Source organism: Cryptomeria japonica, chromosome 7 (assembly GCF_030272615.1).
Source record: "Cryptomeria japonica chromosome 7, Sugi_1.0, whole genome shotgun sequence".
NCBI classification, from domain to species: domain Eukaryota; kingdom Viridiplantae; phylum Streptophyta; class Pinopsida; order Cupressales; family Cupressaceae; genus Cryptomeria; species Cryptomeria japonica.
The window spans coordinates 830843155-830987333 of NC_081411.1; the positions used below are offsets into that span (position 1 = coordinate 830843155).

Below are 144179 nucleotides of genomic sequence, written 5' to 3' on the forward strand. Positions count from 1 at the left end.
TAGGACATTACAGACATAGTTCATTGGTTTCAATGGGTATTGATTGTGAATTGTGTTGGATCAGTTTTCTCTGCATTGTAGTGGTATCAGATCCACTAGTAGGTTCTTGTGGGAAGTAAGGAAGAGGGAGTAGTTGTGTAGTGAGTTTGGGTATAAACAAGATGTCTCCAAAACAACAGATGGCCAGGGAGAACCAAGAGTTGAAAGAAACTTTGGAAATGGAAAGAAGAGAAATGAGAGAGAAGGAAGCAACAAGGGAGAGAGAGATGAGACAAATGAGAAGGGAGAATGCAGTATTGCAGGAAAGGTTGGAAGCCTTGGAGAGAGGATCTAGAAGAGGGCCACAAAGAGAGAATGAGGAAGAAGATGCTGAACAAAATGGTGGAGCAGATGAGAATCCGAATGAAGGGAATGGAGAAGGGGAACTAGACCCTGAAGAGAGAAGGATGGTGAGGTTATTGAAGGCAGTACAAGGAGGTGGAAGTAAGACAACCATTGATTTTCCTATCTATCATGGTAAGATGGATAGTGAAGAGGTATTGGGGTGGATTGATGCCCTAGAAAACTGTTTTGAGTATGAAGACATCAATGAGGACAAGAAGGTAAAGTTTTCCAAGACCAAGTTAAGAGGAACTTCTCTAACATGGTGGAGTAGTGTACAGACAAAGAGAGTGGAAAGAGGGATGACTAAGATCTCAACATGGAGTAGGATGAAGGCCATGATGAAGGATCGATTCCTTCCAATTGATTATGCTATTCAAACAGAGAAGTTGAGACAAAATATGAAGAAAAAGGATCTTGATGTGATGACCTATACTATGCAATTCCATAAGTTAAGCATAAGAGGAGGATTGGAAGATGAGGATGAGAAGGTTGCAAGATATCTTAATGGTGTAAGGTATAATCTAAAAGATGAGATAGGGTTGAGTGTGCCAAAGACACTTGGAGAGTGTTTCCAATTGTCTATAAGGGCAAAAGAAAAGGTAAAGAGGAAGGAAGAGAGACAAGGGGGAAGTGGTAGAGGTAACGTAAACCGAGGTAGGGGCAATAGACCTACACAAGAAAGTTAGGGAGACAAGGAGAAAGGGAAAGAGTCTACCTCTGATTAGAGATGAGGCAGATTTGGGGCAGGTAGATGATCAAGAGTTTTTACAGGTAGATGTTTTACATGTAATGAGGTTGGGAACCCTTCTTTTAAGTGTCCATTGAATGAACAAGGTGGTAAGAAGACTGAGAAAAGAGTTTAGTTAGCACAAGGGGAAGAACAACCAGAAGAGGAGAGATTTGGTATTGCTGCTCTACTACTTGAAGGTGACTTTTTGATGTTTAGAAGAGGTCAAATGTTGCAGAAAACACACCTAAAGGTCTCCATTTTCAGAACTCAGTGTTTGAGAAGAGGTAAGGTGTGTAAAATGATCATAGATTCAGGGTCTCACGATAATTTGGTGTCATATGAAATGGTTAATAAATTGCATTTGGAGAAATTACGTCACAGTAGACCTTATAGGGAAACATGGGTAAGCAATGAACAAAGCGTTTTGATTCAAGAAAAATCCTAAGTTGAATTCTCTATTGGGGATTACCATGATAGGGTTGTGTGACATAGTGCCCATGACTTGTTGTCATATCCTTTTGGGGAGACCTTGGCAGTACTTAAGGAGAACTTTATATGATGGGTTTCACAATACTTATGTTTCTCATAAATATGGTAGAAGATTTACCTTGATTCCTTTGCAAGATGATCAATCATTTGGGTTAAATATCATATATTTTTGTGGAAAAGAGTGTGTGGATTTGCAGGGCAGAGATTTGAAGTGTGGACAGGTTATAGAGCAACAACAAGTTGGTTTGGATACCTACTCGAAGGTGCAGGCAGGCCTATAGTATAAAGTGGTTCAACATAGTATGAAGGTGGGGACCATTGAGTTTCCTATTGGTGGGAAGCTGAAGGACAAAGATAGTCCTTCAAAGTGGAATGGTTTTGGGGGTCATTTGGAACTCAAGAAGTCAGTGAATATTGTGCAGCAACAGTCAATATATGATTGTCCAAAACAGGGAAACCATGATTTGTTTTTGAAATCTAATCATTTGACTGAGTTTGGTGCAACTTATAGGTGTATTCCTCATGTATTTCACGAGTTTTTATTGCAACAGATGCCCCATATAGAGATAAATTGCAAGATGCATGGTGTGAAGCCAAGACCCCTACTCTCTTGGGACAAGAGATTTTTCATAGGGGGGAGCATGGTGCAGGAGCACCAAATGGACCAAGGAAGGTCACTAGGACATTTTGGCATGAAAAATGAAATCAAAGGTCCAATGGACATAAAAATGATGTATTTAAGCCTTTTAAGCCACAAGGTTGTAATAGGTGGGGTGCAAGAGTCATAGGTCCTAAGAGTCCTAATTGGTGCTATGTGAGCAATGGGACCTAAAATTGAAATATAAGCATGTATGGGCATTAGATTTTAGGATCGGTTGTTTTTAATCTTTAATATAATAGTCAAGGCCTTTGGGAGCCTTTGAAGTTGTTAGATAGTGCTAAATAGGAAAAGGGGGGAAAATTCATAGTTTGAATTTAAACTCTAACTGGTTAGTTAACAAATAAGGAGTTTTGAATACTTTTGATTAGTTTAATGTTTTAAGGTGGTTGAAATGGTTTGGGAAGGTTGGAAATATGTCTTAAACCTCTTGTTCACACCCATGTTTGGGGTTGATGAAAATAAAAGTGATTTGTACGGAAGGTAATGAATTCAGAATTTTGGACTACAAATTTTGAGCAAAACTAAAGCATTTTGTTGATTTAACATTGTTTATTGTTATAAAATCACTTGGATGTGATTTTTGGATGTCTTTAGAAGTGTTTTAATCCAACTTGAAGGTTAAAACAATTCATTTTGTTGATTCTTTTGTTGACTGTCCTGAAGACAACGTTTGACAATTTTATTGGTTTTGTGAAACATTATGTCTAAATAACCCATTCTAATTTTTGTGACTAATGTTTCTTTTAGGATGGGTCATTATTATTCTATCATATAATTTAATAAGTTAAATGGTGTAGGAAAGTTCATGAAGTGGGATTTTGGAAACCCTAGGGTGAAGAGTTGTTTGTTAAAAGAGAGCATGGATGGTGCTATGGTGTTGACTTGTGACAAATTACTTTAAAAGGTGATCATTTTATGTTGGAAAATTCTTTTGGGGGTTGAATAAAATGTGCAGTAACCTTTGGTTGAGTCTGGAAGTGTTTGGGAAGACTATTTTGAGAAAGCCCTACTTTAATGGCCAAATAAGGGGGTTTTGAGTTTGACCTATCAAATGAGAGAGGATTCCCCAAAAAATGTGAATTTCCTTAGATTTGAGACCTAAAATAAGACTTTTTCAAGTTTTGGGATTGAAGGGAGTTGATATGTTAGGGGTTGCTTTGGAAAAGTTGGCTAATTGGGCCTAGTTGGAAAGTGGCAGGGTACTGATCCAAGGTGTTGATCCAAAAGAGTCATATCTGGTTTTGACATATGTTGAACAAACTCAAAAAGGGTATCAATAAGTGTAAATTTTTTTTCAAGTGGTTTGGGAAACTTTTGAGTAAAAGCCAAATTTTGCGCTGAGAAGGGCTACTAGGAATAGGCCTAGTTAGTTACCCGGTAAGGGTTTGTGAGTGAAATGGCGAAAAGGGTGAGTGAAGTGTATTTAGACAAGTTGAATATGGAATGTTGGGACCATAGAATGTGTTAAGATAGGTTGATGGAGTTGGGAGTCAAGTTTGTGTATTTTGGTGAAATTGACTGAAAGTGAAAGACCAAGTTGGCCTATGATATTAGAGACATAGTTGATTGGTTTCATTGGGTATTGATTGTGAATTATGTTGGATTAGTTTTCTTTGCATAATAGTGGTATCAGATCCACTAGTATGTTCTTGTGGGAAGTAAGGAAGAGGGAGCAGTTGTGTAGTGAGTTGGGGTATAAACAAGATGCCTCTGAAACAATAGATGGTCAAGGAGAACCAAGAGTTGAAAGAAACCTTGAAGATAGAAAGAAGAGAAAGGAGAGAGCATGAAGAAATAAGGGATAGAGAGATAAGACAAATTAGAAGGGATAATTTAGCATTGTAGGCAAGGTTGGAAGCTTTGAAGATAGGATCTAGAAGAGGGCCACAAAGAGAGAATGAGGAAGAAGATGCTGAAGAAAATGGTGGAGCAAATGAGAATCTGAATGAAGGCAATGGAGAAGGGGAACTAGACCCTGAAGAGAGAAGGATGGTGAGGTTATTGAAGGCAGTACAAGGAGGTGGAAGTAAGACAACCATTGATTTTCCTATCTATCATGGTAAGATGGATAGTGAAGAGGTATTGGGGTGGATTGATGCCCTAGAAAACTGTTTTGAGTATGAATACATGAATGATGACAAGAAGGTAAAGTTTTCCAAGACCAAGTTAAGAGGAACTTATCTAACATGGTGCAGTAGTGTGCAGAAAGAGAGAGTGGAAAGAGGGATGAATAAGATCTCAACATGGAGTAGGATGAAGGCCATGATGAAGGATCAATTCCTTCCAACTGATTAGGCTATTCAGACAAAGAAGTTCAGACAAAATCTGAAGAAAAAGGATCTTGATGTGATGACCTATACTATGCAATTCCATAAGTTGAGCATAAGAGGAGGATTGGAAGATGAGGATGAGAAGGTTGCAAGATATCTTAATGGTGTAAGGTATAATCTACAAGATGAGATAGGGTTGAGTGTGCCAAAGACACTTGGAGAGTGTTTCCAATTGTCTATAAGGGTGAAAGAAAAGGTAAAGAGGAAGGAGGAGAGACAAGGGGGAAGTGGTAGAGGTAATGTAAACAAAGGTAGGGGCAACAGACCTACACAAGAAATTCAGGGAGACAAGGACAAAGGGAAAGAGTCTACCTCTGATTAGAGAGGAGCCAGATTTGGGGCAGGTAGAGGATCAAGAGTTTTTACAGATAGATGTTTTACATGTAATGAGGTTGGGAACCCTTCTTTTAAGTGTCTAATGAATGAACAAAGTGATAAGAAAACTGAGAAAAGAGTTTAGTTAGCACAAGGGGAAGAACAACCAGAAGAAGAGAAATTTGGTATTGCTGCTCCAGTACTTGAAGGTGACTTTCTGATGTTTAGAAGAGGTCAAATGTTGCAGCAAACACACCTAAAGGTTTCCACTTTCAGAACTAAGTGTTTGAGTAGAGGTAAGGTGTGTAAAATGATCATAGATTCAGGGTCTCATGATAATTTGGTGTCATATGAAATGGTTAATAAATTGTATTTGGAGAAATTACCTCATAGTAGACCTTATAAGACAACATGGGCAAGCAATGAACAAAGCCTTTTGATTCAAGAAAAATCCTATATGGAATTCTGTATTGGGGATTACCATGATAGGGTCTTGTGTGACATAGTGCCCATGACTTGTTGTCATATCCTTTTGAGGAGGCCTTGGTAGTACTTAAGGAGAACTTTACGTGATGGGTTTCACAATACTTATATTGCTCATAAAGATTGTAGAAGATTTACCTTGATTCCTTTGCAAGATGACCAGTCATTTGTGTTAAATATCATATATTTTTGTGGAAAAGAGTGTGTGGATTTGTAGGGCAGAGATTTGAAGTGTGGACAGGTTATAGAGCAACAACAAGTTGGTTTGGATATGTACTCGAAGGTGCAGGCAAACCTTACAGTATAAAGTGGTGCAACATAATGTGAAGGTGGGGACCATTGAGTTTCTTATTGGTGGGCAGCCTAAGGACATAGATAGTCCTTCAAAGGTGAATGGTTTTGGGGTTCATTTGGAACTCAAGAAGTTAGTGAATATGGTGCAACAACAGTCAATATATGACTGTCCAAAACAGGGAAACCATGATTTGTTTTTGAAATCTAATCATTTGAATGAGTTTGGTGTAGGTTCTATGTGGATTCCTCACTCATTTCATGATTTGTTATTGCAATAGATGCCCCATACAGAGATAAATTGTAGGAAGGCTTCTAGCAGGATGCATGGTGTGAAGCCAAGACCCCTACTCTCTTGGGACAAGAGATTTTTCATAGGGGGGGAGCATGGTGCAGGACCACCAAATGGACCAAGGAAGGTCACTAGGAAATTTTGGCATGAAAGATGCAATCAAAGGTCCAATGGACCTAAAAATGATGTATTTAAGCCTTTTAAGGCACAAGGTTGTAATAGGTTGGGTGCAAGAGTCATAGGTCCTAAGAGTCCTAATTGGTGCTATGTGAGCAATGAGACCTAAAATTGAAATATAAGCATGTATGGGAATTAGAGATTAGGATTAGGTTTTTTTAATCTTAAATATAATAATCAAGGCCTTTGGGAGCCTTTGAAGTTGTTAGATAGTGCTAAATGGGAAAAGGGGGGAAATTCATAGTTTGAATTTAAACTCTAACCGTTAGTTAACAAATAAGGAGTTTTGAATACTTTTGATTAGTTTAATGTTTGAAGGTGGTTGAAACGGTTTGGGGAGGCTAGAAATATGTTTAAAACCTCTTGTTCACACCCATGTTTGGGGTTGATTAAAATAAAAGTGATTTGTACGGAAGGTAATGAATTCAGAATTTTGGACTGTAAATTTTGAGCAAAACTGAAGCATTTTGTTGATTTAACATTGATTATTGTTATAAAATCACTTGGATGTGATTTTTGGATGTATTTAGAAGTGTTTTAATCCAACTTGAAGGTTAAAACAATTCATTTTGTTGATTCTTTTGCTGACTGTCCTGAAGACAACGTTTGACAATTTTATTGGTTTTGTGAAACATTATGTCTAAATGACCCATTCTAATTTTTGTGACCACTTTTTATTGTAGGATTGGTCATGATAATTGTATCATATCATTTAATAACTTAAATGGTGTAGGGAAGTTCATGAAGTGGGATTTTGGAAACCCTAGGGTGAAGAGTTATTTGTGAAAAGAGAGCATGGATGGTCCTATGTTGTTGATTTGAGACAAATTCCTTAAAAAGGTGATCATTTTATGTTGGAAAATGCTTTTTGGGGTTGAATAAAATGTGTAGGAACCTTTGGTTGAGTCTGTAAGTGTTTGGGAAGACTATTTTGATAAAGCCCTACTTTAATGGCCAAATAAGGGGGTTTTGAGTTTGACCTATCAAATGAGAGAGGCTTCCCCAAAAAATGTGAAAATCCTTATATTTTATACGTAACCTAAGACTTTTTAAATTTTTGGGATTGAAGGGAGTTGATATGTTAGGGGTTGGTTTGGAAAAGTGGGTTAATTGGGCCTAGTTGGAAAGTGGCAGGGTACTGATCCAAGGTGTTGATCCAAAAGAGTCATATCTGGTTTTGACATATGTTGAACAAATTCCACAAGGGTATCTATAAGTATAAAAAAAATTTAAGTTGTTAGGGAAATTTTTGAGTAAAAGCCAAATTTCTCGCTGAGAAGGGCTACTAGGAATAGGCCTAGTTAGTTACCCAGTAAGGGTTTGTGAGTGAAACGGCCAAAAGGGTGAGTGAAGTCTATTTAGACAAGTTGAATATGGAATGTTGGGACCATAGAAGGTGTTAAGATAGGTTGATGGAGTTAGGAGTCAAGTTTGGGCATTTTGGTGAAATTGAGTGAAGGAGAAAGACCACGTTGGCCTAGGATATTGGAGACATAGTTGATTGGTTTCATTGGGTATTGATTGTGAATTGTGTTGGATCAGTTTTCTCTACATCACCTATTACCTATCAATTTTTTTTTCTATTAATTCTATATGTAAGAGACAAATGTATATTCAACATATAATATATCTACCATAAAAAAACTATAATTTTCAATTAAAAAAGTCACATGGACGACACACCAATTACTATGTTTGACTATAATGTAATAAATTTTTATTTTGTCAAAGGAAAAAATGCTTTTGTCATCATCAATTAAAAAGATAAAAAACAAAATCTCTCTCTCTCTCTCTCTCTCTCTCTCTCTCTCTCTCTCTCTCTCTCTCTCTCTCTCTCTCTCTCTCTCGCTATATATATATATATATATATATATATATATATATATTTGTCTTACTATATTGCCATCTTCCACTCTCTCATTATCTCCCTTCCTCTTGAAAAAATAACATGAGCCTATTCCTAATGGAGCCTAATTATCTCCTTGATTTACATGATTTTTTTTGTCATGTTTGGAAGGATGTGTGGTTGATTTGAAGCTATAGGTTTTCCATTGATACCTTTCTTGTACAAACAACATGATTTGCTAAATGGCCTACCACTTGTCCTCATCTACTACACAAGTGTTTATAACTAATAGAGTAGAAATTTTCCCAATTGACCTTCCACACCTCTTTGTCATACCCATTTCAAATCAAGTTGTAGATTTCAAGAGGCAATACCACATAGCTACATTTCAACATGACATTCTATAAATTTTTTACATGGTTTGTTTGTGTTGTCAAAATTTACATACATGATTACCAAGGTGCATGCAATAAACGTTCTTAGTTTGTTTGGTCTTCCAACAATGGTTTCACAAGAACCATAGGTCCTATAGATAAGCTATTTCATCAACTGTTACATTTGGATATTCTTTTTTTCCTCGAAAACTCATAGATATTTCTCATATTGCAATAAATTCATTTGCAAAACAAGAATAATCTTTATAAAATGAAGAAGCCTTCTCACCTTTCCACCATTTTAACCAATCTCTTTAAATTTTTCTAAAAGAAGAATTGGCCCAGTCTCCACCTGCACCATGTCAAACCCTGTGACAAATTCCATGGTAGCCAAGAAAGTGCAAGCCTTAACCATTTTCACAATAAAAGGGTATCTATGTTTGTTTGGGTTTAATTTGTTCTTTTTGTAAGGAAGTTCAGTAGCAGAACAACTTCCTACACTAACCTTGAGAGGAGGGTAATGCAAAAACTTTTACAGATCGTCACAACAGTTACAGAAAATAGAAATAGATATAATAACATTCAAAACATAACACAGTGATTTACGTGGGGAAACCCCTTTTGGGAGAAAAACCCCACACTCCAAAAGTCGCCCAATATATTATTTTGCAATCAAAACAAATTGCAATATACTTGTAGAGAAAGCTCTTTGTAGGAGTACCACAAATTAGAGATTCTGAGATAACTCAATAGCTATAAGATTCTTACACACAACCTCTATCTCATGCACGTCATATATAGGAGATACAATACACAAAACCGTCAAACGGTATTACAAAACCATGGGCTAAAACCACCCAATAAGGTGTAGCCAACCTTATCTCGCATCTTGATGCCCTATGATGTGTCCCTCCCTTTTTATAACTCATTTATGTGTTAGATGTATTTTATATTTCCTATTTCAGGAGTACAAACTTTCAGAGTCCATAACTTGAGAACCATGTGTCCTATTGACGAACCATTTAAAGTGTCGAAAAGCTCGCGAAGTGCTCTATTGCCTTGTAAATGACCATGTTGTTTACACCCACTTTTCAGGGCGTTTCGGGGCCTCTAAAGTCCTCAAAATCAAATTTAAACCTTTCATTAGACCCCTCCAAAATGAAAATTTTTAATATCTTCAAAACTAGCTGTGATCTTGTGATGTAACTTTACTAGAATGCTTATCTAGCCAACTAGAAGCTTCAGGGAGAATTTCGCACCATTTCATGCTGAAATAAAAACTTACTATAAATAGTAACCTCATGTAATTTAAGGTTGAGACACCATTTTCCCAACACTTTTACCCATTGATCCTAGTTATCTTAACACATTGGAATCGATATTTTTGGTCCATGTTTATTGCAATATTGGTCAAATTAATTCCATGCTTTGTTTGATTGGGTCTAAGATTCCTAATTTTTGTTTCATACGATAATATTGACTCATGTTGCAAAAATATTTCAAGCCATATTGCACCAAGCTTGCATGACTGCAGGCAAAGAGAACTCCAATGAACATAACCCAGTTCGTCATTGTCCTAGACCATTGCATTTTTTCAAAGAGTTGAAGGGACGTATTAACACACCTGTGCACGACATTTCCCAGAAACATTATCATCTATGAGGAAACATCCTATTCAGTAATTTTGTCAAATACTTTGTGTGCTTCCCTTATGCAACCACATTGGGCATAGATGTCTACAAGTACACTACTCACAAAATTGTCTATCTCATATCCATTCCTTATTATTCCTCCATACACCTGCCTATCATGTTCAAAAGTAGTCAAATTAGAATATGTAGGAAGAACATTGGCAAAGGTAATGGAGTTTAGCTTCAAACCAATTAGACGCATTTGTTCAAAAATCTTTAGAGACTCTTCAAATTTCCTATCCTATGCATATCCAGTAATAATTGCATTCACTGAACCCTTGTTTCTTTTTGGCATTTTCTAAAGCAACTCTATTGCCTCATCAACATACCCATTTTATGTATAGGTTCTCTAGGCACCAATGTATCATTGAGGCATCTTCTCAAAGAGATTTTGAACCTCTTCTAAGACTCCATTATTTACATATCCTCCCATGAGTACATTCCATATGATAAATTTTCTTCATGAAAAATTTCTAAACACCTTACACAAATTGTAGAGCAATGTTGCTCTATAGTAAAAAAACAAAACCTATTATACAAGCAAAGTAGACATTAAAATCATGTTTGTAATAGTATATGTAGTTCTAATTAATTTATTACCACAAAAATACTTCACAGTGTACTTTATTTCCCTCAAATAATTAGTTAGATAAAATCTTTCCTTAAGTATGTTGCTGCCATTATTATAGTTTTGACTTTAAGCCAGTGCTTATTAAATTTACCCTACATTGTAGAGGATTAATGGGTGTGTGTAAATTTTAAAGAAGTCCAGTTGACTTAATTTTTCTTTTATACAATTCTCATTTCAATTATCTATTTATTATATGCTACAAACTTTATCTCTATGTTCTAGTCTCTACGAGCCTTGGCTATTTGTAGGACATATATTCCAATCCATTTCATCATGATTCTCATTAGTAGGATTATATGTACAATTGCATTTCTATTTGCATTTCTTTTAAAATGTGAGGAGGTATCAATAGCAACATATCCTTTATAGTATAGTATTGTGAGATTAAATGAGGGTTTCAATAGTTTTTGGGGTCTTGAGCATGAAACAATGTCATAGGACCAATCGCAGATAACTATCTAGCTTGACAATACCCGGGCAATCATTCGATTGTTGTAAGATCCTTATGGTTTCCTTCAACCCTTTCACATTTGGTAATAGTTGACTAATATTGCTAAAAAAATGAATCTTGAAATGAATGTAGGAAGCGGGTTCAAATATTTAAAGGCATATAAGTCAGGCTACTATAGTGTAGCCATTAAACTGTAGCTTGACCAAAATGCAAGAGTTATCACTACATTCTATGCAATCTTTTCTATGGTACCTCATTTTTTCACCTTTTTTTTTTTCTTTAGATTTGGGGATATTTCTATCAAATTTTACTTATCTAAGTAATGCTTTATTCTTTTGCTTGATAGTTTTGTCAAATTAAACAATAGTTTAGCTTAAAGGAAATTGCTTGTTTTTTGCACTTTAAGTATAGTATTAGATGAAAGTCACATGAAATAATTCTAACACAGGTTGTTAAAATGTAGCATCTTTTCTCATGTATTAATAATGACGAAAGTGAATAAAGTAGGAAAGAGAAGAGAAACATGTTTATCAACATGCTACCAACATTACATGATAAAAAAACAATGCTAGTATCAATCATTGAATAGTCATCTACCACAAAACAACCATTTCCTACATTGCAATCTTTTTTGTTTTTTTATCAATCGAATGCTTTAAACAAAGAACAAATCTTCTATTTTGCCAAAAGATTTTAAGCATAGAAAAAATCTCAAATTTTTGGCAAAAGGCAGGGACTCTAGCTACATCATAGCTGTTGCTTTTCTATTTTAAAAATGAAAGAAATTGCATTAATCTCGCCTTTCCAACTAGATAACTTGTAATTTTTTATCTTTTAGCATTGAACATGGGAATATTATATTTTTCTTGACATTTAAGATGGAAAAAATTGGATTATTTCATCCATTCAAGATTAATATTGGTCATTCTTTCATTACAATCAACATTGAAAAACACATATATTCTTTCAAAGGAGGGTAATGATCACCCACCACCCCACCACATCTTAGGGAGTGAAAGATACTTTTTTCTAATGAGGGTTATGAACCCAATGTGTCTATGGGATATTTAACAACTATCAAATTTTAAGTAGCATTAATTAATAACAAATAAAAATAAATAGAGAGTTTTAGTAAGTATTTAATGATGAGCAGTCATAAAGTTAAGGTTTTAATTTTATATGAGAATCTATTACTTGAATTAAATACATTTTTGTTGGAGGCATTAGCAATGATTTGGATGTTATAATAGTTACAAAGGACTTAAAGTATAAAGAACACTCATTAGGCTAGGATGGTGATGAAGGAAGAGCTAAACTAAAGGAAGGAGAAGTATATGTGGATGAAACATAACAACAAATGGATGACTAAATGAAGTAGTCGCATGCAAACTTGCAAGAGATCCCAAAAATTAATGAGAAAATTAAAAAGTATGTGAGAGGAAAATCAAGATTATCCTATAGAAAAAACAAATTGGTTGGAGAAGGGAATAACCAAATAAATATTAGGCAAAAGACAGATCCCAAGCACTATGGAGAAGATTCTATTGCCTGTCGATGCTGGGGTTTTGTTGCCCGCTAGGGTTTTGTCACTCGCTGGTTCTAGTACGATTGTGGCTGTCGGGTAGAGACAGACTAGTGATGCTAGGGTTTTGCCATTTGCTGGTTTTGGTGTGGCCATCTACCATGATAGGGGTTCATTTTCGTCTGTTGGTTCTGGTGTGGTTGTGTATGTTGGGCTGAGGCAGACTGGTGAGGCTGCAAGGGAAACTGTCATTTGGTGGTGGGTTCTTTCCTGTGTCTAATGTCATTTTTGTTAATCTGAAAGAAGATATGAAAAAGGAAGTTGATCATAATGCTTAGGTTGTTTCTTTACATGGTGTGATATGTCAGTTTAAGGTTTTTTTGCCCAGCCTCCCTCAACTGTACTCTTGGATCTCAAAATAGTGGGAGCCTCTTATTACTGTTAAAGTTCATATTTTCCCCTTGGCTAATGGGTTTTTTATTGCTAAATTTGATAATTCCCTAGAAACAAAATCTTATGTGATCATTTCTTTAGTTGGGAGGACAAATTTTTGTTGATGATTAAGCCTTGGCACTCTGATTTCAACCCTTCTTTTGAAATGTTTAATAAGATCCTCATTTGGGTTAGGTTTCCTAATCTCCCCCTTCATTTATGGACTGATTCTCTTTTAGAGGAAGTGGGTGAGGCCCTTGGATAAATTTTGATGGTAGATGATAAATCCTATGATATTTTTCACTCCACCTTCTCCTGAATTGTGGTTGAAATGGATGCTTCAAAAGGGCTACTTGTTGAGATTTTTCTCAAATCTTCAAAGGGCTCTTGAGTTCAATCTTTGAACTATGAAGGGATTCCCTTCCATTATATAAGATATTTTAAAACAAGTCATGCGGTTGCATAATGTGGATTTGAGAAAAAGGAAATACTGACTACATGGTGGAAAGGTGCTTCTCAACAACATTATACAATTGAGAAGAAATTTGAGAAAAATAGGGGTTTTTCTAAGGTGGCTGCCATGGAATCACAAGGTCGTGGGGCATCCTCTTTGGATGTCATTGATGGTGGGGTTGTTGAAGTTGTGCAAGAATATCATGTTGAAACCCCTAAAGTGCATGAGCATGGGCCTCGAGTTGCTATTTTTGGTGATAGCATTCTGGTTACCAAATCTGGTGACTCCTCTGATAAGGCCATGCCTACTTCATCACCTATTGATGCTAGGGTTTTGCCGCTCGCTGGTTCTGGTGCAACTATGTCTATCAGGTAGAGACAGACTAGTGATGCTGGGGTTTTACCATCCACTGGTTCTTGTGCAGCCATCTATCGTGATTGGGGTTCGATGATTTCACTACCTACCGATGTTGGGGTTTTGTCATCCGCTGGTTTTGGTGCGGCTAAGACAGTGGCTGCAGACATTCATTCTTAGGATTTTGGCACGCTGGCTTGGCATGAAAAGGTTGCACAAGTGGAAGAGGGATGGATTTCTATTAAGGGAAAGAAAGCTAAGTTATCTAAGAATTATTTTAACATGACTCTCTGATCCCATAAGAGAAGCTCTAAATGTAAATCTTAATGGTGCTTGGTTAGGGGCTGATTTTAGGTTGGTTGCTGGCTATTGTTTTTGCAGCTTTGTTTTAGGTTGTGGGGTCCTATTTTAAAAAAAATACATGTATTTGGTTATGGGTGTCCTTTTTAACCTTGGTTCTCTGGCGCTTTCATGTTCCTTTTGTCAGGATAACTTTTTGGTTGAGGGTTTAATGTTTTGATTCTAAACCTTTTAGAATATTCTTTGTAAAGGGTTTCAGGGCCCCTTAAAAACCTATTTTTGCCTTAATCCAAAACAAATTGGTCGGAAGAAAACATGTCAAAGATTTTAACCACGTGAGATCATGATAGAAAATTCTACATAAGAGCAAAGACTAAGGAGAAGTTCAAGATGTTGATTTCCTAACTAAGGGTTGAATCACATCGTCTTAAATGAAAGACTTGTGGGTGGACAATACCTAAAGAAGAGAGAGAAATGAGAACATGTCTAGTTAATTTGCAACAAGGGAGTGGTGGAAACAAAATGACACTATATCATGGAGTGTAAGGCCTAGAATGACATATACATCAAGTATGAAGACAACATGAGAATGGATGACCTTTGTAGACATTTAAAAATGGTAATGCATTTTCATCTTTTCATGTCATCACCTTCTCATTAATTCTTTTACTCATATTAATTAAATATTTTTAATTATTTAATTAAACTAACATTTCCTCTATTAATTAAATAATTTTAATTATTTAATTAATTGATCATTTTTCCTACAATATTAATTAAATAATTCAATTAGTTAATTAATTCATCTTTTGGTCCACTACAATTAAATAGTTTTCAAAAATTATTTAATTAGCTAACACTTCTTCCAAAATTAAATAATTTATTTAATTTTTCCACCTTAAATAAATAAAATTGAGATTTTATTTATTTCCTCTATGCATTTTATACCCTTCCTTATCCTTCCACCTCATCAATCCATGTGCATTATAGGTATTTATTTTGCTCTTGTTCTTGAATCTTTTATTAATATCCTTCTTAGTTGGAACATCATGTTTGTCATCACCATTCCTTTTTGTTTACTAGTAGCAACCTTTTATGTTACAATATCTAATTCACTAGGTTTTCGTGTTTCTATTAGTATAGTCTTATTTCACAATCAAATTCCATTGTGGGATTGCACCATAGATACATTAGTGAGGGTCTTGATATCCCCATTTGAAGGCCAACTCTCTTATACCTCTTTTGCATAAGAGACCTCAAATGCTTAAAATCATGAGTTAGTATTTGATATGGTTGGGGACTTGGCTTGGTATCAACTTGAAACACATAGTCATCCAAACTAGAACTATTGTGACACATTGTATCTTTTATATAACCATGAACCAGTTCATCAAATTGGTCAATGTTGTCCTCATCATACTCTAGACCACCTTCATAATTTAAAATTCTTCTTCTATGCACAAAGAGAGTGCAACAAAACAATTGAGAGAATAATGTGGAAGGAAATAAAAGTTACAACACATGATATCATCCTAGTAATTGATAGTTTCCTTCATTGGGACTTTAAGAACATTATTGTCCTACTATTTGAAATTCATATTTTTCTAAGTAGGCCTTCAAGTATATTTGCATGGCCTCCTAGACTAATCAGTATTATAAGGTCTATTGTACAATCTTAGTCCTTCATTAAAATGTGTGCATGCACCTTGAGGTGGAAATGCCTTTTCACTCTATATCATCTTGTAAGACAATTTTTCATGGCAACTATTAACTTGTCTAGTTTTTTTAGTCGAGAGAGTTTTGATTATAGCAAATAGATCCAATTGCGACAACTTCACATCATCTCTCTTCATTTGTTTACTAGATGCCTTCATGTTACTCTTAATGCTCATAGCTATAACATATGCTTCCCTAAGGGTTTGAGGGTTTTTATCTCTCAGAAAACAACCTAACTTAGAATTAAATGCACCATAATAGAGTACAAGACACTTAGATTCATTTGGATTAAGGCGTTGAGGTACATTTTTCATGATGATGATGAAATTGGTATTTAAATCAATCATTGTCTTATTAATACCCTTCTTGATAGTGGTGAGCTTATGAAAATAAAATTAATGATCTCTTTTGTCCCCATAGTGCGTTCTAAAATTGTATGAACTTTTCTCAAGAAGGTATGTTGTTAATCAAGTCCCTAAACCACTCCCTAGAATTATCCTTTGAATAATGCATAAACAACTTCATCATCATATCTTCATCTTCAATTTCAAGCTCATTTCTGATATTGATGAAGTATCTCAAATGCTCTTCCTAGTCACAGTCTTGTTACCTTGGAGCTTCAAGACCTTACCTCTAATATCACTAGGAATTGGATTGGGATAACCTCGGATCCCAAATAAATCCAATTGTGTATACCTTTTAGTTCCACGTGATGTGTGAAAAGTGATCCCATACTAACTAGTTAATTAACTTGAATCAACCTTCTCTCCATTACTATCCTAAAAGGAGAGCTAAGATATCTAGGTTCTATCCCTTTATTGCAAATAGGGAAAATTAATTGGTGTTATTTAATTAGGGATTGAAGTGAAATATATTAGTTAACCAAATAACTATAATAGAAATAACAAGATATAAATTCATAAATACATGTACAAAAATGAGTAGAGGTATATAGAGGAACCTACTATTACAAATTAAAGCAAATTGGGCTGGACAGAGGCATTGGGCATTGGAATCTTATGATAGTAAAGTGTAGAAGGAAAAGTTGGGGATGATCTCAAGAGTTTTTGGGTTGTGACCATGAAAAACATAGCCAAAACTAGTAGGACACTAGCATAAGTCATTAGGCTCCTACTGTTTGACTCAAAATTCAGATTATGATCATTGCCTCAATCTACATAGTGTGTTTGTATATATTTCAATCATCATTTATTTTAAATCCAAACCCAAATAAGCACAAAAAGAGGAAAGGATGGTTGTGGCTATACATGAGCTTTCCTCAGCCAAGACCTCATTGAGGTATTCCTACCTCCATGAATAGCCAAGTTGATAGTAGAAAATGTTGTGTGTTCTCTTAAGTGTGTCTAAGATTGTGGTGATCAATGACAAATAAAATATTAAAAAAATGAAAGCCTACTCAATTGTGTTAGAGTGGATTCCTAAATGCCTCAAACAATAGAATGATAACAACCCAAGACACAATGCTATGATCAAGGGAAAAATATCATGATAGAAGATCAAAACCAAGAGTGTGAGAACAAATCAAGAAGCATACTAAATCACTATTGGAGAGGTACAAGTTCATTATCAATTAATTCTCATCCTAAGTTTGTTCCTTGCGTGTTGTTGTGATGTCCATAAGGATGATGACAGCACGAGGAAGAGGCTGTGGTAGAGGCTAAGGTAGAACCCTACATAGAGTTCCCACGGGGATTATGCTAATTAGGAGCGTGAGCAGTCTGGGTTAGCATGAAATTAGTTGTTGATGTTGCTAGAGAAGCTTCTTGATCATCTGGGTCCCCGCTATGATAATGGGTCTTGTGAAAGGTCACCAGTGAGGTCGGTTAATGATATGTTTGAATGAGAGGCTGCATTCATGAGAGACTTGATGAGGACTTAACCTCCTAAATTTCATGGTACCGAAATGGGTTTGGAGGAAGAAAACTGCCTGATTGAATTGGATCGATGTTTCGTTTTGCACCCTTTTAGTACTAATACTAAAGCTAGATGTGCAATCATGCATCTAAGGGGTTTCACTTCCACTTGGTGGTAGTTGGAGGAGAAGAAGATTCACCTAGACATCAATACCATCTCTTGGGAGTTGTTCGTGGAACATTTTTAGACACGGTTCCTTTCCAATCATTGGAGGCAACGCAAAGTAGATGAGTTCCATTACTTGCATTAGCTGTCCATGTCAGTAGAATAATACCAGCATCATTTTTATGAGCTCAAGAGATATGTCAGAATAGGAGATGATGAGACCATGTTAGTGAAACATTTTATCAGGGGTCTCAATGAGCGGATCAGTGGAGACTTACGGGTACTCGAACCTAAATCCATGGAGGTTGCAATTGAGAAAGCCCGTTTGATTGAGGAGAAACTTGCTAGGGCACATGGGACTCACACCAGAGATCAGAAAGGTATAACTTCCATAGGTGGTCAGGACTTACGGTTCTAGAGGGTGACCATCTTGGGATCAAGAACAACATCATTCTAAGAGTAAGGATTCTTTTGGTTAGCAAGGTGACGGTTCTATGTCAAGAGGAACATAAATTGGGAAAGGAACAAGCATGAATGCAATGACCAGCCTTCGCATAACACTCAAACAGTGGTTAGTTAGGGCAGTCATGAGCAGTCGAGTGCACCCTCTGGCGGTAGTGGTTTCAATCATAGTACAAAATGTTTTTCTTGTGGTCATCAAGGACACAGTGCTAGGTATTGCCCTCAGAAGGGTACTTAGGGATCTAGCTGTAGGCTAGCTATTTCAAAGCCTATAGTTGGAGATGTAGGTAGGAGCTATAGGATCTATGCAGTGGTTGATAATAGCTATGAGGGGCATCAAGATACATGGTAGAGTCGTCAAGTCACGGATGGGCAGCTGGTCTTCGAGGACATGGATGTTCGGGAGAACAAGCCTCGGGTTGCAACAATAGAGGATTTGAGCAGTTAGGGTTCAGTAGGAACCTTTAGTTGAGACTCCCACTTCTAGGGAGAAGGTTTCTCGTTTGAGTGAGTTCTATCCTTTCCTCTTCGTAGGCTTCCAAGAGTAAGCCTGATCCTAGGGGAGGAGGATGTAGTGCCCCTCTCTCTATTGGTTTGTCAGACCCTGTGGTTTTGAGTTCTATGTGGTTTCGACCCTTTTTGGTGTTGGTCAATTTTTGATTTGGTTATGAGGTTTGGCTATGCCCTTTAGATTCGTATTTGATTTTCATAGCTCTTTGGTTCGTTGCAATAATGATGTACTTGTGTTTTTGAGTGATGATTTATTTGTCGTTGATGATGTGCTTATGAGATGTTGTTCATGTTCAGCTAGTTAGATTAGTGTGATTGTTTACTCATCAGTTCTTTGTGCTTATAGTTACATACTCCTCTGATACCAAGTGTAACACCCCCGCTATGAGGCCCAGAGGACATAACAACTAAACTATTAATATATATATATATATATATATATATATATATATATATATATATATATATATATATATATATATATATATATATATATATATATATATATATATTTAAAATCTTATTTTCTTAAAATAAATAACTAATTTAATTAATCTTCCTATTAAATGGTATTTTAATACTTTTGATTATTCACTTAAGTTAATAAAATAAAATAGTGCTAGTGTAGATTAAATTAATTAGTTTCACAAAGAATTGATTTTATTTTAAATAGCATTTTATATCTTGGAGTAATTATTTAATGTTATAATGCATGTTTAATTAAATTGGTTATTGCTTTTAAGAAATTAATATTTAAATACACACACACACACACACACACACACACACACACACACACACACACACACACACACACACACACACACACACACACACACACACACACACACACATATATATATATATATTAATAATTTAGTTGTTATGTCCTTTGGGCCTCATAGTGGGGGTGTTACATCAAATCATCTTTCAACATTTTAGGAGCTTCAATCATTATAAGATTGATAACAACAATTTAATTTGCATGCAAACCAAGAGCACTTTCAGAATTGTAGATCTAGATCTTCATTTTAGTAGAGTTTCCATACAGAATTCAAATAATTAGATGATTTCAAATGCCAATGTTCATATTTATATATGAGTCATGGGATTGATTTTTGATAAAAAGTTGACACACAATGATCAATTGTCGAAACTAAAATCATGTCATGCAAAGCAAGGTTGACATGCACCATGTCCCAAAATCTGGAGGAAAAGAAGTGGGACACTAACACTAGGCACTAGGGTATAGGCCTTTTCGCCTATTCAAAGAAGGAATTGCAACTACTCAGGACCATAATACTAGACATGTTCTTGTCTTGAGCATTTAATAAAAGTTTCAGGCTTGGTTTTATCAATAAAGGCTTTTAGGGAAGATAATAGTAAATTCCATGAGTAGAAGGCTATATCAAGGCTAGAAATGGCCCTAAAATGCCTAGGGGAGTGGACATTAAATGAAATGCTAAATAAAGCATTAAAATAGAACAATTTACTATACCAAATTTAGCCCCTAATTTAGCGATCATATGACATGACATGCAAATGCAAGCTAAAGTAAAAGAAAGTAAATGCAATCATGTAAAAGAATACCCAAAATGATAGCATAGAGGATGCATAGTATTATCAATTATGAGAATGAAGCCCCTAGTCTAGTAACCTATAATACCACATTGTTAGGAACCACACCCTATAAAACCAATTTGTTAGCTAAATTGAAATCATCTTGAACAAAGTAAATGTGTGAGTTCAAGAACTTCTATGGGTGATGAAATTCGAGAGTAGATATATGCACCCCTATTTCTACTTTCTTCTATGGATGTAAAACTAGGGTGGCAACCTTTCCACATTGAATAGTTAAAAGATGTGATGAAAATGCTTTTGGTAGGGTTATATCATGGAAAAATATCAAGTCAAAAAGCATTTGAGAGAAATGAGGATGAAGTCATGATTCTAATGCAAGAAATGCTAAATAATTTGAAGCTCGTAAACCCTACTTATTATGAACCAAATCAAAATGTGACAAATTAGGGTTTGGAGGATTGTACCATAAATAGTAAAAAATTACTTTTTCACTATTCATTTGTCTTTTTCACAAGTTGTATGAGTAGAGGGTCTACATTGTCATAGGAGTAAGTATGTCGTGTAGAAGACCATATTGTTCACCCAAGCTTGAGGCCATGAGGGACAACATAGCGTAGGGCACCCAATATCATGAGGTAGGTTCTTGTAATTAGAATTTCATTTATAAATTGGGTTTTAATCACTTTTGAATGCATAAACAAACATCTCCAAGGTGTTAGTGTCTACATTTATCTCTAGTGTCCAAACTAGGTGCTAGGGTCTAAAACTAGCACTAGTGTCCAAGTCAGGGGTACTAGTGCCCGGTTTTAGCATTAGGGTCCTAAAAAATCTCTTTTTTTGTATAAAATTTGATAGGTAGATACTTGATTGACTATCCTTTTAGGAAAGAGTAATGAAACTTGTGTATTGTGATTGTAGGTCCCTCCCATGATACCCAATCATACCAATGGGAATGTGTACACATTACTATTTAGCAACATCTAGACATTCATAGTTGTAGATATGAAGTTCCTAAGAGATAGGTTTATCATGTAGATTCCATGACATGGTGCTCATGGAAATCATGGATTTGTAGAAATTATATACGTCTTCCTTCCATCTTCTAAAGAGGGAGATTATTGTCACACTTAATGATGCATATCGGATCTTACAACTACTTGTGTGAAGAAAGATTGTAAAGATCGAGGAATTTCAACTAGTAGAGTATATCTAAGAAAACTAGATATATTTCATCATTTGTTTTATCACTATTGATATCTTGGGGTAAATATACATACATAATAGTTGCTAGAGGGTTTCAATGACATAACACTTTTGTGTTGCATCATGATCACCACCATTGCACTTATAATAATAGTGAATGAATAAGAATTGTACCTTTATAGGGGCATTGTAAATACCATTCAAGTGGAGGTGGACCATAAGATCGTATTTGCAAGGATATGGAGCGTGACAATATCTTACATATTGATCTCGATTGGTATGTGCATTACAAGGCACAAAGCTTGATGACTTCCACACTACTTCAAGTGTGGGATTTCAAGAATATCACATGCATAGGGCCTATAGGATATCCCATAGCCATGTAAACATGTCCTCAAGAACACGCATACATGTTAAGGAGGTTGTGAGAGTTTGGAGATCTATTGTACTAGCAAGTTAGATTTGATAGACTATGTCCAAGTGAGATCATGTGGAGACCATATAGGAATATGGAGCATTGGATAGGCTGTGCTAAAAAAATAGTATAAATATAGTGATACCAACTATATATCAATTTCTTAGACAATATCATCAATCCATTTACTGTGATAAAGTGAATAGATAGTTTGGCTATGTATAGAGGATTCCTAGGGCACAAATGACCTATATCTAGTCAACATGCAAAAGAGTAATATCTATAGAAATGACTTTACCCACTATCATTGATGTTGCATTGAGTGATTTTGGTGACGAGGAGAAATATGCAATTCCCAGTTTGAGAGAGGATTATCTAAGCATTAAGCCAAGATACATCATCTAGTAGAGGACCACACATCCTACCAGTAATACTAGGTCATGGGTTGATTAGGGAGACCACATAGAGGAGAAGGAAAAGGTTGAGGAGGAGGATAAGTTAGTACTAGAGACAATGGAGGGACCAATACTAGGGAGGAGGGTGGTGATATAATTGAGGAGAGATCTAAATCTCAGATGTGTTGCAACCACTATCAACTAGATAACCTAGTCACTATGAGCATGGAGAATGAAGTGGGGCTGCCACTACAGTGCCCACAACATCAAGGACTATAGATTTATTTGTGAGTGTCATCCCTATTGATCATAATTGGAAAGTTGGCAATCTAGGTGAGAGACTAGAGATGCATTTCATTTGAGTATAACACTAGATATTTTAAATTATTTTTATTATTGATATACATGATGAGATGTTTGATGCCATAGTTATTTTCTCCTTGCAGTTGGCACATGAGCATGGAGTAATTTATAGGTCAAATCATAATAGAGATTGTCCCTATGGTCTGGACATAACATCCATTGTGAGCCCATTATAGGCCTCTAAAATGACGTGTATATATTTGAGGTAATAGCATAGCTAAGAGATACATTTGAAGAGAGATCAATAGAGATTGAGAGTAAATCAATGAAGCTAGAGAGGATTGATGGAGTTGGAGAGGAGACCAATGGAGCTATATCGGGTCACAAATAAGAGAGACCAGGATCTAGTGAAACTTAAGGCAAAAGGACATCCTCATTGCAACCCATAAATCATCTTCTTGTGACAAACTTACAAGAAGAGGTAGGCAAGAGAGATAGGCTTCAACGATAATATACAAAGTATCAAGTAGAGGCAACAAAGCTTAGTAGAAAGCTCTGGGGCCTATAAATATGGAGTGGATTGATGAGCTACTTGCAATCCATGGCCTCATAGAGACAACCATTCATCACATAACCATCACCTAGAGCTGAGGAATATACTAGTCACCATCCTACTCGATGATATCATTATTGTTGTACTATGATACACAACATTTTTGTTACATTGGTGATTATTCTATATATCATGTAACAAAACATCTATTTTTATATATGTATGAGCTCTTTTATTTAAACATTTTGTGTTAAGAGTTGATTTAACTAGATAACATGTATGAAAACTAATTGTAACAATTAAATGTGACAAATATCTAATTAAATGTGTAAATTAATATTTGTGCTAAATTAGATGCCAACGTGATTTAGTTAAATAACCAAATAAGATATCTTAATAAATGCAACAATGATCTTCTTGATATATGTATTGTTGAATTACTTGATCTAATTAAATAACTCATGTGAATTTGCTTGATAAAAGGCCTAGAATATGCATATGTTAAATTAGATAAAACCATGATCTTTTTTTTAAAGAGGGGTCAAAATTTATTAATCATAAGAAATTAGTGCAAAGAAGAAAGAACCAACCATCCTAGCAATAGGTCATAAATAAAGAAAGAAGACAATTAGCAAGACAAAGCCCTTCCAAGGCCCCCAAATAACCTCTCATGTCCTCCATAACCAAATCTTCTAATGTCTGAGAATAATCCATGGACAAGTGTCCCCAATTCTTAACATTCCACATACCCATCCTTTAGAATCCCATTCATCCAATCAATCCGCTACCATGTTCAACTCCCAAGGAATGTGTCAAAAGTTAATAGAGTCCAAAGATCTAGTAAGACTACAAATCTAATTGACCACCAAGGCCAATTGATAATTCACTACATCCAACTATCTCTTATTCACCATATCAAGCACCATCTGTGAATAAAATTCATAGATAATCTTTCTCCAACCAAGGGCACAACCCCTTTTTAGAGCATAACTAATAGAAAGAGCTTCCATATAGTTGTTAATATGTTGTCCTTTATACATAGAAAAGAAGAATAGGATGAAACCCAAACTATCTCTATCGATGCCACCAATGCCAAAATGCCTTGAATTCCCTCTGGAAGAACCATCAATATTAATCTTTAGGACACCATGAGGAGGGATGACCAATAGGCTTCTCGATGGATCTTTCTTTTGGCATGTTGAATTGTCTTGGGTAATGGGAACCACATGTCACAACCAACCAAGGATAAATTCTAAATTACACCCAAATAATCCATATCCACATAAGAAGACAAATAACATTTTTTTGAAAAGGTCATCTGAAGAACATTAATGTTTCTCATCCAAATTTGATGAACCATCATTTTCTTATCCTAAAAAATCTTGCAATTTCTTTCCAAAAAGAGTTATCAAATAATAAATGTGGGCTCAATATTATAATCAATGTGAAGGAAGGAAGTATTAGTTGGGAAATTCCCAAGAAGACCTCAAAATTTAACCAAATATGAGGCATAAATAGAAGCTTGATTCCAAGCCCCCACTATAAGTGCCAATTTCCCTAGAAAAGGGACAATAAAAAAATATGCGAGGAGCATTCCTTACTGTTATTACACACAAATCACATATAGAGAGACTCTAAAATTCTTTCTTTCATAATTTCTCCCAAGTGAGGCATTTATTTTGCATAACCAACCACATGATAAATTTGTAATTAAGCCAAGTAAAGTTGTTCCACACTCATTTCCATCAAAGATCACCAATTCTCCTATGAATTTTCCTATCCAACTCTTGATAACCTAAGTCAATCAGGAAATTACCCTTCAAATTAGGGCTCCAAGCAATACCCCCAATAAAAAATTACAAACTTTTGCTAGCAAAATCCTAGCAAGCTTCTTTGAGCCTCATTTGAGCCTCTTGGCGGTCACTCATGAGGTTCTTTCCATTTAAACACTTCCACTTGACCCAAGTTTTGGGATATTTTGAATTCCTCCACCTTACTCCAACCTACCTCAATAAAAAATTTATATTAAAGTTGCAAGTGTACGAACATTGACATGATAAATGGGAGCCCATACCAAGAATCAAAATAGAATAGAGCCTCGAAGCCTCTATTGAAAATCCAAAATAATCCTTACTTGATTAACTTAGAACCCCTTTTGAGAGTGCCCCAGATCATAGAACCTTTTCACAAAATGCTAGAACAAGCAACACCATTACTATCTACTCTCCTTAGATATTTATAAGTAAGGATCCTATCGCAATCCTAGTCCTGATTAATGCACCACCTCTAATAAAGATTGGTTGCCAAAACGTAATCACTAAGACTTGGCTTCCAAAGAACATGACCACTTTCCTATTTAAACCTACAAATAGACTCCCAAATAACTAAACTCCACTTCTTCAAAACCAGATTACCATCCTATAAGAATTGATTAGAGAAAGCATTAAACTATTTAATGAAGTTTGAAGGAGCCACCCATACAAAAAACTTGTATATATGGAGAGACTGAACCACTAACTTCGAAAGATTAGATCTCCTAATAGTTGAAAGCCACCTACAAGTCCAATGACTAAATATTTTGTAGAACTTACCTAAAAAATCCTACAAAAACCTTCTAGGAAATGCACCCACTACAAGGGGAATACCAAGGTAAACAAAAGGAAGGGAGCCAATCCAAAATTTAAGAATTTGAGCAATATTGGTTTGAATAAGCTTAGAAGTATTAAAAAAAGGATAGAGGGCTTGTCCTCATAATGTTTTTTCCCTGAGGAAATCAATAAATATCTAGAGTCTTTCATAGGTTAACACCCTCATTAACTTTGGATAATCCCATCAGAGTTGTATCATCCTCAAACTATAAATTAAAGTGGGAGAGAGAAAATGTCACCCTATTTTCAACCCTCAATCAAACCTCGACTCACACAAGACTTGATAAATATCCCCAAGCCTTCAAACATTAAAATAAATACGATAAAACAATGATCTAGTCAAACACAACTCATTCAATTAAATACAATAATAATCTACTTAATATGATACATTAAAAAATTGAATTTTATGCTAATAATGAAGGAATATATATTACTAATAAACAAATTACCTAAATAGTTCAAGACATAGCAATATTTTTCATGAAAAAAGCAACACCTACAAAATATATAAGAAACTTAACAATTCTAACATAATGTGCTTTAAAAAGATATTAGCATACATTCACAAAAAGGAAGAGAAAATATTTAAGTGTAAAATTTACATGGATCCATAGGGTTAATGTGTTTTTTGAAAGGCATACCACCCATTATAGAAAATCTATATGCATCTAATCCATGTCCTAACTAGTTCAGGCATAACTTCCCTTTTTCACCTAGAGAAGCATTCACATTATGTTGATCTTCTTAAAGCATCAATTCACCAACTACTATTGGTGGATCACATTCTCATTATATATACATTGTATACTCTTTTGATAAGATTGAAGATGGTTAAGAGAGTGAATGTGTTGTTCATAAAGAATATCAAGTTGTTGAAGTCTTTATTCTCTATATCCATTATCAATAAAGAATTTCATTAGAGGAGATCTGCAATGAAAAAAATTATAACTCCAAAGGCATGATCACATTGGCACTGTACATGAGATTGTATGGGGTAATACCCATAGCCATACAAATACTCATTTGGTAAGCCCGCAATGCATAAGAAAGTTGAGTGTGCCAATCCTTGCCATGGTTATTAAAATTTTGTGAAGGATTTTCTTGATTTTTTAATTACACACTTCTACTTGTCTATTTTATTGAGGGTAATATGGTGTAGAGTAGTGATGTTGAATGCGAAATCTCTCAAGAAACTATTCACTTATTTTTTCTTTAATGATGTTCCATTATTAGAAACCAAAGTGGAAGAAAGTCCAAAATGAGAGATGATATTATCAAGAAGAAAACCACAAATTACTTCAATAATCATGGAATGAAGTGGAACCCCTTCAAACAATTTCATGAAGTAATCAATAGTTGTGATGATGAAGATATTTTTTTGAGATGGAGGATAATTTTTTTCAATAAGATACAAGAACCACATGGAGAATGGCCAAGGGGATACCTAGGCTCAAAGTTTGTGGGAATGAGATTGAATAAAATTGTTATGTTGCTAATATTGAGGGGATTTTTTTACAAAATAAAAAGAATCTTGTTCCATAATTTTCCAATAACAACCCATATGGAGTAACTTTTGAACAAAGATTGACCACTAAAATTCCCCTCACAAGCAGCTAAATGGTCCCCCTCAAGGGAAACGAGGATCTCTGATTCGTTGAGACAATGGAGGAGGAGACTATTATAACCTCTATGATAAATAATATTAGATAATATAATATAATACATGATGATCTTATGAATATGAGAACGATCACTCTTATATGAAGGATATAGAAAGGTACCACCATTCAAATATTGGAATATTGGGAATGCTACTCATTTGAATCAATGTGACAATATAAAGAAACTTTAAAATATTTTTCATAAATAGTTGGTGATGAGAGATTATGAATAGAAAAATGATAATCCATAGATCAATATAGGTACATAAGGCAGACAACCCTTGCCATTACATATTCATGTCTATTTTCTTTCCATGGAATTGTACCAATGGTGAAAGAAGAGAAACACTTTAACAACGATAAGGCTAAGTATCTTTACTAAGATAATTTTTTATTTTCTTGATAAGATGAAGCGACTTGCCTTAAAATCAATTTTGAATCATCAAAGATATGAAATTGTTAAATTTTAAGAGATAACATGACACACAAGCCAATAATAAGGGCTTCATACTCCATAATGTTTTTGGTACATAGGAAGTTGAGATGATAATATAGAGGAATTGTCTTACTAAGGAAGGTATTAAAATAACACCTATGTTGGAGAAAGTTTGACATCTAGAACTATCAAAGAAAAAATGCCACCTTTGATTAAGATCCAATGGAAGGACATGGTCATTAAGGAATGAATCTTGATTGGAAGAGAAATTGGTGAAGTAGCTCTGGCCAAGTGATTGGTCAATTCTTAAATATTAATGGTCTTCTTGGGAAACAAACTTAAGATCAAACTTAAGATGCTTCAATGGGTCAAATTTTACCATGACATGCATTACAATGTTAAGGAGGTAATGTATCATCTTATGAATTGAAAATACAAGAGAAAGGCATTGCTTCTCAATTATAAAGTATTGGACTTTTCAATAGAGAAAACTATAAATGATATAGTACAAAACACATTCTTTTATCATCATCATCATGTTGTGCCAATAGTGTTGCAATCACATTAAATAAAGTAAAAGTATATAGAAGGGTTTCTAAAAGATTGTTGGTTGAAGAATAGGAAGGTTTATCAAATATTTCTTTAAATAATCAAAGGATTTTTGACAATCCTCATTTTATTTAAAACGAGCATCCTTCTTATGTAATTGAGTGAAAGAAAAAGCCCAATCCTCTAGTTGTGAAACAAACTAGTGAATATCCTAAAGGTTTCATTGTAGGCTACGAAGTTGATAAATATTCTTTGGAGGTGACATGTTTACTATAGCATCATTTTTCTTGGTTTCTGCTTCAATACCATGATGTGAAATGAATCCTAATAGTTTATCATTATCAACACCAAATACACATTTTCTACATTTCAAGTGCATGTTGTATTTGTGTATATGTTCAAAGATTTGATGAAGGATTTTGACATGATCCCAACACAAAGTAGACTTGGATAGAATGTCATCAACATAGTCCTCTAAAATGTTATGAATAATGGACACATGAAAAATAAGTAATAACATGATGGTATGTTGCACCATCATTATTCCGACCGAAAGGTATGACTACCCAACAAAAGGTTCCATAAGATGTAATAAATCCCATTTTATATTAATATTAAGGATTGATAAAAATTTGGTTGTATCCAAAAACGCCATTGATAAAGGATAATAAGGCATGACCAATAGTGGAATCAACAATCATATTAATGTTAGGAAGATGAAAATCATCTTTGAAAGAATCTTTATTATGATCATGAAAATTAGTACACATTCAAATATGGTTATCAGGTTTAGTGATAATGACAATATTTGATATGCAAGGGGAATAGTTAATAAGGATGATAAAGCCAACTTGTAAAACCTTCTCAATATCAGCCTTAACTAACAAAGCCACCTTGGGGAGCTTATCTTTTGGATCCTTTTTTTTTTTTAATCTAGGATTGGCATCAAGATGCAACACAATATCATGAATCACCACTTTTAGATCAATATAAAAAATATCTAAATATGACTAAGAAAAGAGTTCAGGAAAATCATGTATTAGAGGTGAATGTTCATGTAGTTCATCAACAGATCTAAGCACTTTATAATTTGTACAACCTTTTCAAGATTGGCTAGGTCCATCAAGACTCCAACAATATCTCCAAAAAGGAGGGTATTATGGTATGGGACATTGGTTAGATTAGGAAACTCTTGGGACTTCTCCAAGGTATCATTTGATAATCGATGTCTTTCCCAAAGTATTCTTTAGCATTTAAATAATAGGAAAATCCACAATCGTGATGATATCAAGAAAGGTGTTCATGAACTCCTAGGAATTTAGACAAAGATTAATCCACAATCGTGATGATATCAAGAAAGGTGTCAATCATCTCAGGATGAATAAGATTAAGTGATAAAGAAGACCTTTGAGATATGACATCATATTAACATTAAAAAGGGGTAACTCACATTGTGACAAGACTATGTCCAAAATTGTCACATACATACAATCTAACAAAGTTGCTACATTATTCAGTCTAACAGAAGATGGAACAACTACCCTCTCTAAGGATTCATCGAGAATTCTATGGTATGTAGGTGAAGTTTGCATCGAATTGCAGAGTGATACCTTAGCTTCTCCACAAGCTCATACTCTTTACCACCGTGTTCAAAACGATGAGATGTTTGAAGAAATATAAGATGAGAAGGTGGAATGAATGGTGTTTTTTTATGTAGTTTGTTATTTCAAATATTTTATGTGCAAGAAATTGCATGATAATAAAATTATCGTGACATATTTTGATTATGATTATGATTTTGAGCTATTTGTTTTATAAATTTTAAGATGTAACTAGGGAACTGAGATGGGATTTTAACACATTGACTAGTTATCACTAGTTTATTTTGATTTTAAGGAACATATGGACAAAGGCACACAACAACCAAAGGTTTTGCAGGTTTATTTTTATAGCCAAAAATACTAATCACATGTTAGTGAATCTTTGGCACTAAGATGTGTTAAGAATAATAAAGGATAATTCCATAGAGACAAATTCATTATGGTGCAAACACTGGTTAGGAGGGACCTTGAAGAGATCAGTCTGGACCAGTCAGAAAGAGTAAACACAATGGAAACACAAGGATATAATGGAGGAAATGCATAATAAATTGAATTAGATCATGATAACTGATTACAATCAACCGGTAACAACCGGGTTACAAAAACCGGCTCACAGGCCTGCTAATACATGCTCAAAATATAGAACAGGTCACAACTGGGACCTCAAACTTAAGATTTAGCTTCTATGTTCTTTCTAACTCCCTCAATGCATTCTAATATTACATTACAATGATTTCTATGATCCAAGGGGATCTGCCTGGCCCAGAAATGGATCAAAACCCGAAGAACAAGACCTAACATGTAAAACCAACAAGGTCGGCCTCTGCCAAAGAAATTTCTTCGAAAAATCCAAAGGATAAAGTGAGAATCAAAGGAAAGGTCAATCACATGCCAAGGAACAATGAAATAAATTCTCAGGGATCCACAAGCTACGAAAAGGATCCAGTAGATCACCAATGCAAATAGGTCTAGGCAACCGATAACAAAAAACTATCTCAGAAACCAGTAGCGATAACTTGTCGGAAAATGATCAAAATGATCTACGATTTGGGAATAAGGAAGATGATAAAGTATTCAATCAAAACCCAACTCCATAGGTTCTGGTGAGCCAAATCTAGGAAATACAGAAAGAAATGTTGAAACTGCAAATAGAAAATAAAACATAAAGAAATATTTTTTTGGTTGATGCAATATTGCCAAGAACCGGGGATGCTCCTGCATCACATTAAGATATTCATCTACCTTATCAAAATAATTTCTACCTAATGGTTCATAAAATGCATCAAAACTTTGAGGGATGAGCTCTAACATGATTGAATAATCTTACTTCCTCCAAGGTTATGCAAATGTAAAATAGGAAAAGAGAAAGGAGAAAGAAGAATGATGGAAAGATGACAAATGTTGATTAAGGGATAGAAGAAGGTTTGCACATGATCGAATAATCTTACTTCCTCCAAGGTTATGAAAATTAAAATAGGAAAAGAGAAAGGACAAAGAAGAAAGATGATGGAAAGATGACAAGTGTTGATTAAGGGATAGAATAAGGTTTTCTTAAGGTTTTAGTTTTTATAATCAAAAAGGAAAAAATATTTTTTTAAAAGTTTAAGGTTTTTTATACTAAACAAGGAATGTTTTAAAAAAATTAAAAGTGTATAATAAATTAACTAACTAATCAAACACATTAAAGATATATCAAATATGTAAGAGTAAAAAATATTTTCAACTATAATATTTGTTGGGTTCACCAAAATGTGATGTGTGGTAAGTGATCGTAGACTAACTAGTTAATTTGAACCCAAATCCTCTTTACAACATATTGGAAGATGAACTAACCAAAGGTATTTATGCTTGGCTAATTTCCTAAAAGGAGAGCGAGCAAATGCAACACCTCACCAGTACAGTTCAAAGGACAGAGGCCGCAATAAAAGACAACAAAAATTTCATTGAGAGCTTGAATCTGGTTTTGGCAGATCTTTTTCAGATTGTAACCAACCGGTTACAAGGATGAAGCAAGAAACCACACTCTATTGACACTTTGACAACCTTTGTCATTGATGCCAAAGGGGGAGTAGTGGAATGAGAAAAATAATCAACAAATGACTCATCAGCTTAGGGGGAGCACATATTCTTTTGGTACACATTTTTGGTAAGACAATACCGACAAATTCTTTTTGGATGACAATTTTTGGATTTTTTTCATGAGTGTTGCCATCAATGCCAAAGGGGGAGATTGTTGGCAAATGAACACTCCAATGAGACATTGTAGGTGATTGAAGGTTTTGTCATTGATGGCAACCTTACAATCCTATGACACCGGTAAGACAATTTACTGGCACCGACAAAGACAAACTCTACACCGGCACAAAGAGCACCAGCAACAAAAGGAAGCATACCGACACAGAAGCCGACAGGAATTTTGTTTGTAATATATTTTGTTAATTATTGTAAAATCATTGTAAGCCAACTTGGCAAGTTGTAAAATGACTCTTATATATAAGAGATCATTGTAGAACATTTTGAAATAGAAGGAAGGAAAGATATAGGCGAAATAAGGCAGACCTATCATGCGAATTATAGGTTAAGGGTTTATGTATGAAGCAGAGCTATAAACCAGTACTGGATCTGGCATAGTAGATGCTATTTTGAAGTAGTACAAGACATTGGATTTATATAATCCATTTTGTAAGTCAGTGAGACTTCCCATTTTGTAATTGAGTAGTGAGCTCTAGGCACTTGGCCTTCCTGCATGTGCAGGCCCCTCTTGTACTAGTAAGTGAATATTGTGGGTCACAAATCCCACTGAGGTTTTTCCCACACCGGGTTTCCTTGTTAAAATACTGTCTTATGGTGTGTTTTTCATGTGGTTGTTGTTATCTTTGTTTATTGCATTATTTCTTGTTTACCAGTATTCAGTATTAATATGTTCTACATGTTTTAAGTTAAGAAAATCTATTAACTGGTTAGATACTTATTCACCCCCCCCTCTCAGTATCTGTGGGAATCCTAACAAAACCCAAATCCTCTTTACAACATATTGGAAGATGAACTAACCAAAGGTATTTATGCTTGGCTAATTTCCTAAAAGGAGAGCCAAGCTACATGGGTTCTATTCTTTTGTTGCAAAGAGAGTAGGTTGCTTGAGGTGTTGTCTAATCAAGGCTAGAAGTGCAATAGGATAACAAACTGAATGACTATAACAAAAACAACAAGAAATTTTTTCATAGAGACATATATAGAAGCGAGAAAAGGGTATAGAGAGAAACTTAGCATTATAAATCAAAACAAACTGGGTTACATAGAGGCATTGGGCACTAAAGTCTTAAAATAGAAAAGTGTTGAATGAAGAACTGGGGATGATCTTAGGAGGTTTCTGGTCCGCCACAATGAAAATCTTAGCCAAAACTGGTAGGACACTAACACTGGGAACTAGGGTCCTAGGGTTTTTCCTCAAACTTTGGGTGATGACCATTGTCTCAGTTTGCACATTTTGATTGTGTCTATTGATCCATATTAACTATATCTAAACTTGTACAATCAAAAAGAGAGGAAATGATGGTTGTGGCTATATAGGAGCTTTCCTTAATCAATCCTCCACTTAGGTTTCCTATTTCCACAAATAGCCGAGTCGATAGCAATAAATATTATGTGCGCTCTAAGTTAAGTGTGTTTATGAGTGTGGTAAGTAGTGACAAATATAAATTAACAAACACAAAACACTACTCAATTGTGTTAGAGTAGATTCTTAAATGCCTCAAATAAGATAATGATAATCAACCCAAGAAACAATGCTATTCATAAGGACAATAGATCATGGTAATTAGATTAGAAGATCAAAACTCATAATATGATAACAAATCAAGAACCATACCAAACCACCATTGGAGAGGTACAATCTAATCACCATCCAATGATTTCAAATTATCATTCAACATTAAAAGAGCTTCAATCATGACAAGAGTGATAACAACAATAAAATGTGTATGTAGATCAAGAGTGCTTTCAGACTTGTAGAGCTAGGTCTTTATTTTAGAAAAAAATTCCCATAGAATTCAAATTATTAGATGATTTAAAATGCTAAAGTTGATTTTATATATGAGTCACATTTTGTAAAAACTAAAATAAAATCACACAATGTAAGGTTGACACACACCATGTCTCAGAATCCCAAGTAAAAGAGGTGGGACACTAGTATTGGGCACTAGATTCTAGTCATTTTTGCCTATTCAAAGTGGGAGCTACAAGTGTTGGAGTCCAAGATAGTGGACATGTTCTAGTATTGGCATTTGATAAAATAATTCAAGCTTAGGGTCAATAATAAAGGATGTTAGGGAAAAGCACATCACATTCCTTGAGTTGAGGGTTAGGTCAAGGCTAGAAACTATCCTAAAATACACTAGGGGAATGGAGACTGAAGAAAGCACCAAATAAAGTAAGAAAATGGGCTTTCACCATTAGAGAACACAATTTATGATGCTACATTCCCAAAGGTTTCCTAACTAGCACAAATCTTAGATTTTTTCTTTGTTTATTTCCCCTCATATTCTAGTGAGATATTTGTTGGTCATGCATAATTTACATATTTTGGTGATCGCTTGCTTGGTGATTTTATTTTTTGGAAACATTAGAATGGGCTTGAGTTAGTTTCTCAATTTCATCTTGAAGTTCCCACATTCTTTTCTTGGCTCTATCAATTAATTACAGTTATACATCAATGATCATCCTTTCTTGTTCACTATCTTTGTTTGTTATTTATTGGTCTATATAACAAAAGGTCTAGTTTAACAAGTACCTTAGGGAACTAATAGGAGAATGTTGTTTGATACCTCTTTGCTTACCTCTATCTACTTAGCCTATATCATATTAAATTTTTGTCCTCATATCAAATTCCTCAACATCAATGCCCTATCTTTTGTGCAACTAGTTTATTAAGTGATTATAAGTGTACTGGTATTCATTCCTTAGGTTAATAAAACCATTACCTCTACCTAAGGTTCAAACATTTCTTACATCATTTTATTTAGATGATCTTCTTCCATCCCTTGCTTTATATTTACCACATTGGTTTCATGCATTACCTATGCTATTCTTTTGTGTAGGGAGTTCTTCTCTTTATCTTCTTTGGTCTATGGTAGATAGATACTTAATCAAACTAAGTTCTTAAAACTAATTTACGACTCCTTAAGGAAGAAAATATATTTTTAGAGATTATACTTATTGAGGCAACACCAAAAAATAATTGCAAAATACTTCAAATTTTGGCTTCTGCAAATGATATTGAATGATTTTAATAGTTGTATAGTCCCTAAAAATGACACCAATATTTTATGTCTCAAAATCATTGCTCCACTTCCCACAATTAAAATTTCACTTACAAGGTGGGGGTTTCAATAAGTGAAAAACTTAGTTCATCTATATAAGCATGGAGGATTTTGAGCTAACTCAATAGCATTGGGTTTTATTATATACACTTTGCGTTCAACTTAAAGTCCGTAGAGTTCTCCTCAGGATATACCTTAGTAGTTATTGACATAAATTGGAATAAATATTAATAAACAAATTGATAGATAAACCTAAATCACATAAATACACTAAGACCATCACTGGACTAAGCAAACTATCTATTTATAACCCTTATATAGTTGATACAACGTCTTGGAAAAATGTGCAAGCTGGGATGAGTTTATTGATTCATAGAAATGGTTTTGTCTTCCTCGTTGCACATAGTGATACCATGAATACACGAAATAGAACTAAAATGAAATAAGTTCTATTTCAAGGTAAAAAAGTTGCATAAACAAGAGAAAATGACAAAGAAAAAAAGTTTCATCAACTTAGTTATCCATTCTTGATTTATCCAAACTCATATGCATATGTATAGAAAGATATATCGTGGGACATGCAATAGATTTAAAATTCTATCAACTTCTTCTAAAAATGGTTGCATTCAAAACAAAAGTGTGTTGACAAAATAATCTAGAATGAAGTTTATTTTTGAGTTTTTACATAAAATAATAGAGACATGAAACACGAGAATGATGTTATAATATTCCTTTTATAGTTGGAAACAAATTTTGTCCTCCTACAACTAACTCTACCACTTTTTTTTATTATTATTTTTCTCAAAAATATTATTCTCATAAGCTTTTCTCTATATGTATTGTCCCATCATGAAAAATGGCAACCCCTCACCCCCAAAAATATATACTCAGGCCAACTCTAGATTTCCACACTATAGCAAACTCAAAATCTATGAATAAGGAAATCTCCTTCTAAAAGTTAACACCTTGGATTGATTGATATTTGACACTAACACCTATAACAACACTTGATAGATGAAGAAGAGATGTCATTGATTGAAAGGTAGGTTAAAAAAGCATTGTAATTCTTTGTACAACTCTACCAAAGAAAATTCATTAAATCTTGTTGGTGTAGATATTGACTTTATCAGACTAGTTAGCTTATAGCATACCTAGAGAAATTCTTATTCACATTGCTTAAGTATCACTTTAGGGACTTTAAGATTTTTGTATCACCTCATATTGTTGCAAGTTTTAGGAGGTAGCTTTTGTATTTTTGGGGCTTATGTTGCCTATTATAGGTTGAATATTATTAAAGGCAATGAAAATCTATTGTAGATTAACAAACTCATTTTGTAAGCCATATGATTGATTTATGCATCTAAAGGTGATAATTTTATTGCTGCATCAAGTAGTAGAGTTTGGGTGGCTAGGCAAGCCAAACTTATTTGTTGGTATTAGGTAGACCGAGTCCATTGTTTTCCTTTAGCCTTCATCCAACGTTCACATCTAGTGCTTCCTACTCCAAACAACTTTTTGATTGCATAATCCAAGCTCCCACACAACCTCTTTTTCTCTATTTATGATGCTAGGCATATGGTCTTGCAAGAGTGGAAAAGTCCTTTTTAGTTTGTTTCAAAGCAATTGCTTCTAAAAATCGCTAGACTCTTCCTCATCAAGAAACAAAAATTGTTAGTTGTTATATCTAGTAGTCATACCAAGGATCAATACAAAATATTTTTAGAGGAGACGTGTCAATAAATTTCCTTAAAGTTATATTGATTGTATATGAGACAACAAATTTTGTGTGAAATTCATTGCACCATTAAAGCTTCAACAATCACTTAACTCAATCAACTTTACACATACAAATACGTTGAGGGTGACTGGGCTCTACTAAGTGTAATAGGTTTATGCATACAAGTCAAAGCATACTCTTAATAGACTGACATGTCTCAAATTAAGTAACCTACTATCCTAGAGAGGCTCATTTAATTATCAACCAAGGATGTATGTACTTGGTTGATGCTCGTACTATATGTGTAGCCAAGGAGTGTTTAAGCTACCTATCAGTTGCATATAAAGAAAACCAATTAAATTAAACAATTAACTAAAAAAAAAGTAATGTTGGAATATAAACCCGTTGAACACAATGTACCACTGAGAGGGGAGTGAATCAGTGGTTCTTGAAAACTTTTCTTTTTAAACCAATCTTGGAATACTAGTTACTAACCTAAATACTAAACGATCAAAATGGTAAGATAAGAGTGAATATCAAAAGAGGCAAACACACAAATGCATAACCCACAACACCAGATGTACGAGGAAAACCCAATATGGGAAAAACCTCAATGAGAAATGTTGCTGGAGTCTTTTGCTCCAATATAGCCTCACAATAAAACAACAAATTACAAATATTTAGGGCACCAACCCAAGGAGAACCAACCCCTGCACCAAGCACCAACTCGATGTAATGTGATGAAATACAATTTTAATACAATGATAGAATCTAGTTGTAAATGAGTTCTACAACACCTGATCAATGGATTTCTATCGGTTAACAACCTCCTCTTCTTCACTGGTTCTCACACTGCCAGTTATTAGATTACTCTCTCTGGTCGCTCACTGGTTACTCCCAACCTCTCTTCTTTCTCTCTCAACCTCACACTTCACTGTGTCACTCTTGGATGCAATTCTAACCAATCACTCCTTACCGATTCACTTGACTATTAGAACTGCACTAGTTTGTCGGTTACTCTGTCTCTACCAGTTAGACCCTCTCACTGGTTCAACTTGCTAACTCACATTATAACTTTCTGAGAATAAACTCTAAGGAAGGTAATCTTTCTTCTTGCTCAGGCTCTCTTTTTTTTCTCTCTCTCTCACCTCGCATCAAGCATCAACTTATTTAAGTCTCAAGCTAACATATTTATCATTTAGGGTTCCCACCAAAACAAAATTCATATGGTGTTGTGTTAGGTTTTCCCTTCACCAAATCGATCTGTATTAGATTTTATCTAATTTGCTTTTCTGCAATGGTGATTTTTATGTCACCAAACAACACTGCCATCACCTCGCTTTTTGATCTGCATTTTCTATTTTAGGAAGTCTATGACACGGTTTTATGCATTTCTCTATCAAACACCATTAATGGCTCGACTATTTCCTTCAACAAGTGGGTACAAAGATTTGATCTTCTCGCAGGGTCAATTCAATCATCTTGCCACCTTGTCTTCTTTGAGCCACAACATTCTGCCATCGTCCAATGATTTGCAGGTTCTTCATTTAAGAAGACCTGCTTGTTGACTATTACATCGATGAATACTTCACCGACCTTTGTGTGATCACCACCTGGTTTCCACTTGTCATCCTTGTTGACATCCACCTATGCTCGGTTTTCTATGTCGTTTTTACATCCTTCACCAACCATAATTGACTATCGGTTCAATTCACCTTACAGGTATAACCTAGCTTCACCGGTGGTCCTTCATTCTTGCCGACCTCTTCTCTGTCGATGGATCAACTTGGCATTCCATTCAAAATGTTGGTCCAACTACTCAATCCATTTATAGACAACATTAAACTTCTCTATGTATACCGGTTCACATACTTCAGTTCTTCTTTTTCTTGCTTGCTTTGCCTTTCTGGTGGTTTTTCTTTACCGGTCAATGATGCATTTCATATGTACCGGTAACATACTTGTCTGTCTACTTACACACATATGAATTGACATCATCATGTCTTACTTTACCCATATCGGTCACCACTACTTACACACCGGTAACCATGCCAAATTAGTTGACATTAGTGACAACCTATTGCCAATAATACCAACAATCTCCCCCTTTGGCATTGATGTCAACTCACTGCAAGACTTCACACTGGTAGATTTCTCCCCCTTTGACACAATGACAAAGGGTCAGGGTACTTCATTCTTCCCCTTTGATTCATACTTATCTCCCCCTAAACAATAGATCTCCTTACAAACTCAAATGCGTGAGGCAGGTGACCAACTCCTAACTTGTGTCTTAAGTACTCAAAAGTGCTTACCGACAATGGTTTGGTGAAGATGTCTGCCACTTGTTCTCATGTAGGAATATATTCCATCATTACTTCATGTCCTTCAACCTTCTCTCTGAGAAAATGATACTTGATGGCTATATGCTTTGTCCTTGAATGTGTCACTGGATTCTTTGATATGTTGATGGCACTTGAATTATCACACCAGATGGGAATAGGATCAGAGATGTCCACCTGTATGTCCTTGAGAGTTTGTTTCATCCAAAGCACCTGAGAGAAGCATGTAGCAACAACAATGTATTATGCTTTAGCAATTGATAGAGAGATTGAATCCTGCTTCTTACTATGCCATGAGACCAACCGGTCACCTAGGAAGATTGCACCACCACTTGTGCTCTTCCGGTCATCAATGTAGCCTGCCCAATCATCATCAATATATGCTTCCAAGATGAATTCCCCTTGTTTAGGGTACCACAATCCATAACTTAGAGTCCCTTGTAGGTACCTAAATTTTTTTCTTAAGACATTCATATGTGACTTCTTAGGTGCTTCTTGAAATCTAGCCACCACACACACTGCTTGCACTATATCCAGTCTTGAAGCAGTAATATACAATAAGCTTCCTATCATGGATCTATACAATGTCTAATCTACCACTAGTGATTCATCATTATTTCTTAATTTGCTTACGTTCACCATGGGGGTACTTACCGGTTTGCAGTCCTCCATTTGAAACTTCTTTAACATATCCTTTGCATACTTGGTTTGTGAGATAAAGATTCCCTTATCTAGCTGTGATATCTGCAAACCAAGGAAGTATGTCAATTCTCCAAGCATTGACATCTCAAATTCTGACTGCATCTAATAAGCAAATTCTTTGCAAAGAGTATCCTTGTTGCCTCCAAAAATAATGTCATCTACATACACAACCACAATGATCATGTGATTTCCATCTGCCTTGATGTATTAATTGCTATCAACACTCCCCTTTTTGAATCCTTGCTTCTTCAGGTACTGATCTAGCCTTGAATACCATGCTCTAGGAGCCTGTTTTAAACCATACAAGGCTTTCTTCAATCAGCACACAAAGGTTTCATCATCATGCAACAAAAACCCTTCCGGTTGCTCCATGTACAATTCTTCTTCCAAATTTCCATTGAGGAGGGTAGATTTTACATCCATTTGATATACCTTATAACCCTTGTAGATTGAACATCCTAATTGCTTCTAGTCTAGCCACCGATGCAAATGTTTCTTCAAAATCAATACCCTCTACTTGAGATTAACCCTTGCACACAAGTCTAGCTTTATGCCTAACAATTTTACCTTCTTCATTCATCTTATTCTGGTAGACCCATTTGGTGCCAATAATGTTCTTGTCTTCTAGTCTAGGGACTAATTCCCAAGTCTTGTTCTTCTCAATATTCTGCAACTCTTCTTCAATGGCATCCATCCATTTCTGAATTTTTCTAGCCTCATTGAATGTTTTAGGTTCTACTTCAGTCATAAGGCATAAATTTACTTGTTCATCATTCCGAACAAGTCTTCTCCTAGTCTGCACACCATCACTCTTATTACCTAAAATTTGCTCTTCCGAGTGGTTTATTTGCACATACTGGTTAGGGACCTTTTTGGATGCTTCTTCCAGTTCATTGTCTGACTGATCTTCTTCACCTTCCTCACCAGAATCATCATACCAGTTCACTTGTGCCTATCTTCCTTTATGCATATCCTCATCAACTCTTACATGCACACTCTCAATGACTCTTCTTAGTATTTTGTTGTACCATTTATAGGCCTTAATATTAGTTGAGTAACCAAGGAAGATTCCTTTTGTTGGCATTGCATGAAGATTGCAATGATGAAGTATAGTGTTGTCATTGATATCAATAGTAACCGGTAATAAAGTATTGCAACCGGTAGTAAAGCAGTGAAGGCAACTGATATTGGTATTGTTATTGAAGCAAAGTGATCAACCGATAACCCTAACATGTTGATAAGTAGAACCCTAAGTGATGGAGCTTGGTGAATCAGTTGTGATGATCTATGACCAAATGATGATCGAAGATGAAGATGCCACGTAAGCATGATGCACGTGATGAGTTTCAAAGTGGTTTTGGCGTGTAAAGATAGCCATTTATCTTGGGATTAAGCAAATGCATAACATGAAGTGGAAAATGCAATGAGCTACATGATCCAATGTGCGGTTATCCAAGAGCAATTGAAGTTGTCTAGAACAATGTGTAGTTGATTGCTATGTAATCCAATGGCTATAATTGACCCGATATGTTTGTAACTTCTATGAGATTTGTAGGTTTTGTGATTTGTTACCGACCTATTGTATTTGTATTTAAGGTCGATGAGTTATTTGTAATTGTGTTGGTAATTTGGTTAAGTGTGGTAGTGTGATTGTTGTCGAACCAAAAGGAGTGTCTGCAAAATGTTCTGAAGGCAGATAGGAGCATAAAAGGATCTGACTAAGCAAGGAAGTGTTATTTCTAGATTAGCAAAGAATCTATTGTTCTCTAACCATTACAAAAGTTAAATCCCTTATCCAGGTAAGATTTAATAGGCTTGGTGTTGTTTAAATCCTCTAACCAGGTGATCCATTAGCTTGGATTTGAAATCCTCTACCGAGGTTACTCCTAACAGGGTATTACCTTTAACAGGGTATTGTAGTCAATCCCTTAATCGACTGGTCCCTAACCGGATATGTTCTTAACATGACATTATTGTATAAGCTTCTAACAAGGCTTGGCTCCTAACAGGGTGAACTTCAGAATATTTCAAAATACTCGTGGGTATTCATCCCCACCGTGGTTTTTCCCATTTGGGTTTCCACGTGAAAAATCATTGTGTCAAGTGGTGATATGATTAACTAGTAAAGCCACTTAGATATGTTTAGATGACTGGAAATGATCTGAAATGAGCTATTACTAATGTTAGTAAAGTGGTTGAATGTTTTGGTTAAATGGTATAAGAGTTTCAGATTTGTTGCATTGTATCATTGATGTTTTGGCCAACTAGTAAAGTTTGACAGTGAAGTTGCAGTTTTTGATACAGTGTCTATACCAGTTAGTTTAGCAAGTTGTATCTGAGTTGGAATTAATTTTGGTGAAAGTTTAGTTTGTTGTCTATCTACTATTACATCCCCCCTCTCAGTAGTTGACCGGATCCTTATAGTTTCATCGTATTATCAATTGGTATCAGAGCGTTTTAGGTCCTCTTGTGTTTAAGCCTAACAACTTATGGAAAATATCTAGGAGAACATGATGAAGAAAGAAGGTTTGAAGTTCAATAGGGAAAGCTACATAATCTAAAGTGATAGTATGAAGATTTATATCAAGAGCTTAGGAATTCAATATTGGGAACATGTTGCTACTTAATATAACTTGCCTAGTGGGAGTCCATTATCAGTTCCTTGTCTGATTCAGAGTATGAGAACAATCAAGCATTGGAGACTGCCTATGAAGTATGGAAGAAACTGGAAGATATCTATAGCAGTGATGAGAATGTTAAGATTGCCAAAGAAGAGAGTCTAAGAGGTAAATTTGATGATATGTGGATGGCTAAAGGAGAAAACATTCAACAGTATGGTCAGAGGATCAAGGTGATAGTCAGTGAGATCAAAAGTGTTGGAGGTACAATGGAGGATACCACAGTGGTTAGCAAGGTGTTGAGAACTCTTCTATTGGTCTATGCTATCCAAGTTGCAGCCATTCAGGAACTCAAGTCTATTGATAAAACAAAGATAACTCTTGATTTCATCATTGGTAAATTAACTGCATTTGAATTAAATGGTTTTGATGGAAGTGTTCAGAGATCGGAATATGCATTTAGAGCCTTAGTTTCTACCCCACCAGTAAGGAAAAGCAGAGAAGTGAGCTACAGTAATGAGTCTAGATCTAGCAGAGAGGTAGATGATGAAGATATCATGATTGAGCTTGAAGCATTGTTGGCGAAGCGGTTACCCAGAGGTACTGGTAAGTACAAAGGTAAATTACCTTTAAAGTGTTTTGCATGTAACCGAATTGGACATATTGTTGCTAACTGTCCAAATGGAGATAATGAGTGAAAATGTGAGAAGTATAAGAAGTATAAAGGCAAAGGTAAAAGATATTGTCTCATTGCAGTTGATGGAGGAATTATAGATGAAGAATCTGAAGAAGATGCAAATGAGGAGATTGTCTTTGTTTCTATTAAAGAAGAGACATCATATCAAAAGGAATTAGTCTCTTGCATGGATAGTTTAGATGACTGGATTATAGAGAATGGTTGTTCACACCACATGACCGGTGACCGGAGTAAGTTTCTTACTTTGAGAGAGTTTAATGGAGGCGTTGTGAGATTTGGGAATGAATCACCCTACATGGTGAAAGGAAAAGGATCCATCTCTTTGAATGGTAAAAGCAGTGCAGATGATGTCTACTGGGTTGAAAGACTAAAACACAATCTTTTGAGTGTTTCTCAACTCAATGACAAAGGTTACCCACTAGAATTCAAGAATAGAGTTTGCAAGATTTATGGAAGCAAAGGTGAACTGATTGCAACCGACAAACATACCAAAGGTAACTTGTTTCATTTAAGCTCTACAATCAAGAGTTGTTTAATTGCAAAAGTAGAAGATAGTTAGCTTTGGCATCGAAGATTCTGTAATGTAAATTTCGATAACATTGTAAAAGTCAATAAGTCTAAATCAATAAGAGGTTTTCCACAGTTGAACAAACCGGTGAATGCTTTGTGCAAGGAATGTTAGTTAGGGAAAATGACATCTTCAACCTTCAAGAGCAAATATTTCTTAGCTGAACATTTGCTAGATTTGGTTGATACCAACCTTTGTGGACCAATGAGGACTAGGAGTATTCAAGGTGATCGGTACTTCATGATTTTTACCAATGACTGCTCAAGGATGATGTGGGTCACATTCTTGAAAGACAAGACAGAAGCATTTAACAAGTTTAAGTCATTCAGAGCCATAGTTGAAAATGAAAGCGGAAAGAAGATAAAGTTCTTAAGAATTGATCAAGGTGGTGAATTTACTTCAGAGGAATTCACTAGATACTATGAAGACAATGGAATTAAGAGGCAACTTTCTGCACCTAGGATACTACAACAGAATGGTATTGCAGAAAGGAACAACCCGTTAGTTGTTGAAGCTACTAGGACTATGCTAATTCAAGGAGGTGTAGCTAAGACATTCTGGAGTGAAGCTGTCAGCACAATTGTTTACACAATGAACCAGATACTGGTTAAAAGAGGTAAGGATAAAACTCCCTATAAGTACTGGTATGGTAGATCACCTAATGTCAGTTACTTTAAGATATTTGGTAGCATATGTTTTATCAAAAGAGGTGATTATCTTGGTAAGTTTGATGCCAAGAGTGATGAAGGCATAGTTCTTGGTTACTCTACCAAGAGAAAAGCTTACAAGTGTTTCAACAACCAGACCAAGAAGATCATTGAAAGTTTTAATGTCCAAGTTGATGAGTTTTTGAGAAATTAGGGGAAACGAATTAAGAGAAGGAAGAAGAAGAACCTTACACACTATTTTTGGAACTGGAACCGGTGAAGCCAGAAGTTGGTGAACAGGATAGAGAAGCCCTAGTTCAATCGGAATAGGGAGGTCCAACATAATATGTAGAAAGTAAAGAAGAAGAAGAAACTAAAAAACAAGATCATGTTATTCTAAGGTATGTTAGATTCAATCATAGCCCCGATCAGATTATTAGAGACATGAATGCAGGTGGGCTAACAAGAACAAGGCTTAGAGAGAACTCTTGTATGATTTCCACCATTGAACCTAGAACTGCTAAAGAAGCATTTGCAGATGAAGACTGGATCAAGGCAATGGAAGAAGAACTTGACCAGATAGAGAAGAACAATACTTGGTCATTGGTACCCAGACCAAAGAACAAGAATGTAATAGGTATAAAATGGGTATTTAGAAATAAACTGAATGAAGATGGAGTAGTGGTCAGAAATAAAGCTAGACTGGTATGCAAAGTATATGCACAAGAAGAAGGTGAAGACTATGGTGAGACATTTGCACCAGTTGCAAGATTGGGAGGAGTAAGGACTCTACTTGCATTAGCAACATACATAAGATTCAAAGTATATCAGATCGATGTTAAGTCAACATTCCTAAATGGAATATTGGAAGAGGAAGTCTACATTGAACAACTAGATGGTTATGCCTTAACTGTAGAAAAGGACATGGTGTGCAAATTACATAAGGCATTATATTGACTGAAGCAAGCACCTAGAGCATGGTATGAAAGATTGCACTCTCACTTGGTGAAGATAAGTTATCAGAGGACCAGTGAAGACAACAACATATATCTCAAGTCAGAAGAAGATAAGATACTGGTAAGTGAGGTATTTGTGGATGATATCATTCTTGGAGGAAATGATGATATGTGTCATTATTTTGCTAATGAAATGAAGAATGAGTTTGAGATGTCACAGGTAGGTGAAATAAAAAATTTCATAGGTCTACAAATCCAACAGATGAAGGAAGGTATTTTCATCACACAGTCCAAATATGTGAAAGAAGTATTGAAGGCTTTTGGGATGGGAGACTATAAACCAGTTGGAACACCAATGGTTATAGGCTGTAAATTGTCTAAGGAGGATAATTCTGGATCAGTGGATGAAAAGGAGTACAGGTCAATGATATGTAAGCTACATTATGTTGTCCACAACAAACCGAACATTTCTCATGCAGTAGGATTGGTTGCCAGATTTCAGAAAAGCCTGAAGGAGTCACACATGGTAGTAACCAAAAGAATTTTCAGATATCTGAAAGGCACAATTAATTATGGATTATGGTATCCATATGCAGGAGACTTTGATTTAAAAGTATATACAAATGCAGACTGGGTAGGCAATGTTGATGACATGAAGAGTACAACCAGAGGAGCATTATTTCTTGGAGGAAGACTAGTGTCTTGGAGTAGCAAGAAACAAAGTTGTATCTCTCAATCAACTGCAGAAGCTGAATATGTTGCAGTATATATGAATTGTACCCAAGCAATCTGGATGAAACACATTTTGGAAGGTTTCAAGTTGAAGATATCATAACCGGTAGGGATTTTCTGTGATAATACCAGTGTGATAAACATTTCAAAGAACCTGATGTTGCATGCTAGGACACAACATATTGAGTTGAAGTATCATTTCTTAAGAGAGAAAGTGAAAAGTAAAGATGTGTCATTGGAGCATGTATCTACTAAGGAACAACTAGCAGATATCTTTACTAAACCTCTACCTAAGGCTACATTTGAGTATCTTAGAGGAAAGTTAGGGGTTGTACCCCTACATGAAGTCAATTAAGAAGATGCAGAAGACATCAGTCCCAGAGCTTATTGAAAATCTTGAAGCAAGATTGGTGTCCAGTGGAGCTACTCCATAGGGGGAGAAGCTAGTTGTAGATTGGTGAAGCATGGAATTGTTAACCTTCAATTTAGCATTGTTGTCAAAGGGGGAGAAGAACTATATATGATTGATAGCTAGTTACCAACTAAAGAAATATGATAGAGTTGAAGGAGAGTACATGGGAAAAATGTAAACCAGGATTCCTTTACCTTTGTATGTGCATTACACTCAATTATCACAATCAAAGGGTATTAATATTTTTATTACCATCAATGCCAAAGGGGAAGATTGTTGGCATTGAATGAAGATTGCATTGATGAAGTATAGTGTTATCATTGATGTCAATAGTAATTGGTAATGAAGTTGTATTGCAATCGGTAGTAAAGTAGTGAAGGCAACCAATATTGGTATTGTTATTGAAGCAGAGTGATCAACCAATAATCCTATCCTGTGATAAGAAGAATCCTAACCGATGGAGCTTGGTGAATCGGTTATGATCTATGACCAAATGATGATCAGAGATGAAGATGCCACATAAGCATGATGCATGTGATGAGTTTCAAAGTGGTTTTGGCGCGTGAAGATAACCATTTATCTTGGGAATGAGAAAATGCATAGCATGAAGTGGAAAACGTGTGATGAGCTACATGATCTAATGTACGATGATCCAGGAGCGGTTGAAGTTGTCTAAAACAATGTGTAGTTGATTTCTATGTAATCCAATGGTTATAATTGAACCGATATGTTTGTAATCTCTATGAGATTTGTAGGTTTTGTGATGTGTTATAGACCTATTGTATTTGTATTTAAGGTCGATGAGTTCTTTGTAAATGTGTTGGCAATTTGGTTAAGTGTGGTAGTGTAATTGTTTCTAGACCAGAAGGAGTGTCTGCAAAATGTTGTGAAGGCAGATAGGAGCAGAAAAGGATCTGACAAAGCAAGGAAGTGCTATTTCCAGATCAGCAAAGAACCTATTGTTCTCTAACTATTACAACAGTTAAATCCCTTAACTAGGTAAGCTTTAACAGGCTTGGTGTTGTTTAAATCCTCTAACCAGGTGATCCATTAGCTTGTATTTTAAATCCTCTACCAAGGTTACTCCTAATAGGGTATTACCTTTAATAGGGTATTGTAGTCAATCCCGTACTGGGTGGTCCCTAACTAGATCTGTTCTTACCATGACATTATTGTATAGGCTTCTAACAAGGCTTGGCTCCTAATAGGGTGAACTTCATAAGAGTTCAAAATACTCGTGGGTATTCATTCCCACCATGGTTTTTCACATTTGGGTTTCCACGTGAAAAATCATTGTGTCAAGAGCTGAATGATTTTGTGGATGTGTTTTGATATGGTTGATATGATTAACTGATAAAGCCACTTATATATGTTTAGATGACTGGAAATGATCTGAAATGAGCTATTACTGATGTTAGTAAAGTGGTTTAATGTTTTGGTTAAATGGTATGTGATTTTTGTTGGCATTTTGATGATTATGTTGTGATTGTCATTGATGGACACACACTTGCTATGAGATCACTTTCAAAATGTATGAATTATGCTCAACCGGTAATTGTTCCAAACCGGTATCATGTTGTAGTCTTTAGACTACTGTTGTTATGCAGAAAGTGTTTACCGATCTCAAGCGGTACAAAAACCCAAGCAGCATAGAGAGATCAAGCGATTTAAGGATCTCAAGCGGAACGGAGAAAAGGAGCCAGAAGCAACAATTATCTTTTTCCCAATCTTCAATTTTTGTCAACCAGTAATCCGTTAAACCGGTATTACTCTGAGTCACCAACCGGTAATCGGAAAGTTGGACAAACCAATAATACTCTGTGATGAGTTACCAACCGGTATATTTTTGTGATGACTTACCATCCACCGACATTTTGACGGTGTTTTTGTGCCGTGTTATCAAATGTGTCTAGATAAAATGAACCTAGGAACTTGTAATGAAATCCTATTGTACTGACATGAAATCAGATTCCTTTTAAGGACATCATGTCTAGGGTTTTAAGAGAGAGGATGCGAGTATAGCTGTTAGTTTTTGTAGTGGTTGAAAAACCTCTTGAATGTGCGATCTTAACTGAGAAGATCAAGTCTGTGAGTTGTAATAGAGTAAGGAGTTACTGAAGACTAAAGTAATGCTGAAATGCATTAGCTATGAGCTACAATGGATCTAATCAAGTAGACTGTGCCAGTTGCTAGATCATTCACTTGTTAATTACTCACATCATTGACAAGTTAGAAACCCTTAACCGGGTAGGCCCAGAAAAGCCTTTGTAAATCCTCTAACAAGGTGGTTCACATCCGTGGATCTGAAATCCTCTCACAAGGTAGTCTTTAATCAGACTTATCTCCTAACAAAGATTGATATTCCTAACAAGATCTATTCTAGTAAAGAACATTGTATGACCTTAACCGATTTGGTTACTATTCTGCAGATAGTTACTTGTGAGTTTCATCTCACCGTGGTTTTTCCCATTTGGATTTCCACGTCAAAATCTCTTGTGTTATGGTGATTGTGCTTTTGTGGGTGAATGCATTATTTACTATTTGGTTTGCATGTGTGTTAACCGGTTTGTTTGCTAAACTTTTTTACCGGTTTATTGCTAGACTATTAAAGTGTTAAAGTATAATATTTTTTGGTATACTAATTCACCCCCCCTCTTAGTATTCATCAATTGGTATCAGAGCCAACCTTTCTATAAGTCTAACCACTTGGAAAGAGATATGGGGGAATACACTGTGAGGGAACTTACTCATCAGCTCACTTAGTCTGAGAAAGCCTATGATGAACTTATGGTCAAATATAAGGCCTCTCAAGCAAAAAGAAGAGAGCATGTTGAAAAAATGATGGAGCTAATTGAAAAATAGTTCTTCTGATGAAGTGGACATGGAAGCCCTAATTCAAGAAGTTGAAAAACTGAATGAGTCCAATGCCAACCTAAGAAGGGAACTTGAAGGCCTAACCATCAGAATGTGTCAAGAGCTTGAGAACCGGAGGAAAGCTGAAGATCTGGTAAAAGACAAAGATCATGAGATCTCCAAGCTGAAGCAAGAGATCAGTGCACTTACCGCTCATCTTCATGGATGCAAAATGGAAAAAGAAGAAGTGCAAGGTGAACTAAACATGGCTATCTCTGAGAATGCAACCTTGAAGGAATCCAATGTTGCCATTTCCAAAGAACTCACTGAGTCAAAGGAAATACTTGCCAAATTCAATAAGAGCTCCGTCAAGCTAGAGCAGAAGCTTGAATCAACTAAACCGGTAAAGAATACTAATGGACTTGGTTTCTCTGAATATGAGGAAGGTGAGATCTCTGGAACAAAAAATGGAGCATCAAAGAAACAACCAACATCAAAGGATAAAGGTAAGCAAAAGTTCAAACCTGTTTTCTTTAACTGTCTCAAGGAAGGACACACTGCTAATTTATGTAGAAGTAAGGCTTACAATAATTTTCCTTATTTTCTAAACAATAAGCCTAGATCCAATAGATTCAATGGTAATTGTTATGCATGCAACAAGTTTGGGCATAGAGCATTTGAATGCAGGTCTGTCATGCACAATACCAGAAGGTATCCTCAAAGGAATCAAGGAGTTTTTCCTGAACCCTTTGGGAACCGGAACCCAAACTGGTTTAATACCTATAGTCATCAGTCAGGTAGCGGTGGCTATCAAGCGGCAACTGGATGGAGAGAAATCTGTGTGATTTGTCATGGTCATGGTCACACTGCTGCAACATGCAGAAGGACAAACAGAAACATGAATAATGGACCTTGGAGAGCACCTGGAATGGTTTGCTATCACTGCAACAAACCGGGTCATACAGCAAGATTCTGCAGAGCAAGAAAGAGTATATCGGATGATATACCAGTCACTCCGGAAGGAAAATTTGATGTTGAAATTGTTCAAGCAGATATGAAGAAAACCTGGAAGAAGAAGCCAGAAGAAGTGATTCAAGAAGAACTGATTTCTGCACCCAGTGTGGAAGTCGCTGTACCGGCAAACTAAGCATCAGAAAAGCTTAGGGGGAGCAAACGGTGAAATATCTCAAACTCCCAGTTGACACCGGTAAAAGACCTTAACCGGTATGAGATACCTGTTAGATTAATAGAAGACCAGAAACGATATAAGGCAAAATTAGGGTTTATGCCCTAATAGTGGAGCATTTATTATGGTAGGTGGAGAATCTGTTTAAAAGGAATTTTCAAATCAGTTCTCACTATCATTTTTCGAGAAAAGAAGTTTTCAAGTGCAGAGCGAAGAAAAGCGATTTACATTGCGATTCAAAGAATTTATCAAAATCCTAAAGAAGAATTTGAAGCAAACATCTATTGGAGAAGTGTAGAACGCAAAGCGATATTTGAGCAACCAAAGGAGTGTGTAGCAAAGTTCAAATTGCGAAGCCCTAAATTTCGATCTATGAAGGTATTTTCAAAATTCTTTGTTTATCATGGCTTCAGCATCACATGCTAGCTCTAGTGCACCCGTTGATTTTGTAGACTTCATTCAACGGAAGGCAAAATACAATGCCCTATCTCAAATACCCGCTAGTTTCATAATGGAAGAAGGCATTTCAGATTTCATTTACTGCAAGATTGAAGACCTAGGATCTCTGATGATCCATTCCCAGTTGAGTCTGTTATCCGGAAAGGATAAGAAGATTAAACTGGAATTCAGCATTCTGGAAAAGAAGAAACTTCACAACGTAGCCTATTTTCTTGAAGAATTTTCGGATGATCACATTCGAATTATTCTGAGCAAAGTACACAGTGATAAGATGTACTTAGAGCGGATGCATGATATCACACCAGAAGCGATTCATGTCGTCATCAGTTTCTGCAACGTCGGTGAAGTACCAACCCTAAGAAAGATTAGTAAGACAAAAATGACTAAGCACACCGGTTCTATAAGCGATTCATGGGGAATGACTATCAATTCCATCAAGGACGATCTGGTCAAATATGCATGTATGGTGATAGGATACCAGACGTTCCATGCCAGCAAAATCAACTCTGTCTCTACTGCAGCGGTAAATGCCGCCTACAGGATGATCAAGGAAGATGCATCATTTGATCTGTGCACTGGTATGCAAAGACAACTTCTGTTGAGCCTCAAGTCGATCAAACAGGACAATGCCCTGAAATTTAAGTTTGGACAACTATTGGTTGGGTTGTTCTTCTACTTCCAAGGCTATTTTCCAGGAGTAGGTGATATTTAGTGGTCTGCTGACCAACTGGTGACAAAGCAAATCAAGGAAAGCCTACAAGCTATAGGAACTGGTTATCCGGAAGTGCTAAACAAATATTTTGATGAGTTCAGATGCAAAATGAACCAAAGAGTAAGAATATCCAGTGATATTGTCAAAAAGTATGAGGAGGACATCTGCTTCACCATCAAAGTTGATGAGTGCATAATGGAGGCGGTTGAGCCTAGACAGGAAGAAGTGGAACCAATGGATTATGAGGTAATGTATGACATGTTAGATGGGTATGCCTCTACCCTAATCGCCTCGCCCCTTGATCCAAAGGAAAAGAGAACCGACACCTATTTGGAAAGGGTTACATCGGTTCAAGAACCCTCAGTAAAGAAGGGAAAGGCAGTGCCTTCAGCATCGACACCGGTTACCACAACAAGTCCCAAAGTGACCAAGCGGTCACCAACAAAGAAGAAACCTGAAGGGGCACCTGCCAAAGTCTTTGAGAGGAAGCGGACGACAAAAAGAAATACACCAGACTCAGAGGACACTATCTCTGAAGAAAAACCTAAGAAGACTAGGCAAATGAGGAAAAAGACAAAGAGTGAACCGACAACATCTGCACCGATAAATATTGATATTTCCTCTTACAAACCTTTGACACGTTGTCAAAGAACAATTAAGAATATTAGAAGAAAAGTACTTGGTGATTTGAAAGAGTGCTTTGATGATTTTCATGATGATGAAAAGAAAGTAGTTGAACAGGAAGTTATCAATTATTTATGTATTAATGACCTGTGGCCATCAGAAATTAAATCTGAGACGCCTGATTCTTTGTATAATTCTTTAGACAACAAGTGGTGCATTGCCATAGAAAAGGAACAAGAAATAAGAGAGGAAGTATTTGCACAATACTTTCCTGATGTGCCTAAAACAAAACTGTATGAAGTGGTGGAGAGATATAAGGGCCTCTTCATGAGAAGAAGAAGACTCCTGTTATTGGAAGGAAAAGTTCTGGAAGTGGTCAAAGATACCCACTCCCTTGCTCAATCAGCTTTAAGACTGCATGAAGTGGCTGAAGCCAATAGGAAAGCAGAGCAAGAACCGGAAATCACTCAACCAGATGAAGTATACAATAGTGAAGGAGAACCGATCACCACTCAAATGGAATTGATTGATGTTGATGCCTTAAATGGTGACAATGTTGCTTCGGATGCACTAGTAGAAACAGAAGGTCAGGAGAAATAGGAGGAAGACAAGAGAAAACAGACAGAGGAAGAGAAGAAGAAATAGGAGAAAGAAAAGACAAAACAGGCAGAACAGGAAAAGAAGAAAGAGGATGAGAAGAAAAAGAAAGAGGAAGAAAAGAGAAAAGAAGAGGAAAATAAGAAACAAGAGTATGAGAAGAAGAAGAAGGAAGCATAAAAGGAAGAGGAGAAGAGAAAGGAAGAGGAGAAGAAAAAGGAAGAGGAGAAGAGAACGGAAGAGGAGAAGAAAAAGGATGAAGATGAAGAGAAGCAGAAAGAAGAGGAGAAAAAGAAGGCAGAAGAAGACAAGAAAAAAGCCAAAGAGAAAGAAGAAGCGGCACAAAGCACTCAGATGGAGACTCCAAAGGCTACCGATAATCAAGCCAAACTGACTGACATTACCAGTCCTATTGATCTCCAGTCTGCAAACGAATTGGAGCTACTGCAAAGCATTTAGCTTGCTTAAGAGTGATTGAATGCTCTAAGGAGGAAAAAGGAGGAAGATGTTATCCAAACTGTGGTGGAAACACTCACCAATTTGATACCCAGTACAAACCTCCCCAGTACTGATTCCTCACTTGCCCAATTAAAGCTTCTATGTACAGTTGTGGAAGACCAGGTCCAAAGCCTAGAAGAAGTTGTAGAAACAAATGCCAAAAAGGAGCATGAAAAGGCTCTGAACATTGCCTTGGTGAAGAAGTTGAATGAGCTTCAGTCAGAACTTTAGAAGGCACAAAAGGACATTAGAGATGCAATGGATGAGGGAAATCTACTACTCAACAAGATTTTTCAAGCTCATTTATTCTGTGATGATGTGCTCACTCAAAAGGACAAACTGCAATCTGATATGCAGTCATTTATTAGCACCTTCAAGATGCCATATGATTCCTTCTCCACATATGGACAAACTACTCACCGGTTTCAACTTCAGTCTACAAGAATAGAGGCAGAGATAAGCAACCAAACACGTAATTTGTAGGAACTTCAACTGGTCCTACTGCCAAGACTGCAAATTCTTTAGAAATGCTACCTTAATATAGATACCCTAACGGTTACTCAAGAGATGAGTACCATGGATGCCATGGAGGAGCAGGTTTATCAAATGCAAACGGAGAATGAGGTTGCTACCTCATTGCTTTAATCATTTTCTTTATCCATGAAGACATTTATGCGGGATTTTAAATCAATTTTTGACAAGTTTCACTCTTTATTGTCATAAACTTTTTAAATCAGTTTTTAATGCTAATGGAACAGGGGTTTGTCAACTGTACTTTGTCATTGTTGGCAAAGGGGGAGTAGTATTTTGTATTTAAAATTTTGATGCATGCTTTGCATACTTTCATGTTTATCTTAGTAAGGAAGTAGTATACATTGTATTTTCTGCAAAAGGGATAGTGTATATGCTTAGGGGGAGTAATTTTACCTATGGCATAATTTTGTTGTAAAACACTTAGATGTCAAAAATTTTCCTAAGTGTTTCTATCAATGCCAAAGGGGGAGATTGTTGGCATTTTGATGATTATGTTGTGATTGTCATTGATGGACACACACTTGCTATGAGATCACTTTCAGAATGTATGAATTATGCTCAACCAGTAATTGTTCCAAACCGGTATCATGTTGTAGTCTTTAGACTACTGTTGTTATGCAGAAAGTGTTTATCGATCTCAAGCAGTATAAAGACCCAAGCAGCATAGAGAGATCAAGCGGTTTAAGGATCTCAAGTGGAGCGGAGAAAAGGAGCCAGAAGTGGCAGTTATCTTTTTCCCAATCTTCAATTTTTGTCAACCGATAATCCGTTAAACTGGTATTACTCTGAGTCACCAACCGGTAATTGGAAAGTTGGACAAAATGGTAATACTCTGTGATGAGTTACCAACCGGTATATTTTTGTGATGACTTACCATCCACCGACATTTTGACGGTGTTTTGTGTCGTGTTATCAAATGTGTCTAGATAAAGTGAACCTAGGAACTTGTAATGAAATCCTATTGTACCGACATGAAATCAGATTCCTTTTAAGGACATCATGTCTAGGGTTTTAAGAGAGAGGATGCGAGTATAGCTGTTAGTTTTTGTAGTGGTTGAAAAACCTCTTGAATGTGCGATCTTAACTGAGAAGATCAAGTCTGTGAGTTGTAATAGAGTAAGGAGTTATTGAAGACTGAAGTAATGTTGAAATGCATTAGTTATGAGCTACAATGGATCTAATCAAGTAGACTGTGCCATTTGCTAGATCATTCACTTGTTAATTACTCACATCTTTGACAAGTTAGAAACCCTTAACCGGGTAGGCCCAGAAAAGCCTTTGTAAATCCTCTAACAAGGTGGTTCACATCTATGGATCTGAAATCCTCTCACAAGGTAGTCTTTAATTGGACTTATCTCCTAACAGAGATTGAGATTCCTAACAGGATCTGTTCTGGTAAAGAACATTGTATAACCTTAACCGGTCTGGTTACTATTCTGCAGATAGTTACTTGTGAGTTTCATCTCATCATGGTTTTTCCCATTTGGGTTTCCACGTCAAAATCTCTTGTGTTATGGTGATTGTGCTTCTGTGGGTGAATGCATTATTTTCTATTTGGTTTGCATGTGTGTTAACCGGTTTGTTTGCTAAACTGTTTTACTGGTTTACTGCTAGACTATTAAAGTGTTTAAGTACAATATTTTTTGGTATACTAATTCACCCCCCCCCCTCTTAGTATTCATCAAGTTTCAGATTTGTTGCATTGTATCATTGATGTTTTGGTCAACCGGTAAAGTTTGACAGTGCAGTTGGAGTTTTTGATATAGTGTCTAAACCAGTTAGTTTAGCAAGTTGTTTCTGAGTTGGAATTAAGTTTGGTGATAGTTTAGTTTGTTTTCTATCTACTGATTCACCCCCCTCTTAGTAGTTGACTGTATCCTTATAGTTTCATCATATTATCACCTTCATCACTCCCGGAATCAAAACTACCTAAACCATTCATATCTCTCTTGATAAAACACTTGCTTCCAAATACCTTGAAGTACTTGACTGATGGTTTCCAGTCATACCACAACTCATAAGGTGTCAATCTATTGTTTGTTCTTAGTTGAACCCGGTTCAAGGTATATGCAGCAGTATGAACCACTTCCTTCCAATACATGTCCGACAAACTTGCCCCATTTAACATGGTTCTGGCCATCTCCTTGACTATCCTATTCTTCCTTTCTACCACACCATTTTGTTGTGGTGTCCTGGGGGTTGAGTATTGCCTTTTGATTCCATGTATTTCATAGTAATCTTCAAACTCATTTGATGTGAGCTCTCCACCCTGATCTGATCTTAGACATTTCAGTTTGCACCCACTTTCCTTCTCTACCATCTTCTGAAGGTTCTTGAATCTGTCAAATGCTTGTGATTTATCTTGTAGGAAAGTGACCCATGTCATTCTTGAATAGTCATCAGTGAAGAGCATAAAATATCTTTCACCGGCAACAACTCTTGTCCTAGTCAGACCACATAGATCTGTATACACAAGTTCAAGTGGTCTTGAAGTGTTGTGTTCTTTTTTCATGAAGCTCACCATAGTCTACTTTCCTTTCACACATTCATCACAAAATTTTCTTGTCGGTTTAATGATGGGTGGAATATTTCTTACACAACCCTTTTTTCTTACCACAACGACATTATCAAAATTTATGTGGCCTTATCTTCTATGCCACAACCATATTTCATCCACTTGTCCCAACATGCATTGGGATTCAAAACATTCTTTCAGAATGTATACATTACCATCTATCCTCTTACCTTCAGCTACAATCTGACCGGTACTCTCCTTCTTTATCTGGCAGTTGGTAGAGTCAAAGGTGAATTTATAACCTTTGTCACACATTTGACTCACACTCAACAAATTATGCTTCAGGCCTTCCACATAATACACATCACGTTCTTTCAGTTTGCCATCAATGTTTAGAGTACCTTTTCCCTTTATCTTGATTGATGAGTTGTCTCCAAACCTTACTGAGCCACCATTCCAATCTTCAAGTTTGATAAATTTATTTTTATCACCAGTCATGTGATTGGAACAACCACTGTCCACAACCCATAGATTTATTCTTTCAGCATGTAGGGCAGTCTGCACCATCAGAATTGATTTTGCTTTGTCCTTTTCTTTCTCAAACTAAACTGGTTGAGTTTCCTTCTTTTTGTCAGTTGCAATTTTGTGCTCCGGTTCGGCTACCGGTTCCTGATCTGGATATGTCCTCTTTTGCTTGATTTTCCTATTCTTACAAAGCTTTGCTATATGTCCAAACTCTTGACAATTGCGTTTCACATTTCCATTGAAAGATGAATCCTTGAAATTATTGTAGGACACTGGTTTACTCTTCCTACATTCAAAACTCATATGCCCAAATCCATTGTAGTGATAACAAACAACATTCATATCCCAGAGTGTATTAAATGGATTTCTACTTTCATAACTCATGGTGGGCTTATTTGTTAATCTACAATCAACTAATCTATGTCCAAATTTGTTACACCGATAATAATAACCATGCAAGTTTGGAACATACCAATTAGGTTGCCTTGGTCCTGCAAATGCCTGTCTCACTAGGGGTCTTCCTTTCATGCTGCTAACTCTAGTGAATCCTTCATGATCAACCCTTGCAATTCTCCTCAGATTTGCATTTTGGTACATTGAGTGTGGCTTCCGGTTCATTGATTGTGTATACTGGTTTATGTGACGGTTTCTAATAGCTTTTGTATAAGTCTTCTTATCGGTATCCTTGCTTACTTTGAATGTTTTCTTTTCTTCACCTTCACTAGAAGAAGTGAACTATATCTCTTTACCAGTTGTGTCTTTATTGTTTAAACTTTGTCCTTCTTCAAATCCTAAGCCACTGGTATCTTTATATTGCTTCTGTTTGCTCAACATCTTGTCTAAGGCTTCTGTGCTACCCTCATATTTACTTCTCACTTTCAGTTCATCCTTACTCTTTTCAAGCTCTTTTATGAGATTCACTATTTCTTCTTCCAAAACTTGATTCTCTTTTTCCTTCTTTAATAGATCAGAGGATGTAACTTCACACATCCTCTTGGCTTCTTCCAACTTAAGTTTCAAGTCAGAGATAACTTGATTGGACTCATCAGTGATTGCTTCAAGTGATCTTGTTCTTCTACTGCAGAAAGCTTGACCTTCTTGAGTTATCTTCTTGTTTTACTTAACTCCTCAAGAGAACTTATAAGCTCACCTTCTAGATCCACTTCGGCTTCAATTTCTTCTTCTTCCTCATCTTCACCAACCAGTTTATCTAGTGCCATAAAGAGATTAACATCTCTTTCATTCTCATGGTAGTCATTTTCTTATGCACTTTCTTCATTTGTGGCATCATCCTCAATAGTATAGGTTGTTATGCTTCCAGTAGCCTCTTCTTCCTTGCCGATAGAAATTCCTTTCTTTGTCTTTACCGATCGATTTGCCAAAACTTCTTTACTCATCTCCGCCAGTTTCATTATAAGGAGATTTTGCAGCAAAGTGTCCAACTTTACCACAGTTGAAGCATTTGAGTGGTAACTTCCCTTTATACTTGTCAGATCCTCTCTTGAGCTTTTTGACAAATTTTTCTACTTCTGCATCTGAGTCTTCACTGGAGCCTTTATGAGCAAGCTCTTCCTTGCCCTTTTTGGTGGAGTTGAATGCTACCTCTTTCCTTGAGGATGCTTCACCGGTTGTTCTCATTTCATAGGTTGTTAGAGAGCCAAATAGCTCATCTACTGTGAAGGTCTTCAGATCCTTGGATTCATCTATGGTAGAAACCTTAGTATCATACTTAGATGTGAGAGATCTAAGTACCTTCTTGACAATAATCTCATCAACAATTTCTTTTCCAAGTCCTCTGATGATGTTCACAGTTTCATCTACTCTGTGAAGGTAGTTTACAATATTTTCTTCATCTTTCATCTTGATGCCTTCAAGCTGACCTCTTAGTGATTGCAGCTTGGCCTTGTTGACTTTGGCATCTCCTTCAAATCGTCTCTGCAATTTATTCCAAGTCTCCTTGGCGGATGCACAATGCATAACCTTGACAAACTCATTATCTAACAACCCGCTTAAGATAACATGTTTAGCCTTTGCATTATTTTCATACTCCTTCTTAGCATCCATATTAGTGGGAGGAACACTAGGGACAATATACTCATTCTTGACAGACATCCACACACCAAAACCAAGGGAGGGAATATAGGTCTCCATTCTTCTGCTCCAAAAGGCATAGTTAGATCCATCAAACATGGGGGATTTTGAGGAGGCAGACTCATTTCTTTCCATTGTGTTCTTTGACCATAATATTCCCAAGCTAGAGAAAGCTTTAATGAACCGGTAACCTACACTTTGATACCAATTGTTGAACACAATGTACCACTGAGAGGGGGGTGAATCAGTGGTTCTTGAAAACTTTTCTTTCTAAACCAAGCTTGGAATACCGGTTACTAAACTAAATACTAAACAATCAAACCTGTAAGATAAGAGTGGATATCAAAAGAGGCAAACACACAAATGCATAACCCAAAACACCAGATGTATGAGAAAAACCCAATATGGGAAAAACCTCGGTGAGAAATGCTGCTAGAGTCTTCTGCTCCAATCTTGCCTCACAATAAAACAATAGATTACAAATATTAAGGGCACCAACCCAAGGAGAATGAACCCTTGCACCAAGGACCAACTCGGTGTAATGTGATGAAATACAAATTTAATACAGTGATACCCTCTAGTTGTGAATGAGTTCTACAACACCTGATCAATGGATTTCTATCGGTTAACAACCTCCTCTTCTTCACTAGTTCTCACATTGCTGACTATCAGATTACTCTCTATGGTCGCTCACCGGTTACTCCCAACCTCTCTTCTTTCTCTCTCAGCCTCACACTTCACCATGTCACTCTTGGATGCCTTTCTAACCAATCACTTCTTACCAGTTTGCTTGACTGTTAGAATTGCAATAGTTTTCTGGTTACTCTATCTCTACCGGTTAGACCCTCTCACCAATTCAACCTGCTAACTCACATTGTAACTTTCTGAGAATAAACTCTAACACAGATAATCTTTCTTCTTTCTTAGGATCTCTTTTTTCTCTCTCACTCTCTCACCTCATATCAAACATCAACTTATTTTGGTCTCAAGCTAACATATTTATCATTTAGGGTTTCCACCAAAAAAACATTCAAACGATGTCGTGTTAGGTTTTTCCCTTCACCAACTCGATCTATATTAGAGTTGATCTAGTTTTCTTTTGTGGAATGGTGATCTGCATGTCACTAAATAGAACCACCATCACCTCGCATTTTGATGTGAGTTTTTTATTTTAGGGAGTCTATGACATTCTTTTTGCATTTCTCTATCAAACACCATTAATGACTTGACTGTTTCCTTCAGCAAGTGGGTACAAAGATCTAATCTTCTCGCAGGGTCAATTAAATCATCTTGCCACCTTGTCTTCCTCGAGCCACAATATTCTACCATCCTCCCATGATTTATGGGTTCTTCATTAAAGAAGACCTTCTTGTTGATTGTTACGTCGATGAATACTTCATTGACCTTTGTGTGATCACCACCTGGTTTCCACCTATGCTCGGTTTGCTATGTTGGTTTGACATCTTTCACCGACCATAATTGACTAGTGGTTCAACTCACCTTATTGGTATAACCTAGCTTCATTGGTGGTCCTTCATACCTACTAACCTCTTCTTTGTCGGTGGATCAACTTGGCCTTCCATCAAACATGCTGGTCTGACTACTTAGTCCATTTACCAACAACATTAAAATTATCTGTGTATATCAGTTCACATCATTCAGTTCTTCTCTTGCTTTCTTGCTTTACCTTGCTGGTGGTTCTGTTTTACCGGTCAATGATGCATTTCATATGTATCGGTAACATACCCGTTTGTCTGCTTACACACATATGGATTGACATCATCATGTCTTACTTCTGTTGGCATTTGGCATTATAACAGACAAGGAGAGATTGTTGGCATTTCAATAAGGATATTGAGAAGGTTGTTGATGATTATGGATAAAACTGATTAAGGATGTTTACTGTCTTAATATTATTATTTTGTCATTGATGTCAAGAAATTGATTTTCTAATTTAGTATGATGTTGCCATATCTTGAGAAATATGATTTGATGAGTATAAAGATGTCGGTAAAAGACACGGAAAGAATATGATGGATAAGGGGAGAAATAGGTTATTCAATGGGCAACTATTACCGAGTTAGACAATGATGAGATCATGATGATTAGATTGTTTTTATATCCTACATATGTTATTGATTGAAAGGTTAATACTATACTATGTTACCGAGCAAAGAACCTAGTCGGTAAACCCTAAGGTTATCACTATTGGTTAATGAAGGTAGAATGTCTACTGAGTGAAGTTTAGTATTTACCGAGTTGCAATCGAGTAATAACGTAATGCATTGAATGAATAAAAGCATAATTTAATGAAGGAAGCTGATTAGTTGGCTATGACTAAATGATTGGTATGCCGTGAATGAAGTTTGTTAAAGAATCTATGGCAAAGGATAATCAGCAGGAAGATCTACAGCTCAGATTGAACCGCAATACCCTAGCACAAGTTTAAAGAAATATATGCAAGTTCCAAGGCGGGGTAAAACATTTTTAGATCTAAGGATACATTGAACCTGGTCAAAGTTTGAAGATCTGATGGCTATGATTGATCATGGGAAATGTGATTAAGGAGATTAAGCGGTTGGCGAATTGTTTATAAATAGGGAACTGTTGATAAACAATGGATGCGAGAAAGCGTATGCACAAGGATGCTACATAGTGATTACCGAGCACAGAAGCTTGAAGATCTGTTTTGAATAACAGAGTATAGAGACCAGCAGATGGACAAGATTAGTTCTATGTCTATATTGTATTGAGCAAATAAGAATCTGCTTTAGTATTTTAGATGTGAAGTTGCAAATAGATTTTTATTACTGTTATTTTGTGAAGTGACAGAAAATCTCTTAACCGAGTGGACTTAACAGTCTTATTTGTAAAACCCTCTAGCAAGGTGACATTCTGATTGAGTGTTTGAAATCCTTTAACAAGGTCACTTCTAACAAGGTGAAGATCCTAACAGATCTAAGGGAAATCCCTTAACCGGGTCACATCTAGCAATGTGTTTGTAATCTTTAACAGGATTTGCTTTTAACCGAGCATACTCTAGAAGAGTATATTTCTTAGTGGGTCTGAAATCCCATAGTGGTTTTTCCCTATTTGGGTTTCCACGTTAAATCTGGTGTTATGAGTGTTATGATGTTTATATGCTTTTGAGTTTGCATGTTTAGCAGTTTTGGTTATATTACTGAAGTATATGTTACCGAGGTTGAATCTGATGTTTTTATGGAAGATTAAGTTTGTATGATTCACTCCCCCCTCTCATCTTATTAGCTTGGCATCTGTACTTATCTTTAAGTATCAGATCTATCAACTTCACCCATACCGGTCACCACTACTTACATAATGGTGACCTTGCCAAACCAGTTGACATCAATGACAACCTAATGCCAATAATGCCAAAAAAACCTATATGCATAATAATTGCTATTGGTAACAGACAAGTTAACTCAACAATGGCTACAAGTAGTGTAGTGTTATGACTGTGTTGTAGCTTTAACTCACAATCTAGACTACTAACATCATTAACAAATTATATGAATCAATTGAAGAAGAATGATTATAACAACTAATTTATGAAATTAATGAATATTCTAACTAATGCTAAATAAATTAAATTGACTATAAGAGGATTACACTACCTCAAGTGGCCCTTTATTGAGGGAATGCAACCTATGATAAAAATGTAATCTTAACTCAACATGTCATTAATCATTAACTTTATTCATATTCAAAAGTATATAATAGATAGTAGTAACTTATCTAATTAATCAAATGTGTAGGTAGAATCTAGTTTGTATCATTTATGTAGAAGATATCCCAAACTATGGCAAAATTGGACTTAATACATAGTTTGAGAAAGTGGGCTAAGTACATCTTAGAAATTGCTATGAACACTTGTCAATTCTACCTAACATTGAGGATGAATTTTTCTATTATGAAATTGAAAATGGCAACTACCTTATCTTGAGTCTCAATACTATTTGGACTCTTATTCAAATGGTAAACATAAAGATAGGAACATATAAGAATCGATGTGTATGACTTAATGAAGGAAAAATTTATTATCTTTCAAACTCCTCCACATCCTTCACACATTTATTCTTCAAAGAAAAGGTCAACAGATTTTTATAATAGTTGTGTTTTGGTGGGCATCTTCTAACTTCTTCCACATCTATTACAAGGGCATGTTTTGCTTGGTTGCAAGCCTAGCCATTAATCCTTAAGCTACATGTTAGTATCTTAGAACAAGCATCTATTCACATCAACACCAATTACAATATTATGACATTATATCAACGATAAAAATCCACATAATATATTCATTAATCACATGCCATATATCATTTGTTAAGTTAAAACATGGTTTAGGATGTAGTCTTAAAACATATAAAATTCTTGTGAAAGCAAGAATAAAATAGATAAAATAGTTCCAATTGCAAAACCCATCAAAGGGAATTGCAAGAAAAGACATATGGCCTTCTAAAGACTCAGTATGCCCTTTTAAATTGGCTCCATCCTTCAAATAGTCACATATGCATCCCTACATTTGACATGCAATAATATTTCATGTAGTGGAATCCCCCTTCACTACTATGTCAAACTTGTGCTAAATCTATAAGTGGAAGTAAAAGGATTTGGTTTGTGTTCTTTTGCATTTATGAATACCTCTTTCCAATGTTCTCCTAAAAACTAGCATGATATCCTCCACATATCACCACTAGTGGAATTTACAATGATCAAACCTCCATGTATGGTCATTTCCATGACCTCAATTAACCTCAAATCAAATGTGTGCCAACATAGATTGTGGTGGCATGTGCTCACATATATACCTATGCAAATAATGATAGTGTGTGATCATCACAACTAGTGCATGTACCAGTGTCAACTTTGAAGTATTAGCCTTTGTTTCAATCACAAAATATTCTATTCTTGTAGCCCTTGTAAGTACTTCAATGCCTTCCTCTCATTTTAAAATTACCATGACCCTTCACACTGGTGATAAGGCTTCAATGAACTTGGTCAATATCTTTGCTCCTCCAACAACTAGCAAGTCAATATGCACATTTTTTTGTTGTTGTTGTTGCATAATTACATTATATTTGATCACCTTAACTATTGAAGTTGCCCATTAAAAATTCAGTTTTTTTTTCTAAATCATCAAGTACTTGTAAAAGGGGGTAGTTTTTCTTTTGGTAATAATTTTCACGCATGGAGGTGAAACTGAAATTTTCATAGTTTTTGCAAAGCTCTTTTTATATCAATTCCAACAAGTAGTTGGATGGATAGGTTTGATCTCACCTTAGGCAATTTTATTTATTTATTGTGCAAATGTATTAAAATAGGTCATTTTATAGAAATTTGTTGGATGGATCGGTAGCTTGAAATTCAACACTCTTTTTTTGCAAAAATATTGTTATTGACATTCCTAGACCTATTTGCATTGTAAAAATCACCATGTTATAAAGTCTCAAAAATTAGGGGTTCACCTAATATTGAATCAAGGGGTTGTCTTGAGTTGTGCCTCTAAATAGTTCTATGAGTCTTGTCATGAACAGTTCCACATTTCCCTTACTGGTATTCTATTTGAAAAGTTTTCACGAGTCACTCCTTCTATAACTTCCATGAAGTCATGTCTTTGAGCACTTCTAGACCTTCTTGATGACTACATCATATTGATATGAGCAATGTAGTCCTTTGACATGCATTTCTATCTCATCACTTGTCGCTACATATGAATCCAAAAATACTTGACAGAAAGCATAGATGATTTATTACAACAAGGTATTCATACATGTTTTCTAGTATTGAGATTTTGAAGATATCATTGAGGGAATAAATCTTATTTTCATAGTTCTTCCATTGAGATTAGAGATGCTTCAGAGAGAGCATCTGAAGATTTGGTAAGACACCACTTCTTTGGCTCCTATTGTACATCACCTGTTGCATTAGAATTCCAAGACACTTCGCAAAGAGCATATAGAGATTTTTTCTAGTAGAACAACACATGGAGTGTTTAAGCCTCATATTATGTGCGCTATGTAGTCTCTCATTTCTCTCTCAAGTAAAGAATATTCATGGTATATTGTGAATAAAAGATTCATTGGGAGGTCATCAAGAGTCCTTCCTTCTATGACCTATCTTCTTCACTTCTATATTTCATTATTTTTGTATCATTTCTCTTTTGAAGATGAGTTTTGTTCTTATTGGGTTTTCTCTTTTGCTCCACTTTATGAAAAATTTGTATATGGGTGTATATGGTGAAAAATGATGATGAAAACCTATTGTAAAACCATAAAGATTCAACCATAATGAAAACCCTAGTTCTACAACCAAACATTCACCATACACCATTCAAGATACCTAACATCATGCAAATTCACAAAATAAACAATATTACCATTCACATGTCAAGTAGGGTTTTAATCTCCATTGTCTCCTATCTCCATTGATCTTGTTTTATATATTTGCTCTCAGATTTTATGTGTGCACAAGAGCTCAACAAAGAACATATTGTGGTTGATAGCTTGATCGCAAGAAGGCTTGATTGCATAAGGTGATTAGACACATTGATTAACTAGCTGTATTGATTAGGGTTTATAATGAAGGAGAGTATCCTCTTATATAGACGACACTTTAGGAAATGGAGGGATAAGAGTAAAAGGTGAAGAGGATAAATGGCTGGCTAGGATTAAAGGGTAGGTAGAAGAAATAATAAAAATAGTAAGAGGGTAGGTAGAGGAAAATTAAAAGATAAATGACATGTGTCACTGAAGGAAAAAGCTAATGAATTAATTAAATAAATAAAGATTTATTTAATTAATAAAGGAAGTGGGATCAATTAAATAAATAGAATATTTATTTAATTTAGGAAAAACACAATTTAAATAAATAAATGTATTTATTTAAATTAGGAAAGGCTTATAAAAGGGTTAATGAATTAATCAAATAAATAAGAATTTATTTAATTAATAGACGACTTAGGATAAAATAATTAAATAAATAAAATATTTATTTAATTAGACAGGATAATTTTAGGTGTCTATAATGGGTACCTAATATGGCTAGTAGATAGGACCCATCACCATCATTTAGATTACTACCTAAGCTGTACTTAAGTGGGGGTGTTGGTATAAATTGTTACTTTAAAAAAATAATTAGCGTGTAGCATACCTAGAGAGAGTCCTATTCACATTGCTTAAGCCTCCACTTAGGAACTTTTAGAGTTTTTTCTCACCTCATATGATTGAGACACGTGCCATTACTTTGAGTGACACCTATTGTATACACACTTGCCACTTGCTCACACACTTGTCAAGTGATATCACAAGTATTCCATATTTAGAGGGGTATTCAATCATCATCTTCTACCTTCTAACCTTATCAATCTTGCCTACATGAGTAAGGTCTATATGTATATTAATTACATTCTCATTGTATATGGTAAATATTGTATTAATAATTTGGTTTCATTTGAAGAGGGTTGTTGTGTATTGTGATTTTAGCTAAATCTCAACAATCTATCATCAACTTGAAAACATTCTATCTTGTTATCCATTAACCTTTGGGATAACCAAGAAACTATTATCAAAATACATCATAGACAAGAGAAACTACAATAGGGCAGAGAGAATCAACTCACCAACCATTAGCCTTTGGGCTTACCCATAACCTGTGCCACTCTTTCAAATGAATGCATCCATCAACAAAATTGTGACAAAATTTTCCCTGTTAGGCCATGGGGTTTGGGCTTGATGCAAACCTATCTATCAAGTGGAAGAATAAACACTAAAATCACTCAGTCAACTTCAACTTTTCTCCATTGTGTTTGTAGTTGTCTCAATATTTTATTCCATAGTTCACTGTATTTTTCTCTTCCCACCTTGCAGATTTGGATTTACACTAAGAATGAGTTCATCTACATCATATCCAAAAATATTCTAATTTGCATTTTTCATCGCTAAGTTATCACTATCTAAAGTCCAAACATTTTCTTTATGAGAGCATTTTACTCCCACTATGACATTCCACCTACAGACCTTTCTTGTTGCATGCAAATCTAAGAGGAACATCATTTTAAGCATTTGGGTCCTAAATGAACCCTTTCCCATGGTTCACAATACATTATCATCTTTCACATTGTATCATCCTATATTTTGAGGCAAATCGACACATTTCATCATTTTTTGGGTTTTGAGACCTTTAGGGCCAACATAGATCTTGCTAGAGTTGGAGTAACATATATAAGATCATTTTATAATCATTAAAAGTTAGGTAATTTATCAATTTTAGAACTCTATAATTAATCCACAAATCTGTATGATTGTGATCTGACTGATGCACCCAATGTATAGCTTGTAATGCCTTGTAAAAGGCTTTTGAGCCCATTATTATTTTGCATATGAGGGAATATAATGTAATTAATGTTATTGATGGTGAATATAACAATTTTCTTGTTGCTAATCATTTTCTTGTGTTATTTTTCCTATGCTGCACAATTGGATAGTCTTATCCAGACCCTTCGAGTGTGACTACATCAAGTGGTATCAAAGAAAGTTTTAAGTCCTTGTGGAGAAAAGGAATTCCTTGAGGTGAATAGGTTATGTAATTGAGTTACTTTGCAAGTGTTGTCAATCTATCACCAACTATGAGGTAATTGAAACCTTGTATCCAGATCATCAAATTAAGGCAGTTACACTAGAGCCAAGGAAGAGATGCAACCATGAAGAATAATTGTTATGGGGAATGACATTGATAGAATGGATGCAATGATGGAGATGATAAGATAAATGAGAGTCTAATTGGATGTTGTAGACGTAGATGTAAGGAGAGGTTTAAACACTAGACTAGAGGGAAAAAGTGATGATGAGTTAGACCAAAACCTTGTTGAAGACAATTCTATAGAAGAGGGAGAAGAATCAGATCAGGTGAAGATGATGAAAGTTATTTTAAAGATTAAAGAAAGAGACCCAGAATTGAAATTCAAAATTTTGCAGGAAACTTAAAACCTAAGGAATTGATTGATTAAATAAGTGATATGGAGGAATAATTTGAATATGAAGAAATTGAAGATCTGAAAAGAGTGAGATTTGCAAAAACTAAGTTGAAAGGTCATGTTTCTTTATGGTGGAAAAACTCTAGTTGGATAGGAATAGGAGAGGAAATGATAAAATTACAAAATGGGATAAGATGGTGACAAAATTGAAGAATCAATTCATACCCATTGATTATGAACTTGAATTGTTGAAGAGACTACAAAACCTTAGGCAAAAGGAGAAATATGTGAAGGAGTACACTAAGGAATTCTACAAAGTGATCATTAGGGCTGGACATACTGAAGGAAGTAAAGAAAAGATCAAGCACGATAAATTAATGGAGTGAGAACAAACATTCAAGAAGAATTGATTCTGGTGAAGATAACAACGGTTGAGGAAGCCTACCAATTTGCATTCAAGGTAGAAGAGTAATTGAAAAACAAGTTTCAGCAGAGATATAAGACTAAGATTTCAAAGAGGAAAAATACAACCTAAAGAAGGAAGATCTTATTATAAACAAAACAAAGAAGATAAGCCCTATCACAGTGAACGAAAATATGACTACAAAAGGAGAAAAGACAAGAATTCCTATTACAATTAAAAAGGAGGTAATAATTCCTTCTATAATGATGGATACCAAAGAGATGGAAGTAGATTTGAGGAAATACCATTCATAGGAACTTGTTACAAGTGTGGAGGTGAAGGTCACCGTGTATTTGAGTGTCATCAAGGGAGTAATGGTAGGAGAAATGAGAACAATGCAAGAGCAACATATGTGGAACAAGAACCCGTTGAATCACCTATTTAGTTGGAAACCTGGAGAAGGGTGATTCACTAGTAATGAGGAGAGCTTTATTGCAAGAAGAAATAACTGAGGAGCCACCGCAAAGGAAGAGTTTGTTCAAAACAAGATGCAAGTCCAAAGGTAAATGTTGCAAAGTAATTGTTGATAGTGGTAGCACAACCAATTTAGTTTCAAAGGAGATGATGAAAAAGTTGAATCTGAAGATATTGAAACATCTAAGACCCTACAAGATAGCATGGGTTCAAGATGAGCACAAAGTACTAGTAACTAAACAATGTTGGGTGAAATTTTATATAGGATCTTATTATGATGAAGTATTGTGTGATATTATACTGATGGATGTATGTCATATATTGTTGGGAAGATCATGGCAATATGATAGGAAGGCAATTCATGATGGAAGAAGGAATCCCTATACTATGACATCAAATGGAAAGAGACATATATTGATACCTTTGGAGGAATAAGAGGAGAAAAGCGAAGTGTGTGGTAAGACCAGAATCTATTTGGTAGATGACTAAAAGTTTTTGGCAGGTTTGAGATATTAAAACATGTGTTTTGCATTGATTTTGAAGAAGTATGATAACCCAAAAGCAGAGAATCCCACTACAAAGAAGTAACAACCATCGTAGTCAGAGATAGAAAAGTTCTTGACAAAGTACGAATATATGATATTAGAGAACATGCCAAATGGACTACCACCAATTCAGAGTATTAGTCATCATAGGGATCTCATACCAAGAGCTAGTTTTCCAAACAAAGTGGCACATAGAATGATACTAGAAAAAAACATAGATTTGAATAGACACTTGTAGGAGAGTTACTGAAGAAAGGATTCATCTGAGAAAGCTTAAGCCCATGTGTGGTACCTATTGTACTTGCACCAAAGAAAGATGGAGAGTGGAGGATATGTACTGACTCAAGAGCAATCAATAAGATTTCCCATTGCTAAGCATGGATGACATTATGGATTGTTTATGTGGATCAAATTATTTCATAAAGATTGACCTAAAGAGTGGATACTATCAGATTAGAATTACAGATAAAGATGAATGGAAGACTACATTTAAGGCAAACGGGGGATTGTATGAATGGTTAGTGATGCCTTTTGGATTGATTGATGAGCCAAGCACTTTCATGAGGTTGATGAATGAGGTATTGAATAAATTCTTGGGTAAGTTTGTTATTGTTTACTTGGATGATACTTTAATTTTTAGTAAGACTAGAGAAGAATATTTGTGGCATATTCAATAAGTATTTTAGAGGTTAAGGGAAGATAAGTGTTGATCAACATCAAGAAGTGTAGTTTCATGAAGGCAAAATTGGTATATTTGGGATTTGTCATTTTTTCAAAAGGATTAAATATGGATCTGAGAAGTTTAGAGAAATTGTTGAATGGCCTATAGTAGTAAATTTTGAGGAGGTAAGATCTTTTCATGGCCGATTGGCTAATTTCTATAGGAAGTTCAAAAAATGCAGTAGTATTTGTACACCAATGACCAAGACAATGAGAGGAGATAGGAAAGCCTTCAAGTGGACATCTAGAGCACAAAGGAGCTTTGAATTGTTGAAAGAAAAGGTGATAAAAAAACCAATGTTCATATCACCTGATTTTGATAAAGCATATGAAGTTGATTGTGACACTAGTTGAAATGCAATAAGAGTAGTGTTGAATCAAGAAGGGAGACCAGAAGCATATTTCACTGAGAAGTTGAATGTTGTCACAAAGAGATGTTCAATCTATGATCAATAATTATATGTCATAATTCAAGCCTTGAAGAATTGGAGACATTACTGATCATCAAGATTTACCGTATTTAAATAGTTAGAACAAGTTGAATCAGAGACTTATGAGATGGGTTGAATTCTCACAAAGTTGCACATTTGTGTTGAAGCATAGGAGTGGTAAGTCAAATAAATTTGTAGATGCATTGAGTTGGAGGAGGAATTTGGTGACAAAAATGAGAGTGGAAGTATTGGGATTTAAGGAACTTAAGCTCTTGTATGTGGATGAACTTGATTTTGTAGAAGCATGGAAAGCATGAAAGGAACCAGTAGTGACAAATAGAATCCAATGGCTGGATTACTTCATTCAGGAGGACATGCTCAAAGAAAATCAATTATGTATTCCTAGGAGTTCAACAAGACAAAATTTGATCAAAGAAAAGCATAGTGGAGGATTAACAAGACATATTGGTGTTGAAAAGATGGTTGCTTTGGTGAGTGACCATTACTTTTGGCTACAGATGTGTAAGGATATCAAGAAGTATGTTCAGAGTTGTAGACATTGTCAAGTTAGAAAGGGAAACAGTTAGAATATTGGATTATACAAACCTTTGATAGTACTAGATAGACCTTGGGAAGATATCAACATGGATTTAATATTGGGGTTGCCAAGGACACAAAGAGGACATGATTCAATATTGGTAGTAATGGACAAATTTTCTAAAATGGCACATTTCATTCCTTGAAAGAAGAATAATGATGCAGTGCATTTTGCAAACCTATTTTTCAAGGAGGTTGGTAAATTGCATGGTGTTGGTGTAATTAAGATATTTTACCTTGGTTATTTCTCACCTAGGTCCTAATTACACTTTACTTAAGCTTACTTAAGGAATTACATAGGAGTAGTTGGAGCATTTCCACTTTAGACAAACTTACCATATTATCATTTCCAATTTATGTGAAGTCTCCACTTTTAGCGCCTTTATCACATTATCATATCCACCTTTCGTGGTTGCACTTTTATACCTTTGGTGGGTGATCCACCTTTAGTGTTTTTACCACACTATCATTTTTCCACTTTAGGTGGGATGATAGTTTTTCACTTTTTGTCTCATGTCATAAGATTATGATGCTTGTCATAATCTTATGTACTCCTATGTTCTCACCTTAGCTATATAACCAAGGGGTCTCCTATGTAATAATAATCTAGTTGATCATTTGTATTGCATCATTGATAGGAATACAACTTATTCTTGTCATATTCTCTCTTGTTGTTATGTTTTCCATTAGGCCTCTAGATCTTGGGTGGATACCCTCATAGCCAATTCTTACACATGGATTACCAAAGAGCATAATATCAGACCAGGATATAAAGTTCATTGAATATTTTTAAAGAACCTTGTGGAAGAAGATAAAGATAAACTTTAAGTTTAGTTCAACATACCATCCATAGACTCATGGACAAACATAAGTAGTAAACAAAAGTTTTGGTAACTTGTTAAGGTATTTATTAGGAGATAAGGCAAGAAATTGGGATATAGTTCTATCGCAAGTAGAGTTTGCATATAATAATTTAGTTACCGAAGTATAGGGAAGACACCATTTGAGATTGTGATCGAAATACACCATAGAGGAGTTGCGAAGCTCAAAGATATCAGTATGGAGAATAAGAGGAGTGTAGAAGAAAAATAATTTGTAGGATGCATGGAGACAATACATAAACAGATCCAAAAACATTAAGAGGATATGGACAATAACTATAAGGAGCATGCATATGAGAAGACGAGACATAAGGAGTTTGTTGTTGGATATGAAGTCATGATATATCTTAGAAAGAAAAGATTTCCGATAGGAACAAATCATAAGTTGAAGATGAGGAAGTATGGACCATGTAAGATCCTTAAGAAGATTGGTTCAAGAAATGCTTATGAAGTAGAGTTACCGGAAGCAATTGGCATATCACCTATTTTCAATGTTGTGGACATCTATTATATCAGTGAAGTTTTTTTGGAAGATCAGTTACCACAACAACTAAAACAAATTGAGTAGACCTTGGATACTAAAGTCAAAATAAACACTAGGAACAAATAATATCAAGAGTATTTCATGAAGTGGAAAGGAAGATACTTCAAAAATTCAACATGAATTTCATAGGCTAAGGTAGATCGATTGGTTTTTATCTAGCCCCAACAAAGTGAGGGACTCAATTTATTTATAACCCTGAGTGTTTGATGTAGGATCATCCTTGGTTATAAAGCAATCATGCATCAACCAAAAAAAGTTTGTTTTCTTGCATTTTAATTTGTTGTTGTCTTAGCACTTTCTTTCACAGTTCATTGCATTTTTCTCTTCTTGCCTTGCATATCTATATTTACACTCAAAATGAGGTCATCTATATGTCATATCCAAAAATCTTGTGATTTGAATTTGTCATCGCTAAGTTATCACTCCTTGAAGTTCAATTATTTTCTCTATTGGAGCATTTTGGTCCAATTGTGACATTCCACCCGTGGACCTTCCCTATTGCATGCAAATCTAAGAGGAACATCATTCTTGGCACTTGGGTCCTAGGGAAACCCTTTCCTATGGTCTGCAACACATTATCATATGAAGTATCATCTTGTATTTTGAGCCTGACCTATATGTTTCAATTTTCTTTGGGTTTTGAGACCTTTGGGGCCGATGCAGATCTTGCTAGAGTGGGAGAAACATATATAAGATTATTTTGTAATCATTCAAAGTCATTTGGGTAGGTTATCAATTATAGAACTTTAGAATTAATCTGCCAATATATGGGATTGTGTTCAGGCCAATATGCCTACTGTATAGCTTGTAATTCCTTGTGACATGCTTGCGAGCCCATTGCTATTTTGCATATGATGTAATGAATGTTATTGATGGTGAATATAACAATATTCTTGTTGCTAAGTATTTTCTTGTATTATTTCCACTGTGTTTAACTCTATGTTGCATGGCTGGACGATCCTATCCGGACCCTCCAGTCATGACTGCACCACTTTGTCGACAATCTATAGTAAGGAAATTGGAACTTGTCAATGATTTTGACAATTCCCAAAATTGACATTGACATCAACAAAGGTTCTTAGAACTAGGGAAACCTTTGATCAGTCATAACTTGTATTTTTTTCCTCAAAACTTCCCCAAATTTTGAACATGGATACCCATTTGACTATTTTAGAAGGTAGAGAGAAGAAGCAAATCCCACATAATTTTTTGGATTTTTCAGTATTGGATAAATGACTAAAGACAAGGGAAGGGAACACATAGCCATGGGCTGAAAATGACATGATAACTTTGATGGCTTATCTCAGATAGGTTATCAATGAGGGACGATGAAATGGGTACATAAAGGGAAGAGACTCTAGAAAAATAAAACTAGAAATTTGAGTCCCAATATACACTACTATGTGACCAACTCAAGCCAACCCAAGTTTAATTTTTACTCTTTGAAACTCAAAATAGAATATGAAAAACCAATTGTCCATGATATAAAATCTCTTTGAGTCTAAAACATTATGGTAAACTTTCAAGTTCTTTAAACAAAGAAATCAATCAAATTAACTTGAAAGGCTAATGACAACACAATCATACACATGAAACCAAAATTAAGGACTAAAAGCCACTAAATCTCAAAGAGAGGATCTCTAGTTCAAGAAACAACACACCTATTTTGTTTAGTATCATTTATTGATACATGTAGATGATGGGAGGGTGATATTGGTGAAATTTAATTTTTGCAAAATGTTATATATACATTGACAAAGCTAGTGAGCATAAATAAATTTAGGCGGTGCCATGAGTCAATGAGCTCTCAACCCCTAGTAGTTAGTTAACAATGTTAGCATTCCCCTTTTGTTCTTAGAAGGTATACAACAAGTGGTAAAAAGATAGGATATGCATGTCATACATCTTGCAATCCTAATGCTTAATTTTATTTATTTATTATTTTTGAGCCCTCTTGGAAAAGAGAAACCGAGTTATTACTTGACCATTATACCATATGTATTCCTTATTGTGACATATGTAAGTATGTGTAAGTAAATATATTATCATGAAGGATGCATAAGATCATCTATGATAGAGATGGTGGTGTAACAAAATAGATATGATGTGCATAAAGACATCTATGACAAAGATAGTGATGTAAGATACTCTATGATGTGCATAAGCGCATGCAAGAGGGGTTGCATTGTTGACTTGATCAATTTGATCAACTTATGATAAATGTTATGCTATGTCACAAGACATTTTTGAATAAAGATAATGGAGCCAAAAGGAAACACCAACTTAGGGAATTACATATGACATCTTATGGTATGGCATGATAGGTGTAAGATTATATTAAATTTTTAGCTTGGAAGATCAAGATCAAGGAGCGCATTGTAATTTGGGCCCATGATTTGGTCATCATTTTTGCATCATCGTTTTGGCCCATGTTTTGTGGTTTACTAATCATAACTTCATGGTGTGACCTCTCTTTTATTGGATGTTTGAGAAGAAGATTTCACAGTGAGCATGTAGGTACTATGATATTTCTAGAATGACTTTAGATCTACTATTTGTGATACTCATGTAGGCATGTTCCTATATATTGTGTTGTATTCTTTTTGTTGGTAATATGATTGGTCTATGCTTTGAAGTAGGTGCCTTATCTCCTTAAGTGATTTTCCCTCATAATCACTATGTCATGAGTATATTCTTTTTGGGTTTTCTTTCCTTGTACATGTAATATTAAATGTAATTACACTGAAGGTGTATTACGCTCACATAATGGATGCACAAATATGTGTAAATAGAAACTAGAATCATTAAATTTGACATGTTTAGGACACTTAATACATGAAAAGCAAAAAAATATGTTTTATTTATTTTCTCCTCTTAACTGCCACTCGTTCTGAGTTTAACTATTAATTAATTATATCTATCTCCATCATACTAATAGTTAACTTCATAATTATGTCAATCTAATAGAATAATAATAATTAGTTTTAATAGATTTTTTTGCTTTGGTGAAGAGTTTAATAGAATTGATGTACTTGACCTATATTTCTCTAAAAATAGGTATACTAGTCTCGCCGAAGGCATATTACACTCACATAATGGATGCACAAATATTTGTTAATAAAAACTATAAGCATTAAATTTGACATGTTTGTGACACTTAAATGTATGAAAAGCAAAAATAAATAAATTATTTTCTCCTTCAACTACCACTCACTCTAAGTTTAACTATTAATCAATTTTACTTATCTCAATCATACTAACAGTTAATTTCATAATCGTGTCAATCTAATATTACAATAATAATATATAGATATGATAATATAATAATAATAATTACTTTTAATAGATTTTTTTTGCATTGATGAAGAGTTTCATAAAAAATATAAAAATATAGTAATATCTTAATAATAATTTTATATTGATTACAATATCAGAATATAATAATAATTTAAAATTATTTACAATATAATAATATAATAATTTTGTAAGTGGAATAATGAACAAATATGATATCTTTTGGCATACTTTACCTATATTTCTTTAAACATAGGTATACTAGTTTGTAGATATCTACACTCGTAATTTAGTGTAGGAAGTGTATTATTTACATATACTTCTTTTCATATATCATATGTTCTCATTGAAACATGATTTAGAACATCAAAAAGCAATTGACCATCATATTAAAAAAAACCCTACAAGTCAAAAATGTCATGAGAAAACTTTCATGTGTTCTAAATAGAGAAAATTGATCAAATTAGTTCAAAAAGATAAAGACAACAAGACCACACACACAAAATCAAAATCAAGGACTACAAGCCAGTGAATCTCAAAGAGAAGGTCCCTACTTCAAAAAGAATAAAACATAGTATGTAAGCCACAATACACCTCATTACAAAAACCCCCAAAAAACGCACTACAACACCCAATCAAACAGACACAACCAATCCAGCTCTAAAACGGCTGACTAACATTTGTGTTATATACACAACCGAAAATGAAAGACACAACTAGTTCTATCAAGCATAGCCGAGATCTATAATTTTCGACTCCCCCTTGTGTTATGTGGAAATCGAGACGTTTTTGGAACCAAATTAGCAACCACCCAATCAAACCTAGCCCAATTTACTTTTGCCTTCTCCATCAAAATTAAATTTTAAAAAGCCTAAGCACATATATAAAATAATGTTCAAATAGAAGCTACCTATATCATAAAATAATGTTCAAATAGAAGCTACCTATATCATAAGAAATTATACTCTTGAATATACCTAAGCATCTTGACCATTTATGGGCCTAAATACCTTCACCAAATAATAAATAATAAATAACAAATGGCACATGGGCTGCTCTCATCAATAACTAACATAACTAATAGTTACGACTTTGATGAGTTGCATGTCTAACTCGACTCTCATTGATAAGTCGCCTATATACAGACAATACTTATTACATGACAAGTGACGTATCAGTTTTTAGGAGGGAGCGAACCGTCAATGTCAAATTCCGCGTGCTCTTATTGATAAGTTGTCAATATTTTGCGAAGACTTATTACACGACAACCGACGTATCATTCATTAAACGAAGGGAATCTTCAGTTATATTTCCTTTTCATACATAGTTTTTTAATAGAAGGTTTACTTAGTGCTTCACATAAAGGAGTTAAATATTTATTTGTTGACTTCCATTTACATTATTTAATAGTGATATGTTTGTCATTACTAAACATATTGTCAACTTGATCTTAAAAAAAATTAAAGAAAGATTTGTTGATGGCTTTTTTTTTTTTTTTTTTATTAAAAGAGATCTTTCCACTTGAAAGATTTAAAGTATTTTTTATTTATTTTTATTGAATATTTATTTAATTATAGATGTTTGGTATTTTCAAAGTTCATCAAAGTCGTTATGAAAGAAAAAAAATAGAGAGAAAATCAATAGAAGCATTCGAAATCAATTAGCAAAAGAGAAGTATTTGAAATCAACAAACCTTCATTCAATTTCAATTTCGATGAAGATTTGGATCTCAATCATTCTTACAACTCATCAATTATTAATTTCCATCTCTCTTATTGTATACCATTCCGCCAAATTAAGCACTTTAAATCAATTAGCAAAATAGAAGTATTTGAAATCAACAAACATTCAATCAATCTCAAGTGTGATTAAGATTTGGATCTCAACCATTCTTACAACTCGCCATTAAATAATTTTCCTCTCTCTTATTGTATACCATCACCCCAAATTAGGCATTTGAAATCAACAAACATTCATTCAATTTCATTTGTGATGAAGATTTGGATCTCAATCATTCTTACAACTCATCATTAAATAATTTCCTTCTCTCTTATTGTATACCATTCTGCCAAATTTGCCTGAGTATGATCCCGACCTCATCCCTTATGATATTGGAGCCTTGCACTCAACAAGACTTGATCTTTGGTAGGCTCATTAAGAACCTCTCAACTTCACTAGTAAATCGAGAGTCTATTGACAAAGAATACTTAAAAACCAAATTAACATACACAAAATAAAATCATAATAATTAATGCAATGAATAAAGCATAAATAATAACCACATATAAATATATATACAATGTATGAAATATAAATAAATATATTATATATTAAAAAAAATGGTAGAGTAGAAAACAAGAGCCAAAAATGCGAATTTAGATCCATAAGAAAACCCAGAAGGCAAAAACCTAAACAATAAAAACTCTTGCCAAAAATAGAATCACAAAGGGATCCAAACCATTACTGTTTTAGAAGAAGATGTGGAGGATGTAGGAATGCTTGAAGAGCTCACAATTATATGTCAATTTATTGGGCCAATGATGGACAGAGAAAAAAATAGGATTTAGATGGCATAAAATTGGAGAATGCATGAGATCATCAAATTCATGCCTAAAGGATTCTTTATCACTATTTTTGTCTCTGGGGAAGAAAGGGAGAAGGTCCTACAAGGCACAATATGGATGAAATGGTATCAAAACTTCAACTTTGTCAAACTGAATCCATATGATAAACCCCTTTGGATCCCAACTCTACAATCTTCTAATCGAATACTAGTCAGAATAATGTCTTGAAAAGGTCGATTGATCTTTAGGCACCCTAATGGACATTGATATTTATATTGTTAATGGAGATTCATACCTCTATTATTGGTTAAAAATTGCATTCATTAGATAGATACCAAAGGAAGTACGCTTATGCATGGACGAGGATCATTGGATCCAACAAATTGACATTGAGGAAGAAAAATCATTCTATATGCAATGTCAATGAAGGAACCATAAGGAAAATGAATGCAAAATCAAACCAAAAATAATCTACAAATGGATCATCCTTGAGAAACAAATTATGAACATAGGAGGAAACTCAACAAAGATGTTGATTGAAAACCTTAATATTAGCAAGGCACCACCATGGGAAAATGCTAAACCCAAAAATTGCAATAAAACCATATATTGTTGTAATGAGAAGAACCCAATCACAAATGGTTGTTAATTCTCCTCTTCGCCATCGAATATTCTTTGTTTGGAGAGGGAGCGACATATAACCAATAAAATCTTGGGAGAAATTGAGAACATTAGGGATAACGAAGGAGAAAAGCAACCCTTAGAAGGGATGATTGGTATGTTGGAGGATGATGACTATTTGATTGGTTGGGGTGAATCTGATCATGAAGAAATCAAAATCATAGAGAAGAGATGCGTCAACCAGTCTACCTCAAGAGCTTTGGTCAATTTAAAGCCTAAGAAGGGAAAGGGTAGGAAGTCATTCAAACAAAAGAGAGAAGTGATGGAGAAGGGCTTTACCAACATAAAGAAAATCATCACTAAATCCAAGGGATGAAATGCCTCTCTTAGAGAGAAATGAAGTGTGTAACATGGAATGTTAGGAGCTTAAATGTCCTTGACAAACAACTCTTAGTAAAGCATCACCTAGAGAAGTTACAAGTTGACATCGTCATTCTACAAGAAACCAAAATTAATAATACTGAAACAATAAAGTTTTTAAATATTGCAAACAATGGTTGGGGATTTTTCAAGAGGCTTGTGGTTCAGTTAGGGGAATGAGAGTCCTATGAAAAGATAATATTATTTCAGTAAAATTAATTGAATTTTTTTTTAATTAGATGATGTGTTAGGTCAATTGCAATGCCTTGAATTTCCACTTCATTTTATTCAATATTTATGGCCTTGCCAAAATGAAGGATAAAATGATCATGTCGATTGATATTAAGAGTAGATTGAGATATTTAAATGATACTCCCAACATCTTGGGGGCTGAATTTAGTGTGATTTTGAATCTTGGAGAAAAGAGTAGAGGCATATGCAAAATCAACAAAATAATGCAAGATTTCAAGGATTTTGTGGAAGACATGGTGGTGATTGATTTTGAAACTTTGAATGAAACATTTATGAGGACCAATAGGCAAATTGGATTCAAAAACATATCAGGGAGACTTGAATGTTTCTTAATTTTTCCTAACTGGTTAAGTGGTTCTTTGGGAGTGGAAGCAAATATCCTACCTCTACTAGTTTCAGATCACTTCCTACTTTCCCTCAAAATTGAAATGGATGAGAAACCAAGGTGTCACGCTTTCAAGTTTGAAAGAATGTGGTGGCGCAATGAAATATTATTAGTGTTATGCCTTGCATACTCGCCCCCTCTATTTCATGCTTAGAATATGGGTCCACCCCCCTTTTTTTTGGCTTGTTTTCCTTTTGTTTTCCTTCCCTTTTTGTGTTCTTTGTTTTGTCTCTTCAAAGTTTCGGGTTCTCAAAACCTTAGAGTTTGCTTTTGTTTTATTTTCTTGCACTTTGAGATCTCGAAGTGCACTTTGTTTGTCTAGTTTCCTATTTGTTTCGACTTTAGAGTTTTGGGTTTACGAAACCCCAAAGTTTTCATTTTATGCCTTTTTGGAACTTCGGGATTCTGGAATCCCAACATCTTGAAGTTTCTCATCCGTTTGTTTGTTTTCTTGACTTTAGAACTCTGAGACCCCAGAGTCCCAGAGTGTCCTCGAGATCCTGGAATCTTGGAATCACGAGTTCTCTTTTTTTTGTTTTTTGTTTATTCAGAGTTTTAGAATTCCAGAGTTCCAAGGTCTTGACCTCGAAAGCTCAGGATCCCGAAACCTCAAAGCATATCTTAGCTCCCGTGTTGTCAAGAGGCTATAAATAGTCCTTCTTGGGTGTTTTAATGCTCATTTGCAACTTAAGCTTTCCAAGACTTCCTCCTCTCTAGCAATTTGATGTCTTCCGCAACACGCTTTCTCTCCTCTCCCTCATTTGTATTGGTAGGCCCTTCTTCCCTATCTTGTGTTTTTGTGTGGTTTTTCCCTTTGTTGTATTTCTCCCTCGTTTCCTTTTTGTTCCTTTTTAGTTTAAAGTTTTATTATTTTCAATAAGTCAAGGTTTCAACAATTTGGATTTCCTTTGATTTTTGGTTTTTCGGGGTCTCAAGTTCTTGAGATCCCGATCCTTTGGCCTATGTTACTTTGGAATCCTAGGTTCTCGGGATCCTGAAGTCCCCTTTTGGTTTTCTTGTATCCCACTCCAGAACCCCGAGTTCCTAGGATTCTGGAGGTTTCTTTCACCCCATGTTTTCCTAACTTCGGGACCCTAGGTTCTCGGGATCCTGAAGTATTCTTGATACCTTTTCCATCCACTTTGGAACCCTGGGTTCTCGGGATCCCAAAGTTCCCTATGAGTCATTTCTTCCAAGCCTCTAGGACCCTGAAACCCTAGGATTCCAAAGTCTCTTCATCAACCTTTTACCGTCCACTTCAGGATCTTGGGATCCCGAAGCACTAAGTTTCATTGCCACACTCACCTTGGAACCTTAGGATTCCAGGACTCCGAGGTAAGTTCTTTGTTGGGTTTCCAAACTTCGGGACCCTAGAACCCCCAGATCTCGAAGCCTAGCTACTAAATATTGAAGGGTTTGTTTTGAACCTGGAACCTCGAGATTCCAAGATTCTAGAGTTTGCTGCTATGAAAGAGAATTTCTATAACTATTTACTCTTTAGTGCAACATGAAGAGTTCTAATGAAAAAATCAACCACCCCATGGAAGAATACTAGGAATGAATTCAAGCTCGAGAAGAACCCTATTGAAATGAAGTGCCAGTATCAAGGCCAAACATTGGTCTCTAAATTTGAAAATGATGTACAATGGATCACCGACACAAAGATTGGGCATGTTAAACTAGAGGTCATCAAGAAGGAAGTCTTAGGACAAAATTTGAATGCTCCATACAGAGGAATACAAAGGTCTGGGCTCGTCGAGGCTGCAATTTTTCCTCAAGCAGTCCAGCAGTCCAATCACCTGGATTGATACTAGCAATAGCATAACACTACAACCTAGACACTAGAAAGTGCCTAGACACCAAAGGGAATGTAGTAGTGGATCTTTCACCCGAAATGCTTGCCATGACATTCGGTATTCTTGAGTACGATGAAGTGTTCCAAACAACTGAGGAAGAAGCTACATAGATCTCCAAAAAGAATTTGGTAGCTAACAAGAACCACATAAATGAGGTATGGATCAATGACCCGAGAAAATCAGGTGAGAAGGCTACATATAATATTCTAAGGGCCGACATTAAAGATGCACCAATGGATTTAATCACAATGTTGAGCCGAGCCTTTGGGAAGGAGGACATCAAACATTATCACCTATGGATGTTCCATTTCATTGATACCATCCTTAAGGGGAAAAGATATTTTGATTGGACAAACATTATATCAGATAACATCCATCAACAAATGTGCAATGTAATTAAAACTAAGAAGTTTTTCATGTCTTCCTATGTGATTTGGGTGGTGGCAAGAAGCAACATCTACCCGGGTTTGAACACCACCGACAGATTGGGAGAAGCACCTGGAGAATGAAAAACATGGGAATATTATACTCAATTTCCCATCGAACAAGCTAAGTATCACTTCAAAAGGATTAATTATGCCTTTATATATGCATTCATATACAAGATAACATGTGATGTAGAGTATCGTTTCACTCCAATATGAAGTTGATACAAGAATGGGGAACTTGGTTCATTCAGAACCAACGGTCCACTTACATCCATCTAAGCGAATTTACAGGAAATCCCCTCCTTCTTCCTCGATATTGAGGCAACTACATCATCATTCTTGAATATACAAGGCAAGTTGTAGGACTCCAATCTCTCATGACCCCAAAGGATAAAACGGGGGTCACATTCCCAATTGTTCTAGAGCACTACAAATGCCATAATCTACATGTAGTCACATAAATCTGTCCATTTTAATTAAATGAATATTTCGTATTTATTTGATTAAAAATCCACTAGCCATCAATTAATTAAATTAATATTTAATTAATTCATCCCCAAACATTCTTCTATTAATTAAATAAATTATTCAATTTATTTTAATTAATTCACTAAATCCAATTCCCATCAATTAAATAAATAAAATCAATTTATTTAATTAAATCCCCTTTTCCTCTTTTAAATAAATTAAATAAAACATTTATTTAAATCATTATCCCCATCCCACTTGCATTTTCCTACAAATGCAACTTGCACACATTTTGAAATAAATGAATTTTTATTTTAAATAAAATCCTATTTTCCCTCACCCACCAAATCCACTTGCAAAATCTAATCCCCTTCTAGATTCTTCTAACCCCTTCCTAATTAGCCTAATCCATCCCCTAATTATTGTCACATTCCTAAGCAAAATGGAGTCACTTCTCAAATACCCCAAAGTCTTTGAAAACCATTAAAGGCTTCCAACTTTCAACCACTTAATCTCCCAAAGTCTTCCAAGACCACTAATGGCTCTTACATGACCATTTATGTCTCTTACATAACCATTTATGGTTATTTCAATCTTGTCTCCCCAAACATTTATTGTTTGACCATATTCATCCATTTCACATTTGCACAAGATTTTATCCATTGGATAAAAGCTTTATTCTTTGAATAAAGAGTTTATTCATTCAACCAACCTTGACTCAAAATCCCAAGGTCATATCAGGCATTTAATGCTTATTCCCTCTCCTCTCAACCTATCTCACATTGACACTTGTCATCCTGGGATTGGGTTGAAAGCCCTCACATGGATTTGAAATCATTCAATCCTGACCCTTGTTGAGATTGCTCAATCTCAACAATCCATTGCTCCATTTTTCCTATAAATAGAGCCCATTCCTTCATAATCCAGATCCTGAAAACTTGTAAGCATTTAGACTATAGCCATTTTAGAGAGCATTTAGCATAGCATAACTAAATCTTGTCTTTTTGGTTAAAATACATCATTTTAGCATAAAAATAGCTTTTCATTTCATGTTTGGGGCTATACTACAATCTCAATCCTCCATAAGCATCCATAGTGCAAAAAGCTGCTGAGAGCTACACTATTTTGGAACTTGGAGAGGAGAGGAACAAGGGAGAAGGAGCTAATATCATGTTAAGAGATAGTTGGAGATATCTCATTGTCTTACTTCTTTAGTTAGATTCATTAGCATTTTTTTAGTGTCTCCTTTGGAATGCCTTCATGTGTTTGATTTTTGATTGACTAACTCTAACGTCTTGTGTTTTGTGTTGTTTGATCAAGAACTAACATTTTGCCATTTAGGAGGGCATCATTTGGTGAACCCGACGTGAATCGAACACGCAACCTTCTGATTGTTGTTTTTGAAAATTAACATTTTTGCTTGTTGAAACTGCCACACAGGTCGCGCTTCGGCGCTATTGAACATGTTCTAGCGCTATTGCAACATTTTCTTTTAGCGCTATTGTCCATATAATAGCGCTAATGAAAAAGTTTTAGCGCTACTGATTCCATTCTGGCGCCTTTGTCACAGTTCTAGCGCTATTGCAACTATTTTAGCGCTTTTGACTTTCCGGATTTTTCTATTATTTCAGCGCTACTGTGTAAAATAGCGCTTCTGCGACCGCAGACTAGCGCTATTGTATTAATTAGCGCTTTTGTAAAAAAAGCAGAATAGCGCTATTGCGACAGAGTGTTGTCCAATTCGCTTTGTAACCCAAAATCAGCATTTAGGCTTGTGTAAGCCCACACTAACGCTTTGACTATTGACCAGGTGCAGGTTCTAATCTTTTTGTGTGCAGGGAAAGGAGTTAGTAGATGCTCTAAAAAAATCTTTCTTTTTACTTTCTTTAAAAAGTTGGCTAAAAAGAATTCATTTTTCCCTTATTGCATAAGTTAAAATAAACCTCACATCTCATTTTGGAGTGCATAAAATGAACCTCAAATTTGTTTTTGGTGCTTAAAACAAAATTCATCTTTCTTTATTTGCAAGGTAAAAAGAACAACAAAATTCAAACATTTGTTTTCTTGCAAGTTAGGAAACACACTTTATTTGGTGCTTAAAACCAAACAAACTTTATTTCTTGCATCAATTGGGACTTAAAAATCACAATCCACACTTTAAATTTTTGGTGCAGTAAAAAGAACAATCCACTTGTCTTCATTTTGGCAAAAACAAATTTTTCTTCATGCAATCGTGTTTTTCATTAAGTTGACCAGGACTTTCAACTTCTAGATTACAAAACATATTGCTTTGAAGTTAAAAAGAACACCATGGCTGTTGGAGCAACATCTCCAAATAGTTAGATCACATTTGCAAATGCTGGATTAAAAGGAACAAGTGTTTTACGTGTTTGGCATGCTTGTGCACAAAAAGTCAGTCGAGTGGTCCTACTTCTAACACACACTATCCTCTCCCTTGGCTCTCGTGGTCCTAGGTGCAAGAGAAAAGTGTTAGTAACGCTCAAAATTTTATCTTTTTAAGAGAGGCCTGCCAAGGGATCGATACTCTTGGGAACGACCTCGAGCGGTAAATCCTTCGAGCCGCTATAGAAATCAGGTGAGAGCGAAAGCTGTAGCCTTGGGTATAGCTGTTCCTACAGTGTAACTGGCCGAAAGGACAAATGGGCCCCACCACCAGTTACAAGGCTCTTAAGTGAGTCACTGCAGAATGAACTTATGTCCAAAGCCATCGAACATGACTAAACACTTTTAAGTAGTAGCCCACCTGTTCTATTGATTGAGAATATTTGAGGTATAATTTAGTGCAAGAGCATAGAAGGTTTTGCTCCCAAGATACTCACCATACATATTTCCTTGAGTAGAAACATAGCTTTTTGAAAAGTCACTTGTGGCTTGATAAAAGTGGTGACTCCCCCATCATAGGGATCATCTATTTGTTATGCTCGTGCAAGACTTAGTATATCACATCCTTACCTGCCACGGCGGGATTCATAAGGTATGTAGTACCAAAGTCGAAGAAATATCAAGATGTGGGCTAAATTTATCACAACTGGCCATTTGACCATAGGGATAAAGAGTGTTTGAAGTGTGTTCGTTTTACAGACCTAGAGCAAATTGAGCCGACTTCAGGCTTTGGAATTATACCTTAAAATAAATCAAAAGGAAGGGTCAAAAACAAGTCCAAGGATTGGGTTGATCTAGAGCCATACTCATTTGTGCCTTTTTAGGCAACATTCTTGTGTTTGTGTGCTTGCTTTGTTTTCTTGTGAAAAGAAAAATCAGAAAATCACTTTCAAAAACAAAGTACTCATCCAACATCTATCAACAACCAAAAATACCAAAAACAAAGTACAAACAACACAGAGTCACAACTTTTATGACCATTCTTCACATCTTGCGAAAGAAGAAGTGTCATCAGAATATTACCTTGAAAAGAAGACCATTAAGCTCAAAAGCTTTAATCAAAAGGAGGAAATTCTTCTATCTCAATAGACAAATCTTTGTCTCACATAGAGTCTTTCTACATCGCATGCGTCTATACCTTCAAGGTAAAACAAACGAATTTGATTCTAAATCATTAAACCGCAGAGCTTTTATGCAATATAGAGCTCTGAGTTATCACAAAAATCAAGGAGGAAAGATTAATCCCAACTTCTTCCCAAACATCTGTATCACCTACAACACAGCTCGAGAAGTGCCACCAACGCCTGAAAGGGAAGAGATAGAGTTTGTTCCATTTGTAACACAAAGTTTTTATTGAAGTTGAAAACAAAACATCCATCATCTCACTCATACATCATCACTCCATCATCAATTCATCCCAAAACTCTCAAAACATTCAGAGGTTCTTGTCCCAAGATCCCTTTTTAGATATTGCTTGAAATCAAAACACATCACATCACTTTTAGATTGTTTCTACATCTAGGATAAGCTCATCCTAAGAGACACATCTACGCAGGTTAAAACTAGTTCATGAGTGAATCCTCTCATTACTAGGTAGTCAAAATCTGTAACACATCTCAGATTTCTCTACACCTTATCACATCCAAAATCATCAAAACAAACAAGCAGTTCGACGAAGGAATTTTGGTTACATATACCTTAAAGTGCTAGAGATCCCCATACAATACAAATCACCAACCAATCAATCTTGCATTTCATCACCACTCATCATCATCTTCAATCAACTTCAAAACCAAACTTGTAAACAAAATGGCTCAAACCCGATCACGATCAAGGCAACGAGAAATGGAAATTGAGGAAGAAGAGGACAACCTCAATGAATTTCAAGAAGCACTTGGAGGAAATGGGAATGATGAAAACCCAAGTACTCCCACTCCTTCAACAATCGAAAGGGTTCAGCATAACCCTCATTTTAACAGATTATTCGATGAAATACTAAGGAGCAATGCGGATGCTCACTTTTTACGACTTGCTCAAGAAGGAGCCAAACTCCCCTCTGACTTTGATCTTGCCCAATTAAGACAAGCATCAGAAAGACAAAGTCGCCATGAGGAGGAAAGGCATAGAGATCCCATCAGATATAACATCCCTCGAGGTAACCCACCACCTCCTCCTCCTAATGAAATAGAGATGTTGCGGCAACAAGTTGAGAATCTTGCCCAACAACTTCATAGTGGTGTTAAAACCAATCAATTCTCACTTAACGACATTTGTCCCTATCCGTTTGACAGGAATCTTTATATGCCACCCTTTCCACGCGGGTTCGAAACACCAAAATTCAAAAAATATAGAGGAAAGGGAGATCCCCGCGATCATGTCCAAGAATTTCATTCTGCTTGTCTTGAAGTAGCTTATGAGGACACATACTTAATGCGCCTTTTTCCCCAAAGCTTGGGAGGAACAACCACATCATGGTTTTCCCGACTACCAGGTGGCATAAGAACATTTGAGGAACTCATCCAGAAGTTCCTATCTCATTACTCTTATAATATTGAACGCGACATCACCATGGCTGATCTATGCAACACCAAACAAAAACCAGGTGAATTATTCTCAGTATTCCTGCAACGATGGCGTCAAATGTCTAGCAAACGTTCTCTTCAGTTACCTGAACGAGAACTAGTGGAAATTTTCATTTCCAACTTAAACGAAGAAATGGAATTTCACCTGGATGTCAAAGACACCGATTCTTTTAACGATATGATCACCAAGGGTATAAAATGTGAGCGGGCACTCATCAAAAAAGGACTCATCAAAATCTTTAATGAACCCAAAGATGGTCCTCGCCCGTGCTTCAATAGCGATAAACCGAACTTCTGGAACAAGAATAAGAATATCGTCAATGATGGGGTTGTGGATGCTCGGACTGTCCAAAATGCACAACCTGTGGTTTGGTTTGCAGGACAAAATCCTCCACCTCAAAATAACACAAATGTTCTTCCTAATCAAGGTCGCATCACATCTCAGGATGAACCAAGACCTCATCCACAAAAACAAAAATGCACATACACTCCCTTAGGGGAACCCATTGAAACAGTGATGCGACAACTCATTTCTCAGAATTTGATCACGGTACCTAAGTTATCAAATTATGAGCCTCAAGTCAAACCGGCATGGTGGAGAGATACTGAACATTGTGCGTTCTATCAAGGAAGAGGACATAAGACAAGTAATTGTCATCGATTGAAAGATCTCATTCAGGATCTTATTGACCGAGGAGAAATTGAAATTGAAGGACATGACCCAAAAACAACCAATAATGATCATCAGATGTTCAAAAATCCACTTCCATCACAAGATCAAAGGGGTCCTTCCACGTCCAGACGAGGTCCTGATACCACTGATTATACGCAAGCTGCGTATAACTACACTGTCAATCACCTGTATGATGCCAGTGAACAAATTGCAACTATTACCTTCAAAAATCCCACCTCAAATTGCAATGTTGTTACACGTCGTGGCAAGGTCACCATAAAGGCAGCTCCACAAGGCACCACCTCCATCCCAAGGCAATACAATCTTGTGGAACAATTAGACAAAACCCCTGCACTTATATCCATCTTGGAACTATTACGTCTGTCACCCTCTCATAAAAATATCTTGGATCAAGCACTCCAAGAGGCGTCAGTCCCTGCAAACCTGAATACAGACCAATTTCAAGCCATGGTTGGAAATCTAAAGTCCTCACCTTGTCTCACTTTTTCTGAAAGTGACAACTCTTCCTTCCAGCAACCTCATAACGCCTCACTCCACATTGAAGGCTTTGTCAACCAACACAGGATCAAGCGAGTCTTGATAGATAATGGAGCAGGCCTAAACATTTACACACTACAATTGGTCACAGCATTGGGATATGCAATAGAATCCGTGGATCCTCGCAAGAAGATCACCATCAAGGCCTATGATGATGCAGAGCGTTCATCCAAAGGAGCTGTGGTACTACCAATCCGAGTGGGCCCTGTGGTAAAGCACATCACTTGTCAGGTTCTGGACCTTCCTCTGCCATATAATCTATTATTAGGGAGACCTTGGATACATGCCATGCAAGCTGTTCCATCTACCTACCATCAATGTATCAAGTTCCCACATAATGGTGCAGAGATCACAATCCTGGGCGATGCAAATCCCTTTGCATTTTGCCATAATATCAGCCATCAACCAGAGATTACTGTTCCTAATAATAGGGAAGCCATTTCCTCCACATCATATGTAAATCCCGCCTATCTTGCCAGTTCAAACACCCCTATACCCAAGCAAGAAAAGCTTAAAATGAAAGTCGCAGAGGAAGGTCCTGGAGAATACAACTTGAGTCAGCTCTTTTGTGTGGGACAAATGCCCACTTCTCCTAGAACGCATGGTAAACCCCAGCAGTTGCTCCAACAATCCATAGTCACGCCCGCATATGCTTTAACGCCTTTCGTCCTTGGAAAGAGTCAAGAGGAAGAAACACAAGATGAGGACCTAGCAGACTGGATCTATAAAGACCCCGTTACCACTGATAAACCGCGAGTTACGCTTCCTACAGAACAGTATGGCAAAGGCCTCCTCATTATGCAAAGAATGGGGTATGATGGTCAAAGTGCTTTGGGATCCTGCAAACAAGGACGACAAGAACCACTGCTGCCAGAGTTCAAACCCAAAGGTCATACAGGCCTAGGCTTTGAAAAAGAAGTCCTTCCTAAACTCAGATTCAAAGGAAAACCCAGCAAACCATTTTGCCCACCTACTACAAAGAGGACACCTTTTATAATCAAAGCACCATCAAGCACTATCCCCACTGCTCCATCAAGGCTCACAACTCCACCGCAACCATCACCAGTGCCAAACATCCCACCAAACGAACCAGTAATCCCATCAGCAACACCATCTGTAGCAACAACTGTATCAGAACCCGCAGCAACATCTATGGCGCTAGCCATTCCAACAGAAGACACTAAATCAACACTACCGATACTTCCAGTAACAAATCCTTTAAACCTCATCACGGTTCCTGCAGCACCGATCACTACAAAGATACATAAACCAATCACACCTGTCCTGTTCAACTCCAAAGACATCCCAGTATGGTATAGCAATCGGATGCTGGAAAGTGATTCAGAGACCGACTCACATGAATGGGAATTTGATTCAGTGCAACTTAACACTTCAGATGAGGAAGACACATCACCACCTCCGCCACGCAAAGACATCCCTGTTTACAGAGAGGCACAAATAAAAACCACTTGGGTACCTGAGCTGGAAACATCTTCCACAGACCCTACGTCTCATCCTACGCCTGATTCTGACAGGGAAAGTACCATCAACGACCTTCACCATAACGTCTTAACCCTCACGGATACATCTCCTGCACTTAACCTAATCGATGAAGTAATGCCCATTATCCACCCTGAACTCATTGAATGGAACCAACCAAATCCCCCATGTCTTGACCTCTTCCAGAACGATGAGGCTATCATTGACTTTTTGGAATTAAGGGATAATCTACCAAGCGGGGATCACAAAGCTGGATTCGCCATTCAACTTAATAGCGCAGCATACTTCGGGGCGGATGCCAAACCCTTCAGCTGCAAAAATATAACATTAAAACATGGATCTTCCAGTGAAAACCACACTGTGGCACTGTTTGATCCAACAAAAGTAAAAAGAAAGAGCGTATCCAACGGTGAAAACCTCTCTGAGGCGCCTGAGGATGAAGGGTTTGACATTCTCCCTGGTAGTACACAACAGGAACGATCAACGATCCTCATTGAGGAGACCCAAGAATACAATGTGGGGACTCCTGAAAACCCTCATATCATACATCTGGCATCTCTTCTCACTCCAGAGGAACAACCTAAGTTTATCGAGTTCTTCCAGAAGCGTCAGATCAACTTTGCATGGTCATATGCAGACATGCCTGGGCTTGATCCTAATTTAGTCATGCATCATCTCACAGTAGCAAAAGGAGCCAAACCTGTCAAGCAGAAGCTTCGTAAGATGCATCCTCAGATTGCCGTGCTAGTCAAAACAGAACTCAAGAAACTCCTGGATGTTGGTTTCATTAGACCAATTGATTATGCAGAATGGATCTCCAATATTGTGCCAGTCGGCAAACCAAAAGGGGGCATCCGCATTTGTACAGACTTCAGAGATCTGAATAAGGCATGTCCTAAGGATGACTTCCCTCTACCAAATATCGATATCATAGTGGATCTAACAGCAGGACATGCCATGCTTTCACTCATGGATGGTTTTTCAGGATACAATCAAATAAAGATCGCACCAGAGGATCAACATAAGACAGCCTTCACATGTCCATGGGGCACATATTGCTGGAATGTAATGCCTTTTGGTCTAAAGAATGCAGGAGCGACCTATCAACGAGCAATGACCACCATCTTCCATGACATGATGCATACTATGATGGAAGATTATGTGGATGATTTACTAGCAAAATCACTCACAAGAGGAGGACATCTCCATATCTTAGATCAAATCTTTGATAGACTGGAACAATATCATGTTCGACTCAACCCAAAGAAATGTGTCTTTGGAGTAACCTCCGGGAAACTTCTAGGATACATTGTCTCAAGCAAAGGCATTGAGGTCGATCCAGCAAAGGTTAAAGCAATCATGGACATGCCACCTCCAAAGAATATCAGTCAGCTAAGGACACTACAAGGACGGCTTCAATCCATCCACAGATTCATTGCACAATTAGCCGATAAGTGTCACCCATTCACACACCTGCTACACAAGAACATCCGCTTTCAGTGGGATGACAGATGCCAGCAAGCATTTCAGGAACTTAAAGACTATCTCATGAATCCACCATTGTTGATGCCACCAGATCCAAGTAGACCATTATTGCTCTATATCTCAGCAACAAGTACAGCATTGGGTGTACTACTAGCACAACATAATGCAGAAGGTAAAGAGTGTGCTGTTTACTACATCTCTCGCACACTGGTTGGCTATGAACTCAATTACACACCTATTGAGCAAGCTTGCCTAGCAGTAATCCTGGCAGCCACTAAACTGAGGCACTATCTGTTGACACACAAGGTACAACTCATCTCAAAGATTGATCCACTCAAGTATTTACTCAGCAAAGCAGCATTGACAGGTCGCTTGGCCAAATGGGTAATGATTCTAAGTGAATTTGATATCGAGTATGTGGACCGTAAAGCTATCAAAGGGCAGGTCATTGCAGATCAGTTGGCCGATGCACCTCTCATAGGTGATCATCCCCTCATTTCCAATTTTCCAGATGAAGAGATATTCATGATTACAAAAGCACAGTCATGGAAACTATATTTTGATGGTTCATACACTAGGCATGGCTCGGGGGCAGGCATTCTGTTTATCACACCTCAAGGTGATAGCATCCCGAAGTCTTACAGGCTCACATTTCCATGCACAAACAACATAGCAGAGTATGAGGCTTTGATCACAGGACTCAGGCTAGCCATACAATGGAAATTAAAAGAACTTCAAGTATATGGCGACTCACAACTGGTCATTCGACAAGCAACAGATGAGTATCAGACCAAGGATGATAAACTCATGCCATACAAACAAATGGTGGACAGTCTAAAGACATCATTCACTACTATTACTTTTGAGCAGATACCAAGAGATCAGAATCGAGCTGCTGACGCTATGGCTACTATCGCATCTCTCCTAGATCTTCCACAAAATTCAACACGCTACGAGTTCTTGGTAGAACAGCTTTGGATTTCCGCTTATGATATCCCCGAATCTGAAATAATATGTCGCCTTGTCGGTTCTGAATCCCCATGGTACGGTGAGTTCTACACCTATCTCCGTGATCACACCCTTCCTCCCAACCAATCAAATAACCAACGAAAAACCTTCATTCGCCAAACTGCTCGATATACCATTATTGCCGAAACCCTATACCGACGTAGTCTTGATGTTACTCTCCTTCGGTGTCTGGAACAAGATGAGATAACAAAGGTTCTGGAAGAGGTACATGAAGGAATTTGCGGGACTCACTCAAGTGGTCCATCACTAGCCAAGAAGATCATGCGAGCTGGATACTATTGGCCATCTATGGAAAAGGATTCCTACTACTTTGTCAGAAAATGCAAGAAATGTCAAGTTCACGGTGACCTGATACATGCACCAGCACAGGAACTGCAACCAATCACAACACCATGGCCTTTTTGTCAATGGGGCCTTGACCTTGTGGGTAAGATTCATCCATCTTCATCCAATGGCCATAAATTCATTATTACCGCCACCGAATATTTCACCAAGTGGATCGAAGCTGTTCCACTTACCCAAGTCACCGGCAAGCAGATTGCCTCATTCATCCTCAACTACATCATCTGCCGGTATGGTGTACCCATGTCCATTGTCACAGATAACGGTCTTCCTTTCAAAAATCAGGATGTCCGTGAGCTTTGTGAGAAATTTCATATCCAACACCGCTTTTCCACTCCCTATTACCCACAAGGCAATGGTCAGGCCGAAGCATCCAATAAAAACATATTAAGGATCCTAAAGAAGACAGTCAATGATGCCGGCCGTGATTGGCATGTTCAACTAAATCTAGCACTATGGGCATATCGAACTAGCATTCGAACCCCTACAGGTGCAACTCCTTATTCATTGGTCTATGGTGCAGAAGCTATCTTACCTATTGAGGTCGAGATACCATCATTACGAGTTTCCTTGCATAATCTCATCGATGATGAAACCTACAGAGTATCCCGTCTTCAGGACTTAGAGTTACTTGATGAGAAACGACAAGCTGCATACAATCACCTCAAAGCCTATCAGCAGCGCATGAGCAGAAGCTACAATCACCGAGTTAGACCTCGTACATTTGAGGTAGGCGATCTTGTTCTACGAGAGAATCCTCGCAACCAACCAAACAGAGAACATCAAGGCAAGTTTGAATCAAACTGGCTGGGCCCATATGTTGTCACTGCTGTGTTCGGGTCCGGGGCATATCAGTTGGCTACACCAGAAGGAGAACCGCTCGCAGATCCAATCAATAGCATGCACCTCAAACGGTTTTATACCTAAGGTATACAGAGCATCAGGCTCCCCTACATATCAAGAAAATATCAAAAACATTCAGAAAATGTCCTGAAGAAAATACAAAAACATTCAAAAAAGTAAAGAAAAATCATGCATCCAAATGGTGAACAAACACTCCGGTGGCACCTTGGGTAAGTACGATGGTGACAACCTGGCAAACAGGCGCCACTCGTAAAAACTATGGCTCCAGTATCTTTCAGGCTCGTTGCGATCACATTCATGCACACACACATCCATCCATCCCAACCATGGCTCGTTATTTGATCTACAATTAAGAAAGTATTCCATGCGTCTCGCATCCCACCTTTTCATAGTCAGGTCTACAAAACTGGGGGCAATACCCTTACCCTCGTGATGGAAGTGGATTCTACATTGTCTTATATATCATTATGCTCTTCATTCAGGCAATCATCAGAAAATCCAAAAAACATTCAAAAATGACTCTCAAAATCCAAAAAACATTCAAAAATGACTCTCAACATACCAAAAACATTCAAAAAATATCACACAAAATCCAAAAACATCGAAAAACCATCAAAAATCAAAACACAAAAACATGGCAACACCTTGTACATATTCATCCGATCAGATGCAAAACAAACATTGACAAACTACTCACACAATGACCATTTACCAATCAAACCAAAACAATCGACATCAACAATCCAAATCTGTCTTTAAAACAAGGATGCATCCTTCCTTACCAAAACAAAGACAAAGTGACATTTTCTTTGACAAGAAAATTATGTTAAGCTATCAAATGCTTGGTTGATTCGTGAGTACAATTGTTTGTTTATCTGTATCGGACTCTTTCAGCATTGTTTTGTAGCGTTTGCGCATTATTTCCGATGAAGTTCTGGGGCATGTACTAATGGTGTCTACGTGGGAAGTTCACTAAGCTATGTGATCATAGGCAAAAATGCAGTCATAGATCACTCCGGCTTGCTGACTACAACGTATACCTCGACCATATGGGCATGAACCATTACCAAGGATCCATATTCTTTATTCTTTATGTATATACTGTTTGGTTGCAGGTACAATGCTCATCCTTTGATTCCTCTTCCTCCAAATTGGATAAAGTTTTTATTTTCTTAGTACGGTATGCACTTGTCTCAGGATCTGATCAGCCTAAGATCAAGGAGGACGATCCAAGTCATGCACGAAAGGAGATAATCCTTGTCTGTTCCGCAAGCAATACTCTGGTCGACTTGACCCTTATATCAAGTCGTTTGTATTAACTTGCTATATTAAAATCCATGAAAGAAATACTCAGGTCATCTTGAAGTATTGTGTCAAGATGCTTGTATTCTCTTCCAACATTTTAAAGCTCAATGATGAAAATAGAGCACTATGGATCATCATTTCACCTCATCTGTTTATATCTTGCATTCCGTTGCATATCACCCATCCATTCATTCATATGTAGGCTTTTACATGTAAAAATGATTAATAAAAGCTGGTCTTGGATACAATCACGACCGAGTACTCTGATACATCATCAATGCATTATGCAAAGCCTTAAAACAACCTTGCATAATCATATCATCCTTGCATTTAGGTGCATCTTGCATTGCGACCATTCATGTCATTTTTAAACTTAAAACATTGCATATAGTTCATTGTTGCCATTAGTTTTCATTAAACAAAATCATTTTCATCATTGCACCAATCATAAATAATTACCCCCATTAGTTATCATATCATCCCATTATCATTTGCACTTACCAACATATTTAAAACGCATTTAGAAACATTCATTTAGGCATTATCATATAAACATTTGTACTTTACATTTGTTTATTCATCTACATTCATTTTAATATCATCATATAAACACTTGTACCTTACATTTGTTTATTCATCTACATTCATTTTAATATCATCATATAAACACTTGTACCTTACATTTGTTTATTCATCTACATTCATTTTAATATCATCATATAAACACTTGCACTTTACATTTGTTTATCCACATACATTCACTTAACATTTTGTTTATCCATATTACATTCATCTAAACACATCTAGATGCATATCCATACATAAAAATCATTCATCTAACCATTGCATTGACATCATTGCATTAAATCATCTCATCATTACATTGCAATAGGAAACATCATAAAATCCTGTTCATACATCAAAGCATAAGCATATATCATCATAGCATTCCATACATGAAGCATTACATAACTCATCATAAAATCATATCATCCTGCATTCATATGTCAGTATCTCACATCATAACTCATCATAAAATCATATCATCCTGCATTCATATGTCAGTATCTCACATCATAACTCATCATAAAAACATGCATAAAAGAAACCTCTCATCAAATGCATACATGTCCACATATACATCAAAGCAATAAAATCACAAACATGCATAAACATCCATACATCATCACATGCATATCGTCACAAAATAGGATCTCCTCATATATATCATCTCATATATCAGAGTACAATGAAGTCTACAAAATCGGCTACCAAGAGCCATCCAAGATACAGTCCAAAACATAGACAATGATACAATACATGTATGCAAAAATGCTCTCTCAGATGCCGCTCTGGCCAGATGCTGTACCTGCCCCACCCCTACCTGCTCCACCGCTGGTACCCGGCACCACCTGATCCATCTCTCCGTGGAGGCCTCATCGAACCCCCACTCCCTCCTGCATCTCCTGATCTATCCTGCCGCAAAGGACCCATCACTCCCCCACTGCTCTGCATCCTCTGTGATCGCTCGGATCTGGCCTGCCGCATCTGTGAGTAACTGAGAGCTCGCTGGCTAATCGGTACCACCTGCTCATATAACCCCCGCCAGTACTCTATCTCCGCCTGTGCTTGCCGTATCTCCCTCATAACCTCTCCTGAAGGCCCCTGTGCACCAGTCCGCACTCTCTCCTGCAGCTCTGCCAATCTCTCCACCGCAGTATCTCTCTCCCGCAGCACCACTGTCAGCTCTGACTCACGTGCAAATAGCTGCACATCTCTAGCTGCTACCTCCGCCTCTAATCTCTCTACCCGGGTCTGCAAATAACCTATCATATGCTCCCGCAGATCCCCTGCACCACACTCCCCTATATCCATGGCTGCTGCACCTGTATCACCCCCTGCACCACACTCCCCTGCACCACCCTCTCCTGCACCTGTATCCATCGGGATCTCTCTCTCCATCCCCCTCCCACTCAGCTGCACTCCTCCCTGCATCAACGGTCCCTGTGATATCTGCAGAGGTAGTCCACCTCTCCCTCTCCGCTGTCTCGGCATCCCCATCGCTCCTCCACCTCCTCCACCTCCTCCTCCACCACCACCTCCTCCTCCTCCTCCACCACCTCCTCTACCACCACCCCCTCTCCGTCCCCGTCCCCTCTCATCCTCGAATGCTGGGATCGGCTCCGCTGGATCTGATATCCGTCGGATCGAGTGCGCCGCCCGATACTGGGTATACTCTGCTGTAACCCCTGCATCAACGACCCTCGGTCGTAGATCCCATGGCCTCGCCTGCAATGTCCGGAACTCTGCCAATGCCTGATCATACGGTAGCACTGGACCCCATGCATACCGCTCTCGAATCACTCGAGCATACTCTCCCGATCCGCTTAGCAGACCCTGCTGCCGTCCAAATTGCCTCATAACCCGTCCTGGCACCTGTCTCTCTACGTGATAAGAGGTCCTCCCAATGAGGAATCGGGTCATGAAGACATAAGGTAGTGCCTCCGCATCATCCTCCCATGGCTCACACTCCAAGTATGGCCGCTAGATCACTGCATCTAGGTCATCTAATGCTCGCCTCCACCACTCTAGCTTCCCCAAGTGGGGCTGGCTCATCATACCACTATACATGAACATATAGGGCTGGTCTACGGCTCGGAATCTCAGACTCACTGGTCGAGTCACTGGTAGATGCTCCCATGCCCACACATGCAGCAGCGTCATGCCTACTGCAAGCGAACCTCTCCCCCGGTACACTACCTCGTGCAGCTCCTGGTACATGTGCGCTAGCACGCACGGCCCCCAGGCATATCGGGTCCCCTCTGTCACCATCATCTCAATAACCTGTCCCCATCCGACCGCCAATCCATGTGACCGCCTGTCTGGACACAGAAGCCCTCCCACGATCCCTGACAATACTGCCGGAAGGGGCTCATATAGTGCCACTATATCCTCCCAGGCAATCGACCCATCATCAATGAATACGTCCTCATCAAAAATCCTCTGGCAAGACACTGTCCCCCAGGATTGATCATACGTCACCAGCTGCCCTCGAATCGGAATCCGAAGAATACGCCACACGTCCTCCAAAGTCACCGTCATCTCGCCCTGAGCCAGATGGAACGTACATGTCTCACTGTGCCATCGCTCTGCTAAAGCTGTAATCAGGCCGTGATTCATCCGAATCACGGGCATATGCATCACCTCATAGAGCCCAGTAGCCGCAATACAATCTATCTCGATCTGAGTCAAACGATCTCGCAACCCCTGTGTCGCGGGGTGGCACTCGCGTAACTGCAACACGCGTAGATCCTCCTGCACATAGACGTTCATCCAAACACCATCAGTTGTTTTGTTATCAAACTTTCTTAAGTTTAAACCTAGACTATCATCAGATACTTTGATCAAGTATCTTCGGGTCTCAACAGGTAAGCAATCATGGCCGCCTAGACTTCAACAGGCATTTCTCCTAACAAATGACCTAAGTCTTATCAGGCTGCTCTGGTTCAAAACAACTCCCACTTCACCTCGTCATCCATCAACCGTTAGGCATCCGGAGTCTTATTTTATCCAAAACTGGGGCATCTTGTATCCTAAAGCACAAGCGCTATTTAAATCTATAAAAGCGCTCATTCTGCACAATAGCGCTCAAAAAGCCCTACAATAGCGCTATCAAAACAAAAGCGCTAAAAAAGCTACACAATAGCGCTATTTAGGTCAATAGCGCTCAATCAACTACACCATAGCGCTATTTAATCAAAAGCGCTAAAACCTTTATGCAATAGCGCTATTAAACATCAATAGCGCTCAATTGACCCTACCGTAGCGCTAATTTATCAAAAGCGCTCAAACTTGCTTGCAAAAGCGCTACAACTAGCCTACAAAAGTGCTATTGCGGCACAATAGCGCTCATTTATGGAGCAAAAGCGCTAAAAACATAGTTCCAGTGCTCTTGCTCCGACTTGACTTGGACTTAGCTAAAAACATACCAAAAATGCATAAAAATGAAGTTTTTGAATTTGCGTACCGCTGGTCCATAGTCGGCTGGGCGCTGGTACCGGCGGACTCGCTCAAATCGGTGCTCGGTGATCGGAAACGGCATCGTCGCTCCTCCTTGCTCTTCCAAATGTCACTGTCAGAGCTATAGTTTTCAACTGGTCGCGGTCACAAATGATCCTACTTTACCCCCTTTCACTCCATTTATACCCCCCGCCATCACCGTAACTTCGCCCTGTTCATCGCCGTGGTCCCCGTGAACTTCCCGAGCCCCCCATTTCTCCATGTTTCCCCCAATTTCTTCTATTTTTCCCCAGTATACCTAATTTCTTCTATTCCACCACCCTGCCAATTTTCATTCTTTTTCGAGAGATCGCCTGATTTTTCGAAATTTTTCGGCCCATCTCTCGAGGGGGCATACCACCCATTAAATTTACATTTTATGGGGCATTTCTTCACACCAATTTTTTCTTTCTTTGAAACGATGCGATAAACTGCACCATCTCAAAGAGGGGCAAATGTAGTCACATAAATCTGTCCATTTTAATTAAATGAATATTTCGTATTTATTTGATTAAAAATCCACTAGCCATCAATTAATTAAATTAATATTTAATTAATTCATCCCCAAACATTCTTCTATTAATTAAATAAATTATTCAATTTATTTTAATTAATTCATTAAATCCAATTCCCATCAATTAAATAAATAAAATCAATTTATTTAATTAAATCCCCTTTTCCTCTTTTAAATAAATTAAATAAAACATTTATTTAAATCATTATCCCCATCCCACTTGCATTTTCTTACAAATGCAACTTGCACACATTTTGAAATAAATGAATTTTTATTTTAAATAAAATCCTATTTTCCCTCACCCACCAAATCCACTTGCAAAATCTAATCCCCTTCTAGATTCTTCTAACCCCTTCCTAATTAGCCTAATCCATCCCCTAATTATTGTCACATTCCTAAGCAAAATGGAGTCACTTCTCAAATACCCCAAAGTCTTTGAAAACCATTAAAGGCTTCCAACTTTCAACCACTTAATCTCCCAAAGTCTTCCAAGACCACTAATGGCTCTTACATGACCATTTATGTCTCTTACATAACCATTTATGGTTATTTCAATCTTGTCTCCCCAAACATTTATTGTTTGACCATATTCATCCATTTCACATTTGCACAAGATTTTATCCATTGGATAAAAGCTTTATTCTTTGAATAAAGAGTTTATTCATTCAACCAACCTTGACTCAAAATCCCAAGGTCATATCAGGCATTTAATGCTTATTCCCTCTCCTCTCAACCTATCTCACATTGACACTTGTCATCCTGGGATTGGGTTGAAAGCCCTCACATGGATTTGAAATCATTCAATCCTGACCCTTGTTGAGATTGCTCAATCTCAACCATCCATTGCTCCATTTTTCCTATAAATAGAGCTCATTCCTTCATAATCCAGATCCTGAAAACTTGTAAGCATTTAGACTATATCCATTTTAGAGAGCATTTAGCATAGCATAACTAAATCTTGTCTTTTTGGTTAAAATACATCATTTTAGCATAAAAATAGCTTTTCATTTCATGTTTGGGGCTATACTACAATCTCAATCCTCCATAAGCATCCATAGTGCAAAAAGCTGCTGAGAGCTACACTATTTTGGAACTTGGAGAGGAGAGGAACAAGGGAGAAGGAGCTAATATCATGTTAAGAGATAGTTGGAGATATCTCATTGTCTTACTTCTTTAGTTAGATTCATTAGCATGTTTTTAGTGTCTCCTTTGGAATGCCTTCATGTGTTTGATTTTTGATTGACTAACTCTAACGTCTTGTGTTTTGTGTTGTTTGATCAAGAACTAACATTTTGCCATTTAGGAGGGCATCACTACAAACTACAAAAACAACTATTCATTAATTGCAAGACCTTTATCTTAAAGAATTTCAATATGCTCGACCAAGATATGACCCATTAGAGAAACTTAAAGCAATGATGCCAGTGGCATATGATGGACACATACCAATTTTGGAGGATTTCTAGGCAGGTATGTAGTATAGCTTCGAGGGCAGATATAGAGGATTTTGTAGGTTAACAACAACCCAAATGATAGAGTTTGATCTCAAAGATAATATTCCCAAAGACCTCAAAGATGATGGGGAACTCTTGGATCCAATGTATAAGGAAATGATGGTCAATAAAAGGCCTCTCTTATCGATAATATGGTCAAAGAAAGAAAACATAAAAAATAGAAGATGTCATAGAATAAGTTATTGAAAGAACAAGGCAATGGTTAAGCCTTAGGATGAAAACAAGCATTACTAGGGGTAAGAAGAAAGGTAAGGCAATAGGTAATCCCTAATCTAAGACCACCAAAGAGTATGTGAGAAGAATGAGGTCTAAATCTAGGAAGAATACTTAGATGGAACAAGAAGATGCTATGCCAGCTATTGGTAAGGAAGAATTGATGAAGTAGTTGGATGATAAGATGAAGGAGTCTCAACTCCTAAAAATATCAGCCAAGCAAGCCATAACAATTGAGTTACTTGTTGTGCCACGAGAATCAATCACACCCATTATGCTGATAATTGGCATTGTTCTAGGAGAGGGTACATCCTAAGCACAAGATGAAAAAGAACCTACCTCTTCCACCCAAGTTCCTTTGACAACCACTATACCATTGCATGAGAGAGTGACTATTCATAATATTGACTCAGATTTGGAAGATGATGATGAACCTATCTCTACAATAGCTCGAAGGAAAGGGTAAGATACGATGCAAAGACAAGTTGCCTACGACCAAGTTCATGTAGAAATAGTAATAGAACATGATCCTATTGCTTCCTAGAGTGAGCAACCCACTCAAACATCAGCCAAGGAATCTAAATACCAATTTATATAAACTACCCAAACATAGGTGCTTGATGTGCATGTTGAAGGCATGGAGGTGGATGAGTAAGATGAATAGATAGTACTTACCCCTCAAGACCAGGAGCATCTCCTCAATGGGAGGGAAGTCAACAAAAGAAATTGGATGAAGGAAATAAAGAGGCCTTTGAACAAGAATTAGGTGATAAATTGGAATAATTTGCTAAGAAACAACAACAAGGTTCCAAACAAGTGCTTCAAGAAAACCTTGCCCAACAACTCTCTCATCCCCCACCACATCACACAAAGCAACAACATGAGCAACACCAAGTTGTCGATGTCAGACAACAAGAAGAACAAGAAAAACAATTGGAACCCCACATAATAATTGCTCATGTTACCACACAAGGTGAACAAGTAGATTCTAGTTTGCCTCAATGGTTATATTTAAGCTTTCAAAAGAAGGAAAAGGTTGTCCTTGCAAGTATTACCTTGCAAGAATTAGTTGCCGAGTCACTGTGCATTGACAAAAAAGCTAAGACTCTTCACCATGTTTCAAGGAGTGACTTTGGAGACGTTATAGCCAAAATTGTCACTCCCACAAAGGATATAGAAGCAGAAGGAAAAACTTCCCCAAGGTACCAAATCTCTTAGGTAAATCTTGGTAAACAAACCAAATGGGGGGAGATAGCTTTCCTAGATGCAACCACCGCCTCCATAAAGACAAGGATAGAGAAGGAGCACAAATATAAGAAAGAGGTCAAGACTCAACTACAACAGTATTGAAGATTGCTCATTGAGATTTCTAAACCACTAGATTCAAGATCCAAAGACACTCTACCTTCTACATCAACACTCCTGCAAGAAGAAGTCAAGTTATTGTATGAAATGAGGAAAATAGTAACTATTGTCAAGACTTAGACCTAAGATCAGTTGAGTAAGGCCAGGATGTCCCCCCAAGACACTATGGATATATATGAGGAGTCCCATCTCATTGAAAGGGGTATGATCCTACTTACCACCCAATGGTAGGCTCAATCTACCAATGTTGCAAAATAGGTTAGAATGTTGAAGAAGATCAAAGGCTTGTGTGAGGAGGTGATCAAGAGAGAGGATCTACTAGGAGAGAATACTTTGGTGTTCTACAAGCCTCTATTAATGGTTTGGAATTTAAGTTAGACACTATAGACCAATGTAGAGCCAGAGCACTAGAAAGGCACCCACCTCTTTTAAGTCTCCTTGATGAATATGCACAATATGTTGTGAGGGTCTTGGGTAATAATAGATTGGAAGTTCTTCAAATAGGTACACTCAATCAAGAGGAAGTACTTAGACAGGGGGATACATATAAGTCAGAAAAATTCTCTCCTGCCATTGAATTCAATACCGATGTTATGGAAAGATACATGTATCTTGTCCTCTAGTCTTACCAAGCAACTCAAATAGTGGATAAATTGGTTGATAATATGGAGGAACTGAGACAAATTCTAAGGGTTTCCAAGTTTCACATTGAGTACTTGGCGGACCCACCACAATCTTTAGTTCAAATTTTACTTGGGGAATTACTTGAGCTACAAGCAGAGCAGACAGTGAATAGGGAGATCACCCTTAATGCGCTTCAATTCTGGTAAGCAGGAAGATAGAGTCATGACTCATGGAGGTGAAAATCATAGTTAAACCCAGACACGTGCTCAACATACATCTCACCACCAAGCCAAAGTTGTACTCCAATTGGATGGAATTGCTACTACACTCAATGGTCACTCATTACCTAGTGTCGGTTGGGTGAGGTTCAAAAGCAATGACTTGCATGTCAACTATAACCTCCACCTTTTCATAGCTAATTCTTGGGAATACTTCATTCCTAGAATATAGGGGTCTAGATACTATAAATGTAATGAATCAGGCCATTTTGAGGATCCAAAAATTGAAGATTGGAGGCCATAGTTAGGATTTCATTTACATTATTTTTATTTTCAACATTTTAAATTTCAAACTTTGTTGAAATCTCTTAGTATCAATGCTTGTTGGTACCTTTATTTTCATAATTAATTAATGCAAGTTTCTTCATGGATCGCATGCTTCATGATCTTTGTTTAATGAAGTTGGTATTTCTTTGATCTGATATCTTCTCTCATTCTAGATAGGATAATTGCTCTGAATATTGTGGATTTCATTATTATGGTATATGAAGTTGTTGATTGGCTCCTTTGGTGTGTAAGATCGTAGACCCTACATGTAGATGGAAATTTCACCTGCTTCTATCTAATTTGTTAATGATAATATCTGGTTGTTTGAAGTGTTCAGTTCAAATTTAACAACTTTGCATGGTTTTGATTGTTACTTTCTTGTTCCCATATCTTTTGCATTTTATTTCTAAGTGGATCCATGTGAAGTATCTTTTGAAACCAGCATACAACCTTGAGTGAACAAGTCACGTGAACCCTGAGTTACCCTTACATAGTTGTGACCCAACAAATAGGACCTTGGGGAGTGGGGATTTCATAATCCTTGCTCTTTCTTAGAGAAGCTTCGTTTCGCAAGGCTTGCATGTTAGGTGAGTATAAGAGGCCCATCAACAACTAGAAAGTATTAAATGTTGGTGGGAGGAATGCCAAGTGGCAAGGACCAATGGTTATAGATTTATCAAAAGGTCGTAATACCTAAAAGAAAAATTAAAAAAAGTGGAATAAGGAGGTATTAAAAACATATTCATAGAAAAGGATTGAATTGAGCAAGAGTTAGAGGCATTAAAAAACAAGGTAATTTCCTTTGGCATGTATGAAGAATATTTTGAGGATGAAATATGGCTAAAGCAAGAGAATAAATAAATTTTTGTATGAGAGGAAATTTACTAGTGGGATAAGGCTAAGGAGGTATGGTGGAAGGTGGGGGACACTAATACAAAATTCTTCCATTTTGATACAAAAGCTAGGAGAGTGTATAACAAAATTGATGAAATTAAAAAAATGGATGGTTTTGTGGCTGCAAACTGGCCTAAAATTGAAGAGGAAGAAATTAACAACTTTCATGGTCTCTGAGATAGTAAGGATCGATCCATGAGAAAAGCCAATGATTTGTTGGATAGACACCTCCCAATGCTCATCTCAAACGTGGGAAATAATATGTTAAAGGCCCTAGTCTTAGAGAATGAGGTTCAATTTATATTTCTTCAATTGAACCTTGACAAGGAATCTAGGCATAATGAAAATCCAAAAAATTTCTATTAGAAATGTTGGTGTTTCACTAGGAAATATAATTAGAAGATAGTTGAAGATTTTAAAAAAAATAAATAAAAAGTTTGTTAATGATCTCAATAATATTGCCATTGCTCTCATCTCAAAGAAATCTGAATGTAATGAGTTCAATGAGTATAGACACATCTCCATTTTATTTTTATTAAACAAAATCATTTCTAAGGTATTGGCAAACCGATTGAAAAGGGTGTTCGACAAGATAGTATCTAGAGAGAAGAATGGATTTATTCCCGATAGAGAGATCAATGATAGCATCATTTTGGCCAGCAAAATAATTCATACTATGAAAAAGAGAGGATCATGGGAATGATGGTTAAATTGGATGTAAATAAATCCTATGATAGAGTTGATTGGGACTTCATAAAAATAATTTTGAGCAAGTTCGGCTTTAGCGGTTAGTGGGTGGAAATGATTTTTTACTGCATATCAACACCTAGATATTCAATTTTGGTCAATGGATCTCTTTGTAGATTCTTTTAGGTCATGAATGGACTGAGGAAATGTGACCCCATTTTTCCCTTCATCTTTGTGATCATGGTGAAGGCTATGGGAAGATCCATTAAGAAATGAATAATTGTGGGCCTATGGAAAGGAATAAAAGTGGTAGACAATGTCAAGACTATTACTCATTCTCAATTCATTGATGATACAGTCCTATTTGGGGAAGCCAAAGTTAGAGAGCACAAATATTCAAGGAAAACCTAGTGGACATATATTTTTTTTTGGGAAAACCATGAATAGAGAAAAGTCAAAAAAATATTCTTCAACACTAAGAAATCAATCTAAAAGAAAATTCCCATCATACTTGACTTCTCTATTTCTTCTCTACCTGCCAAATATCTTGATGTGCCTCTCTCTTCTCTGGTACTTGCCATTCAAATCATTGCAAAGATGTGGTAGAAAGTTGTATAAACAAAGTGGTCATGTGGAAGGGAAAATGGCTCTTCCTTGCAAGAAGAATAGCAATGATCCAACTCGTGATCTTCGCAATCCCCGTATACATTATGTCATACAAGAAAAAAAAACTCATAAGATAGAATCAAATATTGAGAGTTTCCTTAATAAATTCCTTTGGGAAGGATCAAAAGAGGAAAGTAATATGCCTCTCATCTATTGAAACACAACCGGAGTTCCAAAATTGGTGGGGGGTGTTGGATTAAGATGTATGAAAGCACAAAATTTGGCTTTGGGAGCCAAGTTGTCTTGGAAAATGTATAGAAGTCCTAATCGTATTTGGTATGGGATCTTTCAGAACAAATAATTGGATGAAGAAGACTCTAAGAAAATCATTATGATTAGCAATCCTTGTGGTGGATTGTCAATATAGAAATTCCTATGGGAATTCTAGCATCTAATCAGAGATTACCTCACATAGAAAATAAATAATGGAATAAGAGATAATTTTTGGAATGATTCTTAGAATGGACACAAACTGCTCAAGGAAATGGTGGAATTGAAGTCCATTTGGCCAATGCACAATATATAATTGGCTGGAAGGAGGCAGGCTATATTAATGTGATATTAACCGACACAAGTGTAAGAAATGAGTGGATAGATGTGGATTGTCTGTCAACGTTAGAAGAGGCTACAAATACATTGAAAACTAAACTCTCCCAGAGAAAGTTTTTTCTTAGTAAGTAGAGTGATGAAATAATATAGCATGATTATAAAATAGGAGAATATTGTATTAGGATTAAATTTATTTAATTCAAAGGCCTACTAATGGGTTGTTGAGGGCTAATCTTCAGAGACAAGGCCTATCAATCCCTGAGTGGACTCTGTCTGATAAGGGGTGGATTAAGATCAATTTTGATGGTGCATCGAGGGGCAATCCAGGGCCTTCGGGTGTTGGGGTGATTGCCCGCGATGTTCGGGGAAACACTCTAGCCATTGGTGCTAAGAGATTGGTGGATGGAACGAACAACGTGGCTAAGTGTCAAGCAGCGTTAGAAGCAATCCTAATGGCTGGGAAATTGGGGGTCAAGAAACTTCATTTGGAAGGTGACTCTCAGGTTGTGGTGAATGGGATAGCTTGAGGTCGAATGGAAGCGTGGCTTTTAGACAAGAAGGTGCGAAGAATGCAACTTTTGCTTAACAGTTTTGAAGATTTTAAGGTAACTCATGTTCTCCGGGAAGCAAACTTGGAAGCTGATAAAGTTTCCAATGTGGGAGCAAATGGATCCTTGGAAAATATGTTTAGTTTGTTTGAGGACTTTAGAAATTGTAGTCTTCTTGATTCTGATTTTGGGTAGAAGGCTTATTTTAGAAAAGTGAACCCGAGCTCGATTTGAAGTGACCCCTTGTTGCCATGATCTTGTGGGAATTAATGTTCCTCGTGGTGTGTGTTATACAGTGTTACTGCAAGTGGCCTTGTGGTAATGGATGATTATCATGGCGAGCAGTGTGAGTGACTGGTGATGATGCCTAGTTTTCTGCGAAGCGTGTGGAGTATTAATGACTTGTGATGGTGGTGGCCTTTAAAGGCCCTTGTGTTTCATCTCCTGGCATTTTGTGGTGGCTGCTTGGTGGTAGATGGAGTGGTCAGGGTTTCTTTTGCAGCTGCGAGTAAGGATGGAAGCAAATTTTTCTTTGGAGTCGGATGGGCAATTGCCTACGTTTTGTGGGATGATCTCGTGGATTAGATTAACGAACATTTTCAGAGTGGATGGAGACGATTTCTGGAGGGCAGTGAGGCTGATGTTTGGTGAGGAATTCCTGACTCAGGATTGGTGGTCAAGAAAAAACCTCGACATTTTGTCGCTTTTTACTGCCTTGGCCTTACAGGTGGGGAAGTCGATGGAGGAAGTGCAATGGATTACTTCACTGGTGTTAAGACCCAAATGGGCAGGAGGGTTGTAGGAAGTGGTGGCTCGTGCTGTCATTGGCGAGGGGCTGAAGTCGGCGAAAGGTCCACGTAGGAGGATTGGAGTGGACGATGGGGAGTTACAGCCTTTTGTCATCTGGTCAACTTCTCGGCTAGTTGCATTGCAGATGGAGGATGTGAGGCAAGGTTGGGGTGAGATTGTGCATTTTGTTCATCAATTGGGACCGACTGAGTGTGTGAAGATACACAGGAAGGTGACTCCCATTCAGTCTGAGGCCCCTCTGGGTGAGGATGGGAGGCCTTTGGTTCATCACCAGCTTCCAAAGAAATCATTGAAGGTGGTGGAGCGTGGGTCTCTATGTGGAAATAGGCCAGGAACGGTGCCAGGTGAAGGGAGCATGTCGCTAGAGGCTGGACATAGTGGGGGTATCCCCAATTTTTCAAGAGAAGAGGCTTTGGGGTGGTTTCATAGTTAGGATCTTTGGGTTGTTCGGGGCCTAGTGTGTGGTTTTTGTGTATGTATGTGACCCGTTTTGTGGTTGTTGGTCAGGGTGGGTTGGTGCTTTATCAGGTTCCTTTTTGTAGTAGGGGTGTGACCCCTTAGTGTAGCAGAAAGTCTTTCTGCTCTTTGGATGTATCACTTTTCTTTTTTAAGCAATATATTACATAATGTTATCGATCAAAAAAAAAAATTATTTGATTCAACATGTGATCCAAAATGATAAGTTAGCCTTTGGTATTGTATTGGCATACTTTAATTTTACGTAAAGCTAGGTATTCTTGTGGATGACTCTCCATAAAAGAGTTCTCACTACTAAGAGACTCAACATGATCGACATACATGACCCTACAAGATGTCCCCTATGCTACAATAATGATGAGTCCACAAATTATCTCTTGTTGGTGTGCCCATTCACAAGCACTTGTTGAGTTTGGCTTCAATTCTCTCTTAGTTAGATCTCACCTCGAAGAGAGGATATAATGGAACATATTAAATGTTGGCCTAGGAAATGCTCTTTGGGTGAAGATATGGATTTTGGGCCCCTCCCTCCTTGTATGGAAATTTGCAAGGAGAGGAATAGGAGCGTAGCATCCTAAATTGTCACTGGTCCAATTTACACCTCATGTTTGTGCTCCCACTTTAGTGTGTCCTATCCTCATCCCCTCTTTAGGTCCAATTTGAATCCATTCTCTAGCTTTGAGGCCATGAAAACCCATTGGTGGATCCCATGGTGAGGTACCCCTCAGTCTAACACTTCATTTTGCTCCTGTTCGCAGAGGGACTAGGGCATAGAACACCTTGGTCTAGACAATGGCATCCCAAAATGCCATGGTCGCTCTTAATGGGGCCAAAATTTGAAATAAGGCAGGAGCCATATCTCCTTAGCGAGAATTGATCCCTGTGGCTACGCATGACTGTTGGAGGTTGGCCTAATTGGTAAATTACCTAGGGAACCCTATATAAATATATTTTATCAACCTATTTTCATCTAAGCAATCGAAGTCTCCATCCCCATTATTCGTGCCTCTGTGAAGCATTCACAATCAAGCATTTTCAAAGATCTTCAAGGCTGGATATTCATTATTCAAGCATTGTGGAGCAAAATTACATAAATCTTGTGCAAGAATGTGTGTGTAATTAGGGTTCATCGTGTTCATGTGTTTGCCATGCCATTGCATACAACATTTGTGATTACTTTCAAAGAGAATTGCAACATTTGTAATAGTTTATTCAAGATAAATTCCTAAATTGGGGTTTGACTTAAGCAAACCCCTATTCCCAATATATTTCCCTTTCTTTATATGTGCAGGAAATAGGTGCAAAGTTGTACTTAGAAAATCCACAAGAGTCAACAGTGACAAACAAATTAACTTTTGAAAGGACCATGGAAAATTGATATTACTTGATCCTGAAAATTTAGGCCGAAATTTTAAGGACAGATTCTAGACATCTTATTTTTCCCATATCTAGGTCGGTGGCTTTGTGGGACATCTGTAGCTTACTATTTTTTAGCAAAATACCTCATTTATCACCTATTTGCCCTAATTTCATAATTTCTCCTATTATACTTAGAAAGAGGGAATCAAACCTTAATCAGTGAATCTAATCAGAAATCTCAGTACTTTCCTTAGTTGGATTGAGGCTAGATCTATTAGATTCGCCCTTATTTCAATGTATGGTTAATTTGGCTATTTAGTGATTTTATTATCTTAAGTAAAATCCTAGTTCCAAATTACACTATTAAATTTTGGTGAACCTAACTTCTTTCATGCTTAATTCTAATTTATTGTTTCAGATATGATTTTTATGCATTTTGAAATTCAAATTTGCACTCATAGATCTTATTTGCAATTAAATTACATAAATTTAGAGGTTAATTTCATAAAAACCTTAATTTATTTTATCAAATTTGTCTTGTGGGTTGCATAATTTTTCAATTACATTTGTAGATTTGATTGTTATGACATGTTATGTTTGGATTTAGATGCATTCAATAATTTTTTATGTACTTACATTAGTGAAAAAATCCAAAAAATTGCATATTCTTATTTCTTTTTATCATGCATTTTACATATGTTATCATTTGAAAAAAGAAAATTATTGTAATTTTGTTTTCATTTAGTTTGTTCCATGATGAATTTATTTCATAGATGTGATATTGGATTAGCCTCCCTTGTTTCACTTTATCCCTCTCCTAAAGATCCTCCTATCCATGAGGTAATTTTAGTGCAAAAAGAGACAATTGAAACTTCTTTCAAAACTCTCCCTCCTAAGGATGAAGTTTTGAAGAATGATGTTGATATTTATCCTAAAATGTGCCTCTCCCCTAAGAGTATCTTAGAGGAAGAGTATGCTATCATAAATACCTTCTATAATGTTACCTTACCTTCCATACACAATATCTCTCTTAGATAAAAAGAGTGGTTGATGGACACTGAATTATCCTCTCCCAAATTTGGTCCTACCAATGAGGGAACATTGGTGCAAGAAAAGGTTATGAACACTTCTTTCAAAATTCTCTTTTCTAAGGATGAAGCTTTAAAGAATGATGTTCATCTTTCTCCTAAAATGTACCTCCCCCATGAGGATAATTTGGTGCAATTGGATAATATTGTCACTACCTTTCCTAGTGATATCATACCCTCTTTTCATTTCAATGAATTTCCCATTAGAGATGAAGCATTGATGAGTTATGTTTGTCCTTCTCCTAAAGCTTGTCTTACCCATAAAGATACCTTGGAGCAAAAGGATAAAATCATTAGAAATTTCCTTGATTCTCTCCCTTCCCAAGATCTATACTTGGAGAGAAAAGAACCTAATCAAGTTAATAACATTTGTGTTTCTAGTTATGAGAAGCCTAAGCCCGAAAATCCTCCCAATATCCTTAAAGTTGGAAAATACATATGTGAAAGAGGTGAGATGGAAAGACAACTAAAGAAAAAATATGGTTTTGAAATACATCACTTATTTAATACTTGTGTCACAAATAAATATCCCAATGTTCTTCTTACTTCCCTACCTTCCCTCCCTCATCCTAAGAAACATGTTGATAGGGAATCTACTCTTGTTGATAAACTCCATGATATCTTAGTTAAGATATCCCTTTGGGATTTGATTCAAAGTTCACCTTCACATCATAAGTTGATCCACAAAGCCTTATAAAGGATGGTTCCTCATCCTTCTTCTAAACCAAATAATATTACATTCTCACAAGATGAATTGCTTTCCATAGAGGTTAAAAATAGAGATGATCCCCTTGTGATTACTCCTTGCATTTATGAACAAAAGATATGAGGCGCTTTGTAATGCCCCTCCAAGAATCATTCTTATGTTAGATGCTAATGAATCTCATGCATGTTTTTGACTTCCTTATTGATGAGTGAATTCCTCTTGATTGAGATATTTTATGTTGTTTTGATTTGGTATATATTGGTTATGCACTTTATCTTTATGTATAATTAGATGTAAGATTTTATTTATGTGTATTGACCCATGGACTGACATATTTGCTTTATGTAAAAGATGGATCATGTGTTCGACTTCATGTATGTGTTTGATTATGTATAGGGTGTGAGAGGATGATCTTTCGTCACTCACTTCAAAGAGACATGGAATGTCATGACTCTCCTTCACCAATGTGCCTGTAATTGCTTGATATATGTATGTATGTTTTTCTTGGTGATGTAGGGTTGCAGGTACAAGGCATCGACACCATCTGGTTTCACAAGTATGAGTGTGCCTACATAATCCTGATGGAAGTTGTGGGAGATAGCATAAGGCCCATTTCTCTAACCCTAGCCTTTGCTTGACATTAGAGCAATCTTTTCAATCTTGCGTCAACCCGATCAGAATGCCACATAGGCAAAATCCAATGTCCTTGGTATGTTGTGTATGGGTATGTGTCTGTTTTGTATTTGGTTTATTTTGTTATAGTGTTTTGGCAGTTTTAAATTATAAATTTTTATTATCAGGTTTATTTAATTTGGGTTAATTTAATTTAATTACTTATGTTTGTGTGTTTTAAATTTAAATAAATAATATATATATGGATGGTCTAACCATATTAATTAATTAACAAATTAATATTAACATTTGAATAATTAAATTATAATGTAAGCGTGAATAATTCATAAATTAAGTTATTATTTAAAAAACAAAATGATTAAGTTATTAAAATAAATATAATAATGAAAATTAATAATTAAATATTATATTGAAAAGTTAGTAATTGAATATAATGAAAAGTTATTAATTAATAGATGAATTGACTATAAATGAAAATAGAAATGAATTTAAAACAAATTTAATAAAATATTAGAAATGCAGATTTGTTAACTTTTGTGAAGTGATGATTTTGGAGAAAGTTTCCATTTCCCGTGAGGCATTTTAGGAGCTGCACATTATTATTGGGGAAAATTTTCAGATAAAAGAAAAAAGAAATAAAAAGATTCAATTCTTGCTCTTTGGTGAAAAATTTCTCAGGAGAGGATTGGAATTTTCTTTTGGATACATTTTGGGTTGCTTGGGAATTGCGAACTAAGGTAGGGATTAAATCCCATTTTGTTTTTGATTATAAAAGTGATGTTGTGAATTATAATTTTAATTATGAATTTTTTGTGTTATTCTATATGTATAGTTCGATTGGGGACATTTGTAATTTCAATAGATTATGTTATTTAGATTTATCACCTGTGAATTTGCGGGTTTCACTGATTAAGTCTTTGCATTTTTTTTTTAAATGCATATATAATCATTTCTTTGTCTTTATGTATTTTTGCTACTCTTAAAATTTATTAAAAAATTTAATTGTCATTTGGAAATTTTTCTTAATTTGACATTGTATTTATCAATTTTAATTATTGAATCCTTTTTAGAGGGTTGGGAGTCTTAAATTTGATCTCTATAAAATTGTATTTATAGACTTTTAATTATGAAATTCCTTTTTAAAAAGTATTGATTTTTGTCTTTAGAAATTAATTATGGATTTCTTTTTTTTAAAAGTGTTGATCTTTTATTTATTTTTTTAAATTAATTATGAATCTTAAAAAAAAAAATTATTGATTTTTGTTTTAAATTAAATTCTATTTTTTTTTGAAATGCACAATGAATTTTATTTTTATGCCCAACATTATAATTTGATTTCGTCCAGTTTTAATTTTTAGTTTAATTTGCAATGTTCATTATGCACAACAAATCATATTTTTGTATGCCCTTCAATATTTAGTTTATATGTTAGCATTAAAATTATCATTAATTATTAAATTATTTTGCACTGTGATTAATATATTGTGCCAAACAATTTTAAAACAATTTGTCAGTGATAATTTATTATTAAATTAATTTGGCAGCATATTAATTATTAATTTAATATGATATTTGTCCTGCTTATTTATTTGTCAATGTTCAACAGCCTATATATATTCTTTTATGCCTTACAAATAATTAATGTGTCGGTAATAAAATATATTAAATGATATTTTTAATTTATGTATTTTATTTTGTCAAATATTTTAAATGGTATTTTAATTTATAATTATGATTTATTTGGATGATTAATAATTAATCTTGTTTAATTAAAAGAAAATTATTATTATTATTACTTTTATTGTTTTGTATATACACCTACGAAATGGACTTTAAATTAGTTTTATTGAACTATCATATATTTATGGTTTCATAATTGAAAACCTCATGTATAGTTGGATAATAATTAATACTAATAAAAATGATTTTCACATGGTTGTTATCTGAATGTTATCCATATGCCTATGAAGTGAATTTTATTAACCTTGGTATTATTTCAAAGTTTTATTAAACCAAACCCTTGACCTTTCATGTTATAGTAACTTAAACCAACAGGTGTCTGGGTTTTGTGTTGTTTTGGCCTGTATGTCCTTAGGGGCTCTAGAGGCTAGTCTTTGAGCTAAATCTTTATTGTCAGTAATATGATGCTTTTTATTTCTTTGCGGATTTTAGTTATGATTGACTTGGGTAACTTATCAGTCTCTTGGTATTATTGCATTACTCTCCTTCTGGGATTGAGATATGTTGGGCTCTTTGATGGAAGCTTATGTAATTGATGCTTATGTGAATTAAGATATGATGTTATTCCAGACTTGGATGGAACTCATTATATTGTTTATGGTGTTTCTGATCTTTTCTATGAGACTCATGAGATTATTTTATGTTTCTTTTGATGATGGTTGGTTTTGAGAATGTTTGTGTCATAAGGGGGAGTGGCTTCCAAGTGGGGGTCGAGGCCCAAAGTGGTTGCCAGGATAACCCATTGGAAGTTGAGCTTAATAAGTGATAGCCTAATTAATGTATTAGGGGATTGGGTAGTTAATCACATTAAACAAGATAATTGGATGCCCTGCTCATAGCGTGAGTGCTCGTTTAGGCTCAGGATGAGGTGTGGAAGGCTTGGAATGGAAAAACCAACTACCTTGTCCTCATGAAAGGTTTGTTGGGTTCACATGAGTCTTGTATGGGGCCGAGGGTCGGGAGAGGTTGCCAGGATAACCTAGGATGGGGGTCGAGGCCTATGGAGACCTGCTAGGATAACCCATATCAAGTTATGCGATGACACTCTCCCCTTGTGAGCATTGGTGTCCAGCTTTTGTGCTTGTAGCCTCTAGAGTATTCCTGTTTGAGTTTCTCCAGGTGTAATTTGTTTGAGTCATTACCCAATGGAAGTGTGTTTAGACCATGTGTTTTTTTTTCCTATTTGTTTTCTTAAGGGCCTTATGTCTATCTCCTAGCACAAGGGGTGGTCCTTCGAGTTCCACATGGTCGAGTGGTAGTTGCTTTCTTCCATTGGGGATTTTGGACCTTTTTCTGCATGGTTTGGCTTCATGCATCTTCTAGTTTCTACACTTGGATATGGTCAACTCAGTGGATAGGGTGTAGATATCTTTCATGTATCATATTGTGCATATGTGTAAATTGGATGTAATTGTATTATGTATATGCCATTAAGGCCAATGGTGTAACTATGATGTAAACATGATGAACTATATTGTAATTATGATGTAATTTTGATGTTAGTTAAATGAGTTATAGGTGATGAGTGTTATATCAATAAATGGAAATGTTGATATTTAGAAATTAAATATGTACATGGTATTTACCTTGCATGTTGTAGTAAACTATTGTTATTGGTTATTCATTGAATTTAGCCTTAGAGGATGTTTTAATGCAATGTAGTTTCATGTTTCAATTTTATGTATGGTTAGATTATTTTAAATGTTATATTGCTTAAGCTCAAATAGGTATTGAATGTTAGTAGGATAAATTTAATTTATTTAACTTTGTAAGGAGTAACACCATTGGGTAACCTTAGGGGATGGTTCAATAGTCTTCCTCCGCTTGTGCAATTTAGTTTAATCGTATCCTTTTACTATTGTGGAATGCTTACTTAATGTTTAAAAAACAAAAAAATACTCTTAATGCATTTGTTTAGTTAGATCCTATAGGGTTTCTTGGTGGGGCGTTACACACTTTAATTTATTATGGATCAACACTTAATATTTGTTGTGTTGACTTATTAGATAAGATAATTTGGGATTATTCTTCTATTCAACCCGATCCTCTTTGTGTTTGTGGATTTGATAATGTTCTTAGAGAGTCACTTGGTATAGTCATATTACCTATCAAAGTAAGACATGTGACTTTACCTACTCCTATTCATGGCATGCCCAACTACCTTAATTATAACCTCCTAGGTAGACTATGGATTCATGCTATGAAATTAGTCCCTTCTACTCTTCATCGCACAATCAAATTCATATATAACAATGAAATTCACACAATGAAGGTTGATCCTAATACTTATGGTCTCATTCATGATGAAGTGGGATTCATTTCCCCTTTAATACTATGGTTCCTTCAACAACACAATATTCTATCAATAATTCTTCCTTCGCAAGGAATTGGGGTACATTAGATTTTACACCCTCCTTAAATGGGTATAAGATCTCTCAATCTAAGAATGAAGCCTTGAAGGAGCCTTGTGTGTCTTTTATCCAAGCTTCTTCTAAATCAATTCCCACCTCTTCTTCCAACACATGTCTTGATAATGATGGGGGATCTTTAGATTTTGATACTAAGAATGAATCCTCTAATCTAGACATTTCAACATCTACACGTGAATAAAATGAACATGGTTTAGGATGTGCGCAACAAATTTTTGATGATCATGAGAAATCTACATCACACTTTTCTCAAGAAGGTTTAGGTTTCCAAAGTCCTCCTTTGTTGGCATACCCTCCTCCATTATCTTGTGAATACATGTCTTCTCATTTCAATATGGCATTATAGAAAGATAATGTTTTGTCTAACCTCCTTCATGCCAAGTTATTTTTTCTTCTTTGGCCTAAATCAAGAAGGAAACATAGACAACATCTTGAAAATTCCACTTTTTGCGAGTATCATCAAATCCATGGCCATTTTACTAATTAATGTCAAGATTTGCAAATTAAAATACAACAATATCTTGATTTAGGTATCATAAAAATAAAATATGACAATGACTAGCATATTTCTCATAATCATTTCAAATAACATTTAAGTTCCTATTATGTTGCTTCTCACTATGTGACATTGTTAGCTTACTTATTGGAGGCTTATTGTCATTCATGGTGGTACAATTTTAGGTGCAATCATACTTAGTGAGAAACATAATAGTCTATTTATTCTTGTCTCTATACTTGGGGGGAAAGAATATTTTTCTCTCTCTTTCCTCTCTCTAAGGATTCACCTTTTCTTTTATGAGTTGCATTTTTTATAACATAATGTCCTTTCTTGCATATAATTATCTTTCATGCAAGTACATGTGTGCTCCTTATTTAGGGTGTTTTTTTGCTTGAAACAATAGGTCTCTTATGAATAATTTCTCTTTGGAGGTTTTTAATCCTTCTCATTATCCCTATGCTTGAGGGGCATTGATGTTTCCTATCCTTTATAAGGATCCACTTTTCCTTTGTTGAGTGGTGTTTTCTTACGATATGATGTCATTCCTTGTGTGACGTTGTTTGTTTGCTCAAGGATTTTCTCTTATGCAAGAGGTGTGTATCCTTGTCTACAACATCATATACACTTTGAAATGCATGTCTATTATGAACAAACCTCTCACTTTGGGTCAAAAGTGTGTCATCCTTCATCAAGAATCCATTTTTCTTAGTGATAGTGAGAAGGCGTGCATTCTTGTTTTCATTCCCCTCTTTTGGCTGATGATGATATTTTTGTTCAAGAAAATCCTCTTGGAGGTAGATCTCTTTTGAACAATCTTATCCTCCAATGATTCCCTTTACACTCGTTGCAAGATATCTCTTTTTGAACTATCTTATCCTTGCTTGTAAGAGTATTGCCTCTTTAGCTTGGATTTATGAACATTGTTGCCTAAAAGGGTATATCCTTGGTGTTGAAGGTGTGTATCCTTGTTTCTAGATTCCTTAAAAGACATCAGCATAGGGCTATGTTGACATCTTAAGGGGGGAATACATATCGCCCTCTTTGTACTATATTGTACTATATTTTTGCATGTCTTAAAAGTGGTGTTAATTCTCAAAACTAGACAAAACAAAGTCTTACACGAGATGCTTCATCCCTGAAACCAAACACACCATTCATATATGTATTATATGGGGTTTCACATTCTTGAAACTAGACAAAATAAAGTCTTATAGAAGATTTTCCCGAAACTGGGTATATATTTGTCTTACATGGTGTGTTCAAACTCGAAACCAGAAAAAACAAACTCTTATATGAGATGCCTCATTCTAGAAACTAGACACACATTTGTGTGTTTATTTCATGTCTTACATAGGTTGTTTCATGCTTGAAACAAGAGAAAACAAACTCTTATATGAGGTGCTTAACTCTTGAAACCACATAGTTGCATATGCAAGATGAGTGGAACTAGCAAAACATAACTAAACTATTCCTACTCTCCTCCCCAACATGGATCACCTAGCAAAACACAACTAGCATGTGGTATCCAAGTCCTCTCTTACTCTTCCTCTCATGGATCACTTTACAAAACATAGCTAGCCCGTGATATCCATGTCTCCCCTTTCTTCTCTCCATGATCTCATAGCTTGGCTATTTGTGCTTCATGGTTTGATGCATTCTCTTGCTCTTTTTATGTGATTACTTGTGTTCTTGTGATGGAATTTCAAGAATGATATTATTTGTTGAGACATTTTGACTATCAAGGTCTCTTTGGCTAGTTGACTTGAGGTCTTGTTTTGGTTTTTAGCTTTTGTATTGTATGCCTTTTTTTCTTTTGTCTTTGTTTGTCTTTGTTTTCCTTTTTGTCTTTGTCTTGTTTTTTGTGCCCTTGTGTAAGATTGTGTGAGTTAAGATCCTAATATTGGGGGGCTTGGTTCCTTGAAATTAGTGATGTCTTATACTCCTTGTGATTGTGCTCCTAATTTCTCTTCTCTCTCATCTTTCATCTACTTTACTGCAAGTATTTGCATAGGCTCATACTCTCGTTAAAGTGTGAGCTAAATGTAGCATAAATTATCATCAATCCAATTTATACCTCATGTTTGTACTCCCACTTTAGCGAGTCCTATCCTCATCCCCTCTCTAAGTCTAGTTTGACCCTATTCACTAGTTTTGACACCATGAACACCCATTGGCAAGTCCCATGGTGAGGTACCCCTCCCCTTAACACTTCATTTTGGTCATGTTTGTAGAGGGACTAGGGCATGGAACGACCTGGTCTAGGCATCGCGCCCCAAAATGCCTTGGTCCCTCTCAATGGGGCCCAAATTTGCAATAGGGTAGGAGTCATATCTCCCCAATAGGAATTAATCCCTGTGGCTACACATGACCGTTGGAAGTCAACATAATTGGTAAATTACCTAAGAAACTCTCTATAAAGACATTTTATCAACCTATTTTCATCCAAGAAATCTAGGTCTCCATCCCCATTATTCGTGCATTCGTGAAGCATTAATAATCAAGCATTTTCAGAGATCTTCAAGGTTGCATATTCATCATTCAAGCATTGTGGAGTAAAATTGCATCAATCTTGTCCAAGCATGTGTTTGTGATTAGGGTTTTTCATGTTCATGCATTTGCCATGCCATTACATACAACATTTGTGATTACTTTTTGTGATGGTGGAAAAATGGTGAATGATAGATCAAGAAGGAAACTACCCTTTCCCTCAAAGAGAGATGAGATTTTCACTATTGATTACCCTTCGAACACTTTTCACCATGTTACATTAGGAATAAGAGGGGATACTTTAGTAGATTCAATCTCACAACATGAAGATGGTAGATTGAATTATGAATGAAATGGGAATGATAAGTTGATCCCCTCTTCCTTGTTTTGAAATGGAAAGGAATTGATTGAATTATGTAGTGCAAAAGTGACAAAGAATTGATTATAACTTGAGATAGGAATATGGGATGAAGCTATGCACCTGGATCTGGCAGTAATATGTCGAGACGAAGTCACTTTGTCAATTTGAGGAAAAGTTGTCCAGATTGTGGTGGGAATGTACACGGTCCTTCAAAAAATCCATGAAATGAAAAGGGTTTTTTTGCCTTTGCAAATGGAGCCCGAATCCAAAATTACAGCTACACACCTACAACCTACACACTGAAAAGAGATGAAAATAGGTTGGGATTGAGGGTTTGCCTTTAGATCAAACCCCAGTTTTGGAATTAACCAAGTAATGAAAGAAAGTACTTGCAAGTAGATGTAAATGAAAGACTAAATTGTAAATCACCTCAAGGGAGGTTGTGGTAGAAATGTTGATAGAATTACTTGTGTGGAATTGAATGTTGAAATAAATCTCCTCTTCAATGGTTGAATCCTTGACTTGAATGCAACACCTAGCCTTGAAGGGAGACTTGAGAATGCTCAATGTTGGAAAAGAATGTTTGAATGCTTGAATGCTTGATCACTTATGCAACTTGAATCTATCCAACTTTGACCTATCCAACTTATGCAAATGAGAGGACAAATTCCCCCTTAAATACATGTTGGCGGATCTGATTTTCATCACGGGCCGATATCAGGGGAGTTTCCCGCCCGATGCACAACCAACAATGCAACCCTAAGAAGGGTCCTACCCCAAAATAGGGTAGGGACAGGGGCACCATGCCCCTATCCAAGGGGGGACAGTGGCACCATGTCGATGTCCTACCCCTTTCTCCAGGGTAGAGTGTGGACCGGGTGATGCAGAGGCCAAAGAAGAAGTTGTTTCTAAAAGATGAACAATCTCTAGTCTCTGATTAGGCTAGAGGTTTCGAACACGCATGCAAGAGGACCCTAATGCAGTAAAAAATTGTCAGGGTTGCAATTTTATCACACTACATTTAGCCCCCACTTTAGTGGGAGTATAAGTGTATGCCAATACTGTCGGTAAATTATAAGGAAACAAGATTGAAATACTTTTACCACGTCAAGGAGGCAAGATGCGCCAAGCCCCCAGTGGACTTAGGATCTTACGACTTTGATTGACAAAGTAAAAGGGAAGATCGAGAAGGGGAGAACCATGAATGCAAGTAAAAAATTTCCCTTCACTATGAGCCATGAAAGAAAGGATACTAAAGATTACAAAGCAAAATAAAGTTCACTAAGTAATTCTAAGTATCAAAAGAAGGAAAGTATGAGCGGAGTGTATTCCCCCATGTTAAACTGATCGTACATGCCTTATCAGGAGCGATTTCTTTAAGGTAGGATACACCCAAGAGAGTGAGAAGAAAGGGAGCATGTTATCGCAAGGATTTAGCCCCCAATCGAGGAATAAATAAAAGGATAATGAACACAAAACAAGAGGTAGTGTCACTTTCCTTGGGGTTAGTATGATGTATGATAACTCATGTATATCATGTATGTATATGCATATAATAATCTTCATTCCCCAAAGAAGAACACTACCTTAGAAGAAAGGGAAGAGAAGATTTCTTTTGAGTCAACATGAAAGAAACCAAGAAAAGATCTCAATGCTTAGTAGACATTAAGGGAACAACAAATGAACAAGTATACATATAGAAGAATAGTCACAAAAGAGAAAGAAAGGAGAGAGGGAGAGAGAGAGAGAGAGAGAGGATCTACAGTGCTAATATCGCTAATCTAGCATGACATCCGCCTCTTGATCTTGTTGATCACTATTTCAAGAAGGCAAGAAACATACCAAAGGAGAAACATTGAGTACAGTAGATGGAGCTATCACAGGATCCAAACAAGGACTACGTTCATGTTATAAGTCACTTTGTTCGATTCTAGGAGCTAGGATTAGGGTTTGTGAAAACTCATCCGATAAATGCTTGTCTATGTCAACATACTCATACTCACTATTAGAAGCATTAGGAGTTGTATTGCCATTATGCATAATATTTTCACCGATTTCTTCATCAAAGTTTAGAGAAAGAGGAGCAAGAACACGAATAGGAGTAAAACCATCACATGTTTTATGCAACTTATGATTTGGAGATGTAGGTTGAACATCTTGCTTATGAGAAAAGGGAATCATGTCAACTGTCAGAGTCTGAGGAGATTGAATATTTTAAGGCATGACTTCACAAGCTCGAACACAGCGTCTTCACCGGTGTTCTCTCGCACAACAATTCCATCAAGTCTTAGTGGAAGGCTAAGAAGAAGGAGGAACACTTGAAAAAGTAGGAACGTTTCTCTCCTTGATAGTTGAAGGTTTAGGTTGAGGTCTTTTTGGTTGAACAATAGGAGAAGCAGACCTCTTCTCTCGATAAGAGGAAGGAAGTGGAACTGCGCCATAGAAAGGAGGAATATTAGGTGTAGGAAGGACACCAGGTCCATCATGAGGAGGAGGTATAGGTCTAACCTTAGGAAGAATATTGGTGTTCTCCTTAAGAGAAGGTAAAGTCACATCCATAGGAATAGGTGCACAATATTCCTTAGGAGGGAGATTAGTTTTATTCATGAGGGGAAGAATGTCATCTTGAAGAATAATAGGGATGTCAAGTGTTGGGGATCTAGTTTGACTTAACAATAATATCATATCGTTCTTCCATTTTTGATAAGATTGAAAAAGAGCATGGCTCCTTGATGGAAGATATTGAAATTGTTTAGACCAAAAGAGATCAATAGGAACATCGAGGCTTCTTTCGGATGGACAAAATAAGCTATGGTTCATGGTTATGATTTCTCCATTGTGAGTAAATTTTAGACACTTGTGGATTGGAGAAGCAATAGCCTTCATGGAAGATAGCCAAGGATAGCCCAACTTCACATGAAATTGCTCAGAAGAGGGTATGATAACAAAGTCAACATCCATGGATTTATTATGAACTTCAATAGGAAGGGTGATAGAGCCAATGGTAGGACAAGTGAAGCCATCAAATAACTTCACAACCACATGAGAAGCATCATATAGTGGTTTATGCAATCGTAAAGTGAAAATATACTCTTCAATTATTACAATAACCATGCCAGAGGGATCAATAAGGGCACCACAACAAGGGATATCCTTAACCTTCACAACTATGTATAAAGGGCCATCAGGTGCTCTAATGGTTTCACTAGGGTAAAATGTAATACAAGGATCCTTAGGCACGTCATGTGTTTCTACCATATTAACCAAGTTTGGAGCCATAAAGGTGAATTCTTCAGAAGAGGGAGAATTAGGCACAATCTCAATAATGTTAGAGGTATGAGAAGGCAAGGGATCAATGAAAATCTTAAGGTTTTGATTAGGAGGAGCTAAAAATTTATTCCCTTTGTCATTCACACCTGCCACATATATAGTATGATTATCAATCAAGTCTTGAATCTTATTTTTCAATGCAAAACATTTCTTAGTATCATGACCAGGTTGACGATGAAATTGACAAAATGAATTGTTATCAAAATAAGGGGATGCAAGTTTAGAAGGATCAGTTTGTTTTATAGGAGGAAGTTTGATAACATGTATGTACAACAACTGAGACATAATACTATGTAGAGATTCATTCAAGGAAGTAAATTGTCTTTCTCAATGGAAACATTTAGAAATAGAAGGCACACATGTTGTAGCATTCACACGGTTGTTGATTGGATCATTAAACTTGATGAAGCTTTTAGTTGGTTTGAACTTTGCAATAGGTTGTTGAACACTATCCCCCTTATCACTCAGAGCCATAGGAGTGGATTGCTCCATTTGAATCACATCTAATTGATACTTGTGGAGTGTTGCACACAACTGTGGAAAGGAAGTAAACTCAGACAAAAGAAGCTTTCCCCTGATATATTTTTGCAAATTAGAAATGAAAATTATTTGAATATCATTATCACATACTTGAAAATAAATTTGAGCACACAAATGCTTATATCTACCAATGAAATCAGTCACTTTTTCTTTAACACCTTGTTTACAATGCATTAGATCAGTCAAAGTGATTTTAGGACCAATGTTGTTTTGAAATTATTGGATGAAAGCATTTGCCAGTTGTTGAAAGGAAGTGATAGAATAAGAAGGCAAAGAACAAAACCATTGTAAAGCCTTATCTCTTAGTGTTCTTGTAAACAATTTTGCAAACAATATTTGATCATAAGCAAAATCAGTGCACAAGGTTTGAAATGTTTTGACTTGTGTAAGAGGATCATCTTTTCCATTATAGAGTTCCAATTGAGGGATCTCAACATGTTTAGGTGGCACAACTTTAACAATATCAAGAGAAAGTGGGCTCGCAACATCAAAGGTGGGCACACTAAACTTAGATTGACTCATGGAAGCAATTTGTTGTTGTAGAGAAGACACAGTTTGAGCAAGATTATTAATTGTCATTTCGATAGAAGAATTGATGTTAGAGATAGGTGATTGAGAAGGTGGTGTAATGTTATTGAAAGAAGGCATGGACTAAGAATAAGGTGGTGGGACATTATGATGTAGGAAGTGGTGATGATTGGGTAGGAAAAGGGACACTTAAAGGAGGAATAAAATTGTTGAAGGAATTGCCCCCTTGTGTCACACTGATTGGTTGATGAATATTCATGGAAGACATAGGTAAAGATGGAGTATTAAATGAAAAAGAGGGATTGACCCCATGACCAATTGTTGTAGGGATGATATTTTGAGTTGAAGTAGCCATGATGTTAGATGTGAAAGTAGGAATACTGGTCATAGTAGTGGTCAAAGGAATTGAATGATTCACTTGTGTTGAAGGTTGTGAGTAACCTAAGGTTTCAGCACAACTCTTGATAGGCATGACATTAGAATCAACAATATGTGCAATGCCACATAATATATCAATTCCATTCTTATCACTTTGAAGCATGTGTTTAAGACCTTCAATTAATGGAAGAGCTTCACTATTAGGGTATTCTTGGGACATCCATTGTTGAAAGCTATCAAATTAATTGTCTAATGTAGAAAGTTGATCTAAAGAAACCCTAGTAAAAACTTCTTCATCATCATGGGATCCATCAATGGGGTGATTAGGCACATGATTAGGATGGGAAGAATTAGCATGATCCTCATTAAAGAAGTCACCCAAATTAGGCTCCATCTCCTTGATAATTAAACCTTGGTGAACCTTAATTCTAATGCTTCGTCTAAAGGGGATAGGATAGGTAGGACTAATAGTGGTAAAACTCATGCACTATAGGGAAATTTTGAATTTTGAATTGTGAAACAAAGCTTACAAAATTGGTTAATGCAAAATTAAGAAAATAATGATTACACAATTTGAACTTTGTTGGAGAAAGGGAATGACATGATTTCCAAAAATGAAAGGAAATGGGAATTTTAAAATTAGGGCCAAGGGAATACCACTTAATTTTAAAATAAGAATTTTTAAAATCAGGGCAGAATCTAATTAACCTCTTAATTTTAAAGAATTTCTTAAAATTTGAAATGTTGAATTTTAAAGGTATTTCCGATTCTAGAAGGATCACAAATTGATAAAAATGACCAATCTTCTTGATTTAGGCTATTAAATATAGTCATAACAGTCTCCCAAAATTTCGGGAAAAAAACTGAGGACCATGGCGGCAACGCACATGGTCCGACCAACTTTTTTCAAAATTTTTAGGGATGGATATTACGATGATTTTAAAGCTAACCCCAAAAACTTAGCAAATTTTACAATCTCTAGATGGGCGAAATGAAGGCACAAATGTGAAAATAGGACCCTATTAAGGTTTTGAAGAAAAAGAGGAATTGAATTGTAATTTTGAAAAGGGTCAAACCTAATGGATAGGGACACCTTGGAAAATGTTTAGAAATCTGAATGTAAATAAAATTGTTTTGAAATTCACACAAAATCCAATTAATTTTAAAAATTAGGGTTTGATGACCTAACCACTTAATTTTGAAATTTGAATTTTGGTAAGGGGGGAAATTGAAAATTTGAATTGTAAGATTATAGACAAATCTGAGAACAACCAGAAATCTGAAAATTAAAAGGAAATCCAATTTTTGCACAAGTTCAAGATGATTTTTGAAAATTAGTGTTTTGACAAGTAACCTCTTAATTTTGCAAATTTTATTTGTAAATTGAACAAGACAATGAGGAAATTGAATTTGACAAACAAAACAATTTTCAGATCTAAGATAACCACAAGAAATTTTTTGCAAATCACAAGTTCAATTTTAAATTTTAAAACTAGGGTTTTTAATGATTTAACCACTAAGTTTGCAGAAATTTGAAACTTGTAAATGAAAAATATGCAATTTTATTCAAAGGAAAGCATGCAAGACGTCAGGTTCACCAAAATGTAATGGTGGAAAAGTGGTTGAATGATAGATCAAGAAGGAAACTACCCTTTCCCTCAGAGAGAGATGAGAGTTTCGCTATTGATTACCCTTCAAACACTTTTCACCATGTTACATTAGGAAGAGGAGAGGATAATCACTACATTTAATCTCTCCACACAAATATGGATGATTGAATTCTGAATGAAATGGGAATGATAATTTGATCCCCTCTTCCTTGTTTGAAATGGAAAAGAATTGATTGAATTATGTAGTGCAAGAGTGACAAAGAATTGATTATAACTTGAGATCTGAATATGGGATGAATTTGTGCACCTGGATCTGGCAGTAATATGTCAAGACGAAGTTGCCCTGTGAATTTGAGGAAAAGTTGTCAAGACTGTGGTGAGAATGTACACGGTCCTTCAAAAAATCCATGAAACGAAAAAGGTTTTTTCGCCTCCGCAAATGGAGTACGAATATGAAAGTACAGTTGCGCACCTGTAACCTACACACATAAAAGAGAGGAAAATGGGTTGGAATGGGGGTTTGCCTTTAGGTCAAACCCCAGTTTTAGAATTAACCAAGTAAAAAAAGAAAGTACTTGCAAGTAGATGTAAATGAAAGACTGAATTGTAAATCACCTCAAGGGAGGTTGTGGTAGAAATGTTGATAGAAATGCTTGTGTGGAATGGAATATTGAAATCAATTTCCTCTTCAATGGTTGAATCCTTGACTTGAATGCAACACCTGGCCTTGAAGGGAGACTTGAGAATGCTCAATACTAGAAAAGAATGCTTTAATGCTTGATCGCTTATGCAAATTGAATCTATCCATCTTCGACCTATCCAACTTATGCAAATAAGAGGATGAATGCCCCCTTAAATACATGTTAGTGGATCCGATTTTCATCACGGGTTGACATCGAGGGAGTTTCCCGCCTGATGCATAACCAACAATGCAACCCTAGGAAGGGTCCTGCCCCAAAATAGGGCAGGGATAGGGGCACCACACCACTATCTTGGGAGGACACGGGTGCCACACCCATGTCCAAGGGGGGACAGTGATGCCTCACCCCTGTCCTACCCCTTTCTCTAGGGCAGAGTGCAGACGGGGTGATGCAGAGGCCAAGGAAGGAGTTGTTTCTGAAAGCCGAGCAATCTCTAGTCTTCGATCAAGCTAGAGGATTCGAACTCGCATGCATGAGGACCCTAATGCAGTCAAAAATTGCTAGGGTCATAATTTTATGATACTACACTTTCAAAGATCATTGCATCATCATCAACAATTAAAGATCTGAGGTATACTTATTAAGAATTTGAAATATTTTATTTGAGATTAATTCCTAAATCAGGGTTTGACTTAGGAAAAACCCTATTCCCAACATTTACCCTTTCTTTATGTGTGTAGGAAATAGGTGTGGATCTGTACTTAGAGAATTCAATAGAGTCGACAGTGAAGAACATATGAAGGAAAATTTGGAGGACCATGATGAATTGATACTATTTGGTCTCAAAAAATCAAGTCAAGCTTTTGAGGACAGATTCTAGACAACTTATTTTGTTCAGCTCTAGGTTGGTGGCTCTGTGAGACATATGTAGCTTACCTTTTCTATCAAAATACCTCATTTATCAACTCTTTTCCCCTAATTTAATAATTTCTCCAATTCAACTTAGAAAGAGGGAATCAAACCCTAACCAACGAATCTAATAAGAAATCTAAGCCATTTCCTTAGTTAGGTTGAGGCTAGATCTATTGGTTTCACCCCTCTTTTAATGTATGGTTAATTTGGCTATTTAGTGATTTTATTATCTTAAGTAAAACCCTAGTTCCAAATCACACCATTACAAGTAGATTATTCAATAATGCTAACAAACCCATTTGAGAAGGAATTAGAATAATAGATAATTGCATATATGAAGTTGCAAACACAAAATGTAAGATAAAATTGAATACCATCTTTACTAGATGGGATCAGCATATACAATGTAGCTGGAACCTATTAAAGAGGTTGATTGGGGAAATAAAATACAAGAGGAAAAATAGGAAGGATGATAGGTGGGTGGCAGCCATCCTTGGAAGGTTGAAGTTAAACTTCAATGGTTCCTCTAAGGAAAACTCAAGATTGGTTGGGGATGGATGCATAATAAGAGATAGTAACAAAAATTGTGTTTAGGCATTAGCAAAAAGGGTGGGTTGGCCTACCAATAACGAAGTAGAATTTGAGGCTCTTGTTCTTGGACTTTCCCTATGCAATTAAAAGAAAATGAGAAATGTAGATATTGAAGGTGATTCACAGTTATGTATACAAGCTATAGCCAAAAAAAGATACACAAAATTGAAAACTTAAGAACTAGGTTCATTTGGCTTATGATATTTGGATATGTAATGTTGGAAAATGGGTGAATGAATGAAATCTAGAGGAAAGCTTTTCTTCCCTCCGAGGAGAGATGAAAGTTTTACTTCAGATTTCCCTTCAAACACTTTTCACGCATTATATTAGAAGAGGGTGGAAATACACTAGATTCAACCTCTAGAGAAAGAGATTGAATTCTGAGTGATGGTAAGTCAACCCCTCTTCTGAGATTGAGATTTCAATTGATTAAACTGTGTGCTTATGAGCAAGTGAAAAAGTGACAAAGATCTGATTATAACTCAGGATAGAAGCATAGGATGAAGTTGTGCACCTGGATCTGGCAATAATCTATCAAGACAAAGCTGTCCTACGAATTTGAGGAAAAGTTGCCTAGACCATGGCAGGAGTAGTGTACACAGTCCTCCAAAAAATCCATGAAACAAAAAGGGTTTTTCTACCTTTGCAAATGGAGTCCAAATCTGAAAGTACAGCCACACACCTACAACCTACAAATAGAAAGGAGAGGAAAAGGGGTTGGGATTGGGGATTTGCCTTCATGTCAAACCCTAGTTTTGGAATTAACCAAATTATGAAAGAAAGTACTTGCAAGTAAGTGTAAATGAAAGACTGAAATGTAAATCACCTCAAAGGAGGTTTCGATAGAAATGTTGATAGATTTGCTTGTGTGGAATTGAATGTTGGAATAAATCTCCTCTTCAATGGTTGAATCCTTGACTTGAATGCAACACCTAGCCTTGAAAGGAGACTTGATAATGCTCAATGCTAGAAAAGAATGCTTGAATGCTCTTGAATGCCTGATCTCATGTAAACTTCCCACTCATCCAACTTATGAAAATGAGAGGACAAATGAAACATATATACTCATAAATTAGGGTTAATTGCAGGCTGACACTGGGGGATCTTTCTCGCTCAATGTGAAACCTCCAAAGCACAATTTGAAGGGTCCTGCCCCAAAAATAGGGCAAGGGACAGGGGCGTACCTTTTTTTCCAAGACTAGATGCAATTCAATCAATGTAGAGGGCAAGCAAGATGTAGTTTCCAGGTGTCGAGCAAGTCTCCGATCTCTGATCAAAATTAGGGATTCGAATCGCGTGCACTTGGAATAAGGTGACAATCATATCAAAGCTCTTCTCCAGCACTTGCACCTGCATGTGTACACTATAAAGAGGGTTACCCATCATGTCCCAACAAGCTGTGATGGTAGCACGTGTGGAACTTGTGGGGCAACCATATTTATAAGAAAACTGCTATATACAAGCCAAAATTGTTTGCTTGCAAACTAAAGCAAGAAAACACTAATGTACAGTATCTACAAAGCTCTAAATTGAAACAACAACACAATAAAACACAAGAGAAACTCAATCCATTGTTGGGTCAATGGATTCAATCCATCTTTAATTGTAAAATGATTAAAATCAAACAAAAACGCTGCCAACTAGTCTGAAAATGAGTAGTTTCAGATTGTTAAGCTTGCAAAACACATTCAACAACCTTGCTAACCATGCAAGAGAGGGTTATTATAGATTTCCCATGTGTGGAGTCATCCTGGGGTGTTGAACAATCCCTAACTCCATCACTAACCATTTCAGGACAAAAGTTGCCATGACAACTTTCAAAAGTTGTCATGACAACTTTTTGGAACTTTGGAACTTTTGCACTTTTGGTCTTTCCAACCTATAAGACCTATCCCAAGTCATCATAAATGACTTTTAAAACTTTCCTAATACTAATTTAACCCTCCCTAATTCCTATACCAAGTTTTAACACTTTTGACCATCAAAAAGGTCAATTGGCTACTCAAACTCACTATTTACACAAAAATGAAAACCTAAGAAGAATGAACTTAGCCAAGGCTTACATTGACTCAAAACACTAACTCTTGGACCCTCCTGGAGTCCTTATTTACCACTAACTTGGCTAGGGTTAGTACACTATAAGGTGATTTTCACTTGGAATAAGGTGATAGTCATATCAAAGCTCTTCTCCTACACTTGCACCTGCATATGTACACTATAAAGAGGGTTACCCATCATGTCCCAACAAGCCGTGATGGCAGCACGTGTGGAACTCGTGGGGCAGCCATATTTACAAGAAAATTGCTATATACAAGCCAAAACTGGCTACTTGCAAACTAAAGCAAGAAAACACTAATGTACAGTACCTACAAAGCTCTAAATTGAAACAACAACACAATAACACACAAGAGAAACTCAATCCATTGTTGGATCAATGGATTCAATCCATCTTTAATTATAAAATGAGTAAAATCAAACAAAAACGCTGCCAACTAGTCTGAAAATGAGTAGTTTCATATTGTTAAGCTTGCAAAACACATTTACCAACCTTGGTAACCGTACAAGAGAGGGTTATTATAGATTTCCCACCTGTGGAGTCATCCTAGGGTGTTGAACAATCCCTAACTCCATCGCTAGCCATTTTAGGATAAAAGTTGTCATGACAACTTTTTGCAACTTTTGCACTTTTGGTCTTTCCAACCTATAAGACCTATTCCAAGTCATCATAAATGACTTTTAAAACTTGCCTAATACTAATTTAACCCTCCCTAATTCCTATACCAAGTTTTGACACTTTTGACCATCAAAAAGGTCAATTGGCTACTCAAACTCACGATTTACACAAAAATGAAAACCTAAGAAGAATGAACTCAACCTAGGCTTACATTGACTCAAAACACTAACTCTTGGACCCTCTTGGAGTCCTTATTCACCACTGACTTGGCTAGGGTTAGTACACTATAAGGTGACTATCACTTGGAATAAGGTGACAGTCATATCAAAGCTCTTCTCCAGCACTTGCACCTACATATGTACTCTATAAAGAGGGTTACCCATCATGTCCCAACAAGTTGTGATGGCAGCACGTGTGGAACTCGTGGGGCAACCATATTTACAAGAAAAATGCTATATACAAGCCAAAACTAGCTGCTTGCAAACTAAAGCAAGAAAACACTAATGTACAGTATCTACAAAACTCTAAATTGAAACAACACAATAACACACAAGAGAAACTCAATCCATTGTTGGATCAATGGATTCAATCCATCTTTAATTATAATATGAGTAAAATCAAACAAAAACGTTGCCAACTAGTCTAAAAATGAGTAGTTTCAGATTGTTAGCTTGCAAAACACATTCACCAACATTGGTAACCGTACAAGAGAGGGTTATTATAGATTTCCCATGTGTGGAGTCATCCTAGGGTGTTGAACAATCCCTAACTCCATCGCTAACCATTTTAGGACAAAAGTTGTCATGACAACTTTTTGCAACTTTGCAACTTTTGCACTTTTGGTCTTTCCAACCTATAAGACCTATTCTAAGTCATCATAAATGACTTTTAAAACTTGCCTAATACTAATTTAACCCTCCCTAATTCCTATACCAATTTTTGACACTTTTGACCATCAAAAAGGTCAATTGGCTACTCAAACTCACTATTTACACAAAAATGAAAGCCTAAGAAGAATGAACTCAACCTAGGCTTACATTGAATCAAAACACTAACTCTTGGACCCTCCTAGAGTCCTTATTCACCACTGACTTGGCTAGGGTTAGTACAAGCCAAAATTGAAAAACTAAACAATCTAAGTCCTAGGTGCTCTTGCACCATTCTCACAAACAAAAGAAGATCATGTCACCTTCTTAGGAATCAGATTCTGATCAATTCCAAGCTTCTTAAACTCTATCTCCATCACCCATGTAGCTTCAACATCATCCATACCCTTCCATTTGATTAGGTACTCCCAATAGGCTTGGTGCCTTGTCTTCTTGGTGATCCTTGAACTCAACACCTTCTTGGCCTTTGGATTTTGTTTCGCTGGTAACTGAAGGTTGTTCACATCAACTGAAACCTCTGAGTGACTACAATCTGAACCTTGAACTAGTCCCTTGTATACAACTAAGTCTACTATATTGAAAACCGGTGACAAGCCTATGTCACTAGGTAGATCCACCTTGTAGGCATTTTCTCCATACTTGGCTAGAATGGCACATGGACCTATCCTTCTCATTCGCAACTTGTTTGGAACTCCTTGTTGTAGCCTTGCTTTGTTTAAGTGCACCATGACAAGATCCCCTACTTGAAATTGTAGGTTCTTCCTCTTTTCATCAACTTTTTGTTTGAGCTTGCTTGTGTTCTTCATCAATGCTTGTTTAACTGATTCATGGACTTCCTTCATTGATTAAGAAAAGTCCTCTACATATCCACTTCTTGTGGCTACACTTCCTAAGTCTCTCAACTCCAAAATGCCTCTTGGGTGCACACCATAGACCACTTCAAAAGGGCTCTTGTCGGTAGTCCTATTTATGGTGTCATTATATGCATATTCACCTTGTGAGAGTACTTGATCCCATGTTTGACCATATTCCTTAGTAAGGCACCTTAACAAGTTTCCCAAGCTTCTATTCACCACTTCAGTTTGCCCATCTATTTGAGGATGGTAGACTAGTCCAAAAGAGAGATTGGTGCCAAGATTTTGCCATAGTGTCTTCCAAAAGTGACTCATGAAATTTGAGTCCCTATCTGAAACAATGCTCATGGGTAAACCATGTATCCTCACCACCTCTTTGAAGAACAATTGAGCAATTTGGCATGCATCATGAGTAGTCTTGCAAGGTACAAAGTGAGCCATTTTGCTAAATCTATCCACAATGACATAAATGTTGTCATATCCCTGCTTTGTTCTTGGTAAACCTACCTCAAAATCCATGGTAATGCATTCCCAAGGTCTATTTGGTATGGGAAGAGGTTGGTATAAACCGGCATTTGTAGAAGTACCCTTGGCCTTTTGGCAAACTATGCAAGTCTCCACATATTTCTTCACATCTTGATACATCCTTGGCCAATAATAGTATCTTTGAACCAACTCTTGAGTCTTTTTGACTCCAAAATGTCCACTAAGGCTTCCATTATGCTTCTCTTGGATAAGGTTTTCTCTCATTGAGCCTCTAGGCACACAAAGTTGCCCACCTTTGAACAATAGTTCATTTTGCAAAGTAAAATCAAAATACTCACAATCCATTAGGTCTTCTATTCTAGGAATAGGGAACCTATATCTGTTGGTGATCCTATTTATGGCTCTAGAATCAATACACAATCTCCAAGTACCACCTTTTTTTGGTGCTAACACAGTAGGGACAGCACAAGGGCTAATACTTTTGCTAATTAGGCCTTGGTCTAAGAGCTCTTGGATTTGCTTGGCAATTTCAACGTTTTGTTGAGGAGTCATTTTATAAGCTGCCTTATTAGGCAAGGATGCTCTGAGAATGAAGTCTATTTGATGGCTTATGTTTCTTTTAGGAGGTAAGGTGGTTGTTTGTCCTTCACTTACTATGCCTTTGAATTTCTTCAACAAATCTTGCACCTCTAATGGCAAATCTTGCTGCTCTTTCTTGTCTTCTTCTTTGGGCTTCATCACAAGTGCAAACCCTATTCCTTCACCTTCCTCAAGTGTCTTTAAGAAATATTTTTCACTCACCAAAAGAACATTAGGACCTGCTGCCCTCTTTTCACCTTCTTCAAGGATAGATTGAATCTTGAATGTGACTCCATCTTTCTTGAATGAGTATGCATTATTGGCTCCATCATGGATAGCTTGTCTATCAAATTGCCATGGTCTTCCCAATAGAAGATGGCATGCATCCATGGGTAGGACATCACATAACACATTGTCCTTATACCTTCCAATGGTAAAATCCACCCATGCTTGCTCATTAACTAGAACATGTTGGCCTTTGTTCAACCAAGTAACTCTATAAGGATTGTTGTGAGGTATCCTTTGCAATTTGAGCTTGCTCACTGCCTCTTCTGACACAATGTTGTCTGTAGACCCTGAATCAATGATCACTTTACACACTTTGTCCATAATCTTGCATTTGATCCTAAATAAGGACCTTATTTGGCTTGGCTCTTCTCTAACCGGTTCTTTGATCATCTTCTCCTTGTCATCAAGTTGTCACCTACCTCTGACTCTAAGGCAACCTCTAAAGTCTTGCTTCTTGAAGATAGCTCACTCTTCTTTCACCACCATGTGATGATGATCCCTTCTATGGACACCTATATGCTAGATGACCAAGTTGGTTACAATGGTAACACTTCATTGTTGAAAAGTATGAGGAACCTCTACCTTGGCCACTAGATCTTCCTCTGAAACCACTATTGGATCCCCTTCCTCTATAGAATCCTCCTTTGTTGCTGCCACTGTCTTTTTGCTCAGTGAGTTTAGGCTCTCCTTTTGTTCTTTGTTAAGAACTTCTTCCACCAAAGCCCCCTCTATGGCCTCTATTATCTTTTCCTCTACCCCTGCCCCTATTGTTGATTGAGTCATGTCTTCTTTTCAGTTTTTCCTCCACCTTAAGGGCAAGTTGATAGGTTTGATGGACTATTTTTGGGCTCATTAGATTGATTTCTTCTTGGATGTTCCACTGTAGACCATTTAGGTACCTAGCAACCTTGAGACTCTCTTCTTCCACCGCATGAGATCTAAGGCTAAGTTTGTGAAACTCCTCCGTATAGATACTGACATCAAGATCTTTTTGTCTTAAGTTTTTCCTCTTTCTATGAATTTGCACTTCATAGTCATCAGGGAGATAGACTTCTTTGATTTTGACTAACATCCCTTTCCAAGAAGAGATGGGTGCTTTGCCCATTTTCTTCCTTTCATTTTGTACAAATTTCCACCATGTGAGAGCAACTCCTCTCATCCTTGACTTGGCTACCTTGACTCTCTGGGCTTTAGTTATGCCTTCACATTCAAAATGGTTCACCATGCCTTCTATCCATTCTAAGACCACTTTTGCCTCCATCTTACCAGTGAACAATGGCAATCCTTCCAGTGATTTGCCACTCAAGGCCTTCAATGCCTTCAAAAAAGGTTCTTGCTCTAGGATAGGATCAGGTTCAGGTATCTTGTCTATCTTTGACACTTCTTTACCCTTCCCTTCTACTCCTTCCACTTTTACCAATACTTCATCTGCCTTGGTTTCTACCTCTCCAAGCTTACTCTCCAATTATAGCAACTTCTCCTTCAGGAGTCTATTCTCTTCCTCTTGATCATCCACTTTCTTTGCCAACTCTACATTGATCGCCATGTTTTTATTTCCTATAGATTCCACTAAGGACATCTACTCACCTAGCCCAAATCTTATAGGCTTTGATTCCAATTTGATGGGGTTCACCTAGTTTGCTCAACACTTCACCTAGCTGGTGTTGCTCAATTGCACCAAATCACCAGGCCTAGTTGCTTTCTAGACCTCCAAGTCCTTCTCAATCTCTTATAGGGCTTTCTTCTTGATCCCTCTAAGGTTTTTTTGCCTCAAGTGTTTTGGCTAGGAACCCTACCAATTCACAGTCCTTCCCATGTACTCAATTATGGCTTCTTGGCTTCAAGTTGTCAGGTTGACCTCCTATCATTGTGAGATGTTGTAGAGGTGTGGAGGTGTCTTCATTAATGTTTTGGATGCATTTAGGGTCCATTTTAGGTTTTCGAACAATAGGTTTCTTACAGATTCCAAAATCTTGCTTAGAAAAGGGCTACAAGGAATTAGCCCAATTAGGCCTCCTAAAACCAGTTTTTTAGGGCTTGAGTGAAAACGGTCCAAAAGACCCCCAAAAAAATTTGGATTTCCTTCAATTATTCACCTAACCTCAATATATTTTTGTGGTTTTAGCTTCTTGTTCCACCATTCAATGTGCCAACCCCAAAATGAGGGTTTTGGAGGGTTTCTAGGCCTTCTAGGTGGCAGTGACAAGTCAAGTGGGGTTTGAGCAACAAATGAACTTCTCAAGGATCCTCCTTGCATTGGAAACTCTAACCCAACTCCTTTTACCCCTTCAAAATCTTAGGAAGTGATTTGACATCCACCCCTGCACTTGGCACTTCATTTTCACCTTATTTCCTCTAGCCGGGTTGCTCCTGGACTTGCCTAGAATAAGGTGATAGTCATATCAAATCTCTTCTCCAGAACTTGCACCTACATATGTACACTATATAGAGGTTTTCCCATAATTTCCCAACAATCCATGATTTTATCATGTGTGGAACTCATGAGGCAACCATATTTACAAGAAAACTACTATATACAAGCCAAAACTGGTTGCTTGCAAACTAAAGAAAGAAAACACTAATGTACAGTATCTACAAAGCTCTAAATTGAACCAACAACACAATAACACACAAGAGAAACTGAATCTATTTCTGGATCAATAGATTCAATCCATCTTTAATTATAAATGAGTAAAATCAAACAAAAACGTTGCCAACTAGTTTGAAAATGAGTAGTTTTAGATTGTTAAGCTTGCAAAACACATTTACCAACCTTGGTAACCATGCAAGAGAGGGTTCTTATAGTTTTCCCACATGTGGAGTCATCCTAGGGCGTTTAAAAGTCCCTAACTCCATCACTAACCATTTAAGGACAAAAGTTGTCATGACAACTTTTGCACTTTTGGTCTTTCCAACCTATAAGACCTATTCCAAGTCATCATAAATGACTTTTAAAACTTGCCTAATACTAATTTAACCCTCCCTAATCCCTATAAAAAATTTTGACACTTTTGACCATCAAAAAGGTCAATTGGCTACTCAAACTCACTATTTACAAAAAAATGCAAACCTAAGAAGAATGAACTCAACCTAGGCTTACATTGACTAAAAACACTAACTCTTGGACCCTCCTAGAGTCCTTATTCACCATTGACTTGGCTAGGGTTAGAACAATCCAAAATTAAAAAACTAAACAATCTAAGTCCTAGGTGCTCCTGCACCAGTGGAACTCTATATATTGTAAAGTTTGAGCCATTTAGGGGGTCTAAAAAAATTGATGATTTGAGGCCCTAGATTAGGATTTTTTTCATTTTCTAGCATTTAGTTTTAGATATTGTTAAACTTTTGCAATATTGGTGTTAGTTGTTATAATTATCCTTTCATGAAAATCAATATAAGTTGTTGTTTTTGGATCGCATGTTCCATGACTAATGTTGAATTGAGTTAGTATTTCCTTTATTTTGATAGCTTCTCTCAATTTGAATGGTATGAATGTTCTTTGTGTTGTGTTCTCCATTGTCATGTATTTGAGGTTAGTTAATTAGCTCTTCATGCACATGAGATCGTAGGTCTCGTATGCAAACAGAAATCATGAGTGATGCTATTCAAATTTTTATTGATAATATCTTTATTGGGGTTTATTTCCTTTAATTCAACAAGCTTATATGGTTATCTTCCTTTTCTCTCACCCTTATATCTTTTGAGTTTTTTTTCTAAGCGATCTAAGTAATCATCATCTGCGATGAGCAATACCGCCTTGATGAAAAAGACACATAGGCCCAGAAGTACCCAAGCATTGTTGTGAACCAACTAACAAGACCTTGGGGAGCACGAACTTTGTAGTCTCTGCTCTTTTCAGGAGAGGTTTCATATCTACGAAACCTGCATGTTGGTGAGTATAAAAGGCCCATCAACAAGACCATGTCATTGCAACCAAATAATCAATCATGTCAATCTAACATGTACATGTCCCAAAACTTGGATCAGACCTATCATGAAGAGACAAATATCATCCTTATTTCCCCCTCACTTGAAGAAAAACTAGCTCAAGAAATAGAGATCTTGGAATAAAAACTGAAGAAAAGTGAAAAGAGTAGATCCCAAATGGTCAAGCTATTTCAAAAATTTAGAGGTCCCAATACAAACTCAGAGCTATTAGGTGTACAAGCTCTCATTAAAAAATAAAAAATACCATCTCTCCTCTCACATATAAACATGAGAAACAAATCTCAAACGATGAACCCAAATCAAGTCTCATTTGACCAAATTTGAAATCAAACCTCATCCAATCAATCCCCAAATCAAGTCTTAATTGATTAGATTTCAAATCAAACCTTGTTCAATCAAGTCCCAAATCAAACTTCATTAGACCAACTCTCATATCAAACTCCATTCAACCATATCTCAAATCATAACTTGTTCAATTCAACACAACCAGAGTTTGGTATAATTCAACAAGGGCCACCACCAAAGATTGAACCAATTTTTCTTCTGATGCAATCAAGTGCTCCTCAAGAAACTACACAACTCCTAGAAACACAAATTGTGAAAACAAGTTAACCCCTACCAAGTTCACACACAATTACACAACCAATTTTTCCTCTAGTTGCATCACCTGTCAACTAACATCCTCCTATGTTTTCAAATACACGACCAAGAGTGTCCCAAACAAATGCAAGTATAATTACAAACACATCACCCTTTGGACATCAATCAAACATGCTCAATGTGTCACCGATCATACAACAAGGTCAATCAACAACTACCTTGCAATGTGTAAATGTTGGAACAATATCACAAACACGATAACCCAAACAATGAAAAATGCCAACTTCAATTTCTTGATAGTTTCCTTCAACAACTAGGTTAGACAAAAGAGACTAGTTCTAAACATGATCATCGACAATCTCTCACGATTTCCTCATCCCCTAAAGTTTCACAAGAGTATTCTATACCCTCTCTATCCAATGATGCAACCTCCCAAGGGCTATCCATAACATGTTTCCAAACTAATGCAATTCATGATGATAGTCCCTTCCATGCCTTATAAATTCAAGACCCAATCACACCATATGCACCTATTCTAGAAAGTCCCCTACAAAGTCCATCACCCTCGTGTCAAAACATTGATTCCTTCCTAGAATCCCCCATTCATTTGCAAAGTCCAACCCCATGTCAAGAGGATGATCCAGAGAATAAATAAATAAGTCTTTAAATAGATCAAGATCAAGATCTTAAAGCTTTCCCTTTGTATTCAACATTCGACCAAGATCTCATTTCCTTTGATGATCCTATTGTTCCTGACCATCCTATACAAGATGATCCCTTTTTGCCTAAAGACTACATTATCCTTCCAAGTCTTATTGATGATCTACTTCCTAGGCAAGATCATGACATCCCTTCTATCCTTCCAAATTATTCCATTCAAAATAAAGAGCAAAATACCCTTACATAATCAACCTTTTTATGAAGATTTCAAGGAAAAGGAGATTCGTCAAGGAAGGTATAAAATTTCATTTTAACATTTATTTTCAAATCTAGCCTATATCATGTAAGGTTAAGCTCTCTTTTCTATTTCATTCATCATAGGGTTAATTCCAAACCCGCATTTGAACTAGATAAACCCCTATCAACCCAACACTATTTTCCATCTCTTATGTATGTAGGTGACAAGTTTAGAATAGAAGAAATATAGATATAGAAAGTATAGACTAAGATAAAGAGAACCAAAATTTGTAACAGAGAAAAAACAACATGGACACTAGGTACACCCAATGTCTGACACTTTTTTTACAAAATTTTAGGGAGACATTCTGAGTGACATCATGATCTCAAATCTATTTTTGATATCTACATCTAACAACTTAAGGAATAGAACACCTAGCTACATAGTCTAGCACTTTCGGGCTCAAACTTCAGACATAGGTTCCTCTCTGATTCTCATTTCTAGAATTGTACTTAGAGTCTACATATTTGATCTAAAACATTTTGTTTAGGTTGATTACTCTCATTTTTTCATCTTTAACACTAGTTCTTGCATCTAATCATTTTATCTTATCCAATTGCAACAATTCAACAAAAATGGGAAAGTATCAATTTGTGCCTAACTCTTTCAATAGGTCTTAATTTGGGTCTATTGATATATTTCTTGAATGTGATGTTGTTGTGAATGGGTTTGATTCCTAGTTTGCATGTTTATACTAGTGAACCTCATTACACCACTTTAATTTTTTTAAGATGGTTATATTAGATGCCTTGTGGTTAATATGGGGTGAACCAATGGTGTTAGGTGTGGAAGTGCTTGAAAAGAGTGTGGATTTTATTGTTTTGAATTATTTTTCATTATCAATGATGATGGTGGAAGGGGTTTTATAGCAACTGATAATATAATGAAGGATAAGTTTGGATTACTATTTTTGAGTGGTATAAGGGAAATATCATTTGACTCATTTGGTGTTCAAGTATTTAGCGGTTGTCATTATGAATTTGTGGTCATTGGAGGAAAATGTGTAGATCTTACCAATGATATGAAGACCTCATTATGAAAAGTGCTATTGAGTAGTCATGTGTTACAATACCTACAAAGCTGCATGAATAAAATCTCTATATTGTTGATAAGATAGAAATTTTTGTACAAACTAGCACTCATCCTACTCCATGGTGGGCCAATATTAGCTTGCTCTCCAAAGGTTTTTTTTATAGATATCATCAAGCATCTTTTTTATGTGAGAAACTTTTGAATTAAGGTATCTAAGTTAGGTGTCATCAGAGATCCTTCAATATAATGCTCTATCAAGGATGATGAAACAAGATTATAGATGGATATAAAATTTCCATGCACGCACAAGATAGATTAGGTGATGATGTTTGATTATGGAGGTAATTGTATATATCATGATATTAGGGATTGTTGGGATCGACAAGTTCACAAATTATTTTTCATTCTAAGACATCATACATGGGGATCAAAAAAAATTCAACTAAGAATTAACATTGTTGACTATTTTGTGGCATATCTAGAAGAGATCCATTTATAGCAATTTTTAATTGCTCATTTTTTAATATATTAAGTATGGGAAGGGCCCCTACAAATAGAACAAGCTAGTGGACAAAAAAGAGAAACCAAGTACAACATAACAACAAAGAAATAATGAATTACCCTCCAAAAAAATCTATAGTAGAACCAATGTGGAAGATCCACATAAGCAACATAACGAGAAAAATAGTGACCCGCAAAAAAAATCAAGAAATTAGTAAAGAGTATTCCAATCCACAACCATAGAATCTAGAGTTTCGTCATCAAGCCATCAATGATTTTGACCATTGTACTCATATAATTCTCCAAGGTATCATTTTTATATTGAAATTAAAGTCAAAGACTGCTATAAATAAGCTCATTTCTTCTTGGAGCTTAGCAGTTAGTAAATTCATTTTCTCATTAATTATCAACTCTAAATATATGTTCAAACAAAATTGGAGGTGAAGTATTATTTGAAACTATTTACTGGATTTATGGATTTATTTTTTATGGAATTAGGTTATCATTTTGGTTTGATATTCATTATTGATTTGGTTGATAATGAGTTGTAAATTTCCATAAACTAGGAGATGTTGGATGTTCCATTGTATTGCTATTATAAGATATTTAATTTAAGGCCTCATATTCTATTATTTTATTTTTACATGAAAAAACCAATATGAATTATTTGGGATGAAATCACCTCAAGGGTGATGAGTATGATTTTCACACCTAATCCTTTATTTATTTAAGAAATATCAAAATTTAATTTTGAGGATATTGAATCATCTAGAAAGCACATGACTAAAGATGATTATCTATCAATAGTGCTTCATAGTGCTTCTTCTAATTGATCAACCACGATCTATCCTTCTATTTCTCTTTTTTTTATCTACTATATGTCAAATTTACTAAGCAACATGGCCCATTTTGCCATACAATCTATGAGAGATGCTTTGTGTAAAAAAGATTTTAATGGGTCAATTTTTGAGATAACCTAGATATTATGACTTGTCACACAATGTCATATTTTTGGGGAACCAAAAATAACAACTAAACATACATGTTCCATTGGTGTATAGTTAAATTCATAACCCAAAAATGTTCCTTCATGTCCTTTAAAATCATTTGTGAGAAATGCCCCAAGATCAATTGATGTGGTCAAAAATTACAATAGTAATGGTTTTTCCTAAATGATTGCCATAAGAACTAGAGGTGATGCAAGATTTTTTTTAATTAGAATCTTGTTGACAAGAATTATAGTAGTGGAAAGTATTATTTTTTCCAATAGATTGAGAGAATTGTTGACTCTTGCCTACTAATCATGCAATGAACTTTTGATAACCTGAAATTTTCCATTATGACTGTATTTGATTGATAGATTATGGAGATGGCATCTCTAATATGACAATGACTTTGGTAAGATCAACCTCAATGCATTATCTAGAGATAATGAAACCTATAAAGTTTCTCGATGTGAATTCAAATATTTATATAATTATTTTTATTTGTAAATTGTCATTCAATCTTAATTAATTATATAACATTTATTTAATACTATATACACCATATCTTGAATTGTCTTATTTGCTCAAGAGTTATTTCATTTTACTATAGAACTAATTAAGAATTATTTTATTCTATTTACATTGTCGACTTTATTTTTATTCAAAAAGCTATTTTGTATTTATATAACAATAATTTAATTTTATTTATTTTACAATACACTTATTTAAGAATTTTTATTTATTTTTCCATTGTTTACTTTAGAATAATTTTAATTTAGACGTATTTATTTGATTACATTGTTTAGGAAGAACTATTTTACTTTTGGATGTAAACTTTAATTTTACTTTTAATTTTTTTTAAATACAATTCATTGTTTGATTCTCATACC

At 36.2% G+C, this 144179-nt stretch overlaps 1 protein-coding gene across 1 annotated transcript; it reads left to right on the forward strand.

Moving 5' to 3' along the window:
• The first annotated feature begins 13679 nt into the window (after positions 1-13679).
• LOC131857025 (uncharacterized) lies at positions 13680-108356 on the forward strand. Its single transcript, XM_059209011.1, has 2 exons — positions 13680-13924; positions 108035-108356. The coding sequence occupies exons 1-2, from the start codon at positions 13680-13682 to the stop codon at positions 108354-108356; spliced, it is 567 nt and encodes a 188-aa protein (XP_059064994.1).
• The last annotated feature ends 35823 nt before the right edge of the window (positions 108357-144179 follow it).

Coding starts and splice junctions, on each gene's coding strand:
- LOC131857025 (XM_059209011.1), top strand. CDS start 13,680: ATGGAATCACAAGGTCGTGGGGCATCCTCTTTGGATGTCATTGATGGT. Junction 13,925..108,034: donor GGTGCAACTATGTCTATCAG/GTAGAGACAGAC, acceptor TTTAATTCAAAG/GCCTACTAATGGGTTGTTGA.